The sequence below is a fragment of the Anser brachyrhynchus genome, assembly GCF_964034855.1.
Source record: "Anser brachyrhynchus genome assembly, chromosome: 8".
NCBI lineage: Eukaryota > Metazoa > Chordata > Aves > Anseriformes > Anatidae > Anser > Anser brachyrhynchus.
The window spans coordinates 14,785,399-14,929,577 of record NC_137702.1 but is presented as its reverse complement, the minus strand read 5'-3'; the positions used below and the strand labels follow the sequence as shown (position 1 = coordinate 14,929,577).

The 144,179-nt window shown below is 37.7% G+C and overlaps 2 protein-coding genes and 1 long non-coding RNA gene across 19 annotated transcripts in view; 1 reads left to right on the top strand and 2 right to left on the bottom strand.

The window, feature by feature from the left end:
* The window catches only part of PRKACB (protein kinase cAMP-activated catalytic subunit beta), a 69,595-nt gene extending 24,179 nt beyond the window's left edge, over positions 1–45,416 (bottom strand). Inside the window, exon 1 of one of the 4 annotated variants that reach the window (XM_080602559.1) lies at positions 45,160–45,416. In XM_080602559.1, the coding sequence (XP_080458685.1) occupies positions 45,160–45,205 (46 nt within the window). In that variant the 5' untranslated portion in view covers positions 45,206–45,416. Of the gene's footprint in view, positions 1–8,301; positions 11,374–11,888; positions 15,104–15,171; positions 15,197–45,159 lie in introns of those variants that run through there. The other 3 variants (XM_080602560.1, XM_080602558.1, XM_080602561.1) reach the window with 3 other exon arrangements.
* A 6,354-nt stretch (positions 45,417–51,770) lies between these two features.
* On the bottom strand, positions 51,771–59,641 carry LOC308199079. Of its 3 annotated transcripts, XR_013954372.1 has the most exons (6): positions 59,292–59,641; positions 59,039–59,079; positions 58,273–58,317; positions 55,940–56,084; positions 53,000–53,104; positions 51,771–52,903 (listed from the first exon to the last, which is right to left on the bottom strand). It is a non-coding gene; the product is annotated as an uncharacterized lncRNA (long non-coding RNA). The 3 variants fall into 3 exon arrangements; XR_013954371.1 differs by having other exon boundaries at positions 51,771–53,104; XR_013954373.1 differs by having other exon boundaries at positions 51,771–53,104; positions 55,964–56,084.
* A 5,277-nt stretch (positions 59,642–64,918) lies between these two features.
* Positions 64,919–138,186, top strand: TTLL7 (tubulin tyrosine ligase like 7). Of its 12 annotated transcripts, none has more exons than XM_080602553.1 (24): positions 64,919–65,721; positions 69,968–70,236; positions 74,871–74,911; positions 81,940–82,004; positions 85,042–85,217; positions 85,416–85,544; positions 87,256–87,377; positions 87,968–88,035; positions 92,890–93,048; positions 94,283–94,499; positions 96,292–96,456; positions 97,266–97,424; positions 106,833–106,927; positions 107,815–107,962; positions 108,041–108,114; positions 111,028–111,163; positions 111,968–112,054; positions 116,212–116,407; positions 117,385–117,653; positions 121,136–121,270; positions 123,008–123,088; positions 128,156–128,316; positions 132,752–132,925; positions 136,253–138,186. In XM_080602553.1, the coding sequence occupies exons 5-24, from the start codon at positions 85,193–85,195 to the stop codon at positions 136,371–136,373; spliced, it is 2,721 nt and encodes a 906-aa protein (XP_080458679.1). In that variant the 5' UTR covers positions 64,919–65,721; positions 69,968–70,236; positions 74,871–74,911; positions 81,940–82,004; positions 85,042–85,192; the 3' UTR covers positions 136,374–138,186. The 12 variants fall into 12 exon arrangements, 11 of the variants coding, with proteins under 11 accessions (XP_080458679.1, XP_080458677.1, XP_080458681.1 ...); XR_013954370.1 differs by lacking the exons at positions 64,919–65,721; positions 69,968–70,236 and adding exons at positions 65,777–66,231; positions 133,237–133,355; XM_080602551.1 differs by lacking the exons at positions 64,919–65,721; positions 69,968–70,236 and adding exons at positions 65,778–66,231; positions 82,127–82,165.
* Positions 138,187–144,179: the final 5,993 nt, after the last annotated feature.

The window sequence follows — 144,179 nt, the reverse complement described above, 5'->3', positions numbered from 1 at the left end:
AAAAATGAACACAACTATGTATTAAATATTACACATTCAAAGGAAGCAGTGTGAACGAGAGTTAACATTTTAATAGCTAGAACGCACTTCCAAACAGAAGCTGAAGTGGTATCATTGAAACACACCGTCAACAAGAACAAAAGGCTTTGTTTCTCACAATGTGAAAATGATGGGGAAAAAAAGTCCAATGTGATATTAAGGCTGTAATACGAGGCCCAGTCAATCCTTTCTTAACACTGTAGTGAAATGCACTCATTGGCTCTGTTGTCACAAACTGACCACTGATAATTTTGTCTTGTTCCTGCTCTAAAAGTTGTAAGGTCACTGAGGCCAGATTAATAAACTCTGTACCAATTTAATATCTCATCTATCAACTTTCTGACTTTGAGAGCAAAGTTTTGATCTTATATTTCCATTGCAACTTTAGTTACAATAAAAACTGGTGATGAAGATCATACTACTAACTTAGCAACTGCAATAGATAAGAACTTAACATCAAATATATATATACGCGGAGCACTTTTGAAATACAAAAACTAAAACTTCTTAGTAAATGATCATGTAAGAATTATTAAATGCATATAAGTTTGTTATTATAATGCAACTGCTATTAATTAAAGTGCATACTGTAAACACTTCTATGGAATACTGGGAAGGACTGGTAAAAAGTAGAGAACAAAAGGGTATGGAAAAGACATGGAGAAAAAGAGAGAGGAACAGGATAAAGAGCTAATTATGAGTAATTACAGCTGCACTGACCAAAGACTAGGAAATAGCACTGGAATCTGATTTCAGGGGGAGCATATTCAGGAATTAACATTATTGCACACTGTAAATTAAGAGAGAAGAAAAACTTGTGTTTTACAACTCCAGATATTGAACACAGGCAATTTTTTATTTTATTTATTTATTTTTTTAAGTCTTGAGCTAGACAGTATTTTGTCAGTCTTGTACGAGAAAATGAATCCCTACTCCCCACAACCCCCCAGGGCTGCATGCTACAATTTTAAGCTGTAAATTAAACAAAGCTGAAGTCTTATTGTTCACCTCTTTTCTTGGCTGGTTTGAAAGCAGACAGACCGTACAAGAGATGTGACAGATTTAGACAAACCAAAACAGGAGGTGAATTTTCAGCTATAAGAGATAATGGCTATCTTTGTTGAATTCTGAGCGGATGATACTCTACTGCATACAACTGCCACAGTCAGACTGACTTTCTTCTTCCTTCTATTTTTATCAGAAATAAAATTGGTTTTATTTCCAAATCTCACTGTTAATCTTTTGTTTGCCCTTATTCATCATTTTAAATCATAAAGCACTGGTCCGAGCAGAGGCAGCAAACCCTGCTAATGCTAAAAGTGCAACACAATAGAAACCAATCCAGAGAGACTGGATGAAACCCAACCAACACCGAGCCGCTTAAAATGTGAATCCCTGAAGTCTTGCTAAAACCAAACCTCATCAAAATTTGTAATTGAATATACTTCATTAAACAAAAAAGTGACTCCTCCCTCAAGACACACAGATAAATGCTACGCATTCTGGTTATACCAAAAGCCTTTCTTCCTCTCTGCCAAAACCAACCAAACAAAATCCATGAACCAAGCTGGGATTTATTATTCAAATCCTAAATTGTTGATTATATACAAGACTTCCTCAATGCTGACAAGCAGAATAGCTCCATCCAGACATCCAAGCATGGGATGTGACCCAAAATCTCTGGCAGATCCCTGCTGAACATGAGGCCCTCTCGGCACTTATGGTGGCAGCTCTCTTTCTTGCCCAAGCTTCCCTTCCAAATGAAAGCATCTTAGCAACCTGTCTCTGATTAAAGTGGGTGGTATTTTTTTTTCTCCTGTTCTCTAAAAACGCCTGTTAGAACTGCCATACAGTTTCTTCTGTAATGCCTTAAAACTAACCTTTAGCCTAAGGAAAGGAGTCTCTCATGTACCTTTTTCCCGTCCTTGAAGTGTTCACTGAAGGGAGTTACTCCAGACTGCCAAGACGACACACTCCTATATATGCTTCCTTTCTTGCAACAATCCACATGCTTTGAGGCTTGGAAGTCCAAGAAACAGCAATTTGATTTGTAAGGCTGCAGTTCACTGTTCAGTAAAGACTGGTATATATATAAGCACTGCTTCAAACAAACAACCAACCCAATCCTGTCCTTCCACAATCATTTATTCCCTGCCTCAATATCATGAGTTTCATTGAAAGAGGAAAAGCATCCTGTGGCTGCCTGCCAAGCCAGGCTGGGGAGCGAGGCCAGATTAGAGAGTAGTGGGCAGAAGGCAGGGGAGGACAAGGGAAGCTCACTTTAATGCAATGCAACTCTCAGTTCTTTTCATGGCATGAATGCTTCTCCCAGGGTGAGGGAAAGACAAGCTGGGGGGAACAGGCAAATGTATGGGACAGAGCACATCACAGAATGGTTTGGGTTGGCAGGGACCTGAAAGACCATCTGGTTCCAACCCCCTGCCATGGGCAGGGACACCTCCCACCAGCCCAGGCTGCCCAAAGCCCCATCCAGCCTGGCCTTGGGTACTACCAGGGATGGGGCATCCACAGCTTCTCTGGGCAGCCTGTGTCAGGGCCTCACCACCCTCTGAGTCAAGCATTTCTTCCTTACATCTAAGCTAAAACCTACCCTCTTTCAGTTTAAAGCCATCACCGCTTGTCCTATCACTGCACCTCTTGACAAAGAGTCCCTCTCCCGCTTTCCTGTAGGCCCCCTTTGGGTACTTGCAGGCTGCTGTGAGGTCTCCCTGTAGCCTTCTCTTCTCCAGGCTGAACAATCCCGGCTCTCTCAGCCTGTCTGCATAGGAGAGGTGCTCCAGCCCAAGAACTGCTCCTTTTCTAAGTACTGCCAGTTTGTGCTAGTTTAACACAACCTGAACGAATTGGACTGGACTACTGAAAAGGTTTCTGAGTAATAATTCTAAGTTATTAATCTTCACTTATTCTATTAGATAAGTTAATTCTCTTAATGTAAAATTTTAAATTAATAAATTATAAGTTTAATACAATTACTTTCAAGTGCAGTACTTAACACTCCCTATATATAAAATTTGATCATACGTCTAATTTAACAAAAGGTTATGTGAAGAAGTGTTAACATATGAAATCCTCAATTATTATATGTTGATATGCTTTGCAAGGAACTGGGAATTAACTTTCATCTATGCAGTACCACTCTCTACAGTTGTAGCTGAACTTAACCAGCAAGTAATCAAAAATGCTGCAACTACCACAGAGTCTGTAGTGTCAAAGACCTCCTTCCTCTGTCAAACATAACAGGTATTAATTCACAAAGAAAAGTGAAAACTGTGGTGAAATTGTGAAATTTTAAGCAGCTCTTTTTCTGCAGTGCATATATTTCCATGGTTACCATGGGGGAAAAAAAAAAGAATAAATTTTAAGAATGAGTTCCAAGAACAAAATTTTCTAGGGCACTACTAGAAAATATGTTATAACTGTATCTACATTCCTGGGTAAAGGTTGTTAGTAAATTCTGCTAAATATAAATTTAAAAACACTAAGCAAAATGTTTACAGCATCTCCTACAGTTTCACTCCAGCTAAGCTTCCCACCCCTCTGCAGTGTAAGTACTGACCAACGGGCTAGCACCAACTTTCCTCTCTATATTACTGCCCCACCTTCGCTCCTCATAAAAGTTCCTTGACTGAAGAGAATAACTTAGTACTGGGCAGCTATCACTGAGAGCGTTTTATGGTTAGATAGGTAAAAACTGTAAGCAAAAATCTGCAGGTAGTTGGTCTGCATATTGACCAATACATTTCCTGCAAAATATCCTTCATAATAATAGATGTACTACATACCCTTTTCTTTACAAGTAACCCAAGTTTTATTAAACTAATTTTTCCCTTGTATTCCAAACTAAGCGCCTTCGGGGGCTGTTCACTATTTGGGTGGATTTTACAAGTTACTCAAAAAGAGTAGCTCTTGTGTTGCTTTTCTTTTTTTTTTTTTTCCTGAATATTTCATACAAGGCATCAAAATAATATTAGATATGCCAATCTTGGTTTAACTGTACTCATTTCAAAGTCTACTTCCTGCAACACTACTGTGTCCCAGCCCTTACATTAACAAAACCATACACACTCCCATATACTTGCACTTGAATCAATAACTTCACAGCTGTCAGAGTAAATCAGCAAAATACCTCTTCATCTCTTCGCAAGATTTGGGAATCTGACACATCACAACACTGACATATCTCCTGCAGATCATATTTCAATATTCATTTTCAATATTTACAGGAAATGGTTGCCTGCAGTAGCTAGCCAATTAGTAGAGGTTCATTTATAACCTTAAATAGCAGAGACTGACTTCCTGAATAAGGAAGTAACTCTTATGTAAATAAACGTATTTCACAATTCAACACATGAAGTGAACAACAAATTCTTGTTTGCCTTAGGATTAGGGTAGGTGAAAAGAAGATAAGAGTGTTCACTATCCATTCTGATAATGAATGGAACTTCAGAGAAAATCGGTTTAAGGTCAGTACTTTGATAAAAAGCAGGCACAAAATTTACACAGAATTTAGTTGCAAACCCTACAAAAATGTAACTAATAATAAAACAACCAAAATAGAAGTTCTTAATGGGCTTTCAGCAACTAAAATGAATAACGGAAAGCACCAAACCCATTGGTCAGGTTATAAAACTGCTCTTAACGACCTCAATAGTTAAAGATGTGAGATGCATGCTGCAAACTATGGCCTACAACAGCAATACCAGCAGAAACTTTTAGAGGAACTAACAACAAATAATTACATAAACTATTTGAGATATGAAGTAAAAAACAAGAAGAAAATCTGTTAAAAAAATATATATATGTAAGAATCATAACAGAAACTAGAGTAAGCCACAGTTCAGCTGAGATGCAAGATTACAACGTACCAAGTACCCATTCCTTTGGAAGCAACCCAAATTTTATTAAATTCATTTTTTTGCCCATACTCTAAACTAAGCACCCTGAGGGACCGTTCTCTGTAGGGATGCATTTTAAGAACTACATCAAAGCAGCAACTCATGTTGCTTTTTCTTTTTTTCAAATATTTCATATGAAAACCAGAACAAAACATGAACCCAGCTCAACATCTAAGAACTTATCCTAGTCTATTGTCAGAGGCTAACTGGTAACTTTGGGGAAGTTTTGCAAGGAAGATACCATTAATCCTATGAAATGTATGTAGGAAGATGTATGTTTCTAAGACCTGAATATTCTGTTCTTCCATTTTCTTCATAGTCTCTTTAGCAGGGGGAAAATTTATTTCTTTAAGTCTTTCTCAACAACTACATGTGTCAATGGGAAAATAAATAACCATGGCTTGGTAGCAGTACTGATGTGTAACACCTCTAGATTCCTCATTAATCTTACAATTTTCTAAAGCATTATTTTTACAAATCATTCTTTTTTACTCATGACAAATGCAGTCCTGTCCCCTGCTCTACATAATCAACTTCTAAATTCAGTCAGTCCAAATGTACAGCAGATCTTCAACTTCAAGGCTCCTTTGTTACATATTCCCATCTTTCTTCCATTACCTCACAACGGGAACCTTCATTCAACCCTATTTTGCTGTGATGTCGCTCCCCAGTGCTCAACTGCTGAAGTTTCAAATACTTCTGCGAGCTGGTTGTACCTTGCTCTTAAAAGATGGCTGCAACACACACAGGTAAGATATTAATACTACATCCCTCCGCCCTTACTCCTGAAATGCTCCTATTCTCCAGTGCCTCCAAAGCTTGACAGTAACTCAGCGGACGGAGGCTATTAGCATTGCTCACACTCCTCATACTGCTCCATCTGTCTACGCACATATGGTAACTACTATCTTAAAAGTATCATTTCTGGATCAGTAATTACCTCTTTATTGCCAGTTTTTGAAAGTACCAGTCCAACTGTAGACGTGATGTTACTAAGAGCATTAAGGCTATTACTAGTGAAACAGAAGACCTGCCAGAACAATACCTGTCCTTTATCTGTGACGGAATGTCCTGCTCTTCAAACCAAAACAAACCCTAAATCAAGGGAAACAAGAAACAAGGCCCGTGAAAGGCAAACAGTTCTTCATTCTCCCCAGTCTTTCCAGAAAAAAAATTGTATCTCTTGGAACTCTCCTGGAGAAAGAGGAGAGGGGGGAAAAAAAAAAAGCAAGCGAGCCATTTTTATTTAGAATTAGTTTCACCTGCATCCACCCTTTACAAGGACAGCATCTGGTTTTAACCACTTAAAGGGGGTAAAACTGCTGCAGCGAGGATAACCACAAAGGTGCACTAAACAGCAAAAGTACTTGAAATGGGGAAATGTTTGTACTGAAGGCAATGTAATTCTCACTCAAGGGAGCATGAGATATTCACCTTTCCCTTGTCAAAATTACTCTTCTAATTTGTAGATATTTTTGACTGGGAACAGACACTTGGTAAAAAAGTTGCATCTATGTGTTTTTATTTTTAATGGACCTAGGAGCCTGGATGTCAAGATGAATATAATCTACAGATGCTAATTGTGGAATAAAGCCCTGGAGTAAAAGCAAACAAACAAAATGAACCCCTGTAACCTCTTTTTCACCTAGTTTTTTTTTGTGAAAAATTTATTCCCTTAAAATTGCTCAATCATAACACAATAAAAAAAAGGAAGGGAAAAAACACTTGAGCAGCAAAATCTAAAATTGCTATAGCTGACTTCCACAAATCTTAATTCTGGTGTTAGCTGCAACTGTAAGAGAAACAGACAAAAAGCTGAGGAAAAACCCAGCATCATGATGGTGATCAGTGAAAAACAGAGAGCCTTCCTGACTCCAAAATAGAGACCTCTTCACACGTGGAATAATGTGGCCGTGTGATGCTGAGGAAATGCAGCAAGGCTGTAGTTTGCCCCTCGCCTGGAAGAGAGCCACACAGGGGTGAGGCTGCCTGCTCGTCCCTGCCGTGTGCTTGTGCTGGCTCGCAGGTGCTCGGCAAGGCCCCATCAGCTCCCTGCCCAGCTCCCCGCGTGTCAGCATCCACACAGGGCAGAGGCTGGACCGCCTCTTTCCAGGACAGCCTGCGTTTAGGTTTGCTTACACGGTCATGATGCTGTAACACAGATCTTCATAATGTACACGCAAAGTTCTGAAACCTTGTCTTGTAACTGTACCGGTTTTGACACTTGCATATTGTTGTACTTCGTATGCCGAGGAAATGACGACAACACTTTCCTTTTCAGGGAAGATGACCTCAAAACATTTGTATGAGATAAGTACATATAAACTGGTATTAGATAAGGCAGTGGGATGACTCCTCCCACTCTATCTCATGCCTTGTACGAAAGTGAAATCTTCGTAAAAATAGTCCTTTAAATTTGTAGGACAAAGCAAAACCACACAGACATACATAAACCCTGTATGCATGATTAACTATTTTTTCTTTTTAAGCAATCTCTAAACTTAAAGTCATTTTCCAAAGCTCCAGATTATCCACTTGAAACAATAAGGCATCATGCCAGATACTATTACATTTGTGCTTTTTGCAAACCATTTTCATGGACATCTCGTTCTAAAAAATTGAATATACATAATTTAAATATTTAGACGCAAGTTTCATTAATATTCCAAGGAAGAATAAAGTACTTCATAATTGCATTAATTCAAAGTACTTTATAATAATCAATCATACTGTTTTTAGAAAGCAACTACCTGCCTGATAAGTTTCCTGGGTATATTATAATATCTCATTTTTAATGAGGCTCCCCTTCCCTACTTCCATGAATGACCAGAACTATTCTGCTATCCCATCATTTAGAAAGAATAAAGACGAAAGAAGAATAAGCTGGTTTAGATGAAAAAGAACAAAAGCTAGTTCCGAATTTCAGGTGATAATTACAATAATTTCAGAAGGCTTTTTTGATTTGCATCAATTAACATAAAATAATTTAGTATGAGTGGCACAGAAAATTAAGTAAACTGACATACACAGCATTCAATTATAAAATTCACCATATCTGATTCTATGTCTTATTCAATGATTTGGAACAATTATTTCTAAGATAAAGCTTTAAAATTATTTAATATTTAAAATACTAAATACTAATTATACAAAACAATATGTTTAATAAGAATACTGATCTTTAAGACTCGTAATTTTTAATAGAAATCCACAGTAAGTCGATTACAAAAACAAAGAGATCAGTGCTCGATGTAGCTATGCAGACAAGAAAGGGAAACCTGGTAGATTTTTCCTGATTGTGAAGACAGAACAAAAAATAGTGTCAAAGGTAATAGAAAAGACTTACCATTCATGCTGAAAAGCTTATTTTCAGAAACATATTGCTCCTAATATTAATCCAACAGTTGATAAAGTATGTTAATCTCTACAAAAAATCAGTGCTTCAATCTCTAAACACAACTATACACTAACTGGAAAGAGAAAGCACACAGAATCCAGAGAGCTTCTCTTCCTTACGAGCTCCTTGTGATGCAAAAATCTGCGAAGCACAAGATAGCAGTAGTAAACCAAAATCAATATTCAGCACACGGATATTTGGTTTTGCTCATTAACTACTTCTGTTCTGACCAGTGCTACCTATTCATGCCCAAAGCAACTCAAAATGGCAGGGGAAAAAAAGCATGCAAACACCAGGAGGTTTTAAGATGTTCTCAATTATATCAAGCACTGGTTGTTTCCATGGCAACCTTAGACCAGAATTATCTGTTGACTTGTACCCAACTAGTAGTTATTCTAAAGCTTTAATCAATTCACACAATGTACTCTGTACATTATTTCATATTTCGGATGTATTTTTCCCTACTTATACATATATCTAGCAATTATTCAGCTAAATCTGTAAGATACTCCATAGTATTTAAGAGTATATCGATATGTTGAATCAGTTAGAGCCCAAATAGAATTTCTTTGACTATTCACCATCCATGCATTTGCAATTTAGAGACTACAAGAATTTGAAGATGACAGAAAGATGCAACAGTGGTGACACTCCTGACCATTGCTGTTACTCCAAGTTGTTAATATGGTTTCTTATTTTGCACAGATTTGGAAAATACCCGTATCAGCTTAAGAACAAAAGATTCACACTGACTTTGCTGCCTCTACGTTCAAAACCAAGCAGCCTCCTTGTCCTTTCTGTTCCCACTTCACTCTTCCAAAGAGCAAAAAAACAAAACAAAACAAACCACAAAAACAGATCAAAACATAGGTTTCGCATAGTTGCAATTGGTAGAAATCAAGACACCTGAAACTGAGAGTGAAATATATCCTTCTGCTGACTACCAGCATATCCCTTTCATCTTTTGGCTGTGTGGCACAACTGACCTGATTACTACTAGTTCAATGCGTACACTCCCACATGCACTCAGTCCAGTTTTTAAAATAGATTCAAAGGCCTGTGGTATCCCGTGCCATCTCTGCCCCTACTGGATTCTAAGGATTTTACACGGCAAATTTATTTCATACATTAACTAAGAATCCAAGGCATGTTAGAAAAAAGAAAAAAGTATGTTCTATATAACAAAGAAACAAAGGCATTAAATAAATTTCAAAATCAACTACTAAAAAACCCGAGGCCTTGGGCCACATGTGAAAGCACGCTAGGCCACAACACTTACAACACTTGATGACTGACAACACTTAGCGAAGTCCACCTGATAACAAGCAGCTCCTTCACCTTCAGCAAACCCAGAGCTTTAGCAGTAACTGCTTGTACAAAGACATACAGAGAAACAGACCTGTTAAAATACTGCTTTACAGCAGTGTTAATATATTAGCTTTCTGTTCAAATCAATTCAACTTCAAACCTAGAGCCACACCAAAAATCTGAGAAGCTCCTTTCCAAATGTTTTTTTTTTTTTTTTTTTTTTTTTAGGAATGTAAAGGAGTGCTTTTGCCTTGAACTTAGGATTAATTCACACTAAGCATCTGCTACTTAGCTTCACCTAAAACCTAATAAGAACATCCCCTAAGTTGCAGTTGAGAATATCCAAATATCTTACAAAACAAACACCAGTGTGTTTCCAAAGCACTGCTTATTCATTAAACTCTGTGAAATTAATCAGCAACCTGACTTCAGTGACCCAATGCAATTCTATGGCATTGAATTGTCAGGTAGAAAATAACTGCTTCTCTTACATTTTTCCTTTGTAATGATGCAAACAATCATCACAGATGATGCATTTTTCTGCAGACACAACTGCGAGTCAGTAGCAGACAGAAATACAACTGCCCTTTACTCCCTGTCTGTCACTCCTTAAGCCACAATGGTAGTGAAATGAGAATCCTGAAATGTAGACTTAGTCCATGTGTACCAGCAATTATTATTATTTCTTAAATCTTTTACTAATCTACAAATTGAGAGTTAAGATTCAGGATAAATATTCAAAATGTCGCCCTGAAACTAAAGCTACAAGATAACCAATATTCAGCTACCAGCTCAGTAAGTTTTCTTCAGAAAAATTACATCCAGCCACTGTGCTTAATTATTACTCAAAATGGCATTCACAGAACAACCATTTTCACCATGTTTATCATCGAAAGACACGACAGTCCATTTCCTCATCACGCATGTCATACGAGGAAGCTTGCCTTAAATAGATGGAGAAAAAAACAGCAGAGACTTGTACACAAACAGGTCACAATTTGCGAATGTCAGTAGGTCAATACCATTTTTTTCTCCATTATATAAACAAAAGTGCTTCGATGTTATTTTTTCAAATAGCTATTTACATAAAAAAGAGCTTCTACATAAACAGAAGTTAGAATCTATTTTTACCGAGCTGAAAATATTTTGGAGAAGTGGAAGCTCGGAGTTTATGTACTTTCAACATTTATCTTCCTAACAAAACTATTCAATCCTTCTCCATTTCATCCTGGAGACCTAGATTTCATCTATTTTAGGTCAATGCATTAACACTTTTTTGTTTCCATGTTTACTGCTCATCCTCTGAGAACAGATTCATTCCAAGCTCATAAACTGTTTCAAACTGAAAGCAAGGAGATGTATAAATGCTGATTTTCTTCATGCTAACACTGATGTTAGGCATTTCAAATAAGGCCTCTTTTCAATTGAAATAGCTGTGCTATCCCAAATCCATCAATGAATCTGAAATTTGGAACAAAATTATCATCAATTACCATACTGCAACATTTTAAAATGAGTATTTAACCATAGAGATAATTACTTTTCAAAAAAAATGCATTGCTGTACAAGAAAAAAATAATCAAATGTCAATTTACTTATATTGTGATATTTCTGAAATCTCTTTTGTTAGCCAAAATGCAATCATGAAAAGTTTTAGTCCATACAAATGCATATTGTCAATTGTTAACTAATTAAGAAATTAAAGCTAATGCTATTCATATTTGAAACTAAACACCATTTTGTTTACTACTGTATAGAGCATTCTGATATATCATTCAAAATAAAATGAAAAATAATAAAACCCCCTATAATTAGACGTTTAATCTGTGCAGCCCTGTCTGCGTACTCCAAAGTTCAAGCATCACAATTTTATATGAGTTTTCTATTTCTGCTGAACTAGCAGATTTAATTTGAAAATAAAGGAAGTAATTTAGAAGTAAAATTTGGGGTGAGGGCTTGCTAAAATAAGTCATCTGTGCTTTAACAGAACGGGACCAGCCATAAATTCTAGTGCCAGCCACCCAGCCCATGAAACAGCCCCCCACTTCTCTGTGCATGATGCAATACGTTACTCTTCAAATTAATACCTTCAGCCAACGAATTGCAAAGTCGTCCCTGGAACGCGTCACAGAGCAGCGTTCGTATTCAATTACAAACATGCACACTCTTCAATTGCTATGCAAATTGAAGACAGAATATCTATAAAATAAACAAAGAAACCTACTTACTTGATTTGTCCCATAGGACAGCAAGTTCAGAGAAATGGCTCTCATTTTCCAGAGGCACTCTCTGTTCATGTGTACCGCCCTTCGAGTGCCTATGGAAGAGGCGGTTAGCGAAACCTTCCAGTCTCTGGAGCGCGGTGGCTGTCCCTGTGCACTGGTTACAAGGTACCTCCTTCTGAGCTGCCATCTACACGCACTGGCGACTTTTAGAAAAGCAAACCAGAAAATATCCAAAAGGAGCTGGACAAGTCAGAGACACCAAGAGCTACGCATGTGTCAAACTTCCTGTATGCAGTGTTTTCTAACCACCGCTCTGGTCTACTTCCTGTTAAGAAAACCTGTATAATGCACTGTTTTATACTGTTAAGAGTCTCTTTTCATATCAATTGAAAAGTTTATTTTTTTTAAAAACCAAACTACTGCAATAACTGCTTTAGATTTTCACAGCTTTTTAGTGCACATATTTTATATTAAAATATGTTTTTTAAAAATTAAAATACCATAAACAACTTATTCCGAAGTAAAGATCAGAAGCCAGATACGTATGTATTTTTAACTTACCGCAACCACGCATGAAAAAAAAGTGACTATTCTGCAGTTCTTCCCCTGTTAGTAAGATGGAGTACTAACATCACTGCCACAGCTTAACCAGCTGTAATCTAATCATTAACAATCCCATGATTTCAACTAAGCCACTTTCTACACAAGGGGGTTGCTTGCAGAAATTGCTGAAGAAACCATTACCACAAAAAATATATTATTTTCCTCCTTTGAGAAAAATCAGACTGAATTTGAATTCTAGTACATGCAAACAAGAGTGCATTATACTTATCCATACTGAGTTCTACTTACTCCAAGAATGAACCAAATGATTTTAGCTTTTTCAGTAATAAGCTACCAGAACAAACAGCACTGGCAGACCCTTATCTAGCCGCATACTCACTCTCCCAGCTCCAGAGGCAGCTGGAAGGAGTCACAAAGTCACGGTCACTGGCTCCTGACATTGCTTATGTCAAAACCTTGAGTGCAGTCTTGGGGAATTACATAAGGAGGATTTTTCATTCACAAGAAATTTGAATGTTTTCAACTGCAGACTAAGTCTAGAAAGTGTCATTCTTAATGGTTCGGAACATTGGGGAAATAAATTGAAAGTGGTATTTAATGTTAAATTATATTAACTTTTTAAATTATGTAATTTTGCATGCTTACAATGAGTAATACTAAAAATCCATTTTTGTGAAAATGGAAACACATACATTGGGCAAGTTTCCCAGTATATCTTCAGCACATATAAGACGTGGTTTCTTAAAAATTTAGGACTATTCTTAAATAAGGTTGAAATAACTTTTCACAATCTGTCTCCTGTCTTACAGTCAACTTGTTGATGATACACCTCTTATTTTTCACCACCATACTTCTCACTGAATAGTTTCCAAATGCAGCAGATATCCATCCTCGGACATTACATAACTATTTCATAACAGCCCTGCGTTTTCAGAAAAAACTATGACGAGAAAACCACCTATATTAATGATAAAACAATAAAAATGCTGAAGAGCAGTCTTTACAGATCCGGTTGCATTCCTCAAAATAGTAACTTACAGAGTTGTCACCATTGACCCCCGTCAGGGGAACAGTTTAAATTTCTAGCCCCTGCACAAAGCACAGAAATGCCTTTACTTGCAGGCTCTAGATATACTCTAGCTTTTTTTTTTTTTTTCTTCCAGCACCTGTTCAAATTTCAGGACCAACTTGTCTAAATGCTGACACTTTACACATTGCTTTGCAAATCTGGACGAGAACCTGTTGTCTTGTGGCTGACCAGGCTGCTCTCTCCTCTCAGGTTCTGGTGCTGCAGCCTCCCCTGGATCCCAGCCCACCAAAGGTCATTTTTTACCTTAAGCCTTCCTGGTTTTTACCTACTTTGTCTCAGGATCATTGCTGACTTCCACGACACCTCCCAGGTTCAAGGCTTTGCTGCCAGAAACAGGAACTAGCGGTGACCGTGGGGATTAGCTTACCTTACTGGGGGCACAAATAGGCAGAGAGTGGATAGCTTATAACCACATATAAACAACCACTTCATGGTAGAGCAATGCTATGCCAGCTTCCATATAAGAAATTCTTAGACAACAGCATGCTTATTTCCCCATCCAGTGAACATTTCAGGGCTGGAAGAGCCCCTCTGGATTTGCACAGCCGTACTCCCCTGTAGGTTACAGCAAGTCTCTGTGCGTCCAGGGAATCCTTCCAAGAGACTTTATTTTCTCTGACCTTTACTGCTTCCTCCAGTACTCATCATTTTCCTCTCCCCTGATTCTGCACCTTTTTTTTCACAGTACTGTAGTCTTATCTTTTGCACAAGTGTCTTTCACACATGTAGTTCCCCTGATCTCAGGAAAGGTTAATTTACAAAATTCACATCACTTCACATTATGTGTGTTAGAGTCTACCAACCCTCTAGTGTCAAACGGAGAGATGTGAGAACTGCTGGAGAGCATCTCTGCCCACCAAAATTCAGAGTTTTGAATGCACCCAAGTGACTAGCCCAGACACTTGAACAAGGTGTCAAAACTAGGGAGCAGAAATAGCCAGCCTCTGAGACCACAGAAGTGAACTGGTTTAGGTGAAAATAGGCTATCAAAAATAGATTATTAAAAGATAGCCTAGGAGAAAACCTGGGTTTACCAGTGTTTAAAAAAAAAAATGCTACCAATAGGTACCATCACAGACATTCTGGTCCACAAGCAAAACATGAAAAAAAAGTACTGGTCACACCCATAGTTTATTATTCAAGCATTGATAAAACAGATAGTAATGCACTTTTGTAATCGAGGAATTTTTTTTGGCATTGATCAGCATTGCCCAATGACAACACAAAACACTACCACACTGACTTTCTGTGAGGCCCACATCCCATGTGGACTTCAGGGTCTTCAAACGACATCCACAGTTTTCAGAGGTGGAACCTCCGATTTCCTTTTAGCCAATCTTTCATCTTATTGACAGACTAGCCTTCCAAACCAATTCAGTGTTAATTTATTCACACCAAGTATTATTATTTTTTTAATGTTATACACGAAGCATGGAGTACACCAGCTCTGACATAGTATTTTGCTCCCCAAAAGCTAAGTAATCAGCAACGGGTGATTCTTTGTCAAAGACAAAATTCTGTACCTGTGCTTGTCTTAGGATTTTCACTTGCTAGCCAATAGTGCTTTTCCTTAGAACAGTTTGTAAATCTTTAAATACAATTAAACGTTTACACAGACATCTGCAAACAGACCTGAGGTCATCTTACTCATGCTGCTCCGAGCTGGAAGAAGAACCAGGGCCAGCTTTGACTCTCGTCACTATGTCTTGGAAGTTTTAAAACACACTAAAAAAAACAGAGATGTGGGTAGGAAATTCAGCTATGATTATAAATATTACATGTGTAAATTATAGTATTTTGATAAAGAACGTTTCAGTAAAAATTCTTAAGGTACCCCCCTGTAGCTTTATAAAAAAAGCCAGAACATAACAGTGACAGCCATAGAAACAGGCTAGCACTGTGGTGCTTTAATCTGAAAAAGGCAACAAATCCATCTGCACTTTTGCTGACTGCCAGCCCATAACCTAGTGTGCATTTCCCAGCAGCCGATGCCCAGTGTACACATTTCAACCACTGGTAACAAAGCACATCAGTATAACCCAGCCAGAGACTTTCAGCTTCTTGCTGAAAAAAAGTCAAGAATAACATAGCAAGACAGACTATTTCTTTTTTTAATAATCTCTGCTACCACATCATCCCTGTTTCTAGGAAGCAATTCCACCCCTACGCCATTCAAGTCTTAAAAATTAAGTTAAGGAAGAGCACCCTCCTCTCCTCCAAGAACCTAGAGATGGCTGAGTAACAGCATCATCTGTACATTCCTGCTTTGTACACGTTCTTCTATATTCACTTCTTATAAAGTATTTAAAGCGTTCCCCAAGAGAGTTACCATGATCTCCCTGAACTTTATAGTACTAAGTGAAATAATATGAAAAACTACAGCACAACTATATGTTGCTGAAATGTATTTATCTCACTCCTGGGAACTAATGCCATTCACAGAACTGAAGCTCCCTTACAGTGTCAGAACTGGAACATCTTCCCATCATTGCATGAAGGCTAACCATGAATATCTCACAATCAAAACCGCAGAAGACAAGTTTTTAAGACAATGAACTATATTCCTTGACAGGATCTTGAGAACTAGAACTATGATGTAAGAAATTCCAGATCACTCCCAGCTAACTAATATTTAGGTCTTAATTCTAATCTGCTAATTTAGTGTTTTCCCAGTTACCTACAGAGCTTTGTCAACATGCCTGCTTAAGCGTGTTCTACTACTGCTTAAGGACTAAAATTATTCTTTCCTAGCTTTTAAGAAATATTTATAGTTAATCAGCACTGGCCTTCATCCACAAGTAAAAAAGACATACTGTGACATTTTCTTGCATATTTATTTTGTTCATAATTATGGAAAAATAACTTAAAGAAACCCTATGGGTTTTTTTCCTAGAGGTTAAAGACAATTTCTTTGCTTTTAAAATAGATGGCTTCATCTTTCCCTTTATGCACCACTTATTTCTACAAAGGTCCAACTTTATTATTTATTATTATTATTTATAAACCAGGAGCAAGCAATTATTTGACACAAATTGTTAGTGAGGGTTTCTCAATTTTTAAGAACTTGTGGATATTGCTGAATATAGCAGCTCTCCTGTTGGCCAATAAATTATTTGTAAGTTGAAAGATAGTGCCAACATATATTAAAAAGGAAAATAATTTGTCTGATTTTCCATTAGAAAATACAAAATTTTTTAGTTCTACAACCTTTTAAAGAATACATACTAAAGAACCTAAAGTGTTCTATTGTATAAATCGGATGAAATATGTATAATCTTTTTCCAGTTATATAAAACTTAATCATTTATATCCTTCTCTATTAAGTGTGTACTTTAACAACTAAAAATAAGAATTTTATCAGAAATTATGTTATTAACCACAGTTCATTTTGAGTCTTGCCAGGCATGCATATTTCAGAAAGAATTATGGGTAGAAATAGAGGCAGAAAAAGGCTTCTTGAAAAAGCAGATGTATTTTGATTTTCACTGTGCATCCAGCACTATGTCACTAGCTTGCATTTCTTTTTAAATGCATGAAAGAAAGAGCTGTATTTGCTAATGCCTTACGGATTTAATGGCTTTCCACTTCAAAACAAAGATGTTTTAAAATTTATATATTTAACTACAACAGGAATGTACACCCATGCAGTCTTAGTGTACCTTCACATGTGCATTGTTTCAAGCAAGGCTAACCCTTATTAGAGAGCCCCTCTGAGAGCAGTACTAAAGCTGGGACTGCAGCACAGCTATAAATAGGACTGCCAAGAGGAAGTTGTTGCTATGGCAATGCTGGTCTTATTTCTATTTTGACTCAGTAGACCTCTGCTGGCATCTACTGTACGCAGGCCTAATTGCAGCAGACATCTTATACCTTCATCTCTCACCAGGAAGCATAAATTAAGGCTTGCGTGCTCCACCAACATCGTTTGTTCTTTCTCCATGACCATACAAAAGGAATAAAAAAAAATTACAAAGAAAAAGAAAAAAGCAAAACACACCTTGTATTCAGCATCTAATTTTTCATAGGTAAACTAAAAATTCTCATTCTTTCTGTCAGTTTTCTTTTCAAATTTTGACAAATTCATCATCCAAGATAACACGATTTTCTACTTGCATATTGGCAGCAGATGAAGTTTCCTCATTTCTATTGACATGTATCTGTGTTATTTTGAAGTCAAAAAGCATGTATTCTGTAGTCATAATCTCACATCTAGTCCTGACAAGTAAGAGGACAGAGAACTCTTGTTACAAGCCAAATCTTCCACAGAACTGACCAACTTGCTTTGAAAAAGAGAATCGCATTCCTCTCCTTTCTAACTTGGCTCCTTCCTCCTTGCTTCTCTGACAGCTTCCTCCCAGGCGATGTGGTCACCGGTGCTTGCCGCCTGCACTGATCAGTAGCGGTCACACTGCCAGACAGAGGTTTCAGAATATGAATAAAGATTACACAATCATTCTGTAATAAAACAAACTTTAGTGAAGATCCACCTTTGAAGTTTCAGCTTTCACTTAAGTACACGATATCTTCTGAAAGAACTTGCAGAATCCTGCTTAGTACAGGCCGTTCCAGATCATAACTGTGTGGAGTTATTCAAGCAGTTTATTTCCTAGCACAAGTTAAGATAGCTTGACATACTCACAAGTTCTCTAAAACCCTCTTAGTTTTCTGCAAGAGAGAAAGTACCCCAAAACCTGCATAGGTGTTTTGTTATACTTGCGTAAAATAGTTGTCTGCCAAGACTAAGGAAGATGTTCTTACTTTTAGAAAATTGAGGTCTAGAAAAAACAGGTATGTATACAGACTCATTTAAATTATAATCCAAGATTAAATTTTGAAGAAATTTAGTATATGACCTCATTAATTCTGTTTCTCTGGAAAAACTAACAGAGCAGAGAAAGGTTTTAGTGCACTTAAGTTTACAACAAAACAGTTGCTACTTTTGATTAATGAGTTTTATTGAGTTATCAGTCAAGATAAGACAAAGTTCCTGAGTTAGAAGAAGCACTCCAAAAACACGGACACTTTACTAAATATCTGACTGGGCTGGTGGAAGAACTTCCTGCTTGAATTCTGGACAATTCCACACTGAAACGATGTTGACGTTCTGTCTCTCCAGAGGCCCAGGGTTGGCCACTTCTCCGCATTAAGGAACTGCCCCACAAGAGGCACATTTGTTTGAAAACCCCTGTTCAGGGCAAAATAAAAATTGTATGTCTGAGTCAAGAGTGCAAAGAGTCCCTAACATAAGAACTGGCAATTAAACCTAAGAGAGGGCCCCGCTTACAGCTAATTCTTGGTGCGTTATAGTGGAAGGAATGGAGAGGAGGGACAGTAGCAAAATGCTTACCAAAGCTAAAGTCGTGTAGATAATTCTTGACTGTAATAGCGGCTACACTCTAACCATCATATTCTGTGTTGTACAATAGAAGGCCAGGATGATAAATATTAAAGTAACTAGAATTATTTTAGTATCTCTTTCAGGAAGCTTGTCTGTGTTTTAGATCTCCAGCATATTCTCTAGAGGAAAACAAAACAAACTGACCCCACTTTGAGCTAAACACTTTAAGTTACTTCATCAGAAAGGATAATGCTTTTTAATAAAGTCAAAGAGTACAGAATGCAAACTAGAATACAGCAGCGGCCTTCAGAAAGTATGGTCTAAAGTGCAAAACGTTTGGTCATGTGCTGCGGAGATACAGACACCTTTACTCCTGTTAGAAACGGATCCTGCGTTCCTCTGCCTTACCAAGGGGATTACAGACAGCCCTGGAGAGCATTCTGCTCCCTCTGCTCCCGCCAGCCGGCTCGATGGCAGCAGGTATTCTACAGAAGAGGGGAAAGACTGAACCAGTGTACAACTACCGCATTCGTCCACATCAGCTGGAGTGAAAAAAATGGTGTTAAATTAGCTAGAAGAGGAGGGGAGGCCACTGAACCCTAGACTGTAGGATGCGTAAGCAGGTATTTCAAAGATTCTTACATGCTCTTAACAAATCATCGTGCTAAGAAAGCAGTATCCCACTTACAGAAACATGCAGGCACCCCAAATATAGCTCAAACACCAGGATTTCTCTATATTTTAAAGTTACTAATATTGGGTTTACAAAATTTAATTCATGCCTGCATTTAAGTGCAGTAGCAAATGCCATCTGCTGGTCAAGGATCAGTGTGAGATACCAAAGCTGTAATACTAAACAGTAAATTTAAAAAAAAAAGTACTTAATCATTTATGTGTAGCATAAGCAACTAAATAGCTCAGATTTTTCAGAAGGTAAATAATCCACACCACCAACTTTCCAGTTACAGGATATTTTTCTTAGTGAGGCAGTAGCAAAGTGTACATATCTTTATTTATTACCAGTCTAAATATATTCTTAAATAGCATCTGTTTCAAATTCAAGACAGTTTTAAGAATTAAAAAAATTGTAAAAACAAACTTTAAAAACATTCCTACATGTATGGAATAAAGGCTTAAGGCAATGGAGAACTTGGAAAAAAGCTTTAGAAGTGAGTATAGATAAAATATGCCATTACTTGTAATTCTCTGAACAAAATGAAGCAACTCATACCGCATGTCAGTTTAGCATACAATAAAATATGAATGACAGTAGGTAAAAAGACATAATTCCTTAAAATCCTCAAGAAGCCACAGCCCTGTATTTTACTCTCCTTGAAGCTAGTTTTCTAAAAATTAGATACACTACCATGAGTAATTGTAGTTGTATTTATCTTTAGTTTGATTTAAAGAGAAATAGGAGCAAGCAATAATTAAAAATTTGTCCTGAAAAATCACTGTATTTTATGCTGTGAAATGCCACCAAGAGCACCTTCTCATAATAGGTCCCCTCAAAGCATTGGCACTACCCCATATTCTCCAAAAAAAAAAAAAAAGATATTTCAAGGTTTTTCTATACCACTGTTACACAAGAAATCACTAAACTCATATTCAAGTACAATTTGACCATGCATTTGTCTTTCCCTTTGCCAACTGAGCTAATGAACACACTCATAGGTAAAGAAATTTTTATGGTATAGATCCAATCGATTTGATACTGAGCAACATTAGGTATCAAAATTCATTCTACATTTTTCCCCCCCACTGGTTTCTATTTCTGATATTTACACAAGTGAGATGTTTACAGCAACGGAGGTCATCTCAACATTTACACACCTTTAACTCCATTCTCACTTTAGTCTCATAAGCCGAGAGACCTACCTGACAAGAAAGTGCTGTGACAAATCCAAGACCTAATATTTCCAAGCCAAAAAGCTTTGAGAGTCTTAGTCTGATCTTCCACAGTCTAACTACAAATTAGTCTTAGGCTTATTAAGTGATGATCTTGTATGAAAACAAAGCAAATAAAAACAAATAACAGATAATGACAGGGTTGGTTTTTTGTTCATTTTTAAGAGATGCCATTCATATTTCTTTTGATTTCTCCTGAGCAGCAGAACTTTTGCTAGGAAAAAAGCGCAAGCCACACACAGGAAATCTACACAGGTCAGAATTTGATAATTGTGACAAATGACATATGTCCAAATATTTTCATCCTTAAAAGAGATATCTCTGCCAAAAAGCCTGGAGTTGTAGAAATGCGCATGCCTGCAATAACCAAGAGCTTCAGTGCACACCTCCACTGCAGACTGCATTCTGCCAGAGGGAAAACAGAATTTAACTAGAAAGACCATTGAAAGACCATTGAAAGACCATTGAAGGCATGCTGCTCTTAATTTTAGAGGGATATGGTCATCCTATCCATGAATACTAGTACTACCACAACAAAGAAGAATGTTTTGGATATTCCTATTTTGAATAGGCAAAAAATTTATCTTATGATAGCATCACGTGGGCTCTTCTAATTTCTGGGAAGCAAAAGCCCCTCTAATTTGGTAAAGCAGGAAGATACACTACCTTGAATTTATTATCTTAAATTACTTGAACCCTTTTGAGAAAAAAAAGGGACTAAAATTTTGTAACTAGCCAGAGACTTCTTTTTTTCCTCCTGGAAGAACAAACATGTTTCACTTGCAGCCAGTCTCAGATGTTCATAACTTTTCCTAACAACCTCAACACAGAATTGTTATTTTTGGGAGTCACATGGCATGTGGGAAGATTCTGGTTTTCCTCCAATTCCACTCAAGTTAAATCCTACTCAAGAAAACTGCCAAAATGAGGTGCCAGTTGCAATACATTGTATGAATTTTTAAACTGATTTCCACAATAGGAACCACGTTCCCACACTTTTGGGGATGACAGGGCGGAAACTGGAGGAAACATAGTATTATTTAACTGGAATATCAAAATAATAAAGATACTTACTGAGTAACTGCAGTTACTGAGCCCTCTCCTCACCTTCCTATTATGATAGAAAAACAATACTTAAGTTATGCAGAAATGAAAACCTAAATGAATACTTATCTGAAGTGAACTGCTTACGTGTTAGTAAATAACCTACTTCAACATTTCTGTTCCTTTGCCTCTATAAAGATGACACTTCCAGAAGAAAAAATATCAACTGATTCTTATTCCAAATAAGGCAAACTATGTACTATTTTAACTTCTGAAAACACTGCTGGTACCTATTTTTTCTGAAAAGCTGTGAGAGGTTAACAACACTAATATATTGTCTAATGTGTCTGTGCATAGCTCCTGGTGGGCTTCCGGGCATTCAGGATGTCCAACGTGACCAAGTTCTGAAGATGAATGGCTTTGGGGACTCTGAGCTGAATGTAATTATAAATTCTAGTCGGCCTGAAATCTAAATTTGAGTTACCTTTTCAGGTAAGTCTTAAATCAATGCAACCTGTACTCTACTAATGAAAGTAAAAATAATACTTCTGTAAGAAACTGTATTTGGTGTGCAGAACTTTTCAGAGGTTACTGAATAGATAGCTCGTGGGGCGAGGGAGGGGAACATCAGAATGGGAGCGTACTACATTAATCCTTAATGATCCAATTGATTTGCACTAACTGAGATTGTGCTGCTCTTTCCTTAGTTAAAAGGAGATAAGTACTAGAAGATTCATTACTCATCTGGATTTTGCTGACAGTTTAGAAACTGGCCACTTTGATAGTTCTGGAGATTCACTTGTCACAATTACTACATTAATTACATCTCTGCACCCTCACTATCTTCAGGTATATGTTCATTAAGACCTCTGACCATGGGCCAATTAACAACAGAATAAATACAATTGTAGTCTATACTACATTAACCATGACAGCTTCAGTAACTTGAAATTATGTCCAGCTCCAGCAACTGGTCTAGCTTCTGTGCAGCCCCTTTGGAGGATGGTATTCCAAAACCAGTAAAAATAACACGTAAGATGTCTTTAAAGCTTAACCTCTATCTCCTAGCTTTGTGTAGGATAGCACACCTCACGAACTCCAGGAACTGAGCAGCATACTCCACTTGCATCGGTAGTTCAGATTGAAGCACTTTATTAAAGCACCTCATTAATGTCCATCACCACCCTCCCCCAACACTGTAGCATTTTAAGTTGTACGTAGTTCATTAATCTGTTATTTCTCAGAATTAACAATGCACACGTGGTACGTTGTTCAGAACAGAACACAGGACACTAAATTTGTTTCCATCTTCTTATGCTTGCTGCACAACCATTCACTTGCATGCACCTTAAGTTCCTTCACAACACTCTACCCAGCCTACATAGAAAAGATTGTCAAACCTAAAGTAAGCTCATCTTACTCTTTAATTACAAGAACTTCAGCTAGAAGACCAGAACTTTATACTTCACTGGGAAAGCTGCATCATCATAGCCATTCATGTTGAAACACAAAGCTTTTTGAAGAAAAACAACTTCCTCCAAGAAATAAAATGGGTACATGTACATTGTCCCTATGAGAAAGGAAAGAAAAGCTGATATCCTGGGTACAAATTGTGTTCTACTTAAAGCAACCAGCTCAGCAAATACAGATAAGAAAAGTATATTTTCAGTAGAGCTTCAAACAAGCCCATAACTAACAACACTGATAAAATACTGGCAGTCACCTAGAACAGACACAAAAATAACAAGGCAACAAACTCAGAGTGAACCTTTAAATCTTTTCCTTGTCTACAAAGAAACTCCTCTCAACGCTATCAAACAACGCAGCTCATGTTTCTTGGTATTTCAAGTATAAGATTCTGAACACCAAATTATGAGCAGCATTTTATGTGAATATATGCTATGCACTGTTTTTGAAACAGGAATATATTTGAGTTACTTTAAGTTACCTGTTTCACTCCCTGAACAGAGTGAATTGACATCCATAGATACAAATACACAGACAAGTGACAGAAACAAAAGGCATGTTTAGGAAGCCCTGCTTTTTGTCCTAAATCAAATGAAGCACAACTCAAGGCCTCCCAAGATAATATGTTGATTCAAAAGACTGAAATAGGTCTTCCAAAGATATGATAGCAACCCAGAGATCCATTATTGATGCAACAGGCTGAAATAAAAAAAAGGAAACTATGCCTTCCTCCTTGCTTACAGGTAACTAGTGAGCCGTTAATACACAGCTTAAAGTAAAAACATTTTCCTATGCTCTGCCATTAACTGTGTACTTTGGGAACAGCCATGAAACAAAGTCAGGGAACATACGATATGAGAGCATACCAGAATCTCTGCTACTCAGTCAAAAATGAGACTTTTGCAATAGAACTGTAAGAAATGAAGCAGAGGAAGGGCTAACAGGCAAGGAAACAAGTCCTGGTGCACAACAGGGATCTGAATTAGGGAGCTTACACGGGACAGAGGTAAAACAAACAAGGGGCTAAGGAAGGACACGATGAGCTCCACATCTGAAACAAGTACTGTGAGCAGAGGCAAAACCTTACTTTGAGCATAAGATATAGAGCAAGAAAGGGCAGGTTCACCTGTATTCTCCCAAACAATGAGACTAATTATATTCTTTCATACTAAAGGGGGAAAAAAGTGCCAGGTATCACTATGGCCTCATTAAAAAAAACAAAAACAAAAAACAACAAATCAGACAAAAAGCAAAAGATGATGTACAGACAAGTCTCCCAAGTATGTAGTTAAAATTTGCCTAGATTGAAAAAAAAAGTCTATCCTACCACTGGTCATGGAGGAGGGGAAGAAGTGCCTAACCTCTCCCTGTCATAATTATTCAGCCATTTAAACTTAAAGGACACTTTAAGACACGTCTATAAACAATTCCAGCCTTAATTCCGTTTTGGACAATAATTTTAGAGGGCTGCAGCCCCATACTGACTCAACACAATCTCATTATCTCAGCTCTTTTCACTTCAGTTCCTAAACTGAAATGTAAACTGAATTTAGTTACTGACTGCCAACTGCGCATAACTGAAGGACAAAACACCCACCTTAATATTCTTCAATATTTTAGTTACTTCAGACTTAGTAATAACTGACTCAGGATATGAATACCAAACTACAGACAGACTTTGGACATGCTGAGAGGAACAATGCATCAAACATAAGTTTTTGTTAAATCTTTTTTGCTACTGTCCTTAATTTATACCTGATGTTGCTAAGGATACCGGTTGAGATGTTAAAGTTATAAAACTCACTGGCTGCAGCACCACTAACATGTTGATCTCTACGTGAAATTAAAAAAATGTCTTCCGACCTCAGGGCGTTCCCTTCAGCTATATCCAAGACTGCAGCACGAAGAGTGACCAGGCAAAACAAACGAACAAACATGTAGAACTAATGCTATTTGTAACATAGGCTAAGCAATAAAAACACCCACAGTCTATTGTGGATTGTATTTGTCTATGTTTGTCACCTAACGGTACTCTCCAAGTTCCCAAATAATGATGTAGTTTGGGCTGCAAAGACAATTAATGTTCCTTTTACCACGCTTTGTTAAAATGCTGGTATCACCTCTGTGGTGCTGCTTGTCATCGGTATTTTTGTCTTTGTAACTCCGACTGAACGACTACAAGTGGTAACTACACACATCTATGCCGGTAAGCCACTCGCACTCCAGTGAGTGTGCAACACGATGGCATGCTCAGATACAGCCACGGAACCAGTAACACTTCATCTGCTCTCCCTAGATTCATCTGTCTGATTTTACAGCTGCCTTCGACCTAGGGAAAAAATGAAATCCTTGGCTGCCTTAGAGATTTATTCACTTTCATGGCTTTGATAACCTGGGATCTAAATCCTGTTAGAAAAGTCCTAATATTTAAGTTGGACCACATCCTGTGGGGACAGAAGAGATCCCAATTGATCATTATAAAGAAAATACCAACCTTAATATAACTTTTGAGTTGTTTTTCTATGATTCCATGATTACAGGGTAAGAAGGGCAAAGATTTTACTTTCCATCAGTCAATATAGTTTAATAGGCACTTGAGACATTTAATACATTTTGAAAAGCCTATAACATACAGAGGGAAACAATATTTCTTTTATGTTGATGTAAATTCACAGAGAAAATGTTAACGAACCAAAATACCATAAAAATAATTCTGAGCTCACAACTTTCAGTATACATCTTATTTTCCTTTACGATATCAGATCATTCCCATGTAGGACTGAAATGAAGATTGAGTCTCCCTGGCTTGCTCATTTTGAGAGAGGATTTACACAATTTGCTCCAGTTTTATTTCAGCTTTTTATGAATAATAAACAAAAGCCTTGAAACATGGCCAGAAAGGCCAATGGATAATACACGACCCCATTAGGAGGCACTTTACCCAGAAATACATAGGAAACCTGCTCTGCCATAGAAGCCAGAAGTTTGCAAAGTACTTTCCCAGAGTCCATTTAGATTTAAAAATAGATAAGTAGTATTATGATACAGCAGTCACATGTGGTACATTTGATCTATTTTGAGCTAAAATTAATAAGCACTTCAAGAACGTGAAGTAAATTGATATACTAATTGCCATAAAATAAGGTATAGTTTTCTCTCTGTAACAGACTTGCCAATTCAAAAGCATGACTGGTGAAAAATGAAGATATACATTATTTTAAGTTATCAGAAGTGTTACTACAAGCCTCCAATAATTATAAGAGGACACGGTGTATCCCTGTATGCCTAAGTCTTCTAAGAAGTTAATTGTTTAACAAGTACTTGCAGTTAGTTGCCAGTTTTCAGATGAAAGGTGCTTAATAGTGACAACTAATTTTTAAAAGCTAGTCATTTTCCTAGAGGATATACTTTCCCCAGCAAAATTCAGAAATGGTTAAAAGCGATAGGACTCTTAAGCCTGATTGCCTTGCCTCTGCCTTGTTTTTCTGGAACATCGCGACTGAGAAGTGAGGATTTAGACAATCACATGATTCCCAAGTTTAACAGCCCAGATTTTCAGTGCATCGAGCCTACGTAGGAAGGTCAACAAATACTGTGGTTTGACCTCGGTTAAGAGCCGAATCGTATCTACAAACAGTTTTTATATTGGAATGCCATAGCAGGACACGTTTCTGTTCTTACAGCACAGAAGGGTGTCCTTTTAACTGCGATTTTAAGAGTACTTATAAACAAGTGCTTGTTTGTGTAACTTATTTCAAACAGAAAGCTATATTTAAAGCGCATTTAAATTTCATATTTTGGTATTCAAAAGTAAGAGAAAGGCTGAACTAAGATTGTTTTAGTAAACTCCCCTCTTTTACACATGCATTACAACAATCATGTATTCCTTTTTCCACAGACTCATACCTCAGGCAGCACAGTGTACTGAACTGCTCTGGCACTTGTTCAGCATTACGCAGTGAAGGAAACTTTCTTGTAAGGCTCCTTAGCGCAAGGTGGAAAGACACGCACAGCTCCAGGAAGCCGCAGGGCACTCTGATGATGGCTACTGAATGCCACCCTTGCGATGCAGATGTTATCCTGCTCTGTAACAAGTTCCTTAAACCAAATTATTTTCACCTGCATGTACTGCTGCTTTTCTATCCACCCTATGATGACCGAAAAGTATTTGGGCACCTGCTTCACAAAGAAGAATTAACATTTGTAACTGCCACAGAAAGCTATATAATCAGCACCTATATACTTCAGAGGATTTCATGTATTATATGCCCTGAGAAATAAACCTTTATCACATTTGGCAGGGCTCCCTAAAAGAAAGGGAAACATTTTACCTTCATCTCTTCATGCTTCAGTTCCCTGCTAGTAAAATGGAAATAACAAAAGCTCATTTAATGAGATGCTGTAAAGGTAAATTCAATGTTTGCACAGCAGCTGTATACTAAACTTATTTTTGTAAAAAGCTCACAAGGAGAAGAATAACATGCAGTAAAAAAGACAGACTGATATGCACTGCAAACAATACAAAAAATGTAAGTAAAAACTCTTCATGAGTACAGCTCAGTGCCCTGTGCACCAAAGTTAGCAAGATCCTTTCAGGGGATGAGGGATAAGCCAGTGGGTGAAGGAGCATAGGATCTTGTAATTTTCTCTATTACAACACATCTGCACAAAGGAGCTGCAATGGTCATCCAGGTAATTTTAATTCTGCATTTCCTACTCTTTTAAAATTGATATTGCAACATAAGCAGTTTTTCTTTCTCATTTTGATTACAGAAGCTTAGATTTCTTTTCTAAAAACCAAAACTTTAAGAGCCAAGTATCACCTTGTGGCATTATCTAGATTAAGAGGTCATCCATCAGCTGTGAAGGGAGGTCTCTCTGTGAAATAACATACTTTCAGAGAAGTTTTCTATCAGAAGAATGGCAGATTTTGAAGATACTGGGTTCCTTTCATATTTCTGATTGCAAACAATTCTTCGAATCTCCTTGCCTTCTTTTCAGATTTCTTTCTAATCCTTACATTTACTTTACCTGTACTATGACTCTGAACGACGCCTACATCTGCACTCACAGATCCAGAATCTTACAATTCCTTAACTGCTTAAGTACTCTGGAATATAAAACAGCTAAGATTTCAAGGCTACTTAAACATTTCACTTTTTAATACAATGGAGAAAATTGGTGTAATACTGCATTGAAAATTTTTTTTCCTCCATAACGTGATTAGAATTGTAAAAACGTAAAACCATTATTTCCTCCCTGTTTATTTTATTCTCTATGGTATTGCTAAGCTTTGTTAACATATCAAATCAAGTATCTTCACATAGAACTTCAATAGAAAATAGTTTGAAGTATTACTATAAAAATCCCAATCTGAACAAAAACATGATAGACATAAAACTCATCTGGCTGAAACAGAACTAGAGGAAAAGACAATTAAAAAGAGTTCACCAAAAAAAAAAAGTGTTTGTGTGTATGCTAAATACATCTGAAAGTCCAAGAAGAATTGTATTAAGAATACACAGGAACAAGAGAAACAAGTTAATTCCCTAAAAAAAAACATAAAAATTACTTGCCCTCAGAATAATAATGCTTATTTTAAATTGGGCAGGCAAGAAATCATCTAATTGTTATCACAACTCTAAGAGCATAGAGTTCATTTTAAGCTGACTCTTGATGAACCATAAAGGTCTGACAACTGATTTTTTTTTAAACCCGATTAAAAAGTTTCTCAATTTATAAGAATTGCAAACTTTCTTAGTAGCAAGAAAGCACCAATTTTGCAACATAAACTGAGACACTGTATACAGGTCTGTCTGGTGGTGTGTAATCACAGAATCTCAGAAGTACTTTCTATACAGAAAGCACATATTCGTATTTAACTGCCCATGAAAGGAAGCTGATGTGCCAGTTGAAAAGTCATGTTTTCGCTTGTTGGTATAAATAATAAACCATAAATCAAAAGTAAAGGAATATGACTAGGTAGCACAGCAAAGTAATCCTCAGGACATTGCATATCACTACAGCCGTGAGTCAGGAAAGGCAAGGACTGCAAGCCTACATTGCTGCCTACCTGACCTGAGCTGTCGTCGACCTGTTTCCATCACCCACTCTGCCAGAGGAGCAGAGTAGGCGAGATGCTCCTTTGCAGTTTGTCTTGATTCAATCTTGCGTACTTACAAGGAGCATACCTAAATCTTACCTATCCCAGCAAAGAAGAAATGAAACTGAGATGTCCATAGTAAGTCTCCTTCAGCTATGCTTAGCCAAAAATTCTTTGCCAGGTTTTCCACATGCCATATTCCACAGTTCGCGCAAAGTGTAACTGGGGCTGTCTTGCTGTGCCTTTGATTTCCCTCTCAGAAGTGCGCACACCTTCACCAAATGAGATCCAGGTACACTCCCCTAGTCCTACGGTTCTCCTGCCTGTAACACCGCACCTGGGAGCTGCCTGTACTTTGATTTGAAAACATTAGTTTGGCCAGTTTGAGTTTTGGTGTTTTGGAATTTTGGATTTTGGAATTTTTTGAATTTGGAATCAAAAATTTTGGAATTTTTGATTTCCTTTTCCAAAAATAGGAAAGCTGCATTTCAATTCTTCACTTTCACTAAAAATGTGTTCAACCCATAATACCACAAACGTGATAGCAAAAAGGGGCAGCAAAAGAAATCTATATCCCAAGGGTCTGAATCATTCTGTTCTTATCAGACAAGATCCTGAAAACTACCTTGAAATAACATCAACTTTACTGTAAGCAAATCAAATTATATTTGATACATAGCTCATCATTAGAAGTACTCAAATGCAAGTGCTTCATCTGAAATAGGCACTAATGTTTATTATTTAAAACTTCCCTATTATCCTAAAATATAAGGAGAGACCTTCATGAAAATACCTTCATGAAATTCAAAGAGTTAAAAAGTACCCTATGACAGTGAAACAAGGTGTACACAATTTCAGAAGTGTCCTCCTGATGATCTAAGCAGATGAAGTATTTGAGGGGTAAAATCCAGTAAGAACGACATTCTTAACAGCCCACGGTAATTTCTATACTAAATTGTAGAAGATCAAACAAGTAAGACAGATACATGGTGCAGAAACACCTGTTTGCAGGAAAGACATCCCCCATTCAATATATATAATATTTTTAAAACGAGAATAATAATAATGCTTGTGATTAAAACCACTTAATGGAAAGAACAGAAAATATTTTTCAATAAATATATTCACATTTTTGATGTTGCTATATGTACTAAAATAGAAACGAAGAATTAAGAGAAATTGTCTTGATATTCATAAAATAATTTGTTCCCAAGCTAGACTCTTTGTTAATAAATAACCAAGTAACACTGCATCATGCAACTTGAATTAATGGAAATTTTAAACTTGTATTGTCTAACAGAACACCACAGTATCTGATTTCACTGTAAAAAGCTTTTCAGTTTCTTAAAGTGAAAATGACTTGTCAAAAATGCTTTTTAGGGGGGCTAAAAACCTAGTTAATTGTACCATACTACTATGAATAAATGCTGGTAGGAGGGAAGCAGACCACTTACCCATTAATTAGTTTCAAAAATTCAGCTTTGAACATACATATCCAATTTTTTTCTACCTTTAACCAGACACCCAAATCACAGAATTTAACAGCCTCACCACCATCACTACTAGACCGCCAATGATTTATGGCCTGTTTGCAAGGAGGTTACGTAGACTGATCCCTGATTTCTTCTAGTATCTCATATAACTCTACAAAATATTAATGCACATTACAGATTTAAAATTAAGTATACAAGAATGCTACACATAACTTTTGGAATATTAGCTACTTTTTATTTCATTTTTTAACTACAAATCAAACGTACCACTCAACAATATCATATTTGCAAACGTGTTCGCATGCAAAATGCTGTTCTTGTTCAGGGTGTAATTAGGTCTGCGGAAACAGAAGTTACCTTTGTCCTCACCTTCTCTTACCTGAAAAATTCATGGAGCGGGGGTAAAAAAAATTCTCTTCCACTTGCTCAAACAGATTTTCCTTCAGTTATTGATTATTTTTACAGAAGTATGTCTATAGAGATGGCATTCACATAAGATGTAAACATTAGAACCCTGTTATGACTACGTATTTGCTTTCTGAAGTTTAACAACTTGAAGGACCGGATTTATATCTGCTTGTAGGTCATCTTTCATAGCTATTTTAATTTTGCTGTCCCTTCTTAAATACCATCACCACTGACGAAGCTCTTAAGAACTATTAGCCAGAAGTACTTTTTAATAGCAACAATGTCTACACAGTATTTTGGTACTTCACATAGCAGCCATCTAAGTTAAGTTCTAAATTATCCAGTGCTGTGACAATTAAGCTGTGTTTAGACCACAAAACCACACCAGTAAGAACAGGCAGCTATAAAACTCAAGTACTGTTTTTGTTTGTGGTTCAAGAATTGTCTATCAAAGGATACTGCAAAGTTGCTGTTGCTGCAGCAGACAATTGAGTACAATTCAGATAACCTTCCTCCAGATATGCAAAGAAACAGGGATCTCCCAAACAGAGCAGACGTCAGCAGCACCTGTAATTTAATCTTTCATGAGAAAATATGCTCTGCCATATGATGAAATGCTGGGGGGAAAAAAAAAGGAAAAGCAGTGCTACCTTTTATTCAATAGCTCTTGATGTAACCACAAATAGGGAGATTTCCTATTCGGTCATATTCTTGGAGCATGAGTTGAGGTCCAGCAGCCTCTTGTGAGCGAGGAGGCAAGGGTCCCGAAGAAGAGCAGCCTTCAGAGACTTGTGGGTGCTCAGAGGATGATCAGACCCTTTTTCTACCACATCAGAAGTTTAATGCTCCTCAATAACAATGCAGAAAAACTGGGCTTTTACACCCAACTGTGTCAATGGTCTTGTACTTTTATACATAACTCCAGCATACTTCTGCATTCTGCATGAGGGAAAATACTCCTCATGCTATAGTGCTACTGCTGCTACCGATACAGCACTACTAAAAGCTTAACAGGGACTAGTGCCACTACCTTCTTTATTGTCTTGTATATTCCTTCTTCAGTATTTACCACTACTTTGACTCTCAGAAAACCACCAATACTGTATCTTACGTCCATAATGCTGTATATAACCCATATTTGCAGCTACAGTGTACATTTTCCCCAAACCCACTAGATGTCACTTCCTCACGATTAAATATACATTCAACAGGAAATCCAAACTTTCATAATTCTCCCTCTCCTCGGTTTATTCAAGCAATACCACACTATTTGAGAGAAACCCCGATTCTACCCACTGCTCTGCTTCTTATAAACGTGCCTGATCTCGACCCTCTCATCTCATGACTTGCAGTCAGCTTCTATAAATCTCTCTCAAGGGCTGCACAAGTATCAAGCAGAATCTCAAGATCAACAGATTTGCTTTGCTGCTGCTCAGCTTCTTCATAACACATCTGAAGGGACTGTGTATGAAAGGCTTCTATTTATGTGCTTTCCATACTGAACTCTACTCTACTGTTTTCTCAGACTCCGTATTTTGGGCTAGTCTTCTCGACGGGAAGACTGGCAGTAGAACAAACAAGTTTGTATGCATTAGTGGAAATGAATGAGTCAATTTAGTTGGTGGAGAAAATTACCATGTTCTGAATATAAGTGTGGAAAAGCAGCCAACCACTATTTTCTGTTCGGCGTTTTCACACAAAGAAAGGCAGAGCTACCTCAAGTTATCTTTTCAAAGAAAGAGCACTAAGGCTACAAACTTTATTTCTGCTTCTAACAGAAAACAAACAACCCTGCAGAAAATCAGTGTCTTCACCATTGACTGGAAAATTCACCTCAGTTGCAGATGAAAATGCAGGAGATCCTTAATTCTTCTTGTAAAAGACCACACTACGTTTACGGTGCTTGTACCACTAGCCCTATTTCATCACTTAGGTTGCTTCAGTAGCTGGTTCCTTCGCATCTCTCACTGCACTACAACACTGTGCTGCATGTCTCGTCTTCCTCCTGTCGCTCCCTATTCACATGCTGTATCTAAAATGCCTGTCCATGCATTAGTCATCTTGCAGTTTTATTTGTCCTAAAAAAAATTCTTGAGCGTGTTCTGGAGTAATTAAAAATATAGAGAGGAAAGCTGGTGATCCTCTCACTAACTTTGTCAAAATAGATTATGCTCTGATGACCACGAAGGCAGTCACGTTTAACAGAACTAAAATGTCACAAATACTACTTAATCACAGCGGTAAGCAAAAATAGGGCAAACGCTGCCGATAGCATTTGAGAGGGGCATGTCGTTGTGTACCATTAGAAAAGTCAGTCAGCAGCATTTCGGGCTGAAAGAAAGGCCGAGCCCCTCAAATTAACAACCACCTCAGGTTAACACACCTAAAAGGTGAGGCGATCAGCGCTGTGCGATGGCCAGCCTCTGCTCCCTGCCTTCAGAGAACAGCTTAGTGTGCTCTCTGCGGTGGCAAAACCCCTTTATGTTTCTCCCCTTTTTCTGCATCCCGTCTTTGTGTGTCACCGCAACACAAGGTAGGGCCACAGTTTAAAACAGCTCCATGAACTGAATGAGTTGAACAGGAGAGCTAGGGGAAGCAGAGGTTTTAACCCACTCACTTCAGTGACTTTTTCACAGCCGTCCTCAAAACCACCGTATCAGTACGGGGTGAGCAGCAAACTGCAGCACAGTGCGCAACAGCAGGAGTCATCGGGACAGGGAGCTTTCACGGCAGCTCTGCTGCCAAAGAAAATCAGTCATGGAACTGCTTCTTAAACAGCACGTTGAAGAAAACTTCGTAGAGTCTCAAACAACAATCTGGAGACAATATGACCGCGTTTTTTTGTTTGTTTGTTTTTAAAAAGTTGTCATACTGGCAAAAATCGAGATCTGATCTGAAAACACAATTCTCACCCAGCAGAAACTCTAAAATTGCTCCAAAGGGCCTTCTGGAAAGGCATTTTAAGTAATACCAGCAACTAATTGTGGCTATAACTGATTTAGACGTTAAACCAAATCATCACACAACACTGTCCTGAGGTTGAAAAGCACAACGGTTACTTGGCCAAATTATGTTCTATATTCTCACTGTAAGTTACTTAGCAAGTGCTTTTCCTTATTAAATGGCATGCTTTCAAACATCTGCAAAAAGCAAATTCCTCTTCTGAAGGAAACAGTTTTAAAATAGCAGTTTAGCTCCTGAAAATAGCAAACTTCTAAAGAGACACTGTCCCTTAAAGAAATATTCCCATTTGAAGGCATACAAGCAGCACCGACAGTTATCATGATCAAAAGATCAGACGAAAAGCACCGCTTTGGTGCAGAAAACAATGGACTTCTGCAGCGCAATGGAAAATGGCCTTATGTCAGACTACAGGAAGACAGCCCGGGACTGTTAGGAATACAGGTAGTGCATAAAGAAGGTTGGGCTGTGGGTAAATAAGGGACTCAACAAGTATCAAAGGAAAACACTAAAGATGGCTGAAACTATACGACATGCCAAGTACACCTGCCTTCTGTGGCAGAAGCAAAATAAGGAACGTGCCTTTGTGTACCTGGAGTACTGCAACTGTCTGCCTGCAGTCACTGTCCAGTTCTGGCCCCCCAGTACAAGGGAGATGTGGACATACTGGAAATAGCCCGACGTAAGGCCACCGAGCTGATGAAGGGAACAGAGAACTTTTCCTATGAGAGAACTGGGACTGTTCAGCATGGAGGAGAGGAGACTTGGGGCAGGGGGGTGCAAAGATGGAGCCAGGTTCTTTTCAGTGCTGCCCAGCAGCAGGACAAGAGGCACTGGGCACAAACTGGAACTCAGGAGGTTCCATCTAAACATCAGCAAGCACTTCTTACTGTGTGGGTGAGGAGCACTGGCACAGGCTGCCCAGAGAGGCTGTGGGGTCTCCTCCTCAGGGATCTTCCAAAGCTGCCTGGACACAGCCCTGGGCACCCTGCTCGAGCAGGGGTGGGACCAGATGGCCCTCTTACCTCACCCTTACATTTACACACCTCCTCTCTGAGGCTCTACCTGATGCAGGACCTCCCCACCAGCTCCGTGGGCTCTGACCCAGGAGGAAGTTTCGCAGAATGACCCTGACCCCCCGGGACCTACTCCCACTCCTTCAGGCAGAGCACCTCTGGCCAGCCATCGTCAGCTCCCTCTGCAGGGAGGGGAGAACACGCATAAAATCCAGACCACGCTCTGCTCAGTGCTCCCCTTGCCTCCATACCTTTACATTTCTTAACCCACACTCCTCCTCCTTTTTATCAGCAGTTGCCCTGCAAATTATCTGGTGCCTCACCAATCTCTTTTTCCTTAAGTTGCTCGTTCTCACAGTGGGCTCTAATGTTTTATCAGGGATAAGCTGGTATCCGTCCCTAAGGAAAGAGCCAACAGAAACACTGGCTGCTTAAGAAAAGCAAGAACAGGACACGCATAGGGCACTTCTCGCTTCCTGTGGCACACGCAGTTGTACAAATCGTATCCTCCCACAGCTGTTCTATTCTAGACCGGAGAGTTGTCGCTCAGAGTGATTCTTCACATGGAAACCATTCAGGACCTTTTACCATCCTTGCTGCCCTTCTGTGAACCTGTTCCTGGGCATTCAGCTTGGATGGGACACGTTTGATACAATTAACTGAAAAGTCAATACATTTATTATGCCAAAGGGAAACCTACTAACAGTAACAAACGTTACTCAACAACGAAAACAGAAAGGGAAAAAACATGGGGACACGGGCACTTGAAATTCAAGAATGTTCTAGCACAAAGTTCAACATAAAAAAACCTAAGTTAATACGCAAATGAAAGATATCCTGTATATGAATAGTAAACATGCAATAATTCTGTAGGAAGAATAAAAAAGCAATTATCTGGCAAAAAAGTGTCATAACAATAGGCAAAAATTAGACAAACTAAATGGTTCTTGGTATCAGAGCAGTCTGGGTGAAAAACTGAAGCTAATCTTGTTTCCCTATTAGTTTTGCATTTGATCCTCAGTCCAAAAGAAATTCAAAAATGAAAAAAAATCTGCTAATTTGCAAAAGAACCACCGGACACCCCAAAAAACATTAAAAAGCACTACACATCCTGAACTTCCCAGTTAATCCCACGTCACATGAAGCTGTTGTAGACCTACACTAATTGCAAAACTGTTTTGCAATTTCATATTCACAGAAGCCATTAAGTTATTCAGCACCTTACTTCTGAACAACGGTGCTGCAGCCCAGCAGTGCAGAACCTTTTGACACATCATCCACACAGCAGAGTGCCGGTGCTGGGACGTGGGGACGTGCGCTGTGCCCTTAGTCCTTGATTTCATGAGATGTCCCCTTCCCATCACACAGCTTTTCACAAGGACCAAACATGACTCAAGGCTTCAATTTTAAAAGCCTGCCCAGTACAAAGCAGTCCTCCACCAGTCAGTGAGGACACACCTCTGTTCATCACGACACCTCCTAGAAGGAAATACCAAGCTCCTTCAGATCAGTATGGCGTGATTTCAGCCACATAAGGCTTTGTCTCTCACCACATACCCTGTTTTTCAATGAGAAATCCTGACTAAAAATCCAAGCTTCCTATTAATTAATTTATGGATCAGTTAATAAAAAAATGTTTGAATACAGGTAATTTGCATTAAAAACTTTATCTTAATGATAGATTTGGTGCAGCTAAGTCACACTTTTCCCAGTGAAAGGCTAGATTATCATATGCTTAACAATTAGAATTTAAATATACAATAAACCTATCACTGTTACCTGCTGTAAGACAAACAAAGAATTTCAAACTGCCTAATATCATATTAATCAAAACTAACCTTAATTACTATTACAGCGTACCTGCTGATTTATCTGAGTACATACACCCTTAATTATGTCACTTCACACGAGGGAAGAGCAAATGGATTCCAGATAGAGGCAAAACAGCAATCTTTTCTGTCTTTAAAGTCGCCTTCTTTGTGCCAGAAACACAGCTTCCTTTGTTTTAATTCCTTGAATCATGTTGCGACTGTGGAAGTCTGAGGGTTTACAGATGAGCACTAACAGCAAGTGCATTAGGTTAACAAGTACGCACTTGCTGCAAGCAGCTTAAATTGAATGAAATAAACAAGAGTTCACCACGTCTTCTCTTTAAACATTACAGTACTTTAACAAAAGGATAAACAAGAGGCAGACATAACAACACTAACACCTTTACATACCACCCAGATGAGACATACATTCATCTAACATGTGGAAGGCAGATTTCTAGGCTTCTCGTTTTAACATCACAGGTAAGCTATCTTACTATTTCACTTAGTCCATCAAACAGACACTACCTGTCAAGAAACAGTCAGAGCAAGGTAGAACAGTAATTCTCTGCCATTTGTATGGAGCGAACTTGGCTCAAAACACTCATCGGGCTTTTGCTGGTAGAAAACAGCCATGTCATGGAAAATACTTTTGTTTTCTCGTAGTCTAGAGACCCATTTATCTCTAATACGTAGAGCATATTTACATAACTGATTTTCTGAAAGACTTTTTGAAACCCTCAAAGCTATGGCTCAAAACTATGAATAGCCTGAAGTACAGAAACTGAAAACAAACTGTTTCCATCTAGTCTCAAGTTGTAAAAAAATGTGGCTGTTTCTTGTTTCTATTGTTTGTTTAAACACACATATGCAAAGTGCTTCCAACCCTTCACTACATTTGAAAACAGTACACACCACACACAGTGAGCCCTCACACCCTAACCCTTACTATGTGAACACTTATGCAGGAATACATTAATTAATACACGTGTCCAGTAACATACACCAGAACTCATTATATAATAAGCTACCAAACCGTCTATGATTGTAGATGAACCCCTCTTATCAGGGAACAGCTGAAAACAGTTTAATGAATGAGCAAGTGAACAAATGAAAAAAAATTTGGTACACTTCTTTATTTGAACGTCAAATTGGCACAAGACAACTGAAGTTAAATACAAAAAGAAGAAAAGTTAAACAAAAAAATAAAATATTGTTTTAAAGATCCATATGATGTGTGGAGATGGAAAGAAGTAATGTTTTACTATATCTTCTCAACGCTTTTAACTCTAAATGCGTGAATAAACCAAGCCCAACTGCTAGGTGCTAACACCTCTCACTAAAAACTGAGCTGTGAGACAAAGTAATTTGTTACATGAACACAGGCAGACGGCAAAGAGGTGGTTTGGAGTAATCATTTTAGCAAGAAGTTAGCAGGGTGAGGTCTTAGGAGACTGTTGAGTTAATCTAAGAGCTCAGCATTGAGAATAGAGTCCTTTTTCCTTGCCACCTCACCATTTCATTGCCAGCAGCACTTTCACTGCTTCCTTTGAATCTGTCTGTTGCCATCCGACACCTCAGCAAACTGATTTGGCTTGCAAAATAATTGTAGATAACCTAAAGGAATAAAAGCCAGTTTTTTGCCTATGTAAAGCATCTTAACAATGGATTGGAAAAACATTGGAACTGTGACACGTGAAGGGACTAGGAATAAAAACATACTTCTCCACAGCACAAGCCACCAGATGGGCTCAGCTGTTTTGTGAAACCTTACCCTTTAGTGGACGTTGCTCTGCTGTGACGCTGAAGAAAGAGCTAACAGGATGCCAAACGACAGGCTCGATAAAGCACCAGAGACTGCCATCCACTTGTGCTGACCCCTAACACAACAGGCAGAGCTACCTCAGTGTCTTCCTTTTAGTTCCCTGTAGGGCAACACACACACACGAACATACCCTGGGAGCGCTTTGTCCCGATTCTCCTGCTGCACAGACTGCTAGTCTCACTTTTATCTTCTATTTCCTAGCTGTCTGTATTCACCTTACTATCCAGAACAGATCTTGTACGCTTTGGAGAATAAATTCTCTGTTTGGTGTTTGTACAAAGCGGGACCGTAATTCACAGCCAGCCCGCCTGACCACTAGGATAACACAAATAAATAACGCTACACGCAGGAATGAAAGTAATCCTCTCCCACCGTACCAGGAAAAAAACGGAGGAGGGCAAACGTTTCTTCAGTTTGCAGTTCCTAAGACAACACATTTCTCACTTCACTTACCTCCTGACAGCTCCACCGCTACTCTGCCCTGTCCCCAAATCCCCAGGAAGCGTTTCTACCTCAGAAGATAAAACCCACGTGCGGCCGAAGGGACGGGCAGGCCAGCTCAGCCCCAGCACCACGGCTCCCCTCGCAGCGGGGCGCGCAGCCCCCGCCGGGGCCTGCAGGCTCTCACCTCCGTGCCTGTGCCCATACCCACACTGGTGCCACCGCCAGCCTAGCTTCGGGGAGCAGGATCAGGCAGCCGCTCCAGGTTAACCAAAGTCCCTCCTGCTTTCCCTTTTTCTGCGGGGTTATTTTTAACCTAGATCAATCTCAGATTCAGTTCACCTTGTTGTCTCATAAATAGTTGTTCCGGCACACTTGAGGGCACAGAGGCCGGAAAAAAAGCAGCAGGGGGACAGAAAAGCAGAACTGCAACCCAAGGACATGCTTATGAAATAACACCTAACACCTGTAACAAAGACAGAGCCTGAGAGCAATGCTGCAGAGCAGTCTCCTTGCCAAGTTCCAGCCCTAAGTTTCACCAGTTTATAAGAAAAATCCCCAGTGACTCGAGGTTTCTAACACTGAAAACTCTGCAAGCTTAAATGACCAGAAACATCGATTAAAAAATACATTGTACGTGGATCTGACCTGCACCCCACACGCTGTGTAGCAGAGAGAATATCCTTTATTAAACTAACTACTCTAGTTAAAAAAAAAAAAAAGGCTTCTGGGCAAGCAAGCCCTTCATGATGTCTTCAGTAAGGATGCAGGCAAAACACACAAAATCTGAGAGTCATCCAAAGCCCTTTCCACAGCTCTGTCCAAAGGAGAGATGTGTCAATTACGGAAGAACTGAACTAACTGGAAAAGAATTCCAGACAACCTTATACACAGCGGGGGAATACGCCCCTCCACATAGGCAGGGGAGCCCACGAAACTTTAACTTCCAGTATCGTGTCCTTACAGTTTTTCCATGTACCGCTCCACCCACATTTCGCTCCCTATACCAATGAGATAGTCAGTTTTTGCAGCCCAGACGTAACCTTCATTACACTAAGGAAAAATACAACTCTACCCCAAAAATGAAAATTCTGAGTATTTTTTGAAATATTTGATTCCATCATTTCTATGAATATGGGTATATGGTTGAATGAATGAATCCAAAGAAATGTAGAAGCAACGGAACGCCAAATAATTGAAAATATTCTGTCTAAAGGCCTAACTACATCAGCTAAGTACATAAACTGATTTATCACTTGGGGGTCCTTCTGACCTTTTGTTTTGCTCCTAGGTGGCAATCATTTACTGAATAATAGCCTTTTTCTTTGCTAGTCCAAGCTGTGAACAAGCAGTTTGTTTTTAATTAAAGAAGAATTTTTAAATAATAGAGTGCCTCTTTTGATGGTGTATACTGATAGTCTTACATTGGTGATTCCATCAAACACATTTTTATGTATTGGTCCAGCAAGTAATTGTAACTACCTCTGACTTTCAGATGATAGGATCCTACGTTGCTGAAATCTAATCAATCAATGGTGAAACAATTCAAGTCCAAAAATATCAGGAAAGAAGCTTTAAAAACACTTGGAATGGATTCTGTGGATAACATCACTACGATATACATATATTTTAATTGCCATGTATACAATAAATACTACAGATGATGTTCTAAAACATGTAAACAAGGCTCCAAAAGCTATCTATTTCAGTATCAGAAAGCATAAAGAAAATAAGCAAAAGAAAAAACAAGACAAAAAGCTGATGAACAAGACTACAGTCAGACCAAGAACACTGAAATGAGGGTCTCTGGAAGAGTGACAAGGAATCAGCAAGCTTGGAATAAGAATGGACATGGAGCTTTTCACCTCTAGTTCACTGGTTTTAATCTAATCAAGGTCAGCAGTGACAGAGCTTTGCCTCAGCCAGTCTTCACATGAAATGAACTTGTGGTCTCTTAGTTCTCAATGAGTAAATACAGCAGAATGACCCAGCACCAAACACACATGAAAAATAAGAAAAAAGGAGGGTAAGATCTACTGGCAAAGGAAAATTAAGAAGGCTGAATATTCCTGTCAAACACACTTCAAAGGAACACTACTTTCAGAATAATTATAAGAGTTAAAAAGGGAAGAATCGACTATAATAGGAACTCTGTCAAAATGAAGATACTGTAGAGGGAACACTCTGAGGAGGAGGAGTGAATGAACATAAAACTCACATGCAGAGTCCACATCACACGCATAGCGCTTGGCAACCTAAAGACCCCAGAAGGTGAAGCTACTAAAGACATGAGATAACCAAAACTCTCGTATACGGGAACCTGGAGATCTGGCTAGCAGATAAGAAGCAACATGTACAGAATTACGTTTTGAAAATCACAGATAGTGTAATTTTAAACGTGTTTTAAGAGCAGTTTACTATTACATATTGCTATAGAAAAAAATGGCAAGGACCATCAGAATCCTGCATAGCACAACTCAGAAGTCCAAGCAGTGCAGTTTCAGTAGCTATGGAAAGAAGAGAAGGTATACAAGCCTTGCAGTCAGCAAGGAGTGCGCTCTAATCACTTGGTCTCTAATCCAGTTTGGTGATTAAAAAGAAAGAAACTGATAATATCTAAGCTAATTATTCTTGAACACCACCACCCCCAAATATTTTCCAAGTGAGGATGGGAAGAGAGATTACTGTTAGCTTCTAAACAAATTTTTTGTTGCCAGGTATGACACTCCCTTAGATATTTAAGAGGACAAATAATTCGGAGCCGTACATAGCAATTACTTCAAAAGTCTGTATTACCAAGTTATCTGAAGAAAAAAATATATATTTTCAACAAACTTTACAATTTGCAGAGCTGACATTCATTTCTGTTTAGAAAACTGCCCTAGTAAACTTGAAACATTTCTGTTCTATATAAAATCAATAACAATCTTTAAACAGATCCACTTAGTGGATTAAGTAAAATACTCTGTGACCTTCTTTTAAACTCGGAGATGTGCTGTAGCTCTTTCTTTTATTTTGTGTTACTTTAATATACTATTCCAAAATAATGAATGTTAATAGAGCCAACATTTTCCTACATTAATTGCAACAAGTTAAGGTAAGCTCCCAGTGACTTTTTAATGCAATTTACCACGTTGACTTATTTTTTTTTAAACTCATAGGTGGTGAAATAAAATTTCTCAGCTACTGTAAAATGAGCAGCTGAAAAAAAAAACCAAACATATCAATGAGATGAATAATTAAATGCAAATTAGGATCAGGGATCAAACTTAGAGGAACTTTTAAGATGACTGACAACTGTGTCTCTTCTCTTATATTACTGTTATTATTTTAAAAAACTCTCAAAATCTGTAGGCTGTTTTGCCCTGTGGATACCCAGGGAACCCGACAAACCCATTTCAAGCAGGTACAGAGACAGAGCCTTAGGCTTCTCTTTAGTTAAGGATCACTTTTAATTTTGGTCCTTAAAATCAAAACCTGCTGCACATTAAGAGAGCCTGGATCAGAAATGCATAGAAAAAAAAAACACAGAAAAGCCTACACTGAAGCATTCCACCTTCTGTATATGCATACATACGTCTTGCCCTCTGACCTATGTAAGCCTGAGTTGATTTTTGGTAGCTGAGCTTAAGAAACTTAACCAGCATTCAGATTTCATTCACTTTCAACTTCTGCCTAGAAATCCTACGAAATGTTTGCCTCATCCTACTATTGGCGTTCACATACAACTATTTTTATTCCTCTAGGCAGCCCGAGTGAAGTAACAAGAACTGAAGAAGTTTGAAAATACGTGGAAAGCTGAAACTAACAAGAGGAGCGTAAAGGCCGCAGTTAGGTGAACAGCATTTGCCTGTGCTGACCACAGATAGGGAAGGGCTCTCAAATTACACTTGATGAACTAGTAAGCGTAGTTATCAGAGGAAGCCGAGTTACCCTTCATTGTTCTCTCGGGGACCTTAGCATGCCCTTGATCCACACAATGCCATAAGCTCTAGGCATGAATCAAGGGCATAACATCACTTTCACTAGGCATACCTGGGTATTTTTCCCTCACTACTTCAAACTACTTCATTCTAAGTGCCCTGAAATTTGGGATATACGCTGTTAAGGACACATACCACGAAAAAACAGCAGGAAAACTGTCTTGGCAGTGTGAATATGTATTAGGAACATTAAAGCTTTATCACACTTCACGTTTCTCTAATTTTCAGGTACAACACATTGTATGAACAGATTACACATCAGCTTCCACTGCCAGTAAACTAAACATTGCTTCTGATAATTTATTATGTGTATAGTATTTATCTACTATCGATCCTCATAGTAAATGAATCCTCATCTTTCCCAGCAGTATGTCAATGACGATCAATTTCTTCTCTCTGTTACAGAAGTTGTATCATTACAGAGCCCCTGGCTGCTAAATATACTGAGTAATTGAACATCTGAGCTTGATGTCTCTAGCAGCATTTCATTTTCAAACGTGAACTCTTCAACAAAGGGAGAGAGAGGAGTTCTGAGCCAAGCTATTTCTGCAACTTAAAATCACTGTATTTGGTAATACGGGAAAAATAATTAAAAAGGAAGTAAACACTCTCTGTGGTGTAGTGTTATTTAACTGCAGGGAGAAATATCAATACAGCCACTGCTCGGTGCAAAATACAGCGTTTTGTCATCTGAAGTACTTTGAGCAATCCAACCCACCCCCATTTTCATAGGCTAAAACGCTTCCTGTGAAAAATAACTGTCCTCAGCCAAACACCAATGGTCAAACACGCACAAAACGTGTGGGTTGTGAAATCCGTAATAACCAGACGGCACGTGAGAACCAAAAGGAGAAGCCACACAGCAGGGCTGGATGGGTCAAGCCGAGTCCCTCGTCCCGCATGGGGATGCCCGGTGCGGGTGGAAGGCGCGCTGCGTGGGCAGCTGCTGCCCCGCGCCCGGCGGGTTACCCGCTCCTACCCTAGCCCCGGGTAGCGGGCATAAAGAGTAAACAGAGTGCAGAAAGACACCGAGAAGTAACTGGGAGGTTTAAGCTCCTGTCCGTGCTCAGACTGCCCGTGGCATTTCCCGTAACAAAGGGTATTGTTGTGGAGAGCGCTGCGCTTGCACAACGGGCTGCTCTCTGCGCCTTGCCTCTTCTCCTATCCACAACAAACAGACCCAAAGTTTTCAACTGGAAAGCGAGCCAGGAAGTTAACTTTCTGCAAATAACGCCTGCCGGTCTTTCCCCCACCGACCGGGTCGCCTTTGCACCATTTAGAGACCGCGCCAGGACGGCGAGGGGAACCGAGCGAGAAGCCCACTGACGGCGGCGAGTGCCCACCCGTGCCTTTGTCTGCCATTTTACCGCGGCTCGGGAGAGGAGAGGGCCACGGACGGGCGGCGCGGAGAGGAGAGGAGGACAGGAGCGGAGCGGAGCACGCAGGGCACGGCCGCAGCCCCGGGCCGACCCCCCCGGCGGATGAGCAGGGCCGCGGCGCTGCCTCCCGGCGGCGGGGTGCCACCTGCCCGCGGCTCCCCCGCCGGTGCCAGCCACCTGCCGCGGGACAGCCGGGCGGCACGGCGCGGCACGGCCCGGCACGGCGCGGCACGGCCCGGCACGGCCCGGCACGGCACGGCCCCGGCGCGCTCGGCTCCCGGGGCGGGGCGGGGCGGGGGCCGGGCCGGGGGCTCGCTGGGCGCCTCCGCCGCTAGGCCGCGGGGCCTGCGGGCGGCGCGGGGCGGGCGGGCCGGGCCCGGCCCCTCCTCGGGGCGGCGGGCGGCGGGGCCGGGCGGCGGCGGCGGCGGCCCCCCCTCACTCACCGCTCTCGATCTCGTTGCCCTTCTTGGCGGTGGCTGCGTTCCCCATGGCCGAGCCGGGGCGGCGACGGCGGAGGAGGGAGAGGGAGGGAAGGGGAGGGGGGAAGCGGGACGGATGCCGGGCGGGCGGCGGCGAGGCGGCGGCGGGCGGGCCCGGGGCTCGTGTGGCGGCGCGGCCTGCGGCTGGCTCCCGGCGGCCCCGGCCCCGCGCTGGCTCCCTGTGGCTCCGGCCGCCGCGGAGGAGGAGACGAGCGCTCTGCCCCCCTCCCCCACGCCGACACCCGGCGGAAATGACGACCGGGGCGGCGCCTCCGCCCTGCTGCGCCGCGCGGCGGGCGGCCGGGGGCGCGCGGCACGCGGGGACACGGCGCCGGCGGCACCGGGACCGGCGCTGCAACTCCCCCCCGCCCCCGCCCGGCGGCCTGAGGGGGCCGAGGGAGCGGCCCCGGGCACCGCAGGGCACCGCAGGCCGCCGCCTGCCCCCGGCCCCGCCTCGCCCAAGGTGACCCCGCGGCCGCCCCCGGTGCGGTTACGGGGCTCGGCGTCGCACCACCGACGGCGTTGCGAAAGGGAGCGGGCTGCCGGGGAGGAGTTGTGGTGGTTTTTTTTTTTTTTTTGGCTTCTCCCTTTTGCCGCCGCTCGTGGCATAAATAGCTCCGGCTACGCTTTTTCAAATGGTATTGTGACTTTCGAGTCGATGATAGCTCTCTAAATATATGTATTTGAGTGTTTTTGCTGTGGAAGGAAATGCTTATCAGAAAGAAGGCTCTAGCTTGTTGTGCCTTGCAGTGGTGAGAGTGGAGAGCAGACGTGGTAAGCCTGTGGCTCACAAGCCGTATGTATTCTGCCAGGACAATTGAGGCGATACCCAGCCCCTTCTGGCAGCGTTCCTTGCCCAGGGCTACAGGCTGCTCCTCCTGCACTGGCAGCAGCAGTCCCGGCTACCATCTTTCTATCAAAATTCCCACTTGACACCCTGGGCCACCTGCCTGCCCAGCACCCCCATCTCAGCCTAACTCTGAATGACCGTACCCTTTGTAGGACACTGCTTTACATGCACACACCAGTGTGCAATCAAACCAGGTACCACTGGAAAATTTCAGGTCCCCTGAGTCTGTACAGTGGTGTACACTACATAAATACCAGACAGATCTAACCAGCACAGAGCTCTGCCTTGACAGGTACAAGCTGCCCAGACTGCCTGGTTGCAAGGTTCTGGGAACACTTACCTGAATTATCCTGATGTTTTGTACCTTGAAGACCCACCAATGAACCATTCAGTTAAGGGATTTTCTCCTACATTTTCACCTTTTCACTTTCATTATCCTGATCTGTGTGATGTGGCTTGCTTCATCTGAGTATCTGTGTTTTTATGATTAAAGAAGCAGCCTCTGAAGAAACCAGGTCTTTATTGGTTTGAAGAACAGAAACAAGACAAACACAGTGAGGAAATAACCTGCAAACCACTGGGAGCAGCAATACCGCTACTGTTGAAGAGGACTGTCACATTTTGCCACAGCTGGAGTGTCTTAATTCTCTAGGCACTCACCTAGAGGTTCAGGGAGTTCCTGGTAGTTCATTCTGGCAGGGAAGAGCAAGTAGATAGCAATGGCTAGATCTGCACAACGAGAAGTTGAGCTCGGGAAAAGAAAAGGGTACTTTTGCAATTGACCATCACGATCGCTCAGACAATGACAGAATCCAAACCAAAACAAAACCTGAGGCACTGTTATATTTTGATAGATAAGCGTCTGATGATATTGTCACAGATAAAGATGTTACCCTGGTTTTAAACATTTTCCCCACTCCAGCCATCATCATTTTCATCTCAGCCAGATTGAATCTGAGTCAGCTGATTTTCATCCAGGTGCTGACAGGCATTTTGATATCCTTGAGAAGACAGCAGCAGCACTGCTAACAAATGAGATATGCTGCAGTATCTTTAACATATTCTTGGCGTTAGAGCTCATCCCTTCACTAGCAAACCATGCTGCACAGGCTCCATATGTGAGGATCCACCAAGGTCCAATAGCCATTACTACCCTCTGGGATTTGCTGGACAAGGATTGGCTGGTCAGAGCACATCTTTCTGCAAAATTCTGTATACGCGCACACAGCATGCATATATATGTGCAGCAATGCATTATGCTAGTTCTCAGATAAGCACATGCCTGGAATACACATGCAGCACTGATACATTTGCATAAATGTTTACACCCAAGCACTCTCAATCAAAAACATAACATATAACACGTCAGTGCTGTGAAACATTAAATGAACCACTTCCATGATCTCAGTATTATGTGTCTAAATGAAGATATACAGACTCAGAGCCGGACATTCTCATTCACTCTGCAGACAACTGATGCTATCTTAATAGGTTAATATTAATGAATTAATTGCACAACTTATCGATGTTTCGTTATAGTATATATATGCGTATATATAGTTAGCATTCAAAGCATTGACTCTAATTCTAGCCCTTAGCCCTAATTCTCAATCTGCCTTACTTAACTTCCTTATATAAAATCCTTTGACGCCGAAGTGCCTCATGTCACTGCTCACACAACAGTAATCTCTTCTTTAAGTTTCTTTCAACACAATTGGTTAAACAATCAAATCATGCAAATATGAAAAATGCTCTGTTCATATGTTAGAAAAACTCAGTAATGGCACAATCTAAAAATTTTAGATTTCATTTGTTTTGTTGATTTGTTTAAGATTTAAAAAAAAATAGCTATGCTGCAAGAAGTTCAGCCCAGCAGTTTTAGAGCTATACACATTTAATGATGTAGTTTCAGTGACTCACAGTGGGTTTTAATCCATTTTTCTACATATTCGTTGGGTACTATTGATTAGGAATATCCTAGCAAGACCAATCTTTTTCTCTGATAAAGCCTAAAGCTCTGTAGAAGATGTATAGTTCCCTAATGAAACTTGTAAATTCAACTCTACGTAGACTCAGAACTAAAAATGAGAGGGTCATTTCAGGACAGGGAAGATAAATTTCTGGTAGATTGGAGGCTCTCACATGTGCTTTTAATGGAAATCACTTTTTCATACAGTAATTACTTCTGGAGCCACATTTCATTTCACTCAGTAATCACACCAATTTCTAGATGAGATAGCAGCATTTCTGCAGCAACTACAATAGTTGATTTCAATACGGATTTGAAACAAATCACTACATTTAAAGCATTACACAACTTAACTTTCTTCCCTTGCATGTAAGGTGGGCCTGCATTGCAAGGGATTGGCATATAGAGTCTGACAGCTTTGTACACTCATACTGATAATTCTTACTCTGAGCATATAGGCTCTGCTCAGGTAATGGATACGCACCTGCCTTAGTTGGTATTCTCTTGATGTGGCTTTAGGATTGCAGCAGTGCTTGTAAATTGCACGGTTTGAACACCCGTCTTTGACTGCTTTTCCCTAAATCCCACATTCCGGCATCTCTGAATACCACTGCCAGCTTCCTTCTCTACTCCTAAACAGACTGATATATTTGGCATTTAACTCTTTGTTTTCCTTTCAGGTTGTTCCAGACTACTGGCACGTTTCCTGCTGCCAGCTAGCCCAGTGTGGGATGTTTTTCTAGCAGGTTGTTGAAGTGTCAAGAAGCATGTGTATCTCTTGGTGAATATAGAAGCTATTTTCCAAATTTTACAGCTCCTGACCCAGAAACAGGAATATTCATTGCTGCAGCATAATTTCAGATGTGCCAAGAAAATATCAGCTATGTCATGTAGATATGCTAGGGGAGAGGATGAAAGCTCAAGTACAGCAATTTCCCCTGCTCCATGCAGTAGCTGTACAGAGTGATACAGTACATCATTGTGCAGGTAAGGCCAAATCCATTGATGCCCAACTCATTGCTACTGAGACCCATCCTCACAGAGAAGAGCAAAAGAAAGGTCTTACACTGTGTTTCTACAGTATCTGAAATTACCAGCTCTTGAATCCAAATGAAACCAGAGCAACTTGGTACAACAACTTGCTCTATCAATTGCCCTGAAAAATGCTCATTGATGCATTCTGACTGTGAGTCCAGGAGGAATCTGGAGCCTCAGGAAAGCATACTGCCCACCTGTGACTGTTGCAATTTTGTAAGACGTTTTAGTTCAAAGTGGGAGGCTTTTTAATTAAGAATAACTTGAGGTTCCTTCAGTGTGACTAGGTACACTTAAAGGAAGATGCTCCAAAGGAATTTTACACTTGCAGTCAACACTTTGCCACTTCCATCCTTCCCTTCTTGGTGCTAGACATTTCCCAGGATAGCCACTGGTCAGAGAAAGTATTTAAAACACAGAAGCAAAGTGTTTATATATTGTTTATATATTTTCTTACTGCTTTTAGCTATACCTGTTTCACCATAAACCTCTCAAGAGTCATAAGGTTGCAAGGTGGTGATTTATTTTCTTTTCCCTGGTGTTTTAAATATAGATTAAAAAAGGAAAGTTTGAGCTGTGCTTCTGCCTTCCTTCAGTATTGCCTCTTGACAAGATAACATTTGTCAGTTTTACTATGGATAGTAGATATATATTCATTCATTGGAGGTACTAGGTGCTGTCTTGTGATCAATGTCCTACTGATTAAACATGTTTTTTTGCAGAGATAAATTACAGACCTCCTTAATGGGTAAGTCCAGCTGCTCAGTTTTTGCCCTTTATCTTATGTGATCATTTGGGAGAAGAGGCATCGTCTCTCACTATCAGTCAAACAACACTTCTTTCAGTTGCTTATTACTGTTCTGCAGATTCTTCCATGTTTGTGGAAGACACTGCCTGCAAATTTGTGATTCAGAATGAACTACTAATAACTGTTAAGGAAAATTCTTACTGACTGACTTCTGTAACTAACTTTATGTTCCTTTTGTGTATCCTGCTGCCATCAGCTCATTTTAAAGTTTTCCTTATCCACATCAAGAGAAGACCTTAACTTTTGTACACAGGTGTCCAAACATTTTGAATCCATGATAGATTGCCTAGCCAAGAAAAGCAAGGTAGTAAAAAATATCTTGATTTGGTTCACTCTGAACGGTTGATTGTGTACAAAATATAAGAGCAGAGAAGAACACTGAAGAAATTAATTGCATGTCTTGTTCTTGCACTTTAAGTAGTTCAGCAACATATTTGGTTTGCAGTACACGAACTATAGAAAGAGCAAAACTTAAGTAAAAATGAATGGTATAGTTGTCTAACATAGTTCCAGTCTAGTCACAAAGTTTGAATAACTTTGACTACACAATGAGTATTTCTATTCAAAATGTGTAGCTGTTTAATAAACTGTATATTAAAACATTTTCAGTGCACTTGAATCTTCATTATTTGCATGCTTACTGTAATTTAGATGTGACCAATATTATACTAATGTTTGTTCTTACTGTGTATTGAGCATTGATACTCTGGATCACTTACCTTTTGCAGAATAAAAAGATTAAAACAAAAATAGTAGTGTTTTTAGATTTCTCTTTTTAGGCCTTTTCTACAGAGATCTCCAAGTTAATTACACTTGTTAATTTAAAGTACATTAAGCTATATTGAATGCCTCTGTATGTATTTTTATTCAGAATTAAAAATGACCTAAATTCAATTTAGTTTAACTTACTTTGGAAGTGAAATAGGCTACCTTAAATGAAGGTCACTTTAATCCTAACTAAAAGAGTTCACACAATGAGTTTATGAGGCTTGACTACTGCATCTGAAAAAAATAATTTAGATTATTTCACAGTATCACCATGCAGAGAATCCCTCATTCTAGTTTAAAAGCTTATTTTTCACTTTCTAAGAGGTATTCTTATAATTTTATTTAGATAACAGAAGGGAAAATACATTAGAATCATGCCCAATTGGAGTGGATGTCAAGAAAAAAATAGTATTACTAAATAACAGAGCACAAGAAAACAGTGTTTATTGAGAGACATTAACTTTTTTTTTTTTTTAGAAGACATCTCTTACCTGCTTTTCCTTTTCTTCTTGATGTCCCCTGTCATCACACAGTGATGTCATGCTGTGTCATCTTTTGGTATGAAGATTTATGATAAAAAACACCAAATTTTGAGCTTGTTATCACCACTTGATTTCTTTTAAGTGCTAGAATGAGTTAGAAGGAAAAAATTCTGGTCAGAACTCCAGTGCAGATATCTGTGTGCATTGTATATCAAAGACATTGACATCTGATCATAGTTACACGATGTAAGAAAAGTCTTCTAAGAGAGAACTGCTTTTACTTAGCATTACAGAAGCAGACTTAAAAATTTCTTTGTATTCATCTCAAAAACAGTGGCACCAAATTAACAAAAAAATAACTAAGCATGTTTTTTAGGATATGCTTTCACCTTCAGTGCTTACATAGCCAAGTAGAAATTTGAATAGAGTCAGTGTAGACTGTGGCATTAATAGAACGGAAAGTAAAATATATTGAAAGTATACTTTACTGAAATGATCCTGGTAAACAGAAAGCCCAAAATAAGTTCTTCTGTTGTCCAGTGTGTTCAGTGACTTTTCTGGAGCCAAGGTGCTCTAAAGGGATCCTCTTTATTTCATGATACAGTTTCAAATGCTTCTGCTTGACTGAGCATGTGTATCTGCAGAACTTCTAAGACTAGAAAAATTATGCCTCTTTCAAAATACTAAACAATTCCTAGCATCATGTATACCTTTCCCGAGTTTAATAACAATTCTTAAGCAATTTGAATATCACACAGAATTCCTTACACTTATAAACAAAGTAATATCCATATCATTAACATTTAGCTGACCTCAGAGGTATTCATATCATGGTTTATATTCACAGATTTGCTTGAAATATCAGTGATACTTCTGCTGGAGGTAGAAAATTCACATTTTCATTAAGTGGTAGGTCCCAAAATTTGATCTTTTAAACTTTTTTTTTTTTGCTTCCAACCAAGTGATTTTTTTTTTTCCCCAAGCAAAACATGAGTCTTTGTCATTTCTTTCCTCTCTTTTGGTATTTAAAAAGTGTTTATGTTTTTTGTTTGCTTTGTTTTTCCAAAAATGTGATTTATAAGATACAAAGCCACCAACTTTGCTGCTGCTCAGCAAATGTTAGTCTGACTTCAAAGTGTCACTACCATTTGTGTTGATTTGCATCATATATTCTTACTGGATTATATTCACTCCTTGCTGACAACAGCTTCCAGGATCCCAATCACTTTAAATAGAGATGGGATCAGTCAGCTTTATTTATACTTTTGTAGCTATTCACATGCCAGTTCTTCTCAGATGCTACTGTTACCAGCTCTCTAGTTGTGTGGGTTTTGTTACTGTTTCTCCATGAGATTTTTGCAAGTAACTACCAGCTTCTTTTGTACATACTCTGCAAATCTTTTTACTGCTTTAGTATTATAACATCATTTCAAACAACCCAATAAATTAGGAATAACGACAGTTAGTATTGACATACCTAAATCCAACCTTCACTGTATTCTACTCAAGTGCCTGTCCTATAACTTGTGTCCCCCAGTCATATATCATCACTGGGTAAAGAAGTCTAGCTATGAAGCTTTTTTAATGCAGAATCAGCTCTTCAGCTGTAATATATTTAGTAGTGCTCTCTCAAAATAGAAAACCAGTCTAGGATGGCTCTCCTGGTTTATTATTTTTACCTAGAAGCATGTTTTTGAACAGAAACAATACATTTTCTGGGGAAACACAAACCCTGAATTTTACCCATTTATCTTTCTCCAAGCAGTTGATTTTCTCAGGGGGTTATAACACAGGTCCTAGAAATAATGGGATATGTATTACATTCAATTAGACGTGCATAACTACTATTTGCTCTCGTGGTTACATCATACTGTTGTTTCTTTTGCACACACCATCTTCTGCAAAGGTCCTTTGTTCATATGAGAACGGTCATCTCAGTCAGAGGTGTTAACAACATGCAGTTTGCTCATGGTTCACAATCCTGGTGCTTGAAGAGTCTGTCAAATTAATACAAGCTTTTGCTTAGCTTTCAGCTTCTCCTATTTGCTCAATTTGTGTTGTTATTCCTTGTTTATGATTTCAAGCTCTGCGTACTTTTAAAAATCTAACTTCTTTGTCTTACAATATTTTGAGCCTTGGTCACATCTAAGGTGTCAGAACACTATGCAGTCCAATGCTTTATTCAAGTACCATTTCCTCAGCATATTCTAAATTGCCTCATCTGGGGTCTACTTCTCCCAGCAATCTATTACTGTACTATTCCCTCTCCATTTTATTGCAAACCAGGGGCTAATTAGCTTTATAGAATTGGAAGGTTTTCTTAAATATAAAAATCTTCAGTAGTCCTTACCCTAAGACAGACTAATGCCATGCTTTATTATAATACCTTGTAACAGGCAAAAATATACTGAGCTAAAATTTGTCACCCCAACTGTATAAACTACAAAATACTTTCAAACCTTCAGGTTCAAAATATGTAACTTTCATACGTTTTTTTAATTATTATTTTTAATTTTTTTTTAGAATATAATACTCATTTTTTGTAACAGCTTTCGAACTATCCTGTTTTGCCTGGATTGCTGAAAACTGCTAAATATGCCAAATGCATCAGCACTTGCTATTTTCAGAAGGAAAACCTTCTGGTTGACTTGCTTTTAAATAACACCTAGTGCTTCCAGATGTACATTGGAGTGTTCTTTTATTCTTTTCCAGTAGTTTCTGGTATTTCCAGAATTTGAGACTTTAAATGCTCTGATTTCTTCAGTGTCTTTCATTTCTTATTACTGCCAGTGCCATAAATGAGGAGTCATTCTAGGTTCAGATGATTACAGACATTTTTTAATCATGTGCATCATGTGCCTTTTCCTCACACTTAGGAGACAGAAAACTAAAACTCTAAGGGAACATTTATACCAGCAACCTTTCATTATGAAAAATTATAAAGAAAATTATAGTATTGCATTTATAGGCATGAATCAATTCATGCAATAAACAAACAGTAAAAGCCACTTTCCATCCAAAAAAAAAAACAGCCAAGAAACAAACTTAGAAATTTTTGAAGATCTATTTTTGGTTTGTAGATCTCCTTCTAGCTTTGTCAGACAAGTATCTATGGTGCTAGCCAAGAAGAATGTATTAATCCTCAGCAACATAAAGTGGTTATTCCAAGTGGTTGTAATGCAAATACTGATGTAAAAGCTTTTCCCTCTCAACTCTAGAATCTAAGATGTCACTGGCAGAATGTGGTTTGATATCAGATGTTCTGTACTTTTGATAGTTGCATGACCAATCCAGCAAGAGAATATTTTCAAGCATGTTCTTTTTATCCCAGAGATCTTTGACTTCTACTTGCATTTAATCCAAGACAGATTTACAGATTTTTTTAAAACTCGATTTAACATCTGAAACTAACTCATTTTCTAATAATAGTTGACATAAATATGTTGCTCCCAGTGAACCTTTTTTAAAATCCATGTTAAAAGATTATAAACATGAAATACAGGTTTTTCACAGGAATGTGAAAGTTTGTTTGTTTTCTAAATTAGTATTAGGTATTACCATTTTAATTGTCACATTTGCATGAAAGATCTCCATCCATTCTATTTTGCACAAACGGCAGATCTATTCCCAAGGAATATATGAATCAAATGTCTACATAAAGAAATTAACTTACAGCACTGGAAACCAAAGAAATACTTAAACTACTTTTAAATAATTTCTGGAAAAGACAATTAATCAAGATCTAATAGAGAACATATAGCCATACAGATACCTGACCCTGTTAGGGATAACGTTGACACTTATTTATGTTATGGCCAGATGCAATATTTTAACTTGGGGTGATGCAATTTTGTGTGGATCACTTAAAACAGATACCTTTGAATATCCTCTGGATCTTTCGTCAGAGATCTAAGAAGCGTCCTTTTCCTAATGCTAAAGGCTTCAAGAGCTTTTAAAGGAGCCTTTAAATACGCTATAATATGTCTTCTCACACTCTGCCTGTACTCCTTTTTTATCCTTTTTTGTCTCCCTTCCTCTCCTTTCCCATTCCATTCAGTTCACTTACTTTTTTCCCCCTCTGTTGTACTGCAAATTTACTTACAATGTAATTATTTTTTAATAGTTGAAAGCTACTGAAATCCAGCATCACACTTGGATGATGGTTAGCATCCCCTGCTTTGTCCAAATAATGGGGACATTAGGCCTCATTTACACTAACAGATTTGAACATAAATATGCGTGCATGTTTAAATGAGTTGGGGCCCTACCTGGTCATTATTAAAAAGGCAAACCACAGTTGAGATTTCTAATCCCTTGAGTGCACACACACGGAGGCAAAGGCCATAAAAGCCTTTGTTGAAGATAAAAGTATTTTTCCTGGAAGTCTAGAACAAAATCCTACTTCGTACTCAAAAGAAGCTTTGTAATCAGTGGCATCAGGATATTATCTGTAGTACTGGGCCTGGGTTATTCTATTTTTGCAGCTGTTCCTTCTTATAAAGCATCTTAAAGAAAACACTTTGCTTACATGCTGCTATAACATTCCACCAAAGTATTGCAGAGAAAGGAGCATAATTAGCCATATTTGTTCCATCAAGGTTAGTATAGGACAGAATCTGATTGGGTAAAAAAGACATTAGCAATGGTTCTCCTAGGCAAGTAATTTATTCCTATAATTTCTTAGGTATGCTAAGTATGATAAATGCAGGTTACTTTGTCCTTCATTTAAAAGTACTTTCTTAATGGAAGATAGGGGAGGGATATTTCTTTTCTAATCTGCTACCTGTTTCAATGGGGAGCTAAATGTTTTAAATAACGATCCTTTTACATACAAATAATACAATCATTGCCAATACTTATCAGTTGCGCAGTGCTTTTTCATCCATAAATCTCAGGTTGAGACAGACAAATCATGTCAAGGGCTTCTGGAAGTTCCAGTGCTGTTAGAGAGTGGCAGTCCCCTGGCAGCTGGGATTTCTAGGGAGGGGAGGAGAGAAAGGCTGGAAGAAGCATGGAGAAACCAGCAGAACCCCTTGTGAAGGGCATCTTAACCCTGCTGCAAGAGAGGAGAACATTGTAACCACAGTAAGGGAATAAAGTAGTGCAGAACAGAAGAGATTTTGAAAATGGTAAAGGGAGAGAATAAAGAAGCCAGAAGAACTACAGCACACGCAGAAAAAGCAGAGAACACAAAACAGATAAAATCGTTACAGAGAAGAACTTTTAGACCTTGTCTCATTCAACAGGAAAACATATTACGGTCTTTTAAGACACAAAATTGCAGGGGAGGTAACACGTTCAGCTTGGGAAGAAAGAGTGCTGCTTATGGCTAGGAGAACCTGTGCTTTTGTTATGGTCTCAGCAATGCATGAGCAGTCCAGGTTTATCCTTGGCTGTGCGGCTGCTTTGTGCACAGAGCTTTCTAGTCACTTTCCAACAGTTCCAAATAAAATAATTTGCAGACATTTGGTCTGAACAAACTGTTTTAATGTACGTTTGGACATTCAAAATGATGTCCTAACTTTGAGTAGGGCCTCCATTTTCTATCCTAGTTGATATAAAATGTCATAACCACTCAATGGAATCACTATTACTTCTTGGACAAATCAGTCCTCCAATTTCATGGGATTTTCCCTATAAAATAAGGACATTTAAGCTACATTAATATTATCTATTGTATTCATAGAATGGTTCAGGTTGGAAGGGACCTTAAAGATCATCCAGTTCCAACCCCTCTGCCATGAGCAGGGAAAAAAGTCACAGAAGTATGTTCTCCCGTCTGAACCAAACCCAGGCTTCATCATGATTATGTAAGGTATGGTTGTAGCAGTCTTGTTGCTTTTCTACAGAAAGTAGTTGTGAAGGAATTCAAATATGCTCCTACATCAGGCTGTGCATTTCTCCATAGGCAGGGCACTCTGAAGTTCGTTGTCTTTCTGCGATTTGGATAGTACAGCACAAACAGGATAGGCCCCTTTAAATGTCTCTGGTTTATCTGGTTGCTTAGGACAACCCCTGTAAACATCAGAAAAAAAGCTGGGGACCTTGAGGAAATAAATAGGTCATTTTGGAACAGCCAAACTCTGTATCTGTACCTGTATGAGGAGACAGTCTCTGTAAAAATATATATTGCACACTTCTCTCGGAACATTTTATACTTTTAGTCTGTACTTGTTTTATTTTTTGATATATAGCAAAAATAAATATTTTCTGACTGCTTTTCCTCTCATTTTCTACATTGCTTGTGATAAATATTTACTGATTTAATACTTACATATATATATAATGAAATGAGATTATAAAGAAAACTAACTATACAGAAATGAAAACTCTGCTTATCATTTTCATTTGACAGCATGTTTTTATTTTTGAGGTAGCAGCTTTAGAAATATGAAGAGCCTGTCAGAAAGCTGATTAAAAATAGTTCTGGGAAAATTAAAGTGTTACTCTTTCCAATATTGCTATATCTAATTGGCAACTAAACAGAGGGGTTAAGTATTAGCTAGATGGTAGGTATTTCAAAGCTTACCCTTACTGATAAGAACCTTGTACGCTGTTTCAACCTTACACGCGGTTCCATAAAGTTAAATAAAGCCAGCCTGACAATTGTGTCCCTGATATTTTGGAACTCAAGGTTTTTGTTTATTTATTTATTTTTCCAGATGATACTTTAGAAGTGAGATTTAAGTTTTATCTAGTTTGTGTCCTCTCCTGGCCTTCACTACTACTACTTTACTACAAAGAGTTGCTTCAGAAAATGATTATTACTGCTCTACAGTATTACACTTCTATTCTGGATTTAAAGTGTAGTATTTTTTCAGTGTATGTACCCCTTTCATTGTTGTCTGCAAAATAATTGTTATCTGTGAGAGACAGATAGACAAGTGAGCTTGGTCATACATGAACAAGTTAATTTTGAACTCTATATTATGCCTTAAATTAAGAAAGAAATCTCCATTTACTTCTTGTGAATGTTGTAGCTCTCTACCTTGTACTTGGTATAAAAATACACCCCAAACTAGCTTATGGAAAACCCATGACAGTGTCATTATTTCATGTATAAAGCCTATGTTTTTGTGATTAGATAATGAAGAGTCTTAAGCAATAAAGTTATTAAATAAGAGTTAAATAAGAATTAAATATTTCATTTGTGAGGTTCAGTTACCTTAAGAGTTTTTGGCTGAATGCTAGGAACGTCACTCTTCCTTTCCTTTTTGTGAGAGAGAAGAAGGAAATTAAAGAGTTTCTTGTTCAAGTAATCCAAGTTCATATTGTTTTAAGTTTCATGTAGTCTTTAAGTGAGGACAGAATAAAAGGAAAATATAAGTGAGGAAAAAAAAGAGCAAAACTATTTAAATCTTCCACAACTGTCAGAGTTTTGAATGGTAAAAATCTTGTCAAGTTTCCATCATCCTGCTAATTTTGGTGTGCTTTTTACAAAACAAAGTTATTCTGAGTCAACATTTCTCTTCCACCTACTTTATTGCAATAGACATTTAGTCTGATATAGAAGTAGGATGGGACTTGGAGAGTAGCAAACCCACAGTCTGCCAATACCTGCTTCAAATTATCATCTGAAAAAAAACCTTTCCTTTTTAAGTAAAAACACAGTCCTTTAAAGGAATTAGGACTGTTATTAAATTGTCTTTTCAACATTTCAACATTTTGAACCCTATTCATTTTAAAAAGAATAAAGCATCTTTCATGATGATGCAAGTTCCCCCCCCCAAAGGAATCCACATTAAACATAAAAAAAAATCATTTCATAGCATATTGTTCCTCAAGTCCTCAGTTCATATATCTCAGTTTATTATATAACCTCTGTTAATAAATCCTTTTAGTGAGTATTTTACAATACAGGTAAATTCAAAGCTTCTAAAAGTAATAGAACAAAACCAAGTAAACATTGCTCAGCTTATAGAAAATATTACCTTAGCTCTCCTATGAGCTGACTCCTATGCTGCTTATCTTTCTAGAAACAGAAATTTTTATTATAAATACCAAGCAAGATTCAACTGAAAAGATTAAGCAAACAAAATTGTGTTGTTATATGGAAAGGTTCCCTCTGTTCAACAGATCAAATTAAATTTCACATACCCATCTATACAAACATAGATAAAACTTGTATAAGACATACAATACAAAAACACGTTATGAAAGGTAATACAAAATGGAAAATCTTACATGCTATTGCAGAGCTTCAAATGAAAGATACCCACAAATCCTCCTTGCTATGAAAATTACTGTATCAGGCTACAGAGGACACTAATAAGCCTTAGTGGCTCTGATCTGCCCCACCTGGAGGCTCCCCCACACCCTTCAGAGCTCTATTTATTCTGCCCTGAGCTTTCAGCCTCCTACTTAGGCTATGCTAGAGGAATGCTGGTATCTTGCATGGGCCTAGCCTAGGTGTAAAGCTGTTGTGTACTAGCTGTATCTCTAGGGTGGCTTCCTAGCTTGGCTTTGTACCTGTCTCATCACCACAATATTGCCTTATGATATGGGCTGTTGATTGATTCCAGCTGCTGTCTCAGGTCTGTTCTGCTTACCTTGCTCAGATAATATGAGATGGGTTGCTGAGGCTCTTGTTCTGTGGCAGGGGGATCTCTCTTGGCTTGTGCTCCCGTAATGAGCAGTCATACTCTTGCTGCCTCCTAGTATGTTGTATTTCTGTAATATAAATTTGAACTTTCTTAAGTTCATGTAATTTACAGAAGATTCAGAGTACTGCCCACAGCCCAGATGCAATGAGAACTGCCATTCAGTACTGTTTCTTGCATGAAGACCTGTCCCGTGTAAACAGATAGTTGTTCTGTTTTACTTGCTGTGCAGTACAAATTCAGCCTTGGTAGGGTTTTACCATATGTTGCTAAAGAGGTTACTGTGATTCTAACCTTAACTGTTCCTATAAATGCAGATTGCTAGACCTTGACCCCCAGTTTGTCTTTCTACTTTTTTCTCCAAAAATATTTGGCTGCTTTTATTACCCCTATGTCCTCTGCTGCAACATCCTAATCTGAATGGGTGAGAGGCAGTGCATGATGCGTTCAGGGTGCCCACCTGGCCAGGCTAAGAGGCATTTGAGGAAACCAAATTGCAGTGCAGAGGCACCCGAGCATCTGACCCTGTGCATAAATAAGCTCTGACAAATCAGAATTCAGTGTGTGTAGTTTAGATGGCATTGCATCATGCAGCACAGTGCACCTTGTGGTATGGACATTAAGAAAAATTTTTCACTGTTCATGAAACTTCTCCATCTTACTACACTGGAGAAGGTAGTATTGATTCTGCTGTCACTTCACTGTGCTGCTTTCTTTCAAGTCTAGTAATGAAATGACTTTGAGTTCAGAAATGCTTTATCCTCTCTTCCATGTACCGCATGGTTACAGACACATCTAGCGTTCTTTTTAGCAAGAGAACAATAGTATTTATATTATGTAGGTGGAAAAAAACAACATACCAGTAAATACTTAAAAGGATTCTGTAGTCCTGTCATAGTCATTAGAAGATGCTTGTCGCCCTTGCAAAATTTTACAGCTGGGGAAAGCATTTTGCTTGTATTTAACAACCCCAGAACTGATCTATTCATGCAGCTAGAAACTGCTTTGAGATACAATGGTAGACCCATGGAAAGAAGTTTTTGTATCATCTAGGATTTACAAAATCTTAACTTTTGAGGACTTTTTTGTGTGCAAACAGTGAAGAATGAACATGTTTCAATGTTTTAATGGTGCATATTAATGAAATTCCAGCTTCAGATTAATGCTCTGTCTACAGCTATATTATATTTAAATATCAAAACTACAATAGCCCCTTTTATAAGAAAACTATGTATTTCTGAGGTATAGGATTCTTCAGGGTTTAGTTCATGTGAAAACTTGTATCTGGACCTGCAAATTCAGAAAGATATAGATACTGCTGTATCAATACTATACAGGATACAAATTCTGGAGATACTACTTATAAAGTAAAATCATGGGATTTTTAAACTATTAAGAAACATGACAAGGATATAAATTAATACTCTATGCTAATTTTTGTAACACAGTCTATGACATCTAATCAGTTGAGCACATGAATGGGATCTGGGAGGACTTGTGTACTTTGTTCTGCCAGAAACTCCAAAGGTCATGTTCCAAGCAAAGCATGAAGTAAATTTGCTAAATGCTGAAAACAGATTTTCTCAACCTTGTACGTATTTCAGATCTTTATCTACTGTGTGGCTTGCAACATAAATTCATTGCTGATGTGACATTGAACCAATAGCACTGGGGGAAAAAAATTTGAATCTGTATTTTAATGGAGATGCGTAATATTTACCTGCTAGCATTGAGAGTAATGATTGTACAGGATTGTCAAGTGAATGAAAGACTGTCCTGCCTAGGACAACCTTTTCATACAAACTTTAATACTATAGGTAAAAGGATTTATTTCTCTTCTTCACAACCCAAAATTAAACTAACAGTGTATCAAGAGACCTTAATAATGAAAATAAGTGCAAAGTTTGAGATGTCCATAATTGAAAGAAAAGACCTAGAACCTCTCTAGGTCAAAAAGCTTAGATACCAACATAGAGACCAATTGTCTTTACTAAAAATTGTTAAGGTGGTAGAAATGCAATATCACACAAAGTAGTTGTCACATTGCAATACACCAAACCAATGAACTGATCCCTTCGGACACAATTTCAATGAACCTGTATGAAACAGCTTTCAGTTACACTTGGTAAGATGATGATTGTTTGAAGAGTCTGAGAACTTTTATGCTATAGAAGGGCACACTAACTACATCCAAAATACCACAGCTTTATTGGTGCAGAAATTTTTCTCCATTTCCATTTTTCTTCTCAGTGATTCCTGACCATACTGTTTAAGTAATGGTTTATTTCCCATGTCTGACTGAAAAGGACAAGCTGCTCACGCATCTACTTGGGCCTGCAGGCCAGCAATACCACAGATAGCCTTTGATAATATTGTATGATCTTATCCCAGTTTGTGAATATTTATGAAAACTATCTCCTGAATAATGACATCAGCTTAGTTGACCAACAGATATAAATTCCTGCTTTCCTTCAATACGAATCATTTGGTTTTACAACTCGCATGCAGTGGGAATTTTTTACTGGTTGATGGCTGCTCAGCATAAAGAAATGTCTTTCCAAACTGCTTAAGTTATGAGACTCCCTTTTTCTTAGGGCAGACAACAGATAGGAATTTGACAAGGTTACTTGAAAAAGTACCTCCAAGCTTTGATTACTAAACAGATAAAGACACCCTGAAATGATATCTTTTGTGGCTAAAAATAAAGTGCTCATGTCTTAAAGCCGTTTAAAACCATGCCTGAACTAAAGGGGCCCCATTAAGTTTGTGTAATTGACTGCAGTCTGCGGATGCCCTTGGTACTATGGTATCTGCTTACATCAGTACTGAATTTCACCCAGAGCGTGTCTGGAGTGATGAGGACTATAAAAAGTTATTGTATGAAATACTGTGTTATGTCAATATTATACTGCTACAGCTTGTAAATTCGCATTGATCTGTATAATAAAATATGTTTACAGCGGCAATGAACTCAATCAGACACATGGCACATGTTTGGTGATGTATGGTTTAAAAAGCCATCTTGCTGGGCATTTGATTTCCAGGAGATAATCCCAGACAGCACTCTGAAGATTAGAGCGACGGGAGATAAGAAGCTGTGACAGGCTGGCAGTGTCTGCCTGAACTCCATGCCCTATTAGCAGGTGTTGGTGCTGCTGGGAAATTGTTGCATGGATTTTAACACACCAAGCAGATGGCTTATTATAAAAGAAATGGGTGCTGCTCTTCAAAGCAAAAAATATGAATGGGCTCAGGAGTCTTGCAGACAGAATCCTAAGGGAATATAAAGTGTAGGATGAGAGCTTGAGCTGAACCTTGTTTTTTGACTGATAATGCTTTTTTTGGAGCCAGACTCTAGGACATAGGTGATTTTTGACTGCACAGACTGTTTGGATATAGTTTTATAGCAAGCTGGAAAATGCACCTGTTCAGAAAAGCATAATTAACTACTTACTAAATGTATTCAGAGAGGAATGTTGTGCAAACAGAAGAAAACGCTTGGAATTAATAAATTTCTTATTGTACATCCACATGCTGGATTTGTTTCAAAGCTTTTGAACTTCATGATTGTTATCTCAAATGGTTTGAAATTCTGGCTTTCTGGAATTCCACTGCACAAACAACTGCACGAAGATAAAACCTGGTCCAACTGCAGAGGCAAAATGCAACTTCCAGTTTTCTGGGTCATATCAGATTGTGCATCCCACTGCACCTCCATAAGGTGATGGTTGAGTGGACAGGAGAAATGTTTTCATTTCAAAGCCTATTTTGTCACTGCTCAAACACAAGTAGTCTTTGAAGTACTTAATTATCCCCTGTGTAATTTGAAGAAATATTGACTGACTTTGACATGGTTTATAAATATTCAGCATCACAGTGCTGATAATTATTCAGGGAGTAACTTACCAGTAACCAGAAAGGTAAAATAGAAATGGTGTTCAAACAGTCTTCTCCTAAGAAATAGGATTGATCTGACTGCCTCACACTTTAAGGCCATAAAAGTACCCACTATTCCTGTGTGGAACTGTAGAAAAGCAAATTTAATAGAAATATGTAGATTTCTGATGGCACATTCATTCCTGGTCTCTAGGGTTTTTCCGTCTTTGTCTGTTTCTTTGTGAAATTCATCAGATGATCTTCATGCCCTAAAAGATATTTCTTTCTGTTACTTCTACTTACAATAATCATCTAGGCACACATTATCTTGAGGGCATCAGTGTTCAGACTGGCTCAATATTCAAACTAAAACTCGATTTAATGATCCTAATCAAGCATCTGGGTATTTAATACCCAGTTGCAATTTCTTACTAAATTGTTAGCTCTAACACTTCAACTTGGGGCAGTGAGTAGCACTTACTTTGAGTTATTCTAAATGCAGGTCACATTAAAAAAAGAAAAAGTAAATCTGATCTGCTTCTGGGAAACAACAGCTAAAAGCACATTTTGGAAGAGATTAATGCCTGCTGCCTCCCAGTAATGGAGATGAGAAAAAGCATTTGTGTGGTCAGACTCCAGTCTTTTCTGGGAGGCTGTGCCACAGACTGCGATTTCCCAGCTGAGACCAGCATCCATTTGTAGCAGTCCTCCTTGGCAGAGCAGAAGCATTAGCTGCACCTTGGAAGTGAGGCTGCCGGAAAATGTCTCCTGGGAGCAGAGCAGGGAGGGGGCACGGTGATATTTTCAGGCTCCAGTTTTGCCTGGGAACTATAAACCAGCAGCTGGGCACAATCTCTCATCAGAAAGTCCCCTTTGTGATTTGCCACTCTCCCTGCTTACATAACGTGCTTCAGTTCAGCACGGGGGCATGCCTCAGGCTTTGGGCTATAGGTTTAGGGTACAGAAGGGGGGCATACAGCTAAAAACAAATACAGGATCTAATGTAGGCCCACAGCAAGCTCTGACCTGGAGATTACATGCAATGCATGTCAACCTTTTAAATCGTTTCATCTGCAGTCGATGGCATAATTCCAAATGACTCTAACGGAAAGAAAATCAGACCTTTCCCTACAAGCATCCTGTAGCACAGCTGTGAGAAAAATAAAGAATGCTTACGTGGGGACAGACCTGGATCATGTTGCCTCTGCTTTGGCACGTGATTTTTCATTAAAATTTAGGTCTGTTCCTACAAACACTAACCTACATAAGCTAGCACGTGAATTTCAATGAGATTATGTATTTGTGGACAAATTATACCTCTGCTTCTATTTTTTTGACAAGCGTAACCAAGGTTTGAGCAGTAAAGAAATGATAATTTCTGCATATCTGTAAAAACCACAATGTAAACTGTAAGGAAAACCAATTAAAAATAACATGTCTGTGAAAAGTATGAATTTCTTCAGGTTTACAGGCTATGCATCTGTACTGCACAGGAAAAGTCTCCCGTCTCTTTTGTATCCCTGAAGGATTCCTCATGTGGCTTTCTGTCTTTAACAGCCAGCCTAGCGTCTGCAAGACCCCCCAGCCTGTTCCTATTAAACTAGCAGCTTACCTTGCAGGATGTTAAAGCAGGAGGAAAAAAAACATACACTGCTGACCGACTCACAATTACATTTTCAACCAACTTTACGTGCTTCGCATCATTTTAGTGGGTTTCAAATTGTCATCTTTCTTCGGTGCTAGGTGTTAAAAAATATTAAAAATCTTTATTTGATGAATGCTTCTCCTTTTTTTTTTTTTTTTTTTTTAATTTTCTGCTGAACCATTTATGTCATTAAGTCACGCGTCTTATGCTACGATGCAAAACATTGTAGAAAAAGCCTGAAAGGGCTCTCTCGGAGTTGCCTACAGCACGCAGAGGTTTAAACACTGGTTATAAGACCAAAGGGGAAGGGGAAAAAAAAAATATTGAAAATTGACGGAAATCAACACAGATCCAGGGATTACAGCGGCGGCCTGAGCTGTCGCCCGCGGTACCGTGAGCACCCGGAGCCTCCTCCAACGCTGCCCGGCACCGGGGCCGGGCTCGGGAGCACCCCGGCTGCCGGGGTCAGCCCCGGGGAGGGCCGAGGCCGGCGGTAAGGGCGGCTCTGAGGGGAGGAGCGGGACGACGGCAACCCGGCAGCGGCGGCCCCGTCCCCGCCTGAGGCGCGGCGGCTGCGTCCCGCTCGCGTTCCCGGGCAGGGACACGGCGTGGGCCGCTCCCACTGCCGGCCGCGGCGGGGGAGGCAGAGGGAGACCGGCGGCTCCGAGGGGCTGGTCCCGGTCCCGGTGCCGCCTCACCCCGCGCCGGGTACACCGCGCGGCTCGGTGCGGTCACTGCCCCGTGTGGGCGGGCTCGGCCTCCTCGGCGCCGCCCGGCCGGCCGCCGGCGGTGTCCCCCGCGCAGGGAATGGTTTGTTCCTGCCTCCCAGCCCTACGCTCCCGCTCCTCCTCCCGCTAGTGCCCGGCTCGGCGGGCGGAGGAGCGGGACTCGCTGCCCGGGGGGGGCTCCGCCGCACCTCACCTCGCCGCACCGCCCCTCACATCACCGCGCCGCCCGTGAGGCGCCCCCCGAGAGGAGCGCGGTGCCGGGGCCGCCCCGCCAGGTAACGGTGAGGGGAGCGGCGGGGCGCCTGCATCCCCCCCTCCGCCCGTGCCGCCCCTGCCGGCGGCCGTTTAACCGCCGTCTCCCCTCAGCCCCCTGCCCGCCGGCAGCCGGGGGGGCTCCGCCGACAGCCGGGCTGCTGTCCCCGGGGAGAGGCGGCGGAGCGGGGCGGCTGCCCGCCGTGATTCAGCATCGCCGCCTGCGCTGGAGGATGAGGAAGAGGAGGAGGAGGGCGGCGGGGAAGGAAGGGGGGGGGCGGGGGGGAACGGGCGTCAGGGGCGAGAGCATGGCTGGGGGGACCGGGGAGCGAGCAGCGAAACGGGGGGTGTGCCCTCGGGGGTTGTGCCCGCGGGGTTTGCATCCGCAGTCCGGCATCTCTAGCGAGGGGCTGGCCGGCTGGGGCCAAATGGTACCAAACGGTACCGAAAATCTGCCGGCAGAGGTGCCCGGTGGAGGCTAGATGTAGGGCAAGCTGGAGCTCTGGCGATGTCAGTCTCCTCGTCCTGTGCTCGCTGCTGGTGGCTGAAGGCCCGTGCTGGGTCAGTTTCTACATTTGAAGCCTCACAGAACTGTGAGCAAAAGGGGAGGCGGTTGATGCTGCATTTGGACGTGTTGCTGAGCTCAAAAACCGGTGTAGGGTCTCAGGGTCTCTCTGATCACGCTTGTGCCTTTCTTATGTATTTGCAGTTTGACTACCGAAATCCGAATGTATTGCTTCTCAAAAATACCCAAACCAGCCATGCGAAAAATAGCTGATAGAGTATTCCTTTCTGCCCCAAACCTTAACTGATTGTTAGCACCTGCAGGTGCTGCATAGCCAGCTAACACTCACAGAAATCTCCCTGGCTGTTCTCGCAACCGAAAGATGAGAAGTACTTTTGTGTGCGGGAATTGGTTGTCACCCATATTCTGTAACGTTACCTCAAAATCTACAGAGTGGTTTGGCATCAATAGTTTTTGCCCCCGTTTCAAGTACAAGGATGTAATTTTTCATCCTAGAAATCCTATTTCCCAGAATAGAAAAATATGAATAGAATACCTGTCAGTATTACTTTGAACAAAAGTATGACAGAAGCAGTTGTAGTGCCAGGGGTTTTTCCTGTGTGGTGAGCAAACATACCATCTATGCTAGTAGAAGAAGCTATTAACTTTGAAGCCAGATTCTTGGAAGACAAATGCTATAATGTTTCAGGAAATGATGTGAGCTGCCTCACATATAGTATGGGAATTCTTCCTTGAGGAAGGATTTTTTTTTTTACCTGTAGGTATCAGTGATATTTTGCAAGAAAGTCTAGTCAGTTTTTTTGCTTGCTCCTTTTTGAAAGATGCCCCCTTTCTATATTTCTGATAGTCTGGGTACATGCCACGTGCTTCCAAAGAGGTCTACCCATCAATTTGGAAGTGTTAAAGAGGCCAGGATATCAGACCCATCAGCAGCTATTTGGTAATTATACTGGCAAGTGAGGAACCATTTCAGTAGTCCGTGGCTCAGGTTTGCAATTAACTAATGGTTTGTTCCCCATCTCTTCCAAAGTGACCAGTGTTAAATGGGCAGCATAGATTAGGTTGTGGACAAGTCTGAAGAACTGGGATGTGAATTGTTCAATAAGCAGTTGGACAATAAACAATCTTGAAATCGTTTTGTATAAATATGATTTCTTCTAAGATCTTTTTCATGCTGTATATTTATAATGAAAGCCATAAATATTTATTTTGAAGATGAAATGTGGCATACTTATGCTGCCCGCTGAAAGTGCCTGCTTTGAGCTGTCAGCACCAAGAAAGACTGAAGCATGATTTCTTGGTTTAAATCATCTCCATCTGTGGGTATTTATTATATGGTTTAAAAATGTCTGCAGCATACATATGGCAAATGAGTCATTTTTTGTACTTCCATGCTTTCTGATGTTCTGTTTTTTAATTTTTTTTCCCATTATAATGTTGTATTAATAGATTCTTTTATATGTATGCATTCATACAGATTAAGAACGTGTTGTTAAAGGATGGAAATCCTTAGAAAACCAAGAAAATTGAAATGAAATCTTGATGTCTGAAAAAGAGAAATTAATGATAGCATTTCCCCAGCTACCTTGTATCTACTTGCGTAAAACTTCTGTCTTGTCTTCAAAAATGGGTGTGACGATGTGTTGCAATGTGAACCACTAATGTTTTTTGATTTTGTGCTACAATTTTATTGGTGTAAAGAAAAAATATTGACATCAACAATGCTTATTTTCTGTGTCTTCAAGTTTCTGCAGACCTTCAGAATATTTGGAGAGTTATCACTGCCCTGAAGTATTGTGACTTTTGGGCCAATCCTAAATCATAAAAGCACTAAAATATTGATAGGCTTTATATCACTCCATAAAGAAAAAAATGAGTGCTTGTCAGTCTTTTGCTTTTTTCATGAAGTATTTCCATCATCCAGAGTTGACACAGAGACTCTATAATGGTCTGAGGGGGAGGGATTAATCTTTTCCTGAAAGAGGGCAAGAGTCTGTGTGAAGATAGTGGGAGTTCAGTTTATTTGGAAAGTTGCATACAAACTGTCAATGTTCAGAAAATTCATTGCAAGTACCACAGCATATTTTTCAGACGATATTATCTGGATTTTGGTTTTCCCTTATGAACTTCAGAATATCTGGCAGGAGGTTCACTTTTATTTTCCATACACCTCAGAAGTTAATTGGGGCTGTTTGACTTCCAGCAGTAGGATTTAAATTGGGCCTTATTAATTAGGAGGAAGCTCTTTAGAGCTCCATTAATGCTCAACTAAAACCTTGCCAGAATGGTAATTCACAGCTATTCCTTTCGCAGACATTATGAGCTGCCTTTAAAGTTTACTGGAACCTTTTTAACATTAATATTTAAAATATTAATGTATTTTAGATTTAGAACTGAATTCATTGATCTTGACTACACTGGTGGGTAAGAGAAGCATCTGTAACTGAGAGTGGACGTGGGAGGAAAAACCTGTGACATGCTGAAGTGGTCAGCCTTTGTGTTGGTTGGATATTTGAGCAAATCTGTGTTCCACAGTAGTTACCCTTCTTAGAACTGGAACCTTTTCAAGACGAGGAGGCTTCATGCTGCCTTGCTCTACTGGATACTCTTCTTTGTGGTGGTAGTTGTAGGAATCCTCAGCCTCTGTAGGGCCTAAAGTGTTTGATATTTTGCCTGTTCCCGAAGTTATTGCTTGCAAAAGAGTTTCCATTGCCTTCTGTGTTCATACAGCTATACAAAGGCGTATACAAACTGCCATATTAATTTATACATTTATAGATGCTTTTGCTCTTGCCTTGAATTCCATATACCAGGAAACAAGGTCTTGCATAATAGAATAATTTCTTGGTTTTGCATTTTAAATGATTAAATAAAGTGGGCATAGTAGTCCTTGCCTTCAGTGTCAGTTTTAGTCTGAATATGGTATGTCCAAAATGAAGATGCACATATATAGTTGTAACGTTTCTTTTCATGTGCTAAAGGTATAAGTTTCATTAGTTTAAAATGTTAAAAACAGGTATTCCTTTAAAAAAAAAAAAAAAGCATTGCTTCAAAGGTAATATTTCAGAATATATTCACACGTTTCTTATGATCAGCATTCACCTCTGGGAACAAGGAAACAGTGCTCTTAATGGTGAACGCCAGTTAACAATAATAATGAAAGAAATACAAAAGAAAGTTCCTTTCTGATTTAGGACTTTTCTTTTTTCTTTATTTTCTTTCTGTGGATTAAGTGGCATGGCAACTCCCACTTATGTTTGAATTTGGTCTTGGAAGGATTCCAGAAAGAAGCCTCATATGTACCTCTGCTCAAATGCACTTTGGATGGTTGTATTACTGTTAATTGATAGAAAAACTGATGCCTAAAAGGATGAAGTGCTTTATGCTGCAATTTAGAAGCCCCTTCTGGCCAGCAGGACTCACAGAGAGAACCAACAGTCACTTTTAAGAAGAGAGAAAAACTAAACACACTTCTCATCTATAATAAATGCTACAGAAAGAAGTAAGTGGGGTGTGGGCTTCGGAGTTAGATGCAGCTATGTGTTGACAAGTTTATTTTCATCCTTGCTTAGTAGCAAAATGCTAAATATATTCTTCTTTAGTTACATTAAAGCATGTTTCCTTCCAACTCTGTCCTTCGGATGACACATGTTTGTTTTATTTTTAGCACTTGAAAACCAGCACAGTAATATCCCTATAGGGTGCAGTGAAGGCATTGGAGTATAGCATGAGAAAATGGAATCAGATGCTTAATACTGAATTTATGCAGTTGAAAAGGTGAAAATCTAGATCCTAGTGATGAACACAAAATAAAAGGTGGACTGGCAGGGCAGAATATTGTGAGATTTGTCGGGGAAATTGTGCTTATTTACCTGCTCAGACTGGACTTCTGAAAAATACATGGGAGAGCTATGTAATGGGAGTCTCTGTGTTTTCTTGGATTTTTGTGGGAGGTTGTCATGTATTTAGTGTTCATTGAATGTGAAATTTCTGTGAATTTGTTGTATTGTTTTATCCTTCCAAGCTTTTCTGGGCTGGGGGGTGGTGCTGTTCTAAAGCGCATGATATTAATTTTTGATGGAAGAGGTCTGAAAAATATGCAACTTATTCACCTGGAAAAAACACCCTTCCTAATAACGTTTTATATCGTGTGGCTTTTTAGAGGAATATAATATTATTGTAACTTTTTATCTTTCAGTTAACTGAAGTCTTTGAAAGACTATAAAACACTAGCAAGTATTGACAATTAGGCATTAATTTGAATAAAAGATTTTCTTGAAAAATCAAAAAGAGTGGTCTGAGAACATGACTTAGTTTGGTACGTTTTGTACCATTTTAAAAATGGAAGCATATGCTGAAAAGAAGATTTCTAAGGATGGATAGGATGTGTTCAGTGAGTAAAATAAGGCGTTACTGCATGAAGGAACAGGAGTCAGTGCTATTTTTGGACTGTTGCAAGGACTTTATAAGAGTCAAACATCTTGTAGATGCTGCTTTACATCAGTATCCTACAAGTAAAGAAATGGAAGAAAAATAAAGGAACAATACAGAGCTGGATTTAAAAATTTGGACAGTGGTTGAGAAATGATCCAGTTAATGACCTCAAGCAGGCACTGAAACCCTGTGTATTACTTTCTACTGTTGCCTCCTGAGCTGAAGAGAAAATGAAAGGGCCTTACAGCCTTTTTGCCAAAAATAGCATTTATGAATACAAAAACATATAGAAAGCAAGTCTTTGGTATTTTCTGGGAAAATGTAATAAAATTTATCAGAAATGAAAATAAAAGAAGATACATTCTCATGAGTGGGTGGGAATGTCTGCTGCAGATAGCCAGCACACTATTTAGTTTCATCGATAAAGAAGATTCAAATTCCAGTCAGTCATGGGCATGCATAGATAATGCTGCTCCGGCTACTGGCAGATGACAGATCAATAGTCCAGCTGAGGCAGGCTGTCTGCAACAGTTTGATGGAAGAAAACGCGGACTGTGACAATATGTAGAGCTACCGGGAGAAGTTCTCTGTGTGAAGAAACTTCAGAAATACTGCCAAAGAGGAAACTTGATTGTTAGAGCCCCGAGGGTGCTTGGACAAGTCCTGCCTGGATCCTCCTGCTTTGTCCCTACCCGTGGATCTAGGGATACTGTACCAGCTTAGGCCAAGGCTTCAGCTGCTCTCTGAGGTACGTCACAGGAGTGCTGGTCTCCAGCTCAGCCACAGCCATGCCCACGGCCCCCTTGATCTGGACCCTGGGTCACGGGCTGACTTCCCAGCTCCACCTCAGACCTGCCGTGTCACCAGGGACCTGCCCAGTGACACTGCGCTGTGTCTGACTGTGGTTACTGTCCTCGCACGTGGTGCTGCCCTTGACCTGTTGATCGACTTCACACCTTGATCACAGATCTGCTTCATCACCACAAACTTGTCTGTAGGTCTGACTCCTGACTGAAGCAGGCTCCCATTCCTGGGGCTCACCTCCTCACCTGGCGTGGGTACCGGAGGTGGCCCTGGCTGACAAGGTTCCTGCCCCCCTGGCCTTTTATTGCACTTGGTTCCTGGTCCATCATTTTTCAGGGAGTAACTGTCCCCTGCCACTCCCTGACTCTGAGGTTTTTTATCAGGTGTTCTGGCGGTGAAACAGAAATAGTTTGAGAAAAGTACGGAGTTTTAGCACATAGGTTCACTGGAGACTGGGTTTTGACCAGCTTCTGCAAGCAAAAGCTTATGGAGTCTGTGATCAACGGGAGCTTTCCTGAGGAAAAGAGGCTGCCTGGAGACAGGGCTGGAAAGCTGAATAGCAGTCATCCTACCGAATGGAGAACGGTTGTCAGAGCTAAGTGGGCAGGGATGTGGAGGCTGGATCATATTAGCTCTATGCAAAGCCACCAGAATGCGTCACAAAGCAAAAACAAGACTTGACACAAACCCCCAAACTGCATTGAAAACTTTAAAACTATTTTTTTAATAACTGCAATGAACTTTGTAATTAGTGGATTGCTAAAGAGTTTTGACATCTTACATTACCGAACACTTGGGAAGATTGTATGTATTTATTATTAAAAATACATGGAAGTTGTACCAAGCATCATGCTCTGTTGAGAATACAGAGTGTATTACACAAGGAGTTCTGTAATAAAATATTTAGATAAACAACTGAGGAAGAATTGGAGAGTGCATTCATTTGTTGGAAATCTGACTTGGTTTTATTAACTGCAAAGAACTGGAAGCATGCTAGCACCAGTCAAAAGAACCGTGTTGTTGAAAGCATCTTGGGATTCACCAACATGACATAAACAGCTGGATTTTAAATAAGAAGGAAAAATAGTAACGTGGATTGATCCAGATGACTTTAAGCTAACTTAAACAATGTAAACTAGAGTCATTCCTAAAGCAGCTTTTTTTTTTTTTTTTTTTTTTTTTTTTTCTCCCAGCATTGAAATCTGTGCAGATTTCGCTGCTGATTCTGTGCTTGCACAGGAAATTGTGTCACAGTTGGTTGGGCTGAGTTTCTTCCGATAACTTCCCCACTGTTTCAAAGTTCTTGAAGTCATCTCTTCTTCAGTTTTGAAAGATGTACCTGTCAAACCATGGGCCAAGTAGAAGTCTTAATTCTTCTGTTTTACTATTATTTTTGTATTTATTTATTTATTTATTTAATTTATTTTTTGTGGAGAAACATTTCCATGCAGAGCAACTTGGATGGGATTCATCTCATCAATGTTTATACAGCTCCAGTGCACATACCTGCAGCTGCCAACCCTGACTGCCTGTAGGCTGACTGTGAAGGCAGCCCAGGGAAATTAGCTCAAACGTCTGCAATGTAGATGAATCCACCATTCTTCTTTATATTTAAGGAATAAATGTTATTACAATGTCACCTGTGGGATTTCATTGTAGTGTTTTTTACCTACTGGTTGATGTGAATGGGAGAGCCGTACATACTTCTCATGAGTTGGGGAAAATGGCAACAAACTGTGGTAGAGCTGTGGAATTTTCAGAGCCTTATTTCTTTGCATATTTTCACTATAGGTAAATACATGTTTGATTTTCTATTTAACTTCAATGTGCAAGCAAGAAAGGCATTCCCTGCGGTGTAGAGAGAATGTGTACTCTTAGAGTTCATAAATGAAGGGGGGGGAAGCAAGAGGCAATGTCTCTTATGTGTGCTGTAGCCTTTGCACATCATGTTCCCAGCTTTGTTCTGCCTGTATGTGATTCTTGAAGGATGGCAACACAACTAGAAGCACTGAGAGCACTTTATGTGTATATATCCCTCTCGATCTCACTAGAATCTGACTCGCTACAATGCTTCGTCTTTGTAGAGCAGATGTAACAGTAGCGGTGCAGCCGGTTTTGTCTAGTACTGCTTCCTCTGCAGAATCTGTGTAGGGGAGTTGAATGCTCTGAAATTGGTTCAAACTTCACGTCACATAGAGATGTGCCACCATTTCCAAAATATCTGTGTTACCACATGGCTCAAAGAGCTCAGGATTTTCTCACTTGAAAGGTCTTGTGTGAAAACTGTAGTTCGCTGCATATTCATATATGTGCACTGCTTGTAATGCAATGCCAGCATTTGGAAAAAACATCAGTTCTTCTACTGGTAGCTTTAGAAATCTGTCAGTATGAACCAGGAAGAGAATCATAACTGTTTTTCTTAGAGCAATTTATGAACTGTTCGTCTAAGCTTACTTCTGTGCTACTATTTTATGTTATTGTGGTCTTGACCTCTTAATTCAATTCTACATTTAGAGAAATCATTGTTCTAGTTATAGTACCTAACGCCTTTGGTATAACTCCTTCCCAATCACTGAGTCATTTTCTGTTTTTAGATTTCACTTCACTTTAGCTTATTGTTATGACTAATCCTACTGACTTTCTTCCCACAGCTCTTGTCACACTCTAAGTAAAGTGGAAAAATAATGTATTCTCTTCTTATAGCATGTATCATGCCTTTCTCTTTTTTGCTTGAAACAGAGAAAATACCTAGAAAGGGTTAAGGAAGAGATCTAAAAAGTGCTAGGGCTAGGCTAAATGGGAAGGAGCTGCTGCTGCAGCAGGTCTTTCCCTGGTGTATGAACGCTGCCTAAAACTGTATCATCTGTCAATTATTGATAGAAAAATCTGTTTCCGCAGGGCTGACTCTTCTGACAGCCTCAGCAATGCAACACTAGCAGGTAAGTGAATTCATTTTGCTACTTCTACTGTGGAATTATTTTAAATCTGTTTCCATATCAGTAGGAGGTCTTGGTACTACTATGTATTCTGCAGGATGTAATCTTGTCAGTTAAATTCATGATAAATAAAAATTTTGCACTCTTACCAGTAATTTGTGTGCAGAAGAATTTGGTATATCTTACTGCCACATGCTGCTATCAAGGTTTTTTTTTTTTTTTTAATATTGCTTTCTATTGTAGGCTATGTTAAGTAAAATGCACTAGCTTCAGTTTGAATGCTTATCTGTTCTGTACAGCACATATTTTGGAATGAGTTCTTTTCTGAGAATCTTCTTCCTATTTTCATTTTTTTCCCCTCTTCTTCCTCACACATCCTGGAGCTCACAGTTTATCTTTCCTTATAATAAAGAGAGCTAGATTAAGAAACATCTTCTGAATACAGTAATACAGTAAATCTTTCTATATTAGCTAGGCAAAACATGCTTCTGAAAAGCAGCATGGAACTTTTCCTGTAGATATATGAATATAGCTATATACTGCTTGCACAGTAACTCCTGTTTCTGAACCTGTGAATATTTCATGAGCTGTGAAATAAGAAGCGCTGCATTTAGACTGCCAACCAGTTCTAAAAGTGATACGTGAAGCTTATAATCTTTGTCAAGAAAGAGAGAAATTCAGAGGCAACTCAGTTATTTTTAGCTGTAATTGTTACTGTGCTGAAGATTTGATTTAAATGAACTATAGTTTTGACCTGTGTTTTAATTATATTCCTGAACTGTGCCACCATCAGGGCTGTTCTGGAGCTGAAACGCTGTGATTTTAAGCCCACAAAAATCAATAGAAATGTCTACATTTGCTTTATTGGGCTATGGAGAATATCCTGTGACATATAGCTTGTTTGCATTTACCCTCCAGACTTGAGACAAATTTTGTCAGAAGCACAGAAGAATAAATGTTGTAATATTCCGCCTAAGATAATTCACTGAAAAAAAAACGTGGACCAGTTGTCATCCATGTTTTAGGTTGAGGGGGGTTTATTATAGCATAATAAGAAATGAGTGTGTTTGTTTCTTTTGACTATTTGAAAAACAGTTAATTCTGCAGCCAGCATGTATTTGCCTGTGTAAGTTTATGCCCTTCTGCTTCACTGAGAGTGTAGTTTCAAAAATTAAGATAAAAGCAGTGAAAAATCAAGTTGAGACCTGTAAATGATTTAAATATCCTATGGCTCTAGCTTCAGGCTGAGGACTGCTATTTCAGTACACTTCTTGAGTGTAGCTCTTAACCAACAGACAATGCCTTTTTGCTATTAAAAACAAACAAGCAAACATGCCAGAGCCAATTGCTTTTAAGTGTTGCTTTTTGGGAGCTGACCAAGATAGATGAGGACAGGGCTAACTGTGATATTGTTCCAAATTTGGATCTGCGCTGCTGCTGTGATTCAAGTCATGAAGGGAAACAGGCATACTGAGGTCACTTATCCCCTCAGATTTTGTAGTTATTTTAACTACAAAAAAACCTACAATGCCATTGTCAATACGGTCTCTGACCTGATAAATAAACTGTTCAATACTACAGGGTTGCATCAGTAAGGCTGAGGTTATGATTCAGAAAGTACATTATTCTGATCCTCTGAGTTCAAACATATCCTGGAAAACTACTTTTTGGTAGACTATTCTCATGCTTTTTTTTCTTCTAAGCAAAAATTAAAGCTGGTGTGTAGAAAGTCTGGTGTACGTCATTTTGGACATTCTAAGTAATAAGTTTATGTTCAGCATTTAAGATGTTATTTTTCTAGGGTTTTCAACTACATGGTATATTTCTCTATCGGTGAGCAATATATATACCCTATTATAGGAACATTTTGTATATTAGAGTCACGTCTCATTACTGATGAAGACAGACTCTCTATTTAGATCCACTAATATGAATTAAAATAGCATAACACAGGGGGTTTGGAACCAATTCAGTCTTTAAAGGATTTTTTTATAAATTGGGTCAATCCAGTTAGAGAGGCTTTTGAGGATTCACATCCTTTTGAAGCTGCTGATTTTTCTCCCGCTTTCATTTGTAAAAACTATTTTCCAATTGGTGGCACCACGTTAAGCCCCAAGTATTAAATTGTGGGAAGGAAAGCTTGTTTTTGTTGGAGTGTTTTGTAGCTGCTGGAGTTTCTGTCTAGCTTTTTCAGTTATTTGTAAAATATTACTACCACTGAGTGCTGTTGCAGTAGTGTTTTACTTAGAGTATATCAGCATGTAAGCATGGTCATTACAATATTAGAGGTCGGGTACCATTCCTCATACATGCATGCAGGCATTCCCAGTGAAGCTGAGCAAATTGATCGATAGTAGGAAGTGTCCGTATAGTATGATAAACAATTCAGTGATCATGCAAGAGCACCTTTCTTGTACTATCGTGGTCAAACAGAGCTTGAATAGATGTTTCTTTAAGTGCCTGTGGTACTGTATTCAAGCCATTATTCTTCTTTCTTTTTACATTAGGTGCTGAAATTGCAAGCTAATGTCTGCCAATTTATATTTCAGGCAGCAGTAGGAGTCTCATCCTTATTGCTAAACTAGCAAACATTCTTATGTTGACAGCGTGTAAAGCAGGATGATATAATCCTCAACCAGAGTCTTCATGGGCCGTGTGTGATGATTGCAGTTTGTGTTCAGGAACGCTGAAATAGGTCCATGAAGTACAGGCCCGTAAAATATAAGATGTAATGGGACCGACTTCATGCGGGGCTAAGGTGTGGATCTCAAAATACAGAGATCCGTAGAAATGATACGTACTCATGGATCCCTGAACTTGAGGCCCTTTTCACACCAAGCCAATGCCACCAACTGGAAGTGAGGAGGAGGAATTTGATGAGTGAGGGGGAGCCTTCTAAAGACTTTTTTTTTCACCCTCCCCCAGGATCACTAGTAAATCTCCCCACATGGCCTATTTATAAATTAAGGAGCTATTGCAAATACATCAGCTTCATTAAAGGAATAGCACTCTTTCTGTTATACGAAGATAAATATGTTGGTATATGTAAATGTTAAAACATCCTGAATTGTAGGGCCCTGTGATCCCTAGCTCTTCCTAGAGAATTAAATAGTTTGAGAAGTGAATGATAGAAAAAGAAAGAAATAGTTCAATGCCATCAGTGATTGTGTGGTGTACACAACTTAAAAAGCCCTGCGATAGGTGGTGCTGTGTGTTGACAGGCTGTAATGAAGAGCATGGATGGTGCACCACAAAGTCAAATGCAGAGCAGAGATCTTTCTACAGCTGCCACAGCTCTATTCCTTTCCTAACTCGCTCTCATTTACCGTTTCTGCTACCAAAAGCACACTTTTAATTATCAGAATTTAATTTTAGTATTACACATAATCATTTTTGCCCATTATTATAATAGGACTCTTCCATCGTTTCTTTCATTAGTAGCAGTAGCTGTCTCACCATGAAGAGCGTTGGGCAGTCTGACATTCCATACAGTTGCACTCCTTCACTTCCTGCACTTGCAGTCCTTAAGACAAACAAACAAAGGTTCTGCAGCTGTTTCTTTTAAAGAGAATGCTTCCTTTGGGGTGATTGGGGTCCAGCCTCCCTGTGGCTGCTAGGTGTAATGCCAGCCACCTGTTGCTTGCAGAGCAAATGTGGCCGATGCACACTGGTGTGTGTTTGTAGGCTGAAAATGCGTATGACACTCCAGTGCTAATTTAGATGACAGTAGGACGATGGCTGCTATTACTGGGGTGGGTAGTTACAATAAATAAAGATAGGTTTGGATTCAGCAGTATTCAGTGGGACTTATTGGGATCGTGGAGCAGGAATATGTTCTGTTGTGAAGTTAGTAAAGTGTTTTGCTGACGGGTGTGCAGTGTTAAAGACAGTGCTATCAACACTTGTTGAAGCGATGTACAGTAGTAGGAGACCTAGGCATTGTCCATGCTGTTTTTTTTTTTTGTTGTTGTTGTTAGTAGTGAATGATGCAGAAGTATGCTTTCTGAAGCTAAAATATTACTACACAAAAAACGGCACTCTAGTTATCTGATCTAATTTGTCAGTATTTTTCCTTGCTATTGTGAATGTTACATGAATTTGGGGTTTGTCAAGTTACTGATTTGTAAGTCATACAGGTTCGTTTCACATGCATTTTCATTAATATACTTCCTATGTTCTATTGAACAGGAAATAGGTACAAATATTTTCCTTTTTATTGTAGTTTTCTGATTCTATCTTGCTTTCTTTTTTCCTCTTTTTTCCAATATACAGAATGTATGAAACTCTATATTACTTATTTTGTTAACAGTTTGAAATATGTTATCACGTTAAAAAGGGCTTTTGAAGGGTGAGAATGAGCCAAAAAACAGTCACATTGTGTGCTCTGCTATGAAAGATACTTTGGAGGTCAATTTTTTAAACTGAAAATCAATCTTCAACTTGCTGATTCAGGTCTCAGATGTGAAATGGCAGTTATAAACTTTAGCTCTCATTAAAGTAACTGTAACTTATAGATTCAGAGTTAGTGCTGTTACTTCAGCTAGTGTTTGGTAGTTCAGGTAGTTCAGTTGTAAGTTTTAAAAATGCTGGCCATTTGGATAAACTACTTGAAAGTTTACAGAACTGCACAGGATTCAAAAAAGCTGTGTTGAATCATGTTTTGTTTTTTTTTTCTTATATAGCTTTTAGCTGTCTGTTTAGCAAACCAAGCAGCTGAGCACTCTGTACATTCACTTTATCTGAAAGAACTGGTGAATAAACATCTCATCTCATTTGATGTTGAGAGCAAATGCTTTTGAAATTAATATAGATTTCCTTTGACTTCAGAATGTCAAAGGAAACCAATCGCTAATGTGTATGCATTTTGAAGCCAGCTGACTGATAGCCTTTTTAAAACAAGTTTATCACTTTGATAACACACTGAGCCTCAAAATGAGGATTGCTTTTTGCATCTAGAATTTCTCTGTAGGAGTGAGAACTTGCCACCAAATTGTTCTGTTTGTGTGTTAAATCAAAATGCTTAGCTCTGCTCACATTTTGTCAAGACATATTAAAAAAAATTGTGAAAGGCTGTGATGTTTTTAATTCCGTGGTTTAATGGCTGCAAATTGTTACTTTGCTATTTCCGGATGATAGTGAAGATGGCATTTGTCTCTGTTATCATTTTTGGTCATGTTTCAATCTCATTTTGCGTCTGCATTTTATAGCTTAATTCCTGGTCAACAGTTGATTATAGTTTTGTGTAACTGAACAAGATCTCACATGGTATCTTTTTTTTTTCCTATCAAAGATTTTTTATTCTTTTTCTCTGGTCTTCAGAATTTTTCTTCATCTCAGAGCTCAATACACAGAGGAAGTACTTCGTGCATATTTCAGAAGAATAGATAATATCGATAGTGCTAGACGTATCACTAATATTATATTGAGAAGTTCTGATTAGTGTTTGTGACTTTCTTGTTGGATGAAACTAACGGCCTCTCTGTAATAAGTAGCAAAGCCCTCCCTACTACAGTGGGTACAGGCTTTCACATCCTAAGATCTAAGGGAGCAGAAATCTTTGTTATTTAGGTCAGACTGACAATACAGAACTCTGATATTTGCTGGGTCTGTGCTCTGAAAACTACTTATTCTTCTTTCTTTTCATGTTTCTGTGAAATTGTTATTTTAATTTCCCAGGTAACTGGGGAGGGGAGCGCTGTGGTGCTGCCCTTCCATCCCTGTGGTCATCTGCCGAGTTATGTAACTGTATCTTAAGTGCGTCTCCATCGCAGGGTGAAAGCTCCTTATGTCGGGAGCTTTGTGGATTTCTTCCTAGCTACTGTGCATTTCTAGACACTTTTGACAGCAGTGGGTAAATAGCACTAATGGACTCAGAGGAAAGCAGTCTGCTAGTTTCAAAATCTATATACTAAAATATTCTACTGTTGCTGAGTGATTACTTGTCTGTACACAAAGAAGCTAATTTAGTTCAAATAAAATTGACAATACAATTTTTTGTAGCATTTCACTTAAGTAAATATAGAAATAGGATACAACAGGAAGAAACCTAAGAGATGCCAGTTGTCATTGAGAGCTACTATCATAACTACCATCGGTTAAGCTCTGAAATCGAATTTTCAGTTCATACACGTAAAGTTAAGCGTATGCGTGGCCAAGTGGCTTATTCAAACTGGTTACCGAGCTTAGAGTGATTTGTTAGTAAATGAATCTATCATTCTTAATGCTCAAATTTGTTAAATTACATTTATTTTAAACGTACATATGCAAAGCAGTCTCTTGTTAGGTTACGCAGCAGTGGTTTGATAGTCACTGGTATGATCCTCGGAGAATCTCGTTGACTTGAGTGACTCTCTGGAACAGATTCTCAAGTTGCTCTGTTTTATTTTAAGTTTGAATTTGATTCACCCAGTCTTTGTTTTGATCTGATTAAGTCAACCATTTTCTGGGATGCTTACTCTTAGGGGAAAAAAAGGGCTAGATGGCATGCAAGTTACTATTTAGAGACTAAAAATAACCTTTTCAGCTCCACACTGTATCAGGATTGAAAATGAAAGATCGTGAAAGGCAGAGGTCGCTTGGAAGCAGTGTGGAGCAAATAACTTGGGAAATGAAAGAGTGATTTGTTCAAAAATGCTTTTATATAAACTAGGCCAGAAGAATATTTTTCAGGCAGTTTAATAGCTTCTTCTGATTAAGTTTGTGTAACAGCATTTTTTTTTTCTACAATGAATTACAACTTGTTAACAAGGAAACATGTATTATTCCGTTAACTATGAAACCTGTTCTTCACACTGCTCTTCACCCAGGCACCCTCTCAGCCTGTCACTATTACCTTTGTCGAACTTGCTCAAACTGTTTCCTTTGGATTCAAGTATCTGCCTAGGTCCCTGTCCATGTGTGACCCTGTGCCTCTCTAGCAAGAGTGCCTGACCTCTGCTGTCCCTGGAAGATAAAAGTTTCTGCTTCCTCGATTCCCTGGTCTCTGCACTTGGTGTTTTTGTGCACGTGTGTTGACTTCTGGCTCTTTGTAGGACAGGACTGTGTGCAATGTAGCTCTCCTGCTGGTGCTGTTACACCTTGCCAGGCAACTGTAAAGGTAATATGTCATCTTTTATTCTCCCTAGAATGCTTCTATTCAAAGTACTCATTTGTATAAGAATGTGCTAACCTGACAAAGATGCATTAATTTCTTCTTCACAAGTCTCTCTCCATTTATAGGTTAATCATTTTCATTCAGCTGCTTTTGAATCAATATGGGTGAGCAACAAACCTTCATTAATTTATGTGCATCTTGATTTCAGGAGGGAAATTGTATATGGTAGGAATTGCAGTCCTTTTCTGTCTGAGGGTGAGTGCAGAGATTCCTGATATCTGAGTTCCCAGGGTTAGGCAAGTCCCAGTTTGGAAATATAATAGTTTCTTCCATGTTATTAAAATCAATCTCTTAAAAACAGGTCTTTCAGGTGGGTTACTGGAGAGAGATGCCTCTACATTGTTGTAGCTGAACACGGGTTATAGGTTATGTTTATTTTATAAGTAAAAACTTATCATAGTTACAGAAATTGACTCAGATTGTAACGTAATCACAACCCGACAGTGCTGCTGCAGTTACCTGTGCATGATCCAGTGGGCACTGCGAAACGCTCTGCCCGGTAATAGGAAGAATTGCCAGAGCAGCAGGATGCAGAATGGACTGCATCCTATGTAAAATGTTTTGGAAAATCAACTCAGGGTTACTATTATAGCTTTAGGCATTGTGCCTGTGTATAAAACATTCTCGCCTGGGTGTTTGTGCTCCCTATTAAACAATCTAAAGAGTATTCTACTCTGAAGAGTAGAATGGTTTATTTATAAAGAAAAGTAGTAGGTCAACAATGTACTGTAGTTTTGAACTTTATGGCGCAGCTTCAGAATACCAAGGCATTACAGTAACTCTGGGCAGATATTTCTCTATGAGTATAAGCTGAATGAAAGCTGTATAAGCTGCTGGATTTTTATTGTCACACCGTAGCTCATAAATCATGGTGTGTTAGTAAGGACTGGCATTTCTCACAGGGAAACGTTAGTCGTCTTGACATTTTTCCAAATTCATTAAAAGTTTTTAGCCAGTACTGCTGAGGAACAACTGCTAGGAATTTGTATATATGCATACAAGTCCTTAATTGGCAAACAGGCATACTTCAGTGTTATTCCCGGGAACTAAACATGTCTTGTACTCTGGTGGTATTCTTAGCCTGAGAAACAGATAACGTGCAATATGCCGTGAGTCACTGTGTCCAGTGCTGCTCTTCCTTAGCAGCGCTTGTGAAGAGGATGCACGCTTCATTGTCCCACCTTTGTGTCTGATGTTGGCAGGCCAGCGGGCAGCAGGACTTTCAGGCGCCCTTCTTGGCTGAGGGTGTCCAAAACATTAAAACTTCAAATGGACCTCCGGTTATAGTTCAGTTCGGGGGAATGTTCCATTCTGAGGCAGTTCTGGTACAGCAAAGGATGCTGTGAGTAGGAAAGGCTGAGAGTTACTGGTAGGGTGTCAAACACTGTATCTGTGTCATAGCCTGTGCTTACCTCCTGGACAAATAAATACATGTTGCAGTGTTAATTTGCAGAACTCCTCTGAATGGTCATGAGGACAATCTTTTTGTCTTCTTTCATAGCAGAATTTGGCACCCATTATGTTGGATACAGTCATAAGAGAACCATAATCTGTTCTTTTTTTTTTTTTTTTTTTTCTCCTTTCATGTTAATTAGCTTTTAAGGATAGGTTTCCGTCTTAAAATGAAAAAAAGATCTTACAGCTCAAGGTATCTGCTTTTATGTTTTCTTAACAAAAATGTGACTTGTCCAGGATATAATCATCATTCCTTCTTCCCTCTTTCTCTCTCTGAGACATGCACGTGTGCACACATGCCCCCACCCACCCACCCGGAATATTTGTAAGTAATGTTGTGATAGCTTTGCCAATGTACATCTACGTACAGCTTGTCCAAACCTATGACCAAATTCATTTCCCATCATAAGTCATGGCTAACTTTGATTTTTACTGCAATTTTCTGCTATATATAGCAGAAGAAATTCCTCTGTGTGAAACTATTTTAAGCAAGTTTTGCAAACACCACAAGCAGCAATAAGAACTGATCTAGAGCTAGTGTGAGGAACTTTAGCCACATGCACAATTGCAGAAAAGAAATCAAAGCATTTTAAAACCAATAAATTATATTGTATATGTTTCGAAAACTACTAGACTTGTTTGAGGCAACCTGCCAAAGATGGCCTTTGCCTTCTTGCAGACTGTTATAACAGATGCTGCACACCCAAAGTCATGTAGTGGTGTGTTTAGAGCAGTCTTATTCCCGAGTGGTTTTGTCTTTTTTTCCGCCCCTAATGTTTTAGCCTGTTCTCATATGCTTAAGCTGTTTTTTCAAGACATTTTTAAAGTGTGGTATTTTCACATATTGTAGTGTGTTCTGAGATTACTAATTAAAACAAAATATTATTTTTTTAAAGTATATGTGAAAAATAGCATTTCATACAAATACTTCCTTTAGAAACTGATGTTTAGATACTTGACAAGCCAAAGTGCCTTTCAATTTTCTTCAATTGTTTCTTGAAGTACTGTGAATTGTGAAGGTGAGGTCACATATTACCAAGTGATTATTGGACAGTCATTTAAAAAAATGTTGAAAAATGAAAAAGTGGAAAAAAGGTTATTAAAATAACTTCAATTATTTCCCATTTGGTAACCTTAAAACCCATAATGCATGGTGTCTAATTTTGAAATTTAAATTAAAAAATTGTTTAAAATTCCTGTGAATTCATTTAGCTTTTGGGAGATAAACGGTTGCAGTATTGATTGAATTCAGTATTACCTGTTTTCGTGCCCTAAATCTTCCCTACAGAAATAAAAATAACACAATGAGGTAGTATAATCTTGTTTTGCAAATTAATACTGCATTTTTCCCAGAAACAAAATGATTGAACTGAATTAAACAAAGTTTTATATTTACAATAACTTGTTTTATCCTTTAAGTGTTACTTTTGACTTACTAAAAACAGTTTTGTAGTTAGTTATCCGCTATTTATATATTTTTTCAGGTTTTATCTATAACAGAGTTTCTCTTACATTTTTGACACAGATATCTATCCGTTCCAGAACTAATATTTGCTACAACCAGAGACTGAAATGGTCTGAATAGAGCGTTAAGTAACTTGGCTTTGACAGCTCCATCGTTTCCTCAGAACTTGGAACAGAATTTGAGCTCTACGTCTACACTATCTTAGATTATAATGCCATCCTTGCCTAATGAGGGAGGTATGCAAGTCTCGTATTTTTTAATATGGCCCATTAATTATTTCTGTAGGCTTGTACTTGTAAGTTGCAGTGAAGTACATTTTTGTAACTGACTAGCTCAGATGCTGTATGATGGATGGTATGGTAATTTTAGTTCATTTGTATACATTATTTGAGATATAGATGTGTTGTTGATAGTTAAAATGTTATTTTTCAAAGATAACCATGGAACTGCTCCTGTGACTTTGCGATCGGAACTACCCTATCAAAGCCCAATTAAAAGAAAGATCAGAAAGAAGAAGAATGGAGTCATCACTGCAAATGTTGCTGGCACAAAATATGAAATTGGTAGGAAGCTATATATCGTGTTGTTATCATAATACCAATTGATGTGAATGGATTACTAACTAATGGGGTGAATTAATGGATTTTGCATCAAGCTGACAGTGAGTCATTTCCAAAGGGTTTTATGTTCTGAGAAACCTTTGTCTTTTTTTTTTTTTTTTTGGTAACATTGAGTTGATAGCTTTGAATGCTGTACAACATGTATTACTCCCCACTCCTTACTCAGGGAAGGGCCTTGAAATGCAAAAAATTAATTAATGAAGATAGCTGTGGAAAAAAATATTAATTATGATTTACATATGAATTCAGAAGTATACTTAAAACCGTAAATGATGAACAGTTTAAATGCAATGTTAAATACCCTTACTATTATGCAGAGGTTTCTCAATTAAAAAATAATATTTTGCATTTTGATGAGGCTACTATCACACTAAATCTATAGTTTGTATTCTGTTGTAGAAGAAAAGATGTAGAAAACTAGAATCATGTAATTTGGCCTCAGCCTTTTAAATAGCGTGTTTGTAAGAACAAAACAACACTGTATTTCTTCTAGCTTTTGGTGGAGTAACAGAAGAGAATCTGGGAGGTGCCACTAATGCTGATTCTTGATTAACGGCAAATAATGACAATAAATATATGCTCCTATTCAGCCTATAATATGCACAATGGGTTTGTTCTGATAGCTCTCCAAAAAAACCCAACAAATGGTTCAGTATCAAGACAGGCGCGTTATCCTCCTCAATGGACTAGTTATTGGTAACTTTAGAATGACACTCTCTCTACCCTTATCTCCTTCCAACTATGGAAATGATTCAACGAGTTTTCCAAAGACTTCAGGGCTCATAAGTATTTCAGAGACTTTCTGTGGCATCTGTGAAGCTTCAAAATGAACTGTTTAGACTGGAAGCCAACTGAAGACTTTTCTCAGGTTCAGGCTTTGAACCAGGAGTAGTGGCAGACTTTCAAACTCCAAACTCACAGCATACTTGAGTAGACCTTGCTGACTTTTACCAGGTGGGGAAGACTTCAAATCCAGAGATGTCTTCTCTAGAGAGGTGATATCAGGACAAATTTATTACGCAGATAGCAGAATGAATAGCTTAAGGAAAAAAAATATTTCTTTTTGTTTCTTTTCTTTTTTCTTTATAAAAATCTTTTATCCAAGAACCTGTGTTATGCCTGGAACATAATCAGAATTTTCTTTTTCTTTTTTTTTTTAATCTTAAAATAATGTATGCATTTGTTTTTGTAACTACCATACTAAATAAACTGTGGAACAAGATGATCTTTAAGGTCCTTTCCAACCTGAGCCATTCTATGATATCTTGACTAAAGAGGCTTTTTTCCCTGTGTGCAGTGACACTTATATTTATCATAGTTTTAAAATTAATGAATGTGATGACCAAAATTAACTCTAAAAGCTGTGCAAGTGGACTTTTACTAGGTCAGTGTGGAATGCCTTGAAGCTATTTACAGCTACCATCAGTGATTGTACACTGTTTCCAGACTGGTACAAGGTGCTATACCATTGTAATGATGGATTTGCAATAGACTGATGGAAATATTGCAAGTTAAATAAGAGCTTGCATGCTAATATTGTTCTCAGGCAAAGGGATGAATATTTAAAATATTCAACATCTTGATCAATTTTTAAAATCTTGAAAATTAATCTATTTTATTCAAAAAATTCCTTAAGTATGTGATTTCTCTGTAGTACGTGTGGTAATACGAGAAATGGGATTTGTGAAAACACGTGATGAAGATGAAACAGCTAATCTTATATGGAGTGATTCTGCCGTGCAACAAGAAAAGATTGCTGAACTTCGGAACTATCAGGTAGAGTGATAGTATTTTGGACAAGTTTCAGTAAACTGTTTCACTCTGAGAAATTCAGTAATGTGTCACTTTTGGTTACACATGTATGGAGAGGAAAACAAAACAAAACAATAAAACAATACCATCCAGATTGCAACAAGGCTATACCACTACATATTTTTAAATCCCATTCTCCTTTTTGGAGTTATTTGTTTATACCATTTGGAATCTGCTCTTTAAGTATTTGGGGGCTGTTCTTTCATGCTTTTGTCTGCCAGTTGATTGTTATGAATTATCGCAGTTTTAAAGAAGAGGCAAAATATCATTTATAAGTTGCTCATAAACTTTTAAGCAGTAAATTAGGCAGAGCTCTCTCCCCAGATAAGTATTTTCTTTTCCATGTTTTTTTTTTTTTTTCTCCCTGGGAAGAGGATACAACTTACTGCATCTTTAGTTAAGACCACATGAGATACTCTCTTGAATGATTTATATATAACACTGATTACATTTGCCTGAGCATGTAACTGAATGTTTTGAATGATTGTATTAGTTATGATGGAAAAATTTAAAAAGTACCAACTTACTTAATTTCTTTTTTGCTCCTCCCTCAGAGAATCAACCATTTTCCAGGAATGGGAGAGATCTGCAGAAAGGATTTTCTGGCAAGAAACATGACTAAGTAATCTTTTATTATTAAGAAGTTTTTCAGCCATGGTATTTAGTGCAGTACAATGCTGAATTATTGCCTTTTATGTTTGTTTATTTTTAAGAAGAGGCTACAAGAGGACCAAGAATAATTTCCAAAGTTACTGTATCTCTCCAATTTACATCAGTGGAAAATGATGAGGGTTCAGTTCTGTGTCTACATGCTGCAGAATGCCTGAGGCAGCCTTAAGTTGTTAAAATACATGTAATGTATAATACACCCAAGCATACATCGTGTAAGAGTAGGAAAGGATAAATGACTAGTGTGTGAATGGATATTACTTATTTTAAAATAATTAATTACAATATTTTTGTATATATCACATTAAAAATGTGAAGCATCTTACTGTTTATGTCAGAAATAAGTCAGACAAATTTGATTTTGTTATAAATTAATTACTCTAGTGAAATAGTTGGGTTTTGAAGAATCATATTAGCTAAGAATCTGTGAGTAAGAACTGAGAAAACAATAGTACGTATTGATTCATCAGCCTGGTAATAAGGAAGAGTTTTCAGAGAAATATGTGTGAATAATTTGATTCTTCTAGCCTAGATCAGTTTAAATAACAGTTAAAAAGAGTTAATCTTTTGGCCCCAAATTTTACCTACACTACATTTGCCATTACCAAAATAGGATTAGTTTTTGTGTATTAATATAATATCTCTCTTGTTCTCTTTCCTTTTTTATTTTGTAAATACTACACATAGTATGTAGAATGTATGCAAATATTATGTGCATTGCCGTGGTGTCTACATGTCCTGCTTATGGACCAGAATCCCCTTGTTCTGGTCCGTAAGTATATATCTGCTGTACAAGCACTTCACTGCCCCTTCCAGACTTAATTCTAAGTAAAAACATAGAGATAGCACATGGATGTAAGCAGCTATTTGGAGAGATCTCAGAAACAATGGAACAATTTTGGTCAGCTTGATAGACAGTGCTATCCTTGTGTATTGGTGCAGGTATGTGATTTAAAAAAAAATATGCAAGATGAGCAAAAGATTCATGCACACATTGTATTCAAATACAGTCTCATTATCTTTCTCTCAACCTACCGAATTCTGAGATCGAAACAGTTTAAAGATGCTGAATGTCGAGATTGCACATATTATAGATAAGATTAGAATAATTTCTCTGGTATGATAACCCTGGGTTAAATATATCTATGTTGTGACTTCACTTAATATCAGCAGATAGAACAGGGTTTTAATTAGTCTCTTTTTTGCAGTACTAGCCTCACAATTCAATTCTTGGAATTTATAATTTACAAAACTCAGTGATATACCTTGAGATTGCTTGTGAAAACACAAGTCCATTGTGATATGTGGTTGGACAGGCTTCTGTATTTAGAATGGAGGATTTTGTTCCATATAGCTGCTGTTCTGTCTTAAAATTTATTTGGAGAGATTAATGCAGAAACACTAATCACGTTTTGTTGCTTTTCTGCTGCATGCAGTCCTTTCTATTCAGTTGGATCCTTACCTATTCCTAGCATATTCTGCTTGCCATTTTTTCACCCTGCTGCATTTGTACTATGTAAATGCTCCTTGTGTGTACTAGACTTGGATTGTTGATGAGAAAGAAAAAGGCAAACAAAACCCCCACCCTGTTGTATTTAAAATAAATAAATAAAATTTTTTTTACACCCTTAAAGAGCTCCTTTGGTAACAGTGCATTTTCAGTAATATCAGGTAAAGCTCTTTTATTCTGAGGCAACAAAATAAGGAATAACCCTAGAACAGCATTTCTCATTTTTTCAAAGAGCAGCTACAAATGCCCAGAACTTATTTATTTATCTCTGCATCCATTTGTTGGGAGAAGTAAACAAACAACATAAAGAAGAAAGTGAGAATGAAAAGATTTAGAATAAAATTGAATACTTAGAGTGATATGCATCTCTTTGAATCCCAGGTTATGTATAGAAAATGTGTGCATAGCAAGTACTGTTGTGCATGCTAATGATGTTGGTCATAAACAGAGAGGAGATGACTAGAGATGCAGATGAACACAAGGAGTTTGGCAGGGGATTTCATTACACAGGTCTCACAGACGTAGAAGCAAATGTGTGAAGAATTACATGTCCTGGGTGATGGTGAGGAGATGTTCTTTTGGAAAATCTCCTGTAAATTCTTGTTTCAAAACTTGTAACTGAATGTCAGCACTTGAATTTGTGTGTCCATAAATGCTAAATTTCTTTTGCCACATAACAGGCATCATGAGATCAGTTTAATTAGTAAGTTGTATTTGACTAGTATATACAGGGAAAATATTATGCTGAGGTAAAATGCCCTCTCAGTAAACTGAAATGTTAATAATGGCTTTTTTTTTTTTTATTACATGCCAGAGGTTACTTACATTTAGTGGGAAGTTTCAAATTGCTATTTGTGAAAAAGTCACATGCTGTATTCAAGTAACTGTGACCTGTTTACTCAGATAGTTGCATAGCTATAGAATTATGACAGAAAAAAAGTCCTGTACATGTTTAAATCATGTTTTCTGTAAACGGTCTCATAGATGCAATCTCCTCATGAATAAAAAGTGTGATAACAGATTGTATGCAATAAGTAGGGAAAAAGGTGTACAGGATGAACAGCAGAGGGAATAGATACGAGATGTTTTTTATTTACATTTAAAAGGTTTGTGAACTGGTCATGGATGAAGAGTCATTCTCATCTATCTCATCCACTAACCTCCTTTCATATCTGAAAAGTCAGAGGATCTTGAAACATAGGCAGTAGAACCTGTGCTACTCGACTGACAAGTCATTTCTTTAATAACCTACAGTCAGTACAAAACACCTTTGGTTCTTTTGCACAGAAAGCACTCAGAAATGAGAGCAGGGGCTGACTGGATCTGGGAGCTAAAATAGCACTCAGAGGAACAATAACTTGCTTTTTAGTTCTCAGACCTCCTGGTAAGGACTGCAAAGGCTAAAGGACAGAGCAGCACAGTGAAGAAGTGGTTACCCACAGTAGTAGATAACAGATGTGCTGGAAAATAAGGCTATTGTAATGGAATAGGTCTTGATTCAGAAAGCTGCTTGATGATGTTCCTACACTGTTTGTGAATAGGGCCAGGCAGGGAAGAACAGAGCTGAATTCTTTTGTCAAAAGTTTTAGTGAGCATCAGAACTTGTAAACAGGGGTAAGTATTCAGTTTTATGTTACTGTTTGTAGTCTACCCAGTTATGCATAAGGTAAAAGAAGGCATAAAGAGCTGATGTAATTGCAGTCAGAAAGTAAGATATCTATGTTATCAAGTTATATTTGTTAAATAGGGATATGAGTATTGAAATCTGTGAGTTAAATAGCAAGTTTCTGTCATGCAATACTTCAGGATGCATATGAGAAGTAACTTGGAGAGGGATGTAAACTAACACAGAAGTTAGGTTGTTTTTTTTTTTGGCCTAAATACAGGATAATTTATGGCTAATTTATAGGGTAATTTAAGATATGCTCTTCAGTTAGCAAGGTAGTAACATCTCTAAATGTATAGTAGATGGACAGTTTAAAAATTATGCCTTAATGATCAATTATAAAATCAACTCATTTTTTTTTTTTTTTTTTTTTTTTCCTGAATATTGAATGGCTTTCATCAAACTAGATTTTTAAAAATGACAATTGTAATGAAGCTGCAGGAACGTTGAGCCTCATGCTGTACTCCAGGAGTACTACAGCTATTGTGGCTTCTGCAGAGTGTTTGTTGGGTAGTTGGCTAACAGTTTGGTGACAGTGTATCTATTATACCAGTAGGTCCTGGCTACAATCCTAGTCTTACAGATGCAGTTGGCAGTTCTGCTTCTTCTGTTAGTATTTGAGCCACTTAAAGTAAAAGTGTCTTATAGTGCATGGGGATCATTATGTCGGCTCATAGTAGAAATGAAATATTGAAATGATATTGTATGTCTGTTTTACATGTAAGTTATCCTGATGATACTAGTTTCCATTAGAAAAGTAGAAGTATAGCTAAATCTTTAATTAATTAAAAAAATAAAAAAATTCACCATAGTTCCATGCTTTTTTTTTTTTTTTTTTTTTAATTAAAGTCTGGGCAGCTTGCTATATCAGTTCACTTCTTTTTAAGCATCCAGCTTTCTGTTGATCTGTGGCTATTAGTATTCCAGACGTGTCCAACCTGAATGCTAGTGTAGAGTTACCCAAACTGAGTTCATACAAAGTTACATGTGAAGCTTCAAGAGTTCTGCATACCTGAAACAAGCTAGCTGCTTCAGGATTTAACTCAGCAAAGACTAAATTTGTCCTACTGGGAACCATGCTATGCTAGTCCACGTAGTACTACAAAGTATATAAAGCTTACCTAACTTGACTGCACCAGTATTAAAGCTACCTTGCTTAAAGCTAATTTTTATGTATCTAGCCAGCACTGCCAGTCTGGTATGGGTATATGCTTCCTATCTGCCAGATATATGGCTTTGAGTGATGGAAACTTCTATTAACTGAATTCTCTACTGTCCTTTTAGGAGAGTTAGAGGAGTTAGATGCATGCCAAAAAATGAGATGAATGCCAATAAGATAATAAATACAATATGATGATAAGCGAAAATGCACAAGAAGGTCTGCTTTTGTTGTTCCTAAAGTATGCATGTGAATATGTCAGAGCTCTAACCATTCTAAATCAACTGCAGACATCTGCTCTCCTATTTTTTTATACAAGATATAGATTTTATACAAAAATACAAAAAAGTATTTTGCTAATGAAATTTTCTTGTCAGATTATTGTAAATGATATTTAATCCAGAGGATTGATCCATCAAAGCATTTTATTATTAAAAAAAAACCAAACAAATTCTATTGTACTTTTTTGCAGAATGATCAAGTGTCAGCCTCAGGAGTATACTTTTATTCCTCGAACATGGATCTTCCCTGCAGAGTACACACAGTTTCAGAACTATGTAAAAGAACTGAAGAAGAAGCGTCGACAGAAAACATTTATAGTCAAACCAGCTAATGGTGCAATGGGGCATGGGTAAGTTTCATGTTAATTCAGTCTTCTTACCCAGAAAAGGCAAAATCTAGTGCTATTTACATCACTAACAGAAGCTGTTTCTTAATAAGAAGTTTGTCATACAAGTGGTATGATCAGTACAAAAAAGGTAACGTATTGGACAAAGAATTAACAAGCAGAAACAGCTAAAATACTAAAGTAACTGGAAGTGGTATTTTAATGTTGTTCTAAATGTGACTTAATTAAAGAATACATTTTCTGATGATGATCAGATAAGTCTTAAGATCAGTATTATTTTTATTGTGGAATTATCCAAACAATATATTTATGAATCTCTTGTGCTTAGACTTAGAGGGTGAGATTGCATTGTGCACAAATGGCAGGGTTTCAGTAGTTGCAGGGGTGTTGCTCGGAAGATCAGGATCTTCCGCAGCTCTGAAAACAGCCCAAGTACCCTACTGCATGCTAAAACTGCAGCACAAACATATTTAAGATCAGCAGCCTCAAGGTGAAGGAGAAACAGAGGAGACATCGTTGGGGATGCAGCTGGAGGCGCAGTCTTGGAAGGAGGTGACCCTCTTACTGGAGGAGGGACACTGCTGAAAAGGCTGTGACCTGCAGTTGGGTTGAAGCTGTTTTGCCTGTGACAGGAACACACAGTAAAAAACAAATGAGATTTAAATATATTGATTTAGTAGTTATCTTCTTATTTTTGAATATTTCAGTTTTAGCTTTTATTACTTTTAATATCAATTTGGGTTATATACTATAGTAAAGCTCGTGGTTCTTTTTTTTTCTTAAAAAAAAAAAAAAAGTATCAGCATTACTGTAAAAGTAAAGGCCCTGAAATTTTTCCATTTCGTTATTTTTCATTCCTCTTGGAATGAAGCAGAAATTTTGAGATATTTCACAGAAAAGATGGGGAAGAATAATCACAGATGCTAGGGGCTGCAAATTCTGCCAAACAATTTCTAAGTGTAGAGGGAATCCATTATTACTATTTGTTGAATCAAAGGAAGCAGAAAGTTATTTTGAAATGGCTTGTTGCCTTTTTTCCATCCAGTGAAGTATTATAAAAGACAGAAAACTAAAAGCCATGTAAGTGAATGGCACTTTTTCTCTACCCCACGAATAGGCTGTGTAAGCTCTTTCCACATAGTCTTTAGCCTGACTACCTGGCTGAAAGACCATGAAAAAATATTTCAGAGTTATGTCAAAGTCCTACATTTTTAAAATAACTTTTGTTTGTAACTAGGATCTCTTTAATAAGAAATGGAGAAAAGTTACAAGCTCAGGATCACTTGATTGTTCAGGAATATCTTGACAAACCATTTCTTATGGAAGGCTACAAGTTTGATTTACGTGTATATATTCTTGTAACCTCCTGTGATCCATTAAAAGTGTTTTTATATCATGATGGACTGGTGAGAATGGGCACAGAAAAGTACCATCCCCCCAGTGACTCAAATTTGGTAAGTTGGAGTTTATTCTAATTCATTGCTTATGCATGTAGAATTTTACCTGTGTAGTGTCCAGGCATTAGTGGATTTGAATTTCTTATACCTCACTCTGTACTCTATTGGTGCTATATCTTTCCTTTTCCTTTTCTATGTGCTTTTAGAGCTGCTTCAGTGTAATTATGCAATAGAAAATGCCTGGTGAGCCATTTACTCTACTGTCACTTAAAATACTGTTCTCTTGAAGAATGCCAGTATAATTTGGATCTCAGTAGAAATTATATGTTTTAGAAAAATTCCAGTGTTATATTTGGAATAGCTTGCTTTTAATGTTTTATTTTTTTAATATATTTTTTTATTTTTTATTGTTACTATTCTCAGCATTATCAGCACTGAAGTATGCTATGAGTGGATAAACAGAGCAGAAGGATAAGCAGTTTTCTCTGTGTTCTTGCAACTGTTCATGTTGTAGTCTGTTTATTGTATGAAATAACCTGGCTTATCACTAATGACATTGTTCTTCAGATGACACTGTTCCACATTGACATTGTTCCGGGTAACTTCAGACTAAAGATTAATTCAGATGTTTAATTAATATTCTAAAAACAGTTTCATTTTTTGTAGTCTGAAAAATGATTTAATTGTCTGAAATAATTTGATGGAAAGACAACTTTTACAACTACTCAAAAACACAATAGGTTTCATAATCATTCTCAAAGCAGTAATTGAAAGCCATGGGAGAAATTCATTACTTGTAGTGCTAATACAATATATTGTTAACTAGCCTGCAACTAACATGCTTGGTTTTGTTAATTTCATTTATTTTTTTAACCATAAGTGTAGTGAGATAAATGACAGCAGAAGGCTTGTGTTGTCTATTGGCTGTCTATTCAAAAACGAATTGGAACAGAAAGCCCACGGCCAGCTTAGAACATCAACTAGCATTCAAACAAGGAATGAAACGTGACAAAGACCTCTCACTGTGATAAGGACTGTCATCATGGTAGTGCAGGTGAAGAGCTGAATTAATACCTGTACTGAAAGATACATACATTTATAAATCATGATTTATAAGTTAGCCTTTAAAGGCTTTTTTTTTAATGTAACTGATAACATAAATTGTTGTTTAAATTTTCTTACCTGAAGGAATCATAGCACTCACTTGTTTATGTAATATATCTTGAAATTTACCGCCCTCTAATGTATGGCTACCAGCCATTCAAAAATGAGCAATTCTGGTAGATAGCAACAAGGCAGATGAATTTATATGTAAAAGATACTTTAAAGTATCACTATCATGAGAACATTTCTCATAAATAAACTAGAGTGACAACTGAAATGTGGGATTGTCTATGAAATGGATGCCAAAGTGTTTTTTGCACTTTTAAAGTAGCACTTCGAAGTACTATCTTTATTGTTTGCTTCTTGTGAAATGTAATTGTTCTGTAAGTTATGATGATTGCTTTTCACATTTTTATGTAGTTGTTTACATATAGACCTGTAAAAACGGCAGATATATTTCCTAACGAGAAATTGATCGCAACTGGCTTAAATACAAGCCCAGATTTTGTTATAACATGGCTAGACCATTCAGTATGTGAAAATTCCAAGAATTAGAAACATCAGAAACAACAGAACATCTGCTCACAATATATTTTCAAATATGAATTGTTTGACTATGTCATTATTGATTTAACATTTTTAAAAAATAATTTTGAACTGACTATTCCAGAACTGTATTTAAAGTGTTGTTCTTTTTTTTTGTTTGTTTTTGTTTATTGTGTTGATCCCTTCTCTCTCTTCTCAGAGCCAATTGTATATGCATCTGACTAACTACTCTGTGAATAAACATAATGAACATTTTGGACGGGATGAAACAGAAGACAAAGGAAGTAAACGCTCCATAAAATGGTTTACTGAGTTTCTAGAAACAAATAATCTTGATGTCTCCAAATTCTGGAATGATATTTCAGTAAGATAAAACTAATATGCTTTTCTTTATTTTGTCTATGTATATTCTTAAAAAATTAATTGCTTCTGCCATCCATTGCTTTGCTTGAATATTATTTTTGAAACTTTATTAATCCAAATTCTCAGCAATGCACACCACAAGTGACATGCTATTAATGATGATTATATTTTAAAAAGGTGATATTCAGAGTTTGATTATAAATTTAATATTAAACTTTGTCTGAGGCACAAAAGCCCTTTCAACCAGTTAGTTATTCATGTAAGTAATATCATACACAGGAACAATCCCATTTAAACTCTCAAAAACTTTTCTAGCACTTAAAGCGAATTTTATGTGAGAACATTTACAAAACTGCAGTCAGTGCTGTGTATATCAGTGGATTGGAGCCTGCACCATTAAAGTCAGTGGGTATGTTACGGGCATCTTCAGGTGAGGAATAGGACAAAGACTGACAGAGCTGAGGCATCATCTGTAATTATGATTCCTAGTATATTTATTGAAAACGATATTGTGAAGTGAAATGGGCAAAGTTTGGCTATACTATGCATTGTTCCCAGTATACCTTTAGTATTTAGGCTATCATGTATCTAAAAAAATGTATGTGCTATGGAATGTATAATAATACAATAGCTATTAAATATCTGTAAATAGATAAGAAAAAATCTGTTACTCAGTTTGAACGTTTATTTGCTATTTTAAGTCTTTAAAAAATCATTTCACTAAAGCATCTATGAAAGTATGAAACACATTAGTTCAATATATACTGGTGTCTTCTCTGCTGATAAATTTTTCTGAAAACATCCCTACAGGAGTTAGTAGTGAAGACTCTCATAGTTGCAGAGCCACATGTTCTTCATGCTTATCGCATGTGCAGGCCAGGGCAAGCACCAGGAAGTGACAGTGTCTGCTTTGAAGTCCTGGGATTTGATATTCTGCTGGACAGAAAACTAAAACCGTGGCTCCTAGAGGTAAACCTCTTTAAACAAATGAAAACTTTTAAGAGTAAAGTTAAGCGAGCCCCAGCTGAATCCATATCTACGTAAGAAAACTTCCACAGAAAATCTGTGTGTTACAGGAGGTACTGTTATTGAGTATCTAGATGGTACCTTTTCTGCAGCAGCCGTATGGAAACACTGCCTGGCAGTGATTTTGGAGACTCAGGTAAGGTAAATTGTTTTCTTGGAGGAATGTTGCATTTTAGACATTTGTGAAAGTTTTAATGAGAAATGTAATGTTAATCCCGTTGTTCTGGGTACATTGTATCTGAAGGATCTTTTAATGGAAACTGGGTAAGGGGTAAGACATGGGCTTCCCTCATGAATATGGTTCAGTATATAGCTCTGGCAGCTTGAGTGAATGTGTGATCCTAATCATTTTTTTGTTTTTGTTTTTGAATATGGGTTCTTTTCTTTTCCTATGGCTTTTGAAAGCACCCACATACACAGAGAAAAATAATATAGTATATAGGTGAAGCAATTGGCATGAATGGGCTGGAAGAAATGTTTCTCCTCTGATATGTTAATAGTATAGTGAAGCTTAAGCCTGCCCAAATTTTTAACCAGTAATGTTGGAGGATTGTCTACTTTGTTCTTGTAATTACTCTAGTATTAATATATACACATATGGAATTTACGTACCTTTTCCAGATTGTCTTATTTCATTATGTTAACTGGCTGGGATGCTGTACAGCTGGAGGAAAAAAGCAAACTGTATTAAAAATGTGTCTATTGACAATAAATCATGAATATGATTGGCTACTGATGAGCAAAATGTACGCAATTAACTTACTGAATTACAGCCATGTTCTCAGATCTTTAATACTGTCAACAGTTGTTTTGTTGTTCTTATTTCTCTCAGGGGTTCAGTATAATTTTAATTAGAAAAATATAAATTCCTTCACTGTCCTCCATGCTAGCTTTGATGTCCTAGCCAAAAACAATTTGTGACATGAACTTCATCTGCACTTACATCTATATCTTCTCTTCTTGTGAAGTAAAGTCTATTAATCCCTTTAATTTAGCTCTACGCTTCCAGGTTATCATCCATAGGTTGTCCATAGCTTGCATATAGGTTGTTTAAATACAGACTGAAGTTTATCATTTATGATAAGGTAGTCTCAGAGGAGGGTCTCTATTTTAGATTCCTTGTTTGTGAAGGAGGGATCTGGCAAAGTAACAAATGCTGCTTTCGTATTTGGGGTTGCTGGAGAATACTTCAGGACTTGAGGAGTTGTGTACTTGGTTATTATTTTTTAGTATAGAAGTTTATTTCTTCTGCTTTTGATGATACAGGTATCCTTTAACGTATTTTGCCAGAAGTTGAGCTTAAACTAACAGAAATTTCAAACTTTAAAACTTATTAAATTGGTTTCTGCACTCATCCACAGATTTTCACTGTGCTTGTTCATGCTTTTCGCAGCCCTCTCAGTATAAACATGTAGTGTGTGTGTGTGTATAAATGTATATACCATATACAGCGTAGTATAGAACAACCTTACAGTGCATATATGTGTACTAGATATAATAATGTGCATCTAGTGTGTGTATGCACACGCTGTATATAATAATAGTATATATGCGTATATTTCTTCCTAAAACAGTTCTGGCTTCTTCTCCAGCTTTCCACTCTTATCTCTTTCCACCATTTCCCTCTTGCCAAAACCCCCTCCAGGGAGTGAATCATTCTTTCTAACAGTGGTAACAAGTACTAATCACAAGGCCCTGAATGTTCCCAGTGTTATGGGAAAATTGCCAAAACAGGATTAGGATGGTAAATCTAGTTTCTTATTTCCATAGCTCATGTAGCTTTTCTGTTATAAAGATAGCTTAATAAACTATTATAAGAAATAAATTGTCCAACATTATAATAACTCTGCTTTCCTGAGATGACTTTTATTTATATTCCACATTATACAACGTAGCTCTCCTCCTTGATGCTACTGAACTTCCAGAACCTTCTACCGAAGTGAGAGCTGAGGGAAATGCATGATTGCCATCTTGTGGCACCAAATGTCTCTGGCAAGCATCTGTACAGTCCCAGCAGCCTCCATCTGAGGAGCACCAGCTACCTAGATCTCCCTTCTGTTCCCAGAAAATTCAATTTTACTGCTTTTGACCAAATTTTCCAAACTAGATTATTTTATGTAAATTGCAAAGTTATATAGTTGAAATCCTTGGATTTTAATAACTTATTTTCTCCCTTTTCCTAAACTAAGACCAAGCTGCCTGCTTTTTGTTTTTGCATCCATATTGCAACCAAGCCTCAAGTGCAGGGTACCAAGCTTCCCTTGTGATTTATGTGGCTGAGACAAACTTACCTTATATACAAATCCACGTTTTTTATTTACTGTAATTAAACTACTAGCAAAATATTTTCATGACTCTATCAATCCTGTTAAAATGTCATTGGACCTATTAGGTTAAAATTTCCAATTATTGCTAATTCCTATTAATGAAGTAGTTAAAGTTCGCATACGCAAGTTTTCTGGTGTCTACTCTTTTCTTTTGTGTTATGCTTACCCTGCCTGTACCCCTGGAGATCCAAAAGGCCAGCAAGAAACAAGAGAGGTCTAGTTCTACATAAAAAGGTGGGTAGGTTGTTATGGCAAGTAGTCAGTGACCTGTGTTTTTCAGCAGGAAGAATACACCGTTGATGGTGAAGGTTTCTTCTTTGCTCTTAGCTTGTCTTAGCGTTAGTTTTAATCTTTTGCTGACACTGTCTATTTACTTGCTGTTCACTCACTGGCCAGCAATTCCAAATTATCTCCAAGTTTTACTGTTACTGGTTTGTTTTACACTTTCTGGATTGTGTTCTGTATTCTATTTGTTTTCCCTAAGCCCAGTTTTATCCAGTTCACAAGGTTGCATTCCTGTAGTGAACGCTACTTGGCCACGGCAATTGGCATATATCTCAGTGTCTCTAGGTTTTCAAGGGCTTTGCTGTCATCATCTGCTTGTACTTTTGGGGCCCTGTATGCAATCCTGTTTTGTCAAGTCATCAAGATGTGGCTTCCTGATAAAACTACTAGTGTCTTTTAGCACAAGCCGGTCATTTGTACATCCTTGGTTCTCGGGTCATTGGATGCTAAATAATCATCTCTTAGAAGACATACATATACAATGCTTTGGAAGCTAGTCATTATGAATACCTATTGTGGTGGTACCACTGGTACATTATGAAGATAACTTCATAAGCACTGATGTCTTACAGATTAGTCAGCAACCATTTTTCTTGTCTGGAAACACGGGGTAGACACATGAAAATAAGGGACAGCATTTTCTTATTAGGAAAAAGCAATTTTCTTAACATAGCGTCTTTCCCCAAGGCTTCTTGAGACTGCTCACCAATGATCACGTGTGATAGAGCAAGACACTTTGTTCAGTATAGACAGTTTTTTTTTTGTTCTTATTATAAAAGTTATATAAAATAACATGCAGATATCAAAAAGCTGAGTATATAGAGTAATGGTATTTGCATTGCTTGTACTGAGCCATGAGTAAAGCCATGTGGAAATACGTCTCGTTGCATTTCATTGGCACTTGAATTGTTTCTGGGCTACCATAGTTCATAAACTTCCTGCATAAATGTAATCTTTTTTTTTGAGATTAAGTTTTGCATGTCAATCAGCAACATAGTTTGTGGAAAATGACCAACTTTCAGCAAAATAAAAAACAGGTTCAGTCATACCGTATCTCTCAAAGTGTGAGTGCTATTCAGAGTTGAACGCGGGCCAGCAATGTACACTAAGTGATGTAGACTGATCCATCTGGCACCTGTTGAGGCCCCATCCGGAATGCTCTGTCCAGCTTTATGCCCCAGAGTAATGGAGAAACACTGATAAACTGGAGTGAGTTCAGCAGAAAGCTGCTAAGGTGCTTAGAGGACTGGTGCACATGCCGTATGAGGAGAGGCAGGGGGAAACTGGGTTTTCGTAACCTGGAAAGGGAAGGCTTTGTGGGATCCACCTGCAGCCCTAAAATGGGCTTGAAGGAAAGACAAAGTCAAATTCTCCTCAGAGATGCCCAGTGCAATGGCTGGAGAAACTCAGGAATAGAGAACAGGGCATGATCTGGAAAGGCTGCTTGAATGAAGAAAAAGATGCAAGAGAGAGAAATAGCTGTAGACACTTTGTGCATGATCTTTTGGGATTTCTGTTACTATCTTGAAATAGGAAATACATCCCTTGTTGATGCTCTGATAAATGCATGTAGATGACTATGCAAAGTAAATGTGCTGCAGGGTACTTATGAAGGGGAAAAAGCTCAAACTTTTCTTCATACAGAGAACTTAAGATTCTCCTCTGAAAAGGCATTCTCCTCTGAACTGGCGTTGCAGGCACCCAAATTTGGTATGCATCTGTGATTCCCTTGCAGGTATTTGCATGGAAAATGAACTTGAGTTTTGCTGCGAGGTTAGTCACTGTTCTTTAAGCTTGTAACATCAAGCAGAATTTTTACTTTTTTACTGTGTTCAGTGAGTCTGTTATTATCTTACCAGTTTAATACCTGATTGCCCTGAAACTAGTTCTCTGTGATACAGCTCTGCAGAACAGCCACTCAAGGGGATTCCACTTCTCTGAGTGTGCTGTGAGAGGCGCAAATGAGCACATTACAGTGATTTTGAACTGCCGTAGCAGTAAGGGCTGTTGAGGCTCTCTGACATACCCCTGCCCCTGGGGAAGCCTGGGCCGCACAGTTTGTGTCCTCTCTGTACTTGCACAGCATGAACTCTGGAGTCAGGTGATGTTCTCTCATGCATTTAGTGGGTTCAGAAAGGTACTGCTGAGCCAGAACTTGGGCAGCAGTTGTTTGGCAGGTATGGTAGAGAGAGCAGAAATAAGTTCTTTGCTATGCTGGCTTCACAGGATAGGAAAACTGCAAAAATTTTGACTAAAAGAAGGCAGCAGATTAGGAGGAACATAGGGCTGGCTCCTAGCTGACCTTGTGCTCAAGTGCCTTGCTAAAATGAAGCCAGTGAGCTAATGTACTGAGAAAAAGATGCATTTTTTTTTTTTCAATTTAGTCATTTTAAAGGAGAAATCTCACTTAATCTGTAAAGAAATTGACAAGTATTGTAAAAACTAAACATAGATTAAGCTGTAGCTATAAACCTTTGTTTAACTTGATTCTTCAAAGTGATGAGATATTTTCAAAATTGAAAAGAAGTGTGAATCATATGGGAAAAATAGCAACCGGAGACCCAGAGTAGAATTTTGGGAAGACAACAAGTAAAAAATTAAAACAATTTAAGAAAAATGGAAATTATTAAATTATACTTAGCTTGAAAAGCCTTATTGTATCAGCTATTGCTCATAAATATAGCTGGTAAATATTAGTTTAAGTAGAGGACACAAAGAAAGGGAAACAGCTGCATGGTCAGTGGTGGAACTTGGTGCGGAACCCAGGATTACCAAGTATGTCAAGTACATTTTCCAGTGGACAAAGTATCTGACAGATATTTTCTAGTTATCTACTTATTTGTGTCCATAAAAATATACATAATATCGCTTCAAATTTCTTTTTGGATTTGGCTGAAAGCAATCAGACTCAGCTGTTAGAATGACTGTGCTACACTTTGCACGTGATATACAAATGTGTGTGATTTTTGCTTGTATTCTTCAGTAAAAACTGTATCTAAGCCGTATCACAAAGCACTTCCATGGCAGTCAATGAGGCTGTGTTAATAAAGCAGTGGTGTGTGGGCATTAACCATCATTTAGGTGAGCGCAGAGTGCCATTAATGCAGTCCTCCCGTGGCCTTCAGCAAGGTCAGCATTTCAATTAAGTGATGAATAAGTACATACAAAAGAAAAGTTGTAAAAGCTCAGTTGCCCGTTGGCCCAAGAGCCTAGTAGTATTTAGAATCTAACTGGTTACCATTACAAAGAACAATTGATGAGACTACTCGTCTAGCTCTTTCCTTCAATTCTTTCCTTCTTTTTAATTTTATTTATAACAAACAAAAAAAGATTGACTTTCAGTGACTCTTGCGCCAAGCAACCTCTCCCTCTGTTGCCTTGGAGAGCCAGTCTTGGGTTTCTGTCTCTTGCTGTCTGCTGGCTTTTCCTCTCTCTCACACTTGTACATGAGCTCTCTTTACTCTCAGGCATTGGCAGGGAATCTACTAAGTGTGCATGACTTCAGCTGGCTGAAGATTTGCCTTCAGTGATAACTTCTACTCTTTCCACCTTTCAGATGAATCAAGAATGAAAAAGATTTAACAATATGGCATTACAGTGGGCAGTTGTCCAAAGCGCTTGTCTAACAGCCTGCATCTATGTGGTAGTCATGGCTATCGGATGAACTTTTAAAGTTGTTTGGATGAAAACCTAATTCACCATCCAAATAAACCATATTTTTACACTAAATAAGCCTGCAGAATTTCCTTACCCAGGGACTTCACAACACTTGGTTTGGTGCAAGGAATGGGGATGCAATGTGAAGGCAGGATGAAGAGGGGGGGCAGCAGCAGTCCTTTGTGGCAGCCTGCAGTCACACCACGTTAGGTAAAATGTGAAACTGCACCTGTAGAGGATAGTTCTGTGGTGCTTAAACTGATGGATGTGCTAGCTGCAAGATCTCTGCCCTTCTCCTCTCCTTTGTTGAATGCATGTTCCCTGCCCCCTTCCTTGTGATGGCAGTGGTACTTATATGATTCCTTCCTGAGATGATCGAGGACCAATGAAAAATAACTTTTGGAGAGGGTAATCTACATATGGATCATTGGGATCAGCTTCCTCACTCACTGTGGACCTAGGTGCTAGTGTCAAGACAATGAAGTGGGTAGGGTAGGACAGGTTAGATTTGTATTAAACTGCCATGCAAAAACAGTCTTCTGCTTAAGCTAAGAAAAAGGTGGCTAGTACTCCCACAACTTGCGAGGTTTATAAACAAGAGATTAGAATGAACTTCACAATCATCTTTAATCAAGGATCTGCTCAATGATGGTCATTAGCAGCATTCTGTGTAATAGCAACTTTATGGCTTACAGGTTTCATGTTTCTTTTTAAATTCTATTGTTATAGTCACTTTATTAAAGAATGAGATCCTTTCCAAAACATTCATGTCATCTTACAGGTTGAATGAAGACTAAATCCCTGTTTGTTAAAGGATGTAGTATTTTATTCAATTGATTTTAGGTTTATGAAGTCTTTTATGTTATGTCATGTCTTTATATTTGAATGGTCTTCTCGATAGTTGAATATTTCAACTTTATACTAATAGGCTGCAGAAGAGGGAGGTGAGAATGTGTTCTTTGACTGTTTCCATAAAGGGGTAAAATGCCAGGCTGAAATTTTTCCCACATATTGGTGAAAGAATATGGTGAAGTATTATCTTAATTATTTACAGAGTTTCAGTTTTGTAAAATCAGAATCTTTTGCAAATGTAGGTGAGGATGGGAGCCTTACATGCTTCAACTTACACTGCTTTATTTAAGTATTACAGATATGAAGTCCTTTACTGACAAGTGTGTAATTATGAAACACAGTGAGCTCTACAACTGCCATGCTCACAAGTAGTTTGATTAATTGTATGTGCTGTATTCATTGAAATTCTAATTATGAATCAAAAGTTGAAGATTTCAATTGGAGGAATTAAAACCGCGTTGATAATTTAATTCTATACCTACTGAAATAACAGCATTTCAAATGCTTTCTTACATCTTTTCTACCCCTACCTTAATTTTTTGCTTAATAAACATAGTCAGTATGGTTTTGTTTGTTCATAAGTGCCAGAAGTAGATTTTTGGCAAAATTCACCCTGTAGGAGAGAAACTGTAAATAATTTTATGCTTTTCAGAGTGCTAATTTCTACTGGTACTCACATAAGTAATATATATTTATAACATTTTTACTAATGCAGAATTTACGCCCAATATTGTACTTAAATTGTTGTCAGTCTAGGAAGTACCTAAAATAAATTTAAATATAACGGTGCATTTTTGTATGCTTCTAAATTGGAAACTTCAGGGTTGTGTAAGGATGTGAGTGTAGCTGGGAATTCTGTGCGTTCAGTATTGGACTAATATAACATTTACATGTTTCAAACAAGTCCTCATATCTAACTGTATTCTCACCAGATTTAAGGATTCAGTATATTGACTAATAAAAGATTGGAAATTAATTCACCAAATGTTTGGAATTTTTAATAACTATGTTAAACTATATTAACTACAAATTTCTGTCTGCTCAGCTGTTTTTAATGTGTGCAAAACTAGTATTTCAAAGTACAATTTTATCATTTGCTGTATGTTACTATGGAGTCAAAAATTCGATACAGAATATCATATTGTTCAATATCTAACATTTCTCCTAAATAAGGAGCTGGGGCTTGATTTTACATCTCTGTTTTCAGTTCAGCGAGCTTTTTATGTATTCAAGTATTTGTTGGACTGAAACATAAAGCTCTACATTGGATCCCACTTTTTATTTGCATGAGGTACAAGGCATTAGTTTTCACTTCTGAAGCTCTTTAATGTCTGTCCCTTCCTAACCAGCATTGCTCATTCACAGTCAGCATGATTTCTGCCTCTTATTAGCACTCATTGCTCCTGTATAAATTTTTACACAAGGCTGGAGGGCGTTCCTGGAGAAGTTGATGCATTTACTTCATCCTCTATCAAAGCTTTCCTGTAAGCTGTTTTCCTGCAGGTGCTGCAAAGCTTGGCTGTGGTTAGATGATAGTTGGTGGAGGCTGTTAAGTGTGTGATTTCGTCTCATTGATTCCCAGATTCATTTACCTTGTTTCTCTGTGTTTATAGTAACATAATCTTGTCCTATACTTAGGTTATAAGTTTTTGTTACTGATACAGTTATTTGTTTTATGTTTTCTTACTATGTACTGATTTAATAAGTTAGATCTCAAGGTTTTGCTTTAAAGCATATCAGAATAGTTATTTAAATGTACTTGAGAAAACCTTGAATTAGAACTTTCTGTTCTTACAAGCCACTTTTCAGAGAAGAACTGTATTCAAAATTGATGTCAGACTGGGAACTAAGAAAGAGTTTAACTCTTCCTGTACTGGACTCCTACAGTATGGCAAATAGATGGCTATAATGTGTTTAGTAGCATTTTCCTGGTAAATTTCTTGCCTCAGCAACCAAAAATGCATCAGGCTGAATTTACAGTGCCAGTACTTGAATCATGTTCATTGTGACTGGATAAGTTGGTGGCTGAAAGGTACATCTCCTCACTCCTTAGTATCTGTGATGTTTAATGCTCTAATTATTTAAAAAATACAAACCAAAATGAGCTTCTCAACATGTATCATCTTACTCTTTGCTATGTGTGAAGTAACCATTTGGAGAAACCATTCTAATAGATGCATGTCCATTGAAGCTGAACATTCCTGAGTATTATGCATCTCATTTTTTTCAGATTAATCGTGCTCCAAGCTTTGGAACTGATCAAAAAATAGACTATGATGTAAAAAAGGGTGTTCTTCTAAATGCATTAAAGCTCCTCAACATACGGTAAACTTGTCCTCTTTTTTTCAGTCTGGCTCTCCTTCTGGCTTTAAATGTGTTGTTTGGTTTGGTGCGTGAACTTATTTATTCTTTGCATTGGACTAGTAGAACATGAAAACATTTTATTTCCATCTTCATATTTAAAAAAAGTAAATGCTTCCATTGCTGTCAGTTTTGCTATTGAAATTAATCCAAATTTAATTTTTATTCTTGTTTGTGCTTGCCAAAAATGAAGTGATAATAGTCATTTTCATGCCTTTTAAATGGTTTCTCAAACAGGTCTCTAAGTGAGAATGTGAGTGCAGTTGTAGGAAATTTGCTCTGGCAATAGTTTAATACACAATCAAAAGCTATACTGCTCTATAAGAAAGCCTGGTAGTTGGGATATGCTGGAGAAAATCTAAACTTCAGGAAGATAGCTGCAACCATATTTGTACATTAAATTATAGTACAGAATGATTATAGTACAACTTAAGGTGTGAAGATATTGTAGCCATAAAAGTTAATACTAAAAAAAAAATCTTAGTGAGCATTTGACTACTAATTTGTATGTTGTAAACCACATGACTGGCTGAAGGTTACAAATGATTTACTTCAGATGAAAGTACATCTCAGTTGCATTGTGTCAGTTTAAGATGCTTAATACAGTAGATCTTGACGCACCAATTTGAGTTCTGAAAATTGATGTCTGAACTCCTCTTACTGTTATGTAGCTATCAAAACCTGCATTACGTGAGGGCCTATGGGAACGAATGTGCTAGATATATTTTGCAATATATTTCATTATAAAAGGTCTTTAACATATTCAGCAGCATAAAGAAATCTTTTCCTAATTTTTACTGAGGAATACGTCTCTTTGGATTGACATGCCTTATGATATATTTGTGTTTCAGGACAAGTGATAAAAGGAGAAACTTAGCCCAACAGAAAGCTGAAGCTCAAAAAAGACTGTATGGTCAAGGCTCAATGAAAAAACTGTTGCCAGGTTCCTCGGATTGGGAAAAGCAGCGCCACACACTGGAAAGGAGAAAAGAAGAACTGGTAGGATGAAAAAGCGCTATTTCTTGCCCATGGCTTATGCTCTCTTTGTTTTAATTGTCTTACTTTCTTGATTTGTAGAAGGAAAGACTTGCACAAGTCCGTAAACAGATTTCCAAAGAAGAGCATGAAAATAGGCACATGGGGAACTACAGGTAACTGTATTGACTGTATTGGTGGGAAGAATTCAGTGCTTTGATTAGGAATGTTGGAAACAAGTATTTGTGGTACATGATACATGTATGACAAAAATGAGTAGGCATTTATAGAAAACGTATAATGTAAACCAGGCAGTATGATTTCTTTCAGATAGCACTTTTTCTGATTCCAATTTTTTGTATGCACTTAAGAATTTAAATGGCATCAATCACTCTAGTGTTTGTGCAAGAGATTTGCTTGAAAGATGTGATTGTTCACGTTCAGTTCTATAATCACGTATGATAATTCGTTTCTCTGGGGTGGAGGACAATACTGTGGTGTTAATATTCCTGCATTATTGTACAGAGAATGAAAAATCAAATCTGAATGTTCTCTGTGATGCTTCAGAAACCTTACATTTGGTAATGGCATTTGAAATACTATATTCATATTTCTACACTTTGATTTTGGATCTCAGTAGACTTAAAATTAAATATCTTCAGTTTTTGTGGTAAAATCTGTTCAAAAGGTTGTTTTAACTTGTTGGTTATAAATGGCATTGGCCAGAAAACAATATTTTTTTTGATGTTTTTACTTTATTTCTTGACATTAGCTTCAATGAGAAGTGAAAGCGAGGCCAATGGATATTTGGTGAAAGGGTGCCAGGGTACTGCTGAGAAGAGATGTTGGGAACATTGACCCAATCTTTACAACATTCATCCAGGATGTAGGAGGTCTGGGTTTCTATCTTTCATTCTGAATTAGTCAGAATGTCTTTGCTGCTGTTCTTCTTCTCTGCTTTTTGAGCAGATGTTCTATACTTCCCAGTAAACTCCTTTTTTAAACACACAGATTTGTTTTTTTTTTTCCTTTTTTGATGAATTAACATTTTGCTAACAGAGACTGTTTGTTTGTAACATTCCCAGTTTTAATTACATTCTTTCTTGACATATATAGAGCTGAACTAGTATATCAAAAACAACACAATGGAGCAGTTATTTTCATATTAGTTGGACTTGAAGAAAGAGAAACATGATGCTTAAATACGTCTCGGTTTTTCTATCACTTTAAAGTCTGACTTTTTAACTGACCCTATTTCAGGTTGCTAATTCAGTTGCGGAATGAATGTGAGCCAAATGTTCTCTTTATTTAGCCTTTTGGTCGATCTAAATCAATAAAATGCAAACATGTTTATTTTTTTCTCTGTAAAAAGTGTCATTTCATGAGAAATGTGCAGATGTAAATAGGCAGAACAGCTGTGTGTTTTCTTAATACCACATGTTTGCAAAAAGGCTGAAGAATAAGCAGAGCCTGTGAAGTAAAGGAATTTTGGCTAGAGATACAGATTTCATCTAAGCATTCAGCAGTATTTTCTCCTTGTGATGTCCTTCTGCAGAGCAGGACTAGGTTGTCTCAGGTACTGCCATAGAATCATGGAAATTTGGGGTCCTAGTATTGCTGTTTGGATTAGTGCTTCCTGCGAAGCACTTCCAGAGAAACCTTTATGTCTACACAGCTTTTGAATCCTAATCCTATGAACAGTTTTTTTCCATCAGCCTCAGTAGGTTTTGATGTAGGCACTATGCCTGTGGATGTCGATTCATCAAGTAGCTTAGACAAGTGTCTGTCTGCAAGTACAGCTAGTCCGTTGATTTCATTAGGATCCTGTGGTGTTCAGAATAGGATGCTTTCAAATGCTTTCAAGCAGTTGTAAATTTATGAGGAACTGAAAAACGTGTATATGTCTTTGAAATAGCCTTTAGCTGTAGTCTATTTCTACATATATTTGAATATCCTTTCTTTAAAGTAATTGTTCTACAGTACTTTTTCAGCACTAGAATCAACACCATTAAACAGTGTTGACTGCAACTAGATTAGAGTTTGTATATGTATGTGAACTGGAACCACCTTCAGGTTGTTGCAGAACTGCTATGAGTTGAATAGGATCATGTTCAACCTTCTTCTATTGCGACAAAATCATAATGAAAGATACCTTTTCAAGAAAGAAAAGACTGAAAAGGAAAAGGAGAGAGAGCCTTGTAAAAAGTTCACAAAAAAACACAAAAACAAACAACAAACCAAACGTACAAGTCACAATGTCAATTAATATATAAATGGTACCTATGTTTTACACAGTGCAGGCAGAATTAACTTATTACAATAAGTTAGAAATTAGTCTCCCATCTCCACCATTTCTGACTGTTTCAGGCATTCATCGCATAGATTGGAGCGGTTTTCTTCAAAGCCCATTGTTACTTGATGAGCATGAATAAATCACTGAGTCCTGTTTCTTAGATGGTCATAATCTTCTTCCCTGTGATTCTGGAGAATAATAGCATAGCTGCTGTAATGGAAAATCAGAGTCACCCTGTATGTGCACGTACCAGGAAAAAATAAATAAATTCTTACAACATGTATTTCCTCCTTTTTTGTTGCTGAAGATTTAACATTCAAGTGCAGTACATATTCAATCTTTAATGTATGTCATGTCCATTTACTCAAAGCAATTTTTCAGATTTTCACTGTTTTGTGTCCTTTCACTGCTAATAAAAATTATTCTGTGGCACTGAATTTTACAAGCAATATTTTGTTAATAGTTCGTGAATCTTTTACACCTGGATGTACTGTTCAGACTCCCCTGAAATTTCAGAGTATTGCAAAGCCATGTTTGCGTACATCTCAGGAATGACCTAATTGCATTTTTTTTTGGCTAATTGTTCGTTTAAACCACGTATGTGTTCACTGAGTTAAGTCTAGGTTTAGAGAGCATTGTTCAGAGCGAATGTTTCATGATATGATATGTATTCAATCTATAATTATTATGTAATATGCATTACAGAAGGCTCTGAATTAGCTGCATTACTTTTGTTCCTATTTGATAAGGAACTCAGCTTCTATCTTCCACTTAATTTCATTTTTTTCCCCAACAGGCGAATTTACCCTCCTGATGATAAAACATTACTTGAAAAGTATGAGAGCTTGTTAGCCACTGCTTTCCAGACATTTCTTGCTGGGAGAGCAGCTTCACTTCAGCGGGAAATGAATAACCCTTTAACAAGAATGAAGGTACTGAAGCACAGAAATTGGCTTAAAGTTATTTATCTTGGAATTTATGACCTTGCATATTAGTTTCACGATAATCATGTGTGATGGCTAATAAATAGCATTTGATAATGTTTCCATCATTTTATTATTATTCTTTGTGCAGCTTGTGGGCCAGATCCTTGAATCTGGATGAACTGCAGTGGACCCAGGGTGGAGACAGGCTAGCTGGCTTTAAGCTGCTTTTCAATTTCCCTGATCCTCAGCCTTACCCCTGGCCAAACCAGAGGTTGGCAGAAACTGCTTATGAGCTGGTAATTGCCTCCTTCTTCCTCCAGTAATGTCCCCAGCCTATTCATCCACTTGTACAGATTGGAATGAGCGATATCTTAAAACCAGCTCCGCTAGTTTAAGGAATCCAAAAATTCTGCCTGATTGCGTATTTACGCAGTCAGAGATAGAAAGCAGGAGAACTGCTATATTTAAAATAACCCAATAACGTGATTTAATTTGAAATCTAAGAAATAATTTCCCATCTTTGTAATTGGCATCATTCGGCAGTTTTGCAGGAATCTTTTGTTCAGCCCTTTCTTCAGACTTTAATAAATGTTAGGACTTGATTTTACCTTTTGATTTTGTGATGATTGCAAAGAGAGATGCATGCATCAGAAGAAATACTGTTATATCCTCCTTTGGAGGCATTCATAGGCTTATTTTAGGAATTAATAATAAAAGTAATTTCAAATTCCTACCAGTTGGCTCTTGAACTTCGGACGAATAGGATAATGCCTTGCTTTGAATTAATCATATTGAAATTCCTGTTGCTAGGAGGAGGACATCCTGGATCTTCTGGAGCAATGTGAAATAGATGATGAAAAACTAATGGGAAAATGTACCAGGCAGCGAGGACCTAAGGTATTTTACTTTCAGACACCATATTTTTTAAATTCTACTCCAAAAAGAGGTAGTCTGAGAATTTTAAATGAGCAGTTTAGTTAGCTGATTCTGGTGGAAGTTTTGTTTCTCATATTGCTATTAGCTTGTTTTTTGTTTTTTAATTATGAAGAGAAGCATAATTACCTTTTGTCCAGCTAAATCCCATTAAAATTTTAACTGGATATGGGATTCTTTTCCTCTCTAAGCTGTTCTGAGGAATTGGTCTGCATGGCAACAGCTGTTCTACAAGAGACTGCTTCATTTCAGTGTGTGAAATGATCTTTTATATCCATAGATTATCTCAGAAGAATGCTTTGATCTTTAATCGATTAGTGCTACTAAGGAATTTTGAGATCATGGGATAAAAGGCACTTTGGAAGCTCAAAGGATTAATTATGATTATGATGTATCTGCAGCTTGCTTACTAGCTAAAAAGGTCATACGATATATCTTGGAGCCTGTTTCATATCCAAAATTTGATTTTAAAGTGAATGTACATTATTTTTAGCCTAATACTTTCTGCTTGTGCACATTGTTCATGCGAGTCTTTGCCTTAAATACACTGTGTCTCTCTGCAAGATGGTAAAGATGAATAGTTTGGGCTTGGCTAAAAGAGGTATGTTTACTATATCCTGCAAACATTTTAGGTCAAGTCTGCTTAGAGGAGCCTGCTTTTAAGTTCCTGACCTCTGATAGATTTGTTTAAGTATGCACGTACATTTTTTTTACAGCATTTTTCGTTTCTGAGAACATGGTATACAAATCTTGGAACAGGTGAATTTCCTTACAAAATGAATGCTGACAATTGTCCCAGGCTTGCAGGGCTACTAAATATGTGTGCAAGAATCCGTGGAGCTACATCTTTATACAGGTGTGCATACTGGAAAGATAATTGGTATATCCATTCTTGAGTTTTGTGAGCCAGTGCTTTAACAGTTGTGGACTCATTTTAAATATGACAAAACAAAACAAACAAACAAAAAACACAAAAAAATGGAAAAAACAAAACCCCATCCGGTCCACCCTGGCAACACACTCAACCCACATTCTTCATGGATTGTTTTCCTTGAGGCTTGGTTTTCAGTTCTTTAAAATGGGGTCACTTAATTCAAGTTTAACATCCCAGTCACATTTTTCCTTTTTCCAGAAGCCTGTCTTTTCCCAACAGCCCTCAAAGAGCATCTATCTGGTTGACTGTATGCACGCATAGATGATCTATAATAAGCTCTACACTGGTTGCACAGAAGCCATTTCCAAGCTGGAGGCCATAAACATTTAATAGAGTACTGAACTCAAACTGAAAAACTTCTTTTAATTAGTTTTAAGTTAGTTTTAAGTCTCAATTTCTGGCGGAGATTATATGATGTGGTCTTCTTTTATAGTAGACAAATAGATTCTGTAGCTTAGAAGCTGTTCCATCAGATCAACATTGTTTGCATTAATGGGAGAGAGAAAAAATTCTGCATATTGCAGAATTCCCACTTTTTGCCTTAAAAATTTATGAGATCAAATGAGAGGGAAATGAAACTAGCTTATTGAAGGAGGTTATTTCTTTTCTTTGCAGTGTGCAGACTCCATGCTGTACAGGATATGCATTCCTGCATCTTTTTTTTAGGGTCCTGGTATACTTCTCAATCCTTTAAGCCATACACACAGTGAAGGCATGTGACTGGGGACTTCCCTAGTTGCACTCCCTTCGAAATACGGATGTCTGTTTCGGATAGTCCTTGTATCTTGCACCAAAAGAGTATCACCTCTTTCCTGTAAGGAGTAAGGTGAATATAGGTAATAATATGCATTTGATTGGCTACCTCTTTGTAAAGGTCTACTATGATATACATGGTGTCTAGTATCTGTCTCTATATAAATCTGGTGAGGTAGGCAGTAGAATTTACTATTGCCTGTCAATCTATCAGGTAAAAGAGTAATTTAGAAGTAAAACTAATCTTTTGTAAGCATGAAATACTACAAATAAAGATCCATTAGGGTATCCAAAAAGTAACACATGCAAGATCTGGTAGACAAAACAAACCAGTATATTTCACCTCAAGTCCTGTTAAATGAAAGGTTGTTTGGGAAGGTCATAACATGCTGGCCCACTGACAGAGGCTACTGTTTAGGAAGTCAGATGCTTTGCCGTGGCACACTCTCTTCCTTGGAAGAATTAACACTTAGGACTCTGTGCAGAGTAGCTGGAAAAATAGGAAGAGAGAAAAGCGTTTTCCTCTTGATCCTCGTCCATACACATACATATATTTGAGGGGTAGAGGGCGTGTGTTTGTGTAAATAAATTTTGCACGTAAAAACAATTCCATATTTGCTTGGAGGCAATTTTTGTCTGCAAGTAAAATATTACTGAATTCTACTTAAACAGAAATTATTTCTGGAAATGTCTGGTTTATTTGTAGCCTCTAGAGGGCACCTTATACTTGCACACTGTAAGGTTTACTCTCCCACGTTTATTACATTGCACTGGTTCTTTGTGTAGGAAAAAGAAGTAAGGAAATAAAATAACATAGGTATTTTAGAGGAAATGAGTAATTACTTTTATTTTATTCTTCTTATATAAAATCAGATGAGTCTAATCAAACAAAAACGAGGTTAGCATAAGGGGAAAATCAAGGTGATTAGAATTGCTAAGCAATTTAATATTAAACTTTTAAGCGGTCAGTTTAAACCCAGATCTGGCTATTATTTGTCATCATTGCTTTCTGTAATTTCTTTGACTTTTCTTTTTATTCTTCTTGGTTAATTGATGCAAAGTCTTAGTCAGTCTGTTCTTATTTTTTATTGTAAAAAGTGTTAGAAACATGCATATGATAAGAGGAAATAATATCTACTTTAAAACCCCTGTGATTTTTAATTGAAAATATTCATTATTTCATGTATAACTCATCCAGAATGTCTAATCAATATATTATTTCTCCATGATATATACCATTTCAGGATTGGGATACCTAGTTTTGAGAAAGCAGTAAGTGTTGAGGCACCTTAATTTGTCCTTTTGGCAGGTAGATAGACATCAAAATACTATTTTTGTAATTTGAACAATTGCCAGGGCTCTCCACAGTGGAATATACTTCTTTAACTCGTCCTTATCCAGTTTGACATCTTGTGCTTGCATAACCATACTATCACTGTTAAGTTAGTGGGAGAAATCTCTTTCCTTCTTTGCCTGGAGTAGAAGTTTAGGTAGCATATGTTTATTTGTAAAATATCGCCCTTCACAGTAAATCTTTGTGCATTATATTATATTAAAATAATGAGGCAATTTAAATTCATCTTCAGAGTTTCTTCTATTTCATACTGATCCAAAATATGTTCAGAAATTACAGTATTTTTTTTAATGGGAGATTTAATTGCTTTTCATTAGACAACTAGGAAGATGAAGCCATTACCGTAGCTTCTTACAGCTGACAATTACTGGAATGAAAACTTAGGAAAAAAAAGTTACCATATGAGACCTCTTAGGTTGATAGATATAACGGTGGACACTGTATTTTACTTGTCTGTCTCATTGCTGATGTAAGAAAAAAAAACGTCATTTCTGTTCTTGCATCAGTTTCTCTGTCTCCTACTTTTTGCTTTTTATCTTACATTACTCTCGGTAATAGCATGAGATTAATTACCTAATGAGACTGAATCCCATGTACATATGGGGTATCAAAGACGCCTGTCATCGCTTGCTATACCCCTTCAGATTCTGCCTTCTACAGGATGTGGATTAATCACTTTCTCTTTCAGAAGTGTACCAGACGAAGTTCCCTGATGACTACTTCACAGTGATCACTGTTACAGCACAGCTTCAGTTATTGCGAATATCAGTTAGGGATTGCAACTGATTGCAAATAGTGTTCTGTATAATTTGATTCACTGTTTTAAACTATAATATATATCAGGTAGTGTAAATCCTACTTGAAATAAACTAACATTTTCACCTTACTATATTATGCCGATACTTGTATGAGAAAGTTTGGAATTATTGTGTCATTAGTTTAATAAGGTGCTTAAAAATTTGGGACAGTCTAAATATTTACAAATGAACCTCCCTGAATCAGAGACATAGTGTGATAGTAAAGTGTTCTTCTGGGATTATAAAGGAATTTAATTTTTTGCATTTATTTATTTTGCTTTAGCCCTTGTATTCTATGCCAGAAAGTGCACAGCCCTTAAGAAAACTTAAGAACTACAATAGTGATAGCAGCTGTGATAGTGGTAGCAGTACGTCAGAGTCTGGAGAAGAAACTGAAAAGGAAGATCATAATGAAAAAAAAGAGAAAAAAGTATCATATGATCTTGAAGAAAATAAATATAAATCCTTGGAACGATCAGGTAAGTTAAGTTACCCCATTTCTAAGTCAGGTCTTACATGGTGAATTATATAGAATGCTTGAGTATTTCAGAATATATCAACAGTCATAACTCAGAGTTAAACAGTGGTTTGTTCATTTAATCTTCGTTAAAATCTTTTCTAAAATAATTAAAAAAACAAAAAAGGAAAAAAAATGAATATTTTTGACAAGAATGTCAATGGGAAAAAATACATCTGGATTACAGTTGAAAATGGTGTGAATTTACTCTTAGATTTTTTTTATAAGATTGTTATTTTTTCCTTGTCAAATAAAGTTTCATTAAGCTTGAATTTGCTGGAATATAGAAGGGATACAGAAATACATCTGTATATATATGTTTCTGATGAGATGTTTTCTTGCTTACTGCAGAGTGTTAGTGTGACTGTGTTCTGTTGAACATGGTAGATATAATATGCTCTTTTTTTTTTTTAGAGGTGTATCGTCTCATAGAATTTCATCATTTAATTACACAAATACTTCTAAAGTTTTATTTTTCATAGGAGCGTCCTTTATTTAGTAGGAGGCTGAATTAAAAAAAAAACAACCTTACAGCTGTGCAGGAGCAGATGAGTTAGACCAGGTCTACAAATATGTGTTCCTTCAACTACATTTTCTCTTTCTTCCATATTCTTCTAGTCAAGAAGACTAATATAGTAGCCACATGCTTTTTGACCCATAGGGAATATGTACTCTGTCTCAAATCTGATGCGTGGATTGGAGTCTACTTGATTAAAGCTGACTATGAGGGAGAAATAAATGTTCTTACAGAGTATATAACATATGTGTTATTAGAGGATCTGACATGAATGACTACTGCATATAAAATTGTTAGTCAATGTAAGTTATTGTACAACGGATGTAAATGTGATAGTCATATGTGTTGTTAGTTACACAGACTGAAAAATGGGTGTCAAAAGACTAATAAGTAATTACATCATTCCTTTAATTTGTCTGCAGGTAGAATGAACTGGAAACCTTCAATTAAAAATATAAGATCTCCATCATATTCACCCTCCACATCATCTGCAGGTCCAATAAGGCGTTCTGTAAGCTGCCCTCGTTCAATATCGAATATGCAGTCACATGAGCAACGTCCCTTCTCGGCCAAAGCATCTCTGCAAATCCAGCGTGCATCCTCAGTGAATAGGTCTCGTTCTTTAAATTGCAGCCCATCTTCATCCAGAGTCTCTCAGACATCCAGCCTGGGAACTATGAATTCTTCGGGGGTGAGTTAGCAAAGCAGTTACATTCAAAAAGTGTTCTATTTCTCTAAAGCTTTATAAATGCATTAATAATTTTTACAATGTCAAAAATCCTGATGTACTGTACACAGTTGATTCTATTTTAACAGAAACTCAGGAATGTAAGATCTCTACATGTCTTACAGTGAGTGCTAGCTGTGATCTTCCAGTGTTTCTGGTGCAGCTATACAGATAGTACGTTTATGAAAATGGAATCTTAGGTAGAGCTTTTGTGGCTTAGAAACCCTCTCTCCTAGGCAGTTTTTTTTGTTTGTTTCTGTTTTAAAGGTAGAAAGTTATTACTTTAGCATGAACCACTTAAAAAGTTTCTGTGGTTTGTTTGGGGACTGCTGGTTCTGGAATAATGATCTGCCTACCTTCAAAATTTTTAGTGACAAAAACACATCAGTACTTGAAAAACAGTGTATACTCCTAGGATAAATGCATTGTATCAGATTAAAACATTAATAAGATTTTGTATGGCTCTTCATTGAAGACGTAATTACTTTGCAGCCTACTGTACCTGATTCAAATAAACCGTACCACTGCTGCAGAGCTCTACTTCCAGAGTTAACAATTTAAAATCTATAGGCAGTTCCTTGTCTTCCTTAAGATTTACTGACTTGCTGTTGCAATAACAGTGTCAGAAGCCTTTTTTTATTTTTTTAAGTGAGGGTAAACCTACTTTCATTTTGAAGCCTGTCCCTGAGACAGGCAAACATTTAGATTTATGTGGTCCAACTAAGTAATTAATAGAAAAAAAAATCATAGCAAATAAAGATTTTTAACTGTTTAGAATCTGTGTGCTTTAACAGTGTTTTGTGTGCTTTAACACTTTACCGGTATATTTCTGGAATATACCTTTTATATTTTTTTCTTGTTGTGACCAGACTGTCATATTCTTTGATATCTCCTTCATAACCCAGACATTGCTTCTGTCATTCCATGGTGGACCACACATCCAGTTACCCCCAGGCGGTGTTTGCTGGATCTATATCCAGCTAATTCAGTATTGTATTGAGTGTTCATGCCAGTGTGTTTCAATTCGTCCTTTGGTGGCTGACCCATATATTTCATCACCCAAATAATTCATCTGGAGAGAGGGCAAAACAAATTGGCACTTCTAACCCACACTTGCAGCCTTTCTCCACTGTGTTGAGTTTTGACTGTGAGAAATCCTTTTGTAATGCTAATTAATGTGCTTCATAGTATTTACGATCTCTAATCATCATTTTTAGCCGGTAGAACACACATTGTCTGTTTTGCCTGTGAGGCTTTGTCTAAATGATGAAAAAGAACCCTTTTAAAATTGTGTGCTGACATCTTGCAAAATACTCCTTAACATGGTTTTCCATCTTTAAAGTCAGCTAATAGAATTGGGAAGACATTAAGATTGTGTCTTCACCACAACATGTTAAAGGTATTTTTTATCACATTAGCTTTCTCAAGTTCAAAAAGTACCCTTTCATCATCAAGATGTATTCCGAGAGTTTAATGAGACAGACTTAATATAGATTTTTCTACTCACATTAACTCTATATCAAATACAAATTACTGAAAGATTAAAACCAGTCTCTTACCGTATGACATTAAAAATGGGCTGCTCACTTAAATTAACATTAGTAAGAAACCATACTTACTTTTTCATTGAGAAAGCTGTACTACAGAAGTGATCTTGATATGCAGATCAATTATGTTGGGTGATAGAGCTTGGGTCATGTTTCTTAAAATAATGTGAATAAAATTACTTACAAAATTGATAAGAACTGCTCATAATTTAGCACTGTATTGTGAATGGAACTCTGTTCATAATTATTTTTGCAACTAAGAATAATATACTATATATTACTGCTAGAATAAAATTGAAATTGATAAACTATAACTTACTAAGAAGAAATAATTTGTGCATGCTAAAGTATTAGTTTTTCAATCCTTTGGGCAAGCAAAAAAGGCGTGTATTGCCATTTTTGGAGGCTGGTAAGATCCAAATATACTAAAGACATGGAAACTAAGTTTAGAATGAGCCATCTGATGAGACCCAACCTGGAGTAACGCATTGGGCTCTGGGGTCCCTAGCAAGGACATAGACGTATTGGAGGATGTCCAGAGGTGGGACACAGAGATTATCAGAGGCTGGAGCACCTCTCCTATGAAGACAGGCTGAGGGAGTTGGGGTTGTTCATCCTGGAGAAGAGAAGGCTCTGGGGAGACCTTGTAGCAGCCTGGCAGTACCTAAAGGGGGCCTACAAGAAAGCTGGGGAGGGACTCTTATCTGGGAGTGTAGTGATAGGACAAGGGGTAATAATTTTTAACTGAAAAGAGGGTAGATTTAGATTAGACATTTGAAAGAAATTATTTCCTGTGAGGGTGGAGAGGGACTGGAACAGGTTGCCCAGAGAAGCAGTGAATGCCACATCTCTGGAAATGTTCAAGGCCAGGCTAGATGAGGCTTTGGGCAACCTGGTCTGGTGTGAGGTGTCCCTGTCCAGGGCAGGGGATTGGAACCAGATGATCTTTAAGGTCCCTTCCAACCCCTGTGATTCTATGATTTACATTTGGGAATTACAGACTTATTTTATAGCAGTTATAATCAAAAGTTTGATTACCTTATCATTTCAGCTATATTATTCTATCAAAATATTTTGTTATGTTTGAAAATATTCTTCATCTACTTAAGCAAAAGTATCCTTAAGTAATGTCGTTCTTACGAGGTACAAAGATTTAGAAATGCCTAAAAATTTTGAATTTCATTCTTGGAAAAAAAAACACTTAAAATTAAGCCCACTTAATTTTGCATGGACAAAAATATGCAAAAGTAAAGAAAAAGGATCAGAAATACTTCTAACTACATTCTAGATTTTAAAAAGCAAACCCCAAATCCTCCAGAGATGGTCTTATCTAGGTACTCTATGGGTTCAAGTTGCTGTTGGCACGAAAAACACTGATATTTTAAACAGTACCCTGAAATATTGAAAGCAATGTGTGAACTCCACTCACCAGAATTGGAGCAAAATGTCCTTACTTCTCATGTAATTGGCATTTTCTGTTAAACTGTAAATCAAATTTGTCACAGTGCAGAACTGAAATGAAGTTTATTATTATTAATAATTTCTGTTCATTATATTGAATTTAATTTCCAAATTTGTTGTCTGCATTTCAAGTTTATATTTTAAATGGTGGGCATCATGAATATCTAATATATATTAGCGTATCTTTTTCAAACAAACATGCATTCAAACTCTGATTTTCTTGCATTTCTTGACAACTAAAAGTAACCCTGATGGATTAATGTGCAAAGCATACTTGTGTATATTAGGTATGTATTAGATATTACATTTCTACACTTTATAAATGCATTTTATAACACCCTGTTTAGAGGTTTTATTTATTTATCAAGGAAACATCTTTGTTCCCAATATGTGATCTAATAGCACACCTGGATTTTTTCCTCTATTTCATATTTTTAGAATGAGTCTTTGCTGCAACAGAAAACGAAAGAGCAAGAAGTTGCTCTGACAAAAGAGACTCTGCTCATTTTCAATGACATGAGAATGAAGTTCCCAGGCAAAACAGATGAAGAATCAGAATTAATTATAGAAGATGTAAGTATCTATAAATAAGAAAGAAGAATTACAAGCTAGGTAGTGTTTAAGCCACTAAAATGAAGGAAAGTAGAAAGTTCAATTTATGATTCATGAGCTCCTGTGGCCTTAAAACTTCCATAACTCAGGATAATTGAAAAGATTTCAAAGGCTTGGAGCTTTGCATGCTTTCTGAGCTTAAAAGAGCAGCACTGAAAACATTCTTATGTCTCTATAAAATATATGAGAAACAATCAGAAAGGTTAGGAAAATACAGTTTTTCATTGTGTAGAATGTTAAAACTTTTAAGTAAGCTAAGAATAATGTTACAATTCATTAACAGTTTATATTTCATCTGATACTGTTAGTACAGATCCTGATGTGTTTAATTTGCTCTTGAATAGGCATACTGGAGAACTCAAAACAGTATGCTGGAAGCTTTCTGGTCATAAGGAACACTATTCATACTTTTTGGCTCTTCTAGTCTGCCAGCTTGTGTTTTCTCATATCCAACATGGCTCTGAGCCTCATCACCTCAAAGAAATGTGAAACAATCCCTGATCTAAAGTGGAATTAATAAGCAATGCCTAAAATACAGATATATAAGCAAAAAATATATGGTATTTAAATACCTTGTAAATATCTAGCGCAAAGAAACCAGCATCAGCTTGTGAAAGAAGAAAACAGGAAAGTTCTTTTCTCAATCTAGTGGAAATATAGAGGGATCTGGTCATTTAACACCTGTATTCTGATGTAGTAAGCACAGTCCATGGTGTGTTAGAATTCATCAAACTAATTCATTATCCAGTTGGAAATGCCCTTTGTTCTGCAAACTTTCAAAATCTTAGAAATGTGTTGATTATGTCTCCAGTAACCTGTGTGACTACATCACAGTGGAAAGGAATTATATTGTCCTGTACTGATGGATGATTTAGGTCATTCTAGGAGACAGCATTCATAAGTAGCATGTTTAGTTTCTTCTTCCTAGAAGTAGAAATAAAATACTTCATTAAATTTTCTCTCAGAAATGGGGAGTGTGTGTGTTTATTTATATATGGGAGCATGTGCGTTTGTATATGCACTCCATCTAGTGGTGCTTTTTAATACAACAGTAGAATGATTATAAATGCACTTTCTTATTGCAGAATTCTCTTATGGCTTTAACCAGTTTTTGTTGGTAAATAATATTTCATCATGGAAGGAAACAGGTAATTGTATATTAGTTGTCAGTTAGGCAGAACTTGTCATAGGTCTAGAATACAATAGAAAGAAAAAATGAAAATTTTATGTTAATAGCTCAAGCAATTTTGTTAACAGACATCATAAAAGAAGAATATTTCTCATTCACAGTATTGCAGTTCACGTGATCATTTATAGAAATTTTGAATGAATTGTTTTCAAAATATGTCTAATGTCCTTTACGAAGCAAAAAAATTATTATTTGATTTGATAAACAGTTATGCGTTATTGAACTCTTATTGCTGTACTGAAGGAATCACAACTGTGTCAGTCAAGACGAGCTTCTTTCTGCTTTGTAGTGTAGGACTTTAAAAATCAGGTAGAAAAGATGGTAGGATTAATTACAAATGTTCCTCCACATAAATTTGCAAATCTTTTCTATTTCTCTTAGAGAAAACTTTTCACAGGCGTCTTAAATATGCACGCTTTTTAAGCATTAGGAATGTCTGTAAATAAAACGCCAGATTTCGATTGTTTCTATGCACATTTTTTTTATCTTGTGTTTTGCAATGACTATAGATAATGGATAATTGGAAGCATCATAAAACAAAAGTGGCATCATATTGGTTGGTAAAACTGGATTCTGTAAAGCAACGAAAAGTAAGTGATACAGATTTCATTTTCTCAAGACTATCTGATGTGGATAAATAGAGGTGTGTCTACTGGTATTTAGCAGTAGCTGGGAGTGACTTGACATTACAATATTGGCTAGTATCATTAACATATGTATGAATTAAGTCCATTGCAGGAAAAGATAATGCTCCATGTTTAGACAAACATAATTATCCTGAAATGTAATTGCAAATAAAATTCTTTAAAAATTAGGCTGGTGGAAGACGAGCAAACAAATGAACAATTAGTGCTGATTGATAAAGGTATTTCTGGTCTGAAATTACTGACTGGTTTATTAACACTCCCTTAGAACTAGTAATATTGAACTTGATTATTTGGATCTTTGACCCACACCATTAGAACAGGTCATATTAAAAAATAAAAGTAAAAAAATTGTGCCTGCCAAGCAAAGATTATTGTCATTGTTAGTGTTCAACTACCTGGTTTAGTCTTTCAAAAGCTAATTAGATTTGTTTACCATTCTGTCTTCACATACCTGCTATCTAGTAGCTAGCATTGTACATAGTACCTAAACAATTTTTAATCTGTTTAAAAATTGACATGCTGTAGTATGTCAGTCATATCTATATGTCATAACATACGTCAGTCAAAATCATCTTCCCAGTGTAACAGTCATTTTCCTTAATGTAGAAGAAATTTTATTTGAGAGTATTGTTAATACTTTGGTGACCCTGAAGCACTATTTGGGTCTTTCTCTGTCTCAGTCACTGCCACATTATGTGGATTAGCATATCTGTTCCAGGCATTTAATCTCTGTATTTCTCAGTTTCACAATCTATTTTTATAGACCATAAAAGAAAGCAACTTAATCAAAATGCTGCACACATGATAAATATTATCGTTGGAAAAGGTTGGTTGATTATTATGGAGGAAAAGAACAATTTTGGGTCCTCATCTCAACTTTTATAAAATCAGCACTATGATCCTCAGTCTTTCGAATTGTATCTTATTCAACATGGCATTAAATGCTTTTATTTTCATACTGGACAGAGAAAACGTTAATTTAATTTGATGTCATATGATAGAAAAATATTTGACTATTCCAGTTAAATTATCAAGTTCAGATATTAAGGGGAATATGTATCTATACAGTCTTTTAAAACTAAATTAGACATGACAAACTTGACAATGTAGGAGGCTATAACTTAACCAAAATTATTCTTTAACTGTGTCAAGTGGCAACAATATAACAGCAGAATTCTTTCTTGTGCCATTGACTGGAATCAGTAGAGCAACTATTGGCTGAAATTGTGTAATTTTCATTGGCTGAAATTGTGTAATTTTTTGATTCATACCTAGAAATTTTCTGCCTAATAGTCCTTTGCTTAAAATGATCTAATTTTAATTACAGGAAAGAGTGTTGCAATCCCAATATACATGCACATAAGTCTTTATTACTGTGCGCATGTGGCAGCTGTAGCCTTTAGTCCAAATCCGGAGAGAGGCTTAGTGAGGGCTTTTAGAAAATGGTCATATGGAGGAAGGGAGGGAGGGAGGAGAGGTGGGAGGAAAGGACAGAGAGACAGATACATACCTAACAGGGCCCAAAATGCACATTGTGGATATGCAGTGGGGATCTCATTTTCAGCAGAAATCTTTGGGGCAGTTGGAGATGTGTTGCCAGAATTGCCTCCTTTAATCTATGCAGCCATGAGTGTGGGTAGGAGTTGCCGGATGGGGCCCCTCACTGCAGCTGAGATACAGGGCTTTCCAAGAGGACTGGTTAAGGTGTCTTTTTTTTTTCTTTTTTTTTTTTCCCTCTCCCCGCTCTGTCTCCTCTTTCCACCCTTTTCTCTCATTCCTGTTTTCTCTTTTTCTCCTCTTTTTTCTTCTCTTACTATATATATATTTTTTCCTTCTTGTCAGAATTTTATCCTGTAAGCATTATTACAGAAAGTCTACAATAAAAGGGTAGTATTGTCCTTTATTTGACTGACAGTCATGTAAAGCCAAGGGCACATTAACAAAGTCAAAATCATACAGGTTGATTTGCCAGGTCATTAGTAAAAACTTACTTTAGTAAAAACTACACAACCAGAAATGTGGATTTCCTTGCTGTTCTTGTGAGGACATCTTTTACAACCTGGGAGACTTAATAATTCCTGAAGCACTAATGGGCTCTTCATCTTTGGTTGCACTGGTAATAATTTTTTTAAAACTGTTTTTAACCTCAATCCCTTCAAGCATTCAGACAGTTATTCTTAGAAGGGTAGTTTATAAAAATGGATTAACTTTGACAATGACATTGCAGCTCAGGACTGTCAAATGTGTAAGCTTTTGTTGATTTGGAAGAAGCATGTTTTATATTCCAGTGGGGTGGGTAAAGCAGAAGAGAGCTCAAGGTGAAGAATATTTATGCAAGTAAGGAATCTATCTCAAAGGTACTTTCCGTAACTTTGTGAAATACAAAACAGAAACTCAATCCCCTTCACTGTACTTTAGAATAACTGTGAAACTCTAAAACACGAGGAGAAAATACCTGGGCAATACACTAGATTTCACAGTGTTCATACCTGACAGCTCTATTTTCTTAAGTATTATTCTACGTGATGTAGAAAAATTAAACTCCTGCTCATATTCTCAGTGTCTAATGTTATGACATTACAGCAGAGGTAAAGGATGCATTTAGAAGAAAGTTGAGAGTATTCCAATGAAATCAATGCATTCTAAAATGAAATTTAGACTCCCAAGACTTTTAGGAAAAGGAGACTTCTGTATGGAAGGAGTTGTGACTGTTTTGTTTTGCATCACTTTATATAATTTCTTTCAAATGTGTTTTAATGGTTACCAGAGGGTCTGTACATCTTGTTTTGAATGTACTCTTTTATAACATCTTGTTCTGTTACGTCTAAATAATTGGTTATGTTGATGATGCAAATTAACGTAAACAGAAAGATGAAGGCAATCTAGGGATATTAGCTCAGAAAAGGGGGGCAGTAGTTTCCATAAGTTCCAGCCCTTGTGCAGTGCCTTGTCTCTTTTTCTTAAATGGATGATTGAGGCTGTGTTTGCAAATTAAGAACAATTAACTGAGATGATTTCCCCTCTGGCATGCTGGCAATGTCAACACAGTAAAAACAGAGCAGAAGATTTTTTTTCCCGTGTTACCTGGCAGTCTGCAGCTTTGCTTTAAGATGCAAGGTTCTGTCTTTAGTTTTTGTTAACTCCAGGTGCTAAAGTAAAAGAAGGGGGCTGCACATTTAATATCATACTTCATAGTACGTGTCTTTTAGACTAGTGAGTTAGAGAGTTATATTCCATGGAATTGTTCTGTTTTACCCATGGAGACAAATGACAATTAGTCAATGTAGCATTGCAAAAAAAGGTATAGTTGACCCTTTATGTAATTTAGGGACTTTAGTGGCCATTTTTGTGGGTAAGTCTTAGGCAGGGGAGGGGAGGCACAAAGGAAAGGCTGCCTGATGGGCATTAAGGCAAGTAGGGTCATGCTGTTAAGAGAATGTCTGAAAATCCAGATTCTTCCTACAAGTGTGGGGCAGTCCAAAAATGGATATAGCTCCTGCAGTCACTAAATGGGATCACTTTCCTTAGTGTATAATGTACTACTCTTTCTATCTCACTCTTTGGGAGGAAGAGATCATGGGCATGCTTTTAGTGTTAGACACCTGCATTCATAAAGATTCCCAACAGAGTGGACAGCATTATATTCCCATTGAGTAATTGCGTGCATGGAATTAGCAGAAGGCCTATACATGCAGACAATCCTAGGTCTTCAAAAAAGACCTTAAATAAAATGTAAATGACATATTTCATTATCAAGCACTTACAGGTTTTCTGCCCACTAAGCTCTGTACTGTAAACTGTTACTGTGTCCCTGCAAGCATTTTGTTTATTTTTTGCTTTGTTTTGTTAGTTTTGTCTAATAATTCTATTTATGAACAACAGTTTGCTATGAAGGACCAAAAAAATTGAAATTCTACACTACTGTTTTTACTAAATCTCCTTCACCTTTTGAGAGTCAGATATTCAACCATATGAATCCATTTGTCATACACATCTGACAGTTTCCTGGGAAAATATTGAGTGTATAGAGTGCCAGTGAGGGGCCTAAGTACTACTTCAGTATTCTGGAAAGTACTACTTCCTATTCCTGTTTTTTGTGACAGTATCTAAATAAACAGAAGTCAAGGTGCTCTGCAGCCTGTTTCCCTCCAGGGACTATGGAGGAAACTTAAAAGACTTAAGAGAACTTACAGATGTAAAAACAAGTGTGATGAATCCCACCTTCGTGTCCCAGTTCAGTGGGGTGTGCAAAGGTGTATCAAAGAGGAATCTGATGAGTTGGATGTACAACTGCCTATGAGTGTCTGAGTAGCTAAGACTTCCTGGATAAAAACTCTGCTCCACTGAATGCAGCTTAGAAGCTTCTTTTCTTTTCTCAACATCTTTACACATTTGCATGTAAATATATTAAATTATATTAAATGTATATAATAAATCTCTTTAATTTCTATAAACAATAATGTTTTAAAAATCTTCCTGTTTCTTTTTCCTTATTTATTTCGCTACCCTGTTTACTGCTAAACCAAAATAGTTTGATCTAGGGTAATGCTGAGTTTCAATGGATATTAAACCAAAAGCAGGTTTAGCTTTTCAGGACATTCTAGTTCTTATAAAGTAGCTGGTATTTTAAAAAGGGAGGGGGAAAAGAAGAAGAGATAATCTTCAAGTATATAATATTTGGGTTGTTAATTATGTTGCTTTTAGTCTTTAATTGCATCCATTTTTGTTTCCTTTTAAATGTTTTTTGTCATTTAAACTAGCTAGTATTCAACAGACTAAAAAAAAATAGGAAAGCAATAAAAATAAAACATTTTGATTTAGCTTTCCGAAATGTTATTGACAGAAAAAGCATCTCATAAAAATTTGCTGATGAATGCACAGAAATGAAATGTAGATGTGTGAGAATTTATAGCTATGCAGTCAGCTGTGTGTGCAGTGAATCAGAGAACAGTTGGTTTTAGGTTTTGCAATCTGCCTTTGCTTTGACTTGATTCAAGTACTCTTTCTTAGCTTTTGGATATAGTCAAGACAAGTGTTCGTGCAGTCCTCCAGCATGTCTGGAAGGCTCCAGACATTGAAAACTTACATCTGTACCGTCTCTTTAACCGTGTATTTAATCGCTTACTTTGGAGCCATGGTCAAGGCCTGTGGAACTGTTTCTGTAATTCAGGGTAAGCCCATTTTACTTATTATTTTAATCTTCTTCATAATTTCACAGCTACAAACAATGATGGCATACTTTGCTGCTCATTTTCATTCAAGAGAATGCTGTAATACATTGAACTTGTTTTAAAACAACATACAGTATAATCAGAAATCTAATAATCTAGGCTAACCGTTTCAGTAATGGAACAGGACATCTAGTAAGGTTTCTACAAAGATAATAATCTAAGGAAATAAACTAATTTTCAGAACAGCTGAGCTTTTGTTTGACTCTTTCAATTGGATACTCCACAATTTTTAGGCGTCTGGCCTGCACTGTCGAATGTGGATTTACCCTATACAAAATCATAATTATCTTAAGACTTGCAAGGGAAAAATTCGGTCACAGGTGCAGCTGATATCTCTTGCCAAAAGCAATATCTGTTTTGTGATTTACAAATAATGAGTTTGAATTTTTGTGCTTGATTACATTTGCTGTTTCACACACTGGTGGGTATTTAAGTATATGCAGACCAGGAAACATGCGCACTGAGGTAAGCAGATGGTTTTGGTTTGGGTTGCAAATAAAAATTTTTAATGGAGAGAAAAAGGATGAGGCCGTATTTTAAAAGTCCAGTATCCTGTACTTCAAAATGTACATTCCTGAAATCAATGGCATTCATGTAAGGACAGATCTAGAGAAACAGATAATTGGTATAATAAAGCAATCTCCCCTCCAAACTTCTTGATAAAATGAAAATATGAATGTATAAATATAAAATATATTGCATACAAAAAGACATTTTCTCTGTCAATATATACAACGTATAAAGTACAGGATCGGTTTTGAGTAGCTTGCATAAGGTATTTTAAGATATTAAATAAAAATTAACTGCAAGAAGCACACATAGTGTGCTGATGGCTATTGTATGTACAAAGGAATCAGCTTAACATATTCTTCACTTATAGTCATTTGTCGTAGGTAGAGAATGCATGTAGTGCACTTGTCAATTGTCTCCCGACAGAACAGAAAAATGTGCTAACAATAATGAGGGATCTGAGAGTATCCAAAAAGTCATCAGTTTGTTTGTTTGTTTCTTTTACTATGATCTTCTTCATTGTAGAAGGTTTGTTTTTGTGTGAGCTGTTAAGTCTTTTTTTTTTTTTTTTCACTGACATGGGCTGTGGGAACATGCAGATAATGTCAGTCCTAAGACTTGCTAGAGGTAGCTATTGGGAATGCAGCATGTTCCAAAAGTTTTAAACCTGGAGTGAGAAAAAGCTGTGTTTCCAATCGAAAGTTTCCATGTTTCCAAGCTAAAATGTTTCCTTTGCATAATCCTCAACAGCTGCAGGGGCTCTTCTTCATGCCAAAAGAGGTGTGTGAATTCTTGAGTCAAAGTTCAATTTCTGTTGTCATAAAATATTATAAATACTTTCTCTTTCAATAATGCTGTTACTATTTTGAATCTTATTTTTGGTGTGCCCTTTTGCAGACCTTCTAATATGCATGAAAATTTTCAGATTTTTTTTCCTCTACAACTATTTCTTTTTGTTAAAAACAATGAACAATTCAATTATTCACTTGGCTCAGAAGAACAGTCTTTAAGCCAGCAGAAGAGTTCAATGAAGAGTAGGATTTCACATCTAGCAATGTCTTTGTACATGCAGAACAAGACTCAGCTGACTACAGAATGGAGCTAAATTCTTTGACAAATATCAAATTCCTTGTAAGAGGAGTTCTCTGTAAAATTTCTAAAAAATACTGTAAAAATAATATACAAATACTCAGTATTTGTAGAGATCACTCCACAAGTAATATACCTAGTACAAAATTCACAGAAGTAAGCAAACCAAAAGGATGTTTGTACCTCGTCAGTAGGCTGTTTATTCAGTTGCAAGCATCACTCTTGCCATGTAATCCTCAACACAGACCTTAAGACGACCCTGTAGCAGAGGCCAGCTTCTCATCAGTTGTCCTTAGCATTAATTGTGTCATTTGAAAGAACAGATTGGAATAAACGTAGGGCACATGTAGATTCTGGGGACGGGTGTTCGGAAGGAGTATTAGCGTGCTAATTAAGAAACAACACAAGTATGTGAAAATATATCAAGCAATATGGCACTTTCACTATTAATAATATGTATGTCTCCAGAGAACAGAGGTCATAGCCTCTTGCAGTTAGTTCTCTGCTAGGCACATGTTATTTTAGTAAAAAGAACGGACAAAGAAACAAAGAAAACCTCAGTGAAATAACCTTGATGTAGATGGTTTCATAAAGCTACAGTTGTTTTACTGTATAGTAAACAAATAAAATTAATAATAGAAAACTGGTAGAACCAGTTGACTTCAGATGGTTTTAAAAAGAATGAGATGTAATTGACAATATTGCACAACCAAGCCTAATACTCTCCTCTGGATCTAGTGAGTGCTCAATTATTTCTTACTCATGTACGGAAACTAAAGCTACAGCATAACAAATAAACTGCTTCCTTGGGTAACAGTACTCCAGTCCTTATTGACTGCAGGATAACGGAGTATGAACTGAATCTGTGTAGCATATAGAGGAAATTGCACAGACACACATATGTGTGAATTTTAATGAGATTTCATATAGATTTCCAAATATCAGTCTTTGTTTGGTAATTGTATATCACTGTGGTCATAGTCAGCCGTAATTATAGCAGGTCACATATTCCTCTTCACTGATAAAATCCCTCATAACTGTCGGAAAGTGATTATAGACCTCAAAGCCCAGAGTTTAAGAAATTTATCAGGAGAGTTTTCTAGCAAGAGATTTTGGAGATTTATGGGTTAAATTAGAATATAATTATGTGCAACACTGTGAATCTGGTGAATGAATGTAATACTTAGAACTTCATCTTGCTGCTTCCACCAGATGTCACGTAGTGGAGGAAAGAATGAAGACAGTAGATTAATTTTCACATAATAGCAAATGTGAAAATTTCATGGACAGGAAACAATATTGAGAAAAATACATTAAAGAAAGCAGTAATTCTTGAAGTAGTATAATTATTCTGCTTATTAAATAAACAGACTTGATGCCTTAGAAACCATATTACTTAATTCATTATATGGTTAAGAATTAAGGAGAAAAATGCTTCTCTAACTTTAAAATTATGTGTGCAGTAGCAATTCTGTAGGACTGAACGGTTTCAGCTCAAACATACTACTTAGACTAGGGATCCAAGCTGAAAAATCAGTTAGATAAACATACAACTTATGTTTTGGACATTAATGTTCACAATTGCATCATAATACAGTGTAATTTTAAAAATCTCATTAGGATGAAGTAGACATGCTGGTTCTTTGATATGTACTAAAATCCAGTGTTTTAAGAACAAACTTCTTACCTCAGGGATGCAAAATCTACTACTGATCTCAGTGGGACAAGACTAAATCATCCTGGATGCTATGCTGAACCCCAAAAATGGATGCAGCAAATTTTCCTCACTCTGTGAAGTGGTTCTTTCATAACCAAATAAAAAACCTCAAGCTTACAAGCCATCTGTGCTACTAGATAATGTTTTGATGGAAAAAAAGGTCTTCGCAGGGACCATGTTGCCTTTAGAACATATATTATGGTCTGTAATCTGGTAAGATTTCTGCACTGAACATAACATAAATACAAACACAGGTGTTAATGGGTACACAGAACTATTTTTGTCTTCTGGGATAAAACATCCCTGGCTCACATTGGTATGGTACGTGTTTTTTTGTTTACCTTTAATAATAATATTATGAAAGAGAAATGGCTCTTTAAGGAAACAAAAGTATTCTGGTCCACATTTCAAAAAAGAACGCTTCTGTAGATATACCTCACAAGTTGCACTTAATGGTAGAAGACCACCGCCATTTCATAATAGAAAAAGACCAACCCCATATGAGCAGGTGGAACAATAAGTAGTATTTTAATGACTAAACTTAGAAACTTTCCTCTTATGATTATTTGGGTAAGAAAGAGCACGTACTAATCTCCTTTATATTCTTTTAGTATTTGCTTCTTCTTAGTATCATGAACTTAAAATAAAAGTAAAGATTATTAATCTGTGTAGATGTTTAGAAATAACACATTACTCATTAATTTCCTTAATATCACATCATATTTGCATTCAGGTTGTAGCCTGTTTAAAAATTGTATTTTTTGTCATTCCTGTTGTAAGACACCATATATAATTATGTGACAGTAAATCTTTACGTGCTAAACCTAAGTAATGGCCCTATAAATACTTAAGGAATACACCAAATGAAAAGTGACTTGTGGACATTTCACATATGAAGATTAAATTTTTAACATGTGTTTTGGACTCTCTTTTCCTGTAAACAGGCAAGTTCATGCATTTTCTTTTGTTCCTTTATTGTTAAATCTGATATAAAGCAGTAAAGCTCTCAGATTGCAGTCTGCGGCAGAAAACATGAAGTCGTGTCTGTTTCCATAACAGGAGCTCTTGGGAAACCATATTCAGTAAAAGTGCAGAGGTGGTGACTCCTGAGCAACTCCAGTGTTGCCAACGGATAGTACAGCTTTGTAAACACTGCCTACTAGTGGTTTACAAATATTCATCGGGCTCCAGAGGATCATTGACTGGAATTAGCCCCAGCTGGGATGATACAAGGTATGTATTTCAATGCTCTCATTCAAAATTATGATTAAAGATAATATTGCTGTTACTGCTACACTTCCCTTTAAGCCTCATTCACTAAGTATTAAAAAAAGGGGGGGGCAATAAACCCCAACATTTCCCCTGGTCCTTGCTTCTTTCATTCTAAGCTCTCTAGCTCACTCATGAAATGCGATGAAGAAATTTGCTATATAGCATTTGTGTGAAACTACCCTTATTAAAGTCTTGATTGCCTACTGCCTAAGTAGCTGCAGCAGAGGCTTTCTGTAAAGCGAACTGAAAATTTCCTTTCTTCCGCTCCTCAGATCCCTCAAAGTCAGTGATTCCAGATTTGCATTCTTAGAAGTATCCTAACATGTATGATACTTCTGGCTTCACATGCGCAGTGGGATGCTATAGGGGCACAACTCCAGCCAAGGGTCAGGTAAGTGCCATCTGATTTACTGTATTGCACAGTTTTGCAAAGTTGACTTCCAAAACCTACAGTTTTAAAGCTTTATTATTTCATCTCACATAGCATAAATATATTTTCAAACCTTGCAAAACAGCATCATATAGTAAAAAAGAAAAAAAATATTTGGCACTTACCTGATTCTGCATTGGCTGGTTTAGTTCTCCTACCGGATACAATAAGGATTATATTGTCAGTGTAGGGATTACTGGAAATGCTCCAACTGTGGGAGTTGATGATCTCTAATTCAACAGTCTTAGATGGAAAATTAAATGTAAGTTTCAAATTACTTAGGTTCCGATTTCTATCCATAATGGCAATTTGAATTATTATGTATATAAACTTACAAATGCTTTGTTTATATAAAGCATCTTACAGACACTATATCATAGAAGGGCTTTATGAGTTAAATACCATGTGAAAAGTGAACCTTTGATATATTATCTGTTAAATTTATGTTATGACTTAATTGTGTACTTGGTATATCTCAGGCTGGTTATTTGATACACTGAACGCATTTGTTACTGTCATATGAATCTTAAGGCGATCTAACATAATTTAAAACCACCTAGAAACTGAATTTGGTCGTAGCAAAAGTAGAAGTATCTTAGTCACAAAACAAATCATATTCAATATTAACGTCTACTGAGCTGTTGCAGGAATATGGTAAAGTCATTTAGCCTAGTAAAGAGTAGAAAATCTTCAGGCTTGAAGTTTTTATTGCTTTTACTGTTAATACTGCAGAAAATTTTTCGTCATAACCAACCGCAAACTATTCAAACTGATCAGATGAGATTACTCTTATGTACTGCAGCTAGCAATCTTGCATTTGGAAAGCAGTGAAGTGGATGATCCAACAGGACTTTTTCATCTCTGGTTTCTGTGTTTATTTTGACACTGAATGGAAGTTTGTTCATAACTTCAGAGAGCTAGAGGAATCTAGGATTTGTTATGTCCTGGATAATGATATTTCTTCAGCAGTGTGGTGGCATGACAACTCTGACTGAAGTTAATGGCTTTATATTAATCTCCATCTCTACTATGTATAAAGCAACATGCTAGTTAACCATGATATTCTGAATCTGTAAAATGAAAGTATGTGTGGAAATAAATGCTCTTGCCCATGGTGCCTGCCCCACAATGTGTAAGACAGTGAACTTTTTTTTCTAGAAATGGGAGAACCACAGTACTATTTCACTTTCCATCATCTAGGTTTCTGTTTCTAAATTATGTAAGAAACTGCACGACTACCAACAGTTTTCTTGAGTGACAGGAAAATTGTGTGAAGTGCAAGAGATCATAGTATAATTTAATAAATGTACAAGAAGTTAATTTTATCAAGACTTTATAAAATCTAATTTGAAGAACTTCCTTTGTTTTTTTTTTCTGACCAGAAAACTTTTTTTTTTTTTTTAAAGGTTTGTGTTGATGACTAAAGGCTTCACAGTTAGCAAATAGATATCTCTTTATTTAGGAAAATAGATTTCTATGTGGAGAGGGAAAAAAGCTATGAAAACAGAGTTCTTTTTGCACTTTCTGGATTTGTTCTCAGTTCCAGATCCTAACTGTAAATCCACTGTATGTGATGAAGAGATTAAATTATTAATGTAAATGTGCATTAATGTATTTTTTTCTCACAAAATTAAGTATAAATAAAACAACAGACCTCAAAAAAAATATACAAAAACCTCATTTAAATAATAGCTGAAAAATAAACTGTGCAAAAAGCCAGACTTTTCTCATTTTTGATAAATTCACCCATGTTTCAAAATTTAAGAAATGAGGAAAAATACCATCTACTGCTAGATCCTTACAGCTTGCTAAGTAACCTTATGGAGTATTCTTAGAGAAGCATCAGAACTGTTCACTTTAAGATCAAGCAAATGTAGGACTCAGTCTGCTGAGGTAGTGAGCTGTCAAGCTCACCAACAACCCATACCAAATCACACTTTTTTTGGTAAATTTTTGAAAAAATGAATTGGTGATAATAACATTTGATAATAACACGTGACTGGTAGGATCAGTGTTTTAACTTATTCGTCATTAATCAGTATGATTCACCAGAATGATGCAACATTTTTAAAGCAATAATTTATACAACGTGTTACACTAATCCATCCTAACACTGACATCATTCATTAGGAACCTCTGATTTAGTGTGGATGTTATTTCTGCACACTTACTGTACTCATATGTACTCAAACTTCTGCAACTACTAGGAAATGATAACATGAAACAGATTTAAGAATAAATATTAGACATGATAATTTTTTTTTGTAGTATTGTGTAAGATACGTGCTATATAACTGCCTGAATTTTAAAGGATAAATAGTCACTGATGTGACTTACTATGCTTTAGCATCATTGTTTCTTGTTTTACTAGAGTGGTGATGATAGCATGTGTACTTTTAGGGAATTAGAACAGGAAACCAAAACTGAATAATTCTATTTTTTTCCTCTAATAAATGTTTTCTTAGAACTTTACTTTTAATAACATAGTTAACAACAACTGCAGTTTTTACCCAATTTAAATTGAGCAAGTAGTACTATAATAACAGAGAACAAAGCATGAAATGTTAATGTTTGATAGTAGTGTTGCACAGAATACCATTGTTTAATTTACCTTCTTGCTTTAAGAAGACTGGCAAGATACTTGGTTGTAATACGACATCCTGAAATTTTGCTAAGACTCTCTCTGACCTTAAGATCTGTTTTCTGAGTCAGTTAATGCCTAGTGCTCTGTATGTTTTATAAGTAGTGCTTATTGCACATATTTTCCTACATACAACAATTACAGGGTATGGCTCTTAATTCTTTCACTCTTGAATGTTATGTGTAAATTCGGCTGTGTTTTTCTATATCATTTCTAGGTGTTTGTTGCCAGGACCTTCACAGTTCATCACGAAATCATCCTCGTCCAACCTTAGCTGCAGTTCATCTGGAATGCCTCGCCCTAACATTTTGTTCACACACAGATATAGTCACTTGTGAAGCAAAAGAAAAGTTACTTTTCTTTGTAAATAATAGCACTCCATTTTTTTTTTCAATTTGTCACAATTTGTCATGGAGCTAAATGCAAGCACTGTTATCATAATATGGTAGTTAATATATAACATTTAGCTGAAAAACTACTGTAAAAGCATAGCTTTTCTGGAAGCATAATAAACCTTGTTAAGCTGTTTACACACATTTGAATGTGTAGATCTTGCTAGGTTTATAAGTAATTCCTACTAGAAATGTTATTTTTGCTGCAGAATATAGAAATGAAATTGATCTTGAAGATCCTATTACAGTGTTACATTATTTTGTATGTACAATACTTTGACTTGAATATTATTTATTGTAAAGTATACTATTTATTGTCTCAAATGTAATTGATCCTTTAACTAGACAGATGATTAAAAAAATGTAGTAGAACAGTAAAACTGTAATAATTATTAAAAATAATCTGATAATTTCTTGGACATGTTTAAAATAATCCCCCAAACTCTGTAAGCCAAACCTGAAACAGATATCTTTTTTCATTTCTCCTCTGAAATTATGGGTCCTGCTTAGTGCTTTTACTTTTCTTAAAGGACATGGCATAGTATCTTTTAGTCAAAGTGAAGGCATTCTTTATGCAAATAGTAAAAATTTCAGTTCATGCATTCAGTTTCTAATTGGATTTTTGTAATAAAACAGAAGCCAATATTTGTTAACTAGCTTTCATTCACATTACCTATGGCCTGTGCCTTTAAGTTTCCTTTGGGAGCAAGCAGTCACCTACAACTTGTGCAAGCATGCATAGTGGATAGGTTTTCTGTTTTACTACACAAGTGGTAAAGCAGACATTTTTAGGAAATACTGCAGCTATAATTTATTATTTCAACCTTATACTAATTGGTTTGCTGTAGTTTTTAGCATACAATCCAGTACATACTGTAGAATGTGTTGTTTAACTAGACAGTATTTTCTAGACTTGTTGACACCTTTAAATGTTGGAAATATAATTCAGTAGAAAGCTCTCATTCAGATTCAGCTTCCTCGGCCTGGCTGAAGGGCACAAAAAGAAACTGAGCCAGAACAGGAACACAACAGGACTTGTAACCTGAAAGCATCATTCAGGTTTTCTACATATACCCTTTCATCTCATTCAGCATTGCGCCATATAAGCCTTATTCGTTACATAAATAATTATTAAAAAAAAACCAAACAGCTAATCTAGATTTAAAATTATTATTATTTTTTAAACTGAGTAAAGAACAGATTAGTAGGTATTTACCAAAGACTTGTTTACTTTCTAATAATGTAACCTGGAAACTTGTTTGTAAATTACTAATGTATTTTAGGTATACGTTAAAAAATAATTTAGGGGGGTTAATTGACCTCAGGAGAAGTATATTAGAGGTTTTTGATATCCAGAAATTTATGAGAAATTTATGAGAAATTTAAGAGACTTAAGAGATTTGAGACTGAAGTTGTCTGGAATTTAATTTTTTTAAATCTTAGTCATAGTATATATATCAAATTGGGAATTCTGGTGAGATTTTTGATGCCTGTGCTGTAGTGCCTCAGCTCTAGAACTGCAAGATACAAGATAGCAAGACTATTTGTAAACAATTAAAAAAAAAGACAAAACAACAACACAAAACATAGATTAGCTGGATATAAGCAGTCTTCTAGTCTGGTAAAAATCTTTTTCATTCTCATGGTAATACTAATTTAGTAATACAGTATGTTCACATTAATTGTGTATATTTCCTTTGATCCATATTGAAAAAGCATATTATGATTATCTGTAACACCTAATAAAAGCTGTAAATCCTCTCTTCCTGGGGCAGGCTTCCACTGTATTCTGCTTTTGGCATGAGGGGGGAAACACAGCTTCAACCCACCTTGCCCTACTCAAACAGAATCCTTTGACAGCGGGTTCACATGACTTTGTCTTTTTCTTTTTAAACTGCTTCTGATAAGTATTCTCAGAGGCCTGTGCTGGGACAGGCCGATCTGTACTGAGCAGTCTGCCAGCTGAAAGAAGGGTACCAAGTATACCTGTGTGGTACAGACAGATACAGAAGAAAGGTATTTAGTATGTACAAAAGTGGACCAGATGGTTGATTTATGTCTGATGTTGTTTCATTTATTTCTGATAACCTTTCCTAGACTAGTAGAGTATTCCTAATAGTGCGTGAATCAATACTTATAGCGTCTGTTAATTTAAGCATGTTAAGTATATTCAAGGATGTCACCCCAGCTGAGGTGCAGGCTGGTTTCCTGTCAGGCCCTGTGGGGAACGTCAGGCTGCGATTCACTTCCCTCGCTAAGTGTCATTAATGACCCAACCCTCACAAACCCACTGATATTTATACAAAAATATTGGCATTTAGTGTGATTTTTTTTTTTTTTTTTTTGGAGCCGGCTGGAGGCAGAGGCAGCGGCGGTTCCTGGGCGCGGAGGACGCCGTGCCGGGAGAACCGGCGGCGAGGAGGCGCAGCCGCCCCCGTGAGGCCTCAGGGTGCCGCAGCGCCCAGCGGGGTTCCCGCCCTTGCCCTCCACGAGGCCAGGGCCGCTGAGGGGGCTGCCCTGCGGAGGGCGGCAGCAGGCAGGGCGCAGCCCCCCGGTGTCTCGGCAGGGCGCTGCGCCCCCAGAGGCGGTGTTGGGGGGACCTCTGCCCGCAGCTGCTCGGGCAGCGCCGAGGCGTGAGGCGCAGGGCTGTGGTTAAGCACAAGCACCGCGACAGGTGCCTGCCCCGCTGGCTGGTTTTCGAAATCAACTCATGTCAGTAACGGCACAGTCAGGGTAAGCTCACACGCAGAGTGGGTGTTTGAAAGGAGCCAGCACCTGATGTGATTTATGTGGAAACCTCTCACGGTTTCCCCAGCAGCCATGCAGGCTCCGTCCCCCGGAGGGTCTGCGCAGCCGGGCCTGGCCAGAGGGCTGGGCTGCGGGCGCCATGCAGGGCGGCTTGGCTGCGTTGTTCCCTGCCTCCTCATACTGCGCTGGTGTAGCCGCTGTCACTTCAAAGCAGGGTGAACAGCTGTAGGGTTGGGCTTAGAAATACCAATTATGAAACCTTGAAAAGATTTCACACCTTATTTGTGCTGTGAAACAGTTCTTACCCTGTGAGAGCGCAGCCTGATGGCATCTGCTCTTTTAGTCTTTACTGGAGAAAAATACCTACTGAAATCTGTGGGAGCTCAGTTCGTATGGGCTATGAAACGGGCTTCCAGGGGCTGACCAGAAAGGATGTTGCTTTCCATGGCAGCAAGTTGCTGGTGCAAAGCTATTTGTCTCTGGTCTGCAAACAGCCATACTTCTTCTGTGCCCAGGAACTGAATTTTCTGGTAAAAGAAAGTGCATATAAATGTGCTTCTTTAGTTTTGGTAATACACTTGGGCTTCCAAATACAAAGGCACAGGAGCAAAAAAAATACAATTTTGAAAGCATATGTTTGTCAAAGTAACATTAAAGGAAACAGAGTATTTCACAAACATACCCATTTGGTACACCTTCGCCTTGGGTTAATGTTCGGCCTAGAAATAAATATTTTGCTCTCTTTACAGGAAAACCAGTTACTAAGTGTCAACTCTCTATCCAGGAACATAAATAAATTCACATCAGCTTTTAAAACTACATCTGAATGATTTTTTAGCTAGGCTAGGAGTTCTAGAAAAAATTCACTTTTAAATACACAAACACGAATTTACAGTTTTTGACTTTCCCCAAATCTTCAAGTGGAAAGATTGAATTACATTGACAGTTATATAACGTCTAATTTAGGTGTTAGCAAATGTGATTATTTGCAAGTTAGCTTCGCATGCAGTGTTAAAACAGTTAACTTGAAGCTGTTGCATTTATTCCCATTCTCAGGAGAAGATAATTTGCTGTTAAGTGGTATAGCTATTGGAAAATCTTTCACTATGGCATTTGCTAAAAACATTTGTAATTTTTTCTGTATGTGGTAAAATCCTCATGCATTAGTTGTTATTCTGCTTCTGTGTTCTTTGTTCTCTGTCAGCCACCTCTGTGCAGTTTCCTACATTGTGCAAATGTTTTGTTAATGCAGAAGAGTCTTTGTTGGTATGTAAATAGCTGTAGCACTTAGGACGCAAGGAAATCAGTGGTAATTTTACCATTTATGTATATGGAACAGGAGCAGATTCTGCTTGTGGGGGAGCAAGACAGATAGTCTTTTTTTTTTTTTTTTTTTTGTCCTTGTTTCTTCTTTTAAAACAAAAGGCAGCATTCACTCGGTAAGGAGAATTCTTAATACTGTACTTAGAACTCCCCTCCGTTCACAATAAATGATATTAACCATACCACAAAATTATACATTTAAAACTGATTTGCATGGCCTTTAAATGCCCTCTGAATGGGTCTATCTGTTCTTAGTGACACAGAGCAAAATGGAGCCTGCCCCTGGCTGAAATGGTGGCTGACACTGATCCCCAGAATCTACTTTGTATTCCACGTCGGCTCAAATGGCTGCACAGCGGTCGGTCACCCTCTGCGCCTATCCCTGTCAAGAGTTATCAGCCACATCACGGAGGGTAGAGGAGCGCGAGGAAGTGACCCGTACCCGCCTTTGCTGCTGCGCTGTGATCAAACAACTGCTCATGGCTACTGCAGCGCGGTTTTGCCAAGCATTGTTACGCAGCTTGCTGCAGCGGGGTTTGACAGGATACGCACTTCACTTGCTGCAAAGGTCTGACTTTGAAAGCTGAGGGTGGCAGTCATGGAGTACAGTGGAGCCCGGAAGGGCTAAAAGGAGTCAGGACATCTGGTAAGACAATTCATTATCCTGGAGCAGGTTTTGCGTTAAAGGTTTTTTCCTTGTGCCCATTCTTGTGGAAATGATTTGCTCTGTTGCAGCAGAACAAAAGATTGCTTCATCAAATGCTATCTACGAATTTTAACTGAGTGGAATTGTGTCATCTGACCATCTACACCCTTAGTTGTTCCTGCCACCATTCCCCACAAGCCACTCTCTCTTTTAGAAGTTTTTCAGAAGGGTGTAGAGGGCCCTATTTTCTAAACAGGAGATTTCCATTGCAAGATAAAGGAAAATATGTCACGGTATACCTGTATTGCAAGCTTCTGAGTAGCGCATAGATTTCTTGATCTGACTCAGATCTCAGAAGCTGTCTGCCTGTCATTGTGTAAGAGCTTGCCATGGGGCTAATTTGCGTTGTGAAGAGAAATACAGCTCTGAGTGGCAAATGTGTGGACTCAGCAATACCTTGAACGAAGCATCTGACCCAAGATGGGACAAAGGTGGAAATTCTGTATGTTTTTCCAGGCATATACACCTGCACCCCAAGCCACCCCCATGCATAGGTGCGGCTCTGCTGAGTGCTGAGCGCTCTCAGCTTTCGCTGCAGTCACTACATCCTTTCAGCTCTGACACTGCTTATTCTGCCAGAGCCGCAGTGTGCCACGTGCAGCTGCAGGCTTCTGCACTACAAATTCGTGTTTGGTAAGATAACCAGAATGCAATATCCCTTACAAATGCAGTGAATTAGTCAAATGACTGAGCATTGCTAATGAGAAGTAGGTTGGACTGACCTGTGCAGAGATCTGTACTTTCTCTGGTACCCAAATTAGTAGGGGACAGTGTGCAGTGTAGATATATTTGTAGTAATAAATTATATTCATAAATGGCCAGCAATCTCAGGAATATGGCAGGTTTGAAACAGTTGCCCTTTTTTTTTTCCAGCCACATCTATCCTTTCTGTCCTACTGGGTGTTTGCAGGCATTCTGCTAAGCAGGGTAATTGGGAATACAACCTCTGCTTGCGGGATTTTTGCTGTTGATAGGAGTAATCTCTTCTTTTTCACAATCATGTAGGATTCCAGCCATCTGATTTCTTTTATTCTAATTCAGAGAATGAATAAAGCACCTGCATCGAAATGACATGGTACTAGACAAATAAGCTACAGGGCAGTTAAAGTTCAGTCACATTATTATCACTTGCTTCGGTGTGTAGTACATTATGGAACCAGAGACAACTGAGAAAGCTTACTGGCATAATGAAAAATAAGTTCTTCTGACACTTAAAATTTCTACCAGTGTTGGGAAGCTAGACCTGACAGCGTCTTCCCAATCATTAAATTACTTAGCTTGTGGGAAGGTTTCTCAGAATACTCAGCGTGAGCTCCTGCGGCTGTGTGGTTTGCGCTAGGTAAACGCACCACATAATATATAAACTCACAGTATTGCACACCAAGCGCAGAGTTTGTGTATACCTTTAGTTTTGTCTGCAGTTGTTTCAGACTATGTGTTCCTTGCCTGTCACCACATCCCCTGGTTTTGTTTTGAAACATGACACGAACCAGAGACAGCTCTCTTACTTTCTTCAGCCGTGACATGGCTTTTGACATACCGAGAAACTAAATGCTTTGCTCCACAGATATGCCACTGAGTATGACAGTGCTGGTCACAGTTGCTGAATAATGGAAACATAGGTAGTCAGAGATTTTTTTTTGGAAAAGCTGTGTACAGTGCAGCAGTTTTATACTCATGCACTTACGAGCTATTGGTATCTTGCTAGCTCACGTTATTACAGCTTTCAGAGTAGCGTGATAGAGGAAGGCATTGCTAACGCTGAGCGTTCTTTCTGAAATGGAAAGGTTTGCAGTTTTTCCTCCCTTCTTTCAATCTCTCCCCCCACTCTGATCAAGTTGAGGAAACAGTAAGTACTGTACGTCTTATAGCTTCCAACCGCTAACAAGTCTGGGTGTGAGTAAAGGCTTAATAGCGATATCAATTAACAGCTAATGTGTATCATTGTTCAAACCATCCTAGTATGTGTTCTAATCTGCATTTGAATACAAATGTTCCTATACAAAATGCATTTGAATTGTCCAAACACTATCCAATTAATGTACTTTGTAACATCCCTGGATATTATATATGCATGGGAATCTTCTTTCAAGTACACAAATACGTGTATTATTAGTGGTAATAGAAAACCTATTCAGGATTAGAAAGCTGAAGTAATTGGATGGCTACTCTTACTTTAGAAACAGCCACATTTGGAAGAAGCTTGGCTCTCAATCAAGCTTTTGGAATGATGGGATCTATTTCACAGTAATTTTCTTCTCCTGTGCAGATTGCTACAACACGATGGGGATAGCTTTACTGGCTATTGCAGTCAACTCAAGTAAATAAAATTGGTGTACACTTTTGTTTTAGTTGGTTGCCACATAACCTCTTCTAAAATTCTAGGAGGGCAATTGTATATCTTTTGTATCAACGATGATAACATCCAGTAATGCTAATATGCATATTGTCCTGTCAGCTTTTTTATTCTTTAAGAATTTCTATCTCACTTCAGTTGCAGTTTAGCTTGCAGAGCGTCAGCAGGAAGTATAACACTGTACCATAATTATTTAATCAACAATAAATTGTGCTTCTGTGTTGTACCATTGTGCCTTGGTTTTTCTAAAGAAACTATATCATTCAGAAGCAACTTTGCTTTCATTGCACATCTACCGGTGAACCATCACTCTTTAAAACAGTCTAGTAATTGGACTCTTGCAACGCTCCCTTCATGTGTCCTTATCCCTATAAAATTTAATACACAGTTTTGTTATTCTGTGGAGAGAAGTGGTTTCACGGGTTGGTTGTGTTGGCTGTAGACTACTGAGAGCTGAGAATATTTTTAGTTCTGGGAAGTGTATGTGGAAATCTGAAAGCAACTGAGCCATATGACAAAGCAGATATGCTGCAGAGACACTGCAGATCGCGCGCTCTCATACTTAATATGCAGCGTTCGGTGTCGTCGCAGTTCCTCAGCAGATTTTGGTAATGTCACC

What these genes read in the sequence shown, in the direction of transcription:
- TTLL7 (XM_080602553.1), top strand. Translation starts at nt 85,193, where the DNA reads ATGCCATCCTTGCCTAATGAGGGAG. An exon ending in ACCCTTTAACAAGAATGAAG is followed by an intron (nt 111,164 to 111,967) that starts GTACTGAAGCAC and finishes TCCTGTTGCTAG; the next exon opens with GAGGAGGACATCCTGGATCT. An exon ending in AACTGTTTCTGTAATTCAGG is followed by an intron (nt 128,317 to 132,751) that starts GTAAGCCCATTT and finishes TTTCCATAACAG; the next exon opens with GAGCTCTTGGGAAACCATAT.